The 144,179-nt window shown below is 38.5% G+C and overlaps 1 protein-coding gene across 1 annotated transcript; it reads left to right on the top strand.

The window, feature by feature from the left end:
* The first annotated feature begins 87,731 nt into the window (after positions 1-87,731).
* Positions 87,732-140,754, top strand: TRPA1 (transient receptor potential cation channel subfamily A member 1). The gene is made up of 27 exons (XM_027623985.2): positions 87,732-87,842; positions 94,108-94,267; positions 97,126-97,301; positions 102,293-102,400; positions 105,521-105,629; positions 105,798-105,943; positions 106,361-106,497; positions 109,005-109,053; positions 111,045-111,144; positions 111,776-111,876; positions 112,877-113,046; positions 113,132-113,296; positions 115,138-115,252; positions 116,143-116,309; positions 117,689-117,782; positions 121,587-121,646; positions 122,381-122,479; positions 125,332-125,402; positions 126,147-126,309; positions 127,085-127,174; positions 128,885-129,054; positions 130,508-130,637; positions 131,040-131,222; positions 134,135-134,203; positions 137,952-138,062; positions 139,667-139,764; positions 140,443-140,754. The coding sequence occupies exons 1-27, from the start codon at positions 87,732-87,734 to the stop codon at positions 140,651-140,653; spliced, it is 3,363 nt and encodes a 1,120-aa protein (XP_027479786.1). The 3' UTR covers positions 140,654-140,754.
* Positions 140,755-144,179: the final 3,425 nt, after the last annotated feature.

Genomic DNA, 144,179 nt, shown 5'->3' with positions numbered 1-144,179 from the left:
CAAATCTGGAATGAAGAACAGGGACTACTTTTAGATTAGGTTTTATGAAAAGACTAATCTGGTACCGAAATCAAGGGATTGGTCGAGCCATGAGAGAGAGTCAAAAAAATACAAATGGAGTCAGAACTTGGACATGGGAGTTACTTCTTTGCACCCCAAAGGATGACCTCAAACTACACCAAAATCCTTACCAAGACAGATGTGAAAGCCTCAAGGCCAATACAAAAAAGTTATTGATCCATGAAAGGCCTGGTATGTTCTGCCCTCTTATATGAAGAACAAAGGCCATTGTCAATCTTCTTGATTGTTAAGTAACTTAAAAGATAAGAGAAGTTAATAATCAGAGGGTTTTTTGGGGGGGGTGCGGAGAGTAATCCTCTGGGTTAGAATAAAAATGATACGTCAAGAAGATCCAGCCACACACTGAGAACTATAGGACATTCTGTTAGTTTACCATTAAGCCATTTTACATGGTGGTGGTTTCATTTCAATATATTCAATGAGGGTAAAAATGATACAGTGTACAAGCCAGATTTTATCACTTAAATATCAATTCATCCTCATTGTTGCTATTAAATTGTGAGTCTCGCCTGCCCCAAAACATAACTGCATATATAAGCAAACCACATTTAATTACTGATGTGATGTTGGGTGTACATGATCTTGTACATTACAGAAAATTTTCTCATCATTCCGATCCTTTCCTCCAAAACCAGGGCTAGAGGAAGAGAGTCTACTGCATGTGTCAAGAATAGATTAAATCTCACAAATCTAGAAGTAGCAATTTAAAATCAGACCAACCATGGCTCAACACTCAGGATGGACATTTTTCTAGCTCTGTGATCTTTGATATGTGATTTAATCCCACAAATCTGTTTTCTCCTCAGGGAAATGGAGTTAGTAATATCTTCCTAAGAGGTTTGTTGTGAGGCCTAAAGTCGGGAATGTATGGAAATTGTTTATTAGGCAGCTATAATGTAACAGAGACCAAACAATGTCAATTTTCTTCCCACTTTTCCTAATAAGGACTTACATTGGAGAGGGGAAAATCATTGAAGGAGAGAATTTTTTTGGCCGAAGAAAATATGTTTTTCTCTAGGGGGGTACTCACATTTAAATACAGTACTGATAAATCTATGGATCAATCTCCCTAAGAGATGTTTATCACAACAGGACCACAGTAAGGCAGAATATTTTTGCTTGGATGAGAATTCTAGGTTACAGATATTAAAACGTAGCACTATTTTTAGCTAAGAGTGTACTTAAGTATGTGAAAAATAATTGCCTGGATTGTGTTTTTGAATTCTTAGAACAAAGGAAGAGAGATTTTGTTTAAATGTCAGTATTTGTTTAAATGCCTGCGAGTCCCTCTTATTTTTAGCTCCTAGTAGCTGACAGTCCTAGCTCTGGGGGAATGACTAGAAGAGTGTGTTCCAGTATTTACCAACAGAACTAAATAAACAAAGTAAGCGTCTGATAGAAAACTGTATTCATAGAAGTCAAGCCACTGAAATCTGGTGTGTGAGAGAAGTGAAATGGCTCAGAGAAGATGGAAAGGCCATGTAACTCTCCCTTCAATTGGACTCTATGCAAACGTTGTCAAAGGGAGCTAGGAGGCCCGTCTCCTGGATTATACAAGGACAACAGGACGCTGACCTCCCGAAGGGCTCTTCAGCAGAAGCCTAGATGCAGGAGGGGAGTGGAGGAGGGATCAGAAGCCAAGGGATGATAGAGGAGGAGGAGGAGGAGGAGGGGCAGGTTCCACCAGGGCTCCATGGGGCTCTTCTTAATGACCCTTTTGGGATGAGGGGCAGCCCACTCACACAGCTCTTAAGCAAGATGCTGAGGGGCATGGGGAGGCAGAAAGACATCTGCACCTGGCTCAAATCTGTGCTGTTTTCTAAATGAGTAAATAGATAATGTCTTCCATATACTTAGAATGTTTTCTTTGAATCTCACTTTGGTTAGCCTCAATTTTAACAGGAGCTAGAAGTCTTCAAATTCAATATTTTCTCCGGTGAGTACCAGGTTCTGCTATTTTACCTTGTGGACCAATGAGAGATTCATGTGTTTTGGTGGTTTAGGTAAACAGGTTACAAAACACCTCAATGGTGTCTTTTTGAAAACTTTTGAGACCCGTCCCTTACTAGAGTTTATTGCCCCTTTTTCTCTTCTCCCACTGCAGTTTGTATATGTGTTTAAATATTCCTAAGAGTCTTCTAAAGTTAATTGTTTTCAAGTCTCTACTCCATTCAAGTGTTAATTCTCTGAGATTCCAAACTTGCTAGTCATGTTTAAACTCTCAGCTCCTAACAAGTGACTGATACATGGTAAATCCTAAATACTTTCATTGACTGAGTAAATAAATGCTGACATTCCTTTACAACAATTGCAAAGATGGCAAGTCAGAGAAAACTGCAAGGGAATTTTACCTAATTTACATATACGTATAAAATTGGCTGTATCCTTAGTTTGTTTCTGTTCAATAAATCCTTATTGAATATGTACAGATACCAGCCGAAGTTTTGGGTAGAGGGAGTACTAAAATAATTATGACATTATTCTTACTTGAAAGTAGTTAGAAACAAATTAATTTTATTTTTAAATATTTTATTTATTTATTTGAGAGAGAGAGAGAGAGAGAGAGCCCAAGCAGGGGGAGGGGAAGAGGCAGAGGCAGAGGGAGAAGCAGATTCCCCGCTGAGCAGGGAGCCCAGTGTAGGGCTCAATCTCAGGACCCTGCGATCACCACCTGAGCTGAAGTCAGATCCTTAACTGACTGAGCCACCCAGGCACCCCCAAAACAAATTATTATTTTAAAATCTGTTCTAGAGAAAAGAAATACCTTGATATCTCTGTAGCTTATTTGTATGTTGGATGGCAATTAATCCATTTGTGATACCATTTAAACTGGTTTTCTTATTCTAACAAGAAACTATAATCAATATTGCCAATAAAACATTTAAAAAGCCAATATTTGGTTTTAATTGCTCATTTCTATATACTAGATAGTTCCATGAAACTATGAACTTTGTATTATGGGTTATGTAACTAGCTTATTGTAGTTTAGTAGTTGTCTGTTCATCTGTTTGTCCTATAAGTGAGATTTTCAACGCTAAAGCACGCTTTTTTCAAAACTCCTTTGGTTTTTTTTTGAACCATTGCTGCCCCCAAGTGGAGAATATGGTATTTCATTAAATAAAAGAAAGACTATTCCCCCAAATAACTAATATTGCAATTATAATCAAATGTTTACAATCACAAATCACCAAAATTAAATCTTTTATCATACTGAATTATGATAAAAACTAATTAAAAAACTACGTCCTTTAAAACATTAACTATTCCAACAAATCTTTATTGATACACACAGATATTATAATTGTTTGATGTATCATGCTTACATTGCTGTTCTTATAGTTGTACAGTATATTTCTTTTATATTCTTCCACATGTCTTACAGTTAGATGATTATTCTTATCTGGTAATTCTACATGATTAGTTTTACTCTATTTCCAATTTTTCTTCTGTTTTTCAAGGCTCTCTAGGAAAGAACCACAGAGGTTCACGCAGGTCCTGCTGCTCAGTGGATATCTAATATCACGTTAATCTTTCCTTTATGATTTTCCAGAATTTGAATCCAAGGTTCAACCATTGTTATAGTTCTTAAAACTCTATTTAGATAAATAAATGCTTGGGTGCATATGCAATTTATGTAAATCTTTTTTTTGTGCTGCTTAAGCTTGAACTAGCTGAAGTGCTATAGAAATTTGAGCTTGATTTTAAAAAAATTAGACAAATAAATGTTCCTAAATGCATATGATTTCTATACACAGTCACCTATTACATGGCACCCGACAGGGTCAACATTTACAAATGAGCACAAATAATGTTTATCTAATCATTGCATGCTCTAGAGTGTGCTGACCAGCATAATTAGAAACTCACCTATGGGTTTTACAGTTTTTGCAATAATCCCTTGTCAGAGGGACAATCTCAGTATCCCTTCTATGAATTCTTCAAAACACTTCTCAGTTTAGATGGTTCCTTCCAGCAGATCACATGTAAACTCTACTTCCAAATCCCTGCCTCCTTTGTGGATGATGTGAGAGAAAACCTCTCCCTTGACTGGACCAGAGGAAGTAGCTTACTAAACAGGCTCTTCATCATTCCTTTCAGGGTGAGTTTACTTGTCTTGTTTTGAAAGAATAACTTGAAAAAAAGTGCCTTTTGGGGAACTTTGGGAACTCTGTTTAAATCTGTCTCTTATAAACCACTTTCCTTGTGATTTCAGAATTGTTTTTCATAAGGTGACATCTGATCATTTTCCTATTCATATTAAAATCGTTAGTGATGAAACTTTTAGTGTTGCCCTAAGAGACTTCAGGCTGAAATTTAAAATGTGGAAGTAGACATTTTATCTCAATTATTGAACATTGGACTCCTGTAAATTAACCAGATAAGTTTAAATATTCTGGCATTGTTCTTAGCATGATTTCGCTACAATTGTTAATAATTGTTATTTTCTTTATGCTGGCTCTCTATGTAATTTTTTCTGTGATTTTCATATCTTTCTTTAATCAATAGGTTCCTGCTCACAAATGTTTTTGTTCTTTGATCTCTAATTTGTTATAGTACTAGCAAAAGGCTCTCTTGACATTAATCAGACATTTCATGATGATAAAAGTTACATTTCACATTCAATTCTTCAACCTAATAAATCTTTCAAATTTCTTTCTAATGCGTTTTCTCTCTAAATTGTAAAAACAGAAAACACCCACCTGCTTAAGCTGATGGTTCCACTGAGTCAAATTTAGGGAGGGGCGCAGGCTTCTGTTGGTACCCACACCCACATAATGAAGCTTAGACTGAAGCTAGGACATATGACAGGTTTACCTTGGAGAATTTGGAAATTGCATATCACATAGAATGCTAATTCAATATTAATGGAAGTAGTCAAGGAAATTAAAAAAGAGGAAAGAGATAAGTTTGTCTCATAAACTGTTACAAAACAGAACAATCTGCTTTATATTTTTCTCCAGGAGAGTCATGTGGATGAGTCTACACGCTGGCAAGTAAACTCTATCCCTCCAAATGAGATCAGAACATTAGTGTAAAAATACAAGTATCTGGGTAACTGGGGCAAACCAGGAGAGGGAGGGCAGTATGACTTCTCAGCAAACATACAAACAAACCCCACCAAAACCTCCAGGCACAGAACAAGGAAAACTACTCAAAATAGTATAAATCTTGGCAGGCAAGTCAAATCCATACCAGTGCTTGACTGATTACATTTTCTAAGGCATTGACAAGTCTAATTCTTATCATTACTTAAGTAAAGAGCAATTACTGCCATCAAAAGCATTATTGAGCACTTACTATACTCCAGCAGACGCTAAAGATGTAAAGAGGGCTGAGATTAGTGTCTACTACCTCAAGAAAATAGCTATAAAGATAGTGATGCCAAAGCAGAGTGGCAAAGGCAGAACAAAAATAACTTTTGGTTTGATGCACAACTTTGTGGGGCTTCTTTCTTCCCCTTTTAAATTCTGACTTACAATCAACAAAACTAAATAAAATACAAGGCAATTGGAAGAGATACAGTTATAATTTATTCTCTTATATTTTAATTAGCATAAAGAAGAAAAGACATATTTTTCATTCTTCTTAAGTACAGGAAATAAGAAGAAACACAACACTGATTCTTGTATCTCAGGTGTTAATTTCTCAATATTCTACAACTGGAATGCCTTTAGAGTAAACAGCATCAAAAATGTTTTGGGGGCGCCTGGGTGGCTCAGTTGGTTGGGCGACTGCCTTCGGCTCAGGTCATGATCATGGAGTCCTGGGATCGAGTTCCACGTCGGGCTTCCTGCTCGGTAGGGAGTCTGCTTCTCCCTCTGACCTTCGTCCCTCCCTCTCATGCTCTCTCTCTACCATTCTCTCTCTCTCAATAAATAAATAAAAATCTTTAAAAAAATGTTTTGGAATTCAAAATGTATGTGATGTCTAGAAATCTCCAAGTGGGAAAAAAAAGAACTTGATTTAAATAATTCAAATGTGAGAGAAAATATATTCTCTCTTTTTTTTTTTTTTAGATAGAGCAAGTGAGCAAGTGAGATGGGGGGCTAGGGGCAAAGGGAGAGGGAGAGAGAGAATCCCAAGCAGACTCCGAGCTGAGCATGGAGCCGGACATGGGGCTCGATCTCAAGACCCTGAGATCATGACCAGAGCTGAAACTAAGAGTTGGACGCTCAACCGACTGAGCCACCCAGGTGCCCCCATAAGCAAGAGAGACAAAAATATTCTTAATTAAAACCAACTCATCAAGCAAAATTAACTCATTGTTAGAAAACACAGCTCAGACATGTGGTGACACACACTGTGATCTCAGTGGGAAGGTATAAATGAGGGCGCCCTCGGTGACAGGCTCTGAACTGAGCCATAGTCTCTATTAAATGCATGACAGAAGGTACTTTTTTGCAAATTGCTACTGAAATGCTATTCAGCTTAACTTAGTTGTGTTGACCTATGTTTACACATTTGAATGAAAGTAGTGAGCCAAGATTGATAGGATCCTTGAGGTAAGTGTCTAATAGTAGTGCCACCAGAATCAAACCGTCCATAATCATTGTCCTGAGGAAAAATTTGACCAATGGCACCTATGAGATAGTCTGTTGACATGGATAGTGTTTATCTATGTGCCATTTATAGAAAACGTAGATAATGTCTGTGTAGTAGCCAGGGTTTTCCAGAGAAACAGAAACAATAGGATATGTTTGTTTGTTCGTGTATGTATGTGTTAATAAGAAATTGCTTCACAGCATGATTATGGATCTGTGCTCAACAAGCTGGAGACCCAGGAGAGTCTACAGTGCAGTTCTAGTCTGAAGGCTGGCAAGTTCGAGACCCAGGAAGAGCCAAGGTTAAATTCAAGTCCAAAGGCAGGAATACACTGATGCCCTGGCTTAAAGGCAGTCAGGCAAGAAGAATTCCCTCTTATTTGGGGGAGGGTCAGCCTTTTTGTCCTATTCAGGCCTTCCACTGATTGAATATGCCCACTCACATTAGGGAGGGCAATCTGCTTTACTCAGTCTACCAACTTAAATGTTAATCTCATCCAAAAACAGCCTCACAAAAACAGCCAGAATAATGTTTGACCAATTATCTGGACACCTTGTGGCCCAGTCAAATTGACACAGAAAATTAACCATCATACTCTGTAGTGCTTAAAACATATAATGCTGAAAATGTATGTTAAACCTAAAATTGCAGAAATAAAAATATGAAATACAATAACAAAAATATACAGACCAACGTATTGATTTAATATTTACAGAGACTCAGTATGCGCTGAGTCCTCACTGTTCTTGGCACAGGAAATAAGACAGTGAACAAAGACAAGTTTCCTAGCCCCTTTGGAGTTTACACTCGGTGAAAGAAAGACAGTAAAAAATAGGATTATATATACAGAATATGATTTCAGGGAGAGATAAGGTCCGGGAAGAAAAGTAAAGCAGGCCCAGAGGCTGGAGAGGGACCAGGTAGGTCGGCAACCTGGGAAAGGGTAGATAGGGAGCCTCTGAAAAGTTAACCATCTGAGCAAAGACTGCAATGATGTGAAGGAGTGAGGCAGGTGAAGATATGAGGGAAGAGCATTCAGGCAGAGGGAACAGCACATGGAGAGGTCCTGAGTTGGGAACAGACTTAGCATGCTTGAAGACCAGCAAGAAGGCCAGAGTGGCTGCAGCAAGGACACAGAAAAAGATGAGGAGGTAGGCAGTGGCTAACTCAGGGAGCTATACACTAGCATTTATCAATTAATACACATCTCTGCATCAACACTTTTACCTTCAATTTCCTTGTTCATGTGTTCAGTACATGGGAAGCATATTAAAAACCATAGCACAAAAAAGGAACAAAGGAATGAACACAGATTTGAAAGGGTCCATTAACGTGCTGATATGCAACATGCTTTTATGAGGATACCGGTTTCCAGTTAAATAAGTAATTATCTCGACAATAAATAGTTCTCAGCACAGGCCGATTTTACTTTGTAGCTAAATATTTAAGTACAGAATTTGGTATGTTTCATATTACTATAGTTTCTGGATTATAGATTGTTTTGCACTATTTCTCACTGGAAGAAGTATCTGTCAGCACTGTGATAGTTTCCAGATGTTAATAAATTTTGGTTATGTGCATAGTCTTCAATAGAACACATGCAGGTAAAATACAATATTTTTGTGTATTTCCAAAATATTGAGAGATAAAGAAAGGACTTTCAGAGAAGTGTTTAAGCTTGCTGTTCCCCAAAGTGCATCCACCAAGTATGAATGTATATTAGTCTTGTTCAAGTCAGGAAGACACAAACCATTGAGGTATTTAAAATAGAAGTGATATAATATAGTGAATAACTTACAAAGTACTCAGGGGGCTTGAGGAGCACAAAGGAGAAGGAGGGGATGCTGGGGGGGGGGGTTATAAAAGGGGAGAGGTGATATTAAGAGATCAGAAGGCCGCTAACACTCTGGAGCTAGACCCGTGTGTTGAGCCTGTTGCTGTGCTGTGGGTTACTTGGCAGCTGCCAGTACCAGAAAGCCCGAAAAGCTGTTCTTTCTGCCAGGGTTGGAATCATAATTGTCACGAAGGTAGCAGTTGGAACCCGTCAGGGAGGTGGTGCACTCCCTGGGATGCGGGAGTCACAGCAGCCTGCTTCTTCCTGCCCTATACCCATCACTAGTAACTGTCAGTACTGTCAGAACGAGCACCATGAAGTTTTTATCTTCTGGTCTCTTCCCATGTCTCCCATGGGCAGAACCAAACAGGAAGCCAGCCAGCAAAGGCATCTGGGAAATGCAGTTTTCAGATTCCGTAACCCAGCAGTACAGAGCAAAGAATGGAAACATGGGGGCTGAGACACATCAGAAAAATAACCAGCCCCTTTGGCTATTCAGTATTCAAATACAACCTTCTATATACATTTAAGCTTCCATACAACAGTGACAACCACTTTTTTCCACTTTTTTAAAATTAATTTCAGAGGTAGAATTTAGTGTTTCATCAGTTGCACATAACACCCAGTGCTCATTACATCAAGTACCCTCCTTAATGGCCATCACCCAGTTATCCCTTCCCCCACCCACCTTCCCTCAGCAGCCCTCAGTTTGTTTCCTAGAGTTCAGTGACAACCATTTTATACTTCTACCTAATATAATGCAACTATTCTTTGAAGATGAATACTTTTCCTCAATAGCACCTCAACGGTACAAATAAAGATGATCTTACCCTCTCCTAAAAAAAGTTGAGATACAAAAATCCATCAATCATTTTATCTATCTCTGGATGATGGTAATTTCCTTTTTTAGTTCAGTCACCATTTCACTTGATTATTCTGTAACTGAGAGTCTAAATTATAAACAACTCATAAAATAAAATTATTTCAGAAAAAAGGAGGAGGATTAGCTAATATTTATAAATGTGAAATAACAAGTGTATAATTTACCGATTTCTGCATAACAAATTGCCTCAAAATGTAAGAGCTTAAAACAACAAATATTTATTACCTCAGTTAAATCAGTTTCTGAGAATCAAGAAACCAGAAGTGTCTTACCTGGATGGTTCTGGCTCAGGGGCCTATCATGATCTGTAGTCAAGTTGTTGGCTAAGGCTATAGTCATCTGAAGGCTCGATTATAACTGGAGGGCTTAACACTAAGCTTGCACACATGGTTGTTGGCTGGAGCCCTTAGTTCTTTGCCATGTAGTTTTCTCCATGGGACTGTTCATGATGACATGGTGGCTGGCTTCTGCCAGAGCAAGTGACTGGAAAAAGACAGAGAGACCAAGACTTAAGTTTCAGTGCCTTTTTATCACCTAGTCTTGTAATTGGCATACCAAAATTTCTGCTGTACTCTACTGGACACACAGATCAACCCTGCTTTAATGTGGGAGGGGATTACACAAGGGTGGGGATACCAGGAGGCAGGAATCATTAGGGTCCATCTTGGAAGCTGGCCACCATGAAAAGCATGGAAAAAAATATACATAGCTGCTCCAATCATTTCTGTAACACGTCATAAGGCTTTAGTTCATGTTTATAACTTCTGTTTTCCACTATTTTTTGTGTTCTCTTTGCATCCTGTGAACACTTCAGCTGATTAGGATATTTTATCAAAATACCCCAAACTTTCATTCCTAAAGGATCTAAGTTCTCAGTGATTCTACCTTAATTGAGTTGTTATTGTCTTCTCTTAATTTTCCTAACTGACATGGAAATACCAGGGGGTATCCCATAGAATCCTGTAGGCTATAGGCCTACTCCTCCCTTTCCATGCCTATGTGTAGCAGTAAGTAACCAAATTCCACCTTGCTAGTTGGGATCAATAGCATTAGCCAGTACAGTCATCTCCTTCTTTGTCTATTCATTCTACAGAACAATGAGATTCAAATAACCAAGTGGGAGGCCCAGTTTCCAACTGGAAAACAGTTGTTGTGTCTCGGGAACATATCATAGTTCAAAGATACAAAGATGGAGCGTGCCTGGGTGGCTTAGTTGGGTAAGTGTCCAACTCTTGATTATGGTTCAGGTCATGATCTCAGGGTTCTGAGATCCAGCCCCTCCCTGGGCTCCACACTGTGCATGGAGCCTGCTTAAGAATCTCTCTCTCCCTATCCCTCTGCACCTCCCTACTCTCTCTCTCTCTCTCAAAAAACAAAACAAAACAAAAGATATAAAGATGGGAAATAAAAACCTTGTGAATAGGTATGAGGTATTTTTATACATAGAAAATAGAAACTTTGTAGAGAATTAGCTCCATAGTTCAGTTTTCAATAGGTCAATTCTATCAGGTAAATGATAAGAACAATGAATTATTTGGCTGTGGTATCACTGCTTCTCTTCTCTTTCTATAAAATGAGTTTCTTTGTTTTATGGGAAAATGGGGAGGCAAATACAGTACCATGTATGAAGGTGCTAGGAGAAGTATAGTGGGCAAAAAGGCAAATCTATATCTAGAATATGCATTTATTCCAGTAAGAACATATAATTGTTACCTGTAAGGTAGAAGGGGTACATTGTAATCAGATTCCAGGTGGCAGGTGCCATGCAGGAGCTTGGTGCTGGTCTCTGCTCCTAGCAAGCTGGGAAGTCAACAGTGGTGGCATCCAGATCAGCTTTAGTGAAGGGAATCCATGTTGATGAGCTTCTGCATATACTCCATCTCTGCCCTGTAAGTACTTGTAAATGGTACCACTGAGTACCATTAGGATGACTGAGGAAGAGTTTAGCTGACATCTGAAGAATGAATGAGTTTGCCCACCTGCTTATTGGTAGCCCCCTTTGAAAGCTAGTGCCATTGATGACCATTCACAAGGGACCCAAATATCCTCATACAATGGTGTCAGTTCAAGAGCTTCTTCCACATTGCTTTTCCCACAACCTCCAATCATCAATTCTCTAATCTTATTTTTTGTGATATTTAACTTTTTTTATTACTATGTTCAATTAGTCAACATATAGTACATCATTAGTTTTTGATGTACTGTCCAACGATTCATTAATTGCATATAACATCCAGTGCTCATCACAACACATGCCTTCCTTAATACCCATCACCCGGTTACCTCATTCCCCCCCCTCTTCCCTTCTGTAATCCTCAGTTTGTTTCCCGGAGTCCAGAGGCTCTCATGGTTTGTCTCCCTCTCTGATTTCTTCTGATTCAGTTTTCCCTCCCTTCCCCTGTGGTCCTCCGTACTATTCTTTATGTTCTACATATGAGTGAAACCATATGATAGTTGTCTTTCTCTGCTTGACTTATTTCACTTAGCATAATCTCCTCCAGTTCCATCCATGTCAATGCAAATGGTAGGTATTCATTCTTTGTAATCTTATTTTTTTCTGAATTCTGACCATATGGACACACTTAGTTAGCTCAAGCTGCTATAGCAAATGCCATAGACTGAGTGGCTAAATAATACAAACTTATTTCTCACAGTTCTGGACACTGAGAAGTCACAGATCATGGTACTGGGAGAATCAGTATCTGGTAAGGACCCTCTTTCTGGCTGCAGATAGCTGCTTTCTTGCTGTATCTTCACATGGCAGAGAGAGAAAGAGAACTTTCTCTGGTCTCTTCCTTTTCTTATAAGGGCACTAATTTCACCATGGGGGCTCCATCCTCATGACCTCATCTAACCCGAATTACCTCCCAAATGCCCCACCTCCAAACACTATCATATTGAGAGTTAGGGCTTCAACATATGAGTTTGAAGAAGTACAAACATTCAGTCCATAGCACAGACAACCCATTAGCACCTGGCTGTAAATCAATACACACCTTCCCTCCTGGCCATTTTTTCATCCAGGCAAAGTGGACATTCAGATGAACTGCTAAACACCCTTGGTGGGAGGCTTTCCCTTCCCCCGTCCTCGTCTGAGAGGAATTACGGTGCTGTAACATCTGCTTCCATCTGAGAGTGGTTGCTCTGTATACCCATCTCTCAACTAAGTGCAAGTTGTCTTTTCTTCTTTAATCAATTCTTGGTAGGCAGGGAGGGACTATGATATGGTAAGTGAGGTCCTAGGGCACAAAATTTAAGGAGGCATTCATGCCTAGGATGCAAATTCTAACTTCTGTGAAAGAAACTAAGAAATAATAAAATTTGTGTGTAACTACTCATTTCGGCAAAAAAGAAACACAGGAAGGGTAAAGAATAAATTAGTGAACGTGGATACCTACAGGGACATAGAAATGGAGTGGAAGTGATGTAGACATAGTGATCTTTGGGTAGTTCTGACTTTTGGAACCATACTAATGTTTTTCATACTAAAAAAATAACAAAATAAAATCATCAAGGAGGAAGGAGGGAACTAAAATGTAATATAAACAGGAGAAAATGTATCTAATTGTATTTTGGATGAATACTATAGCTGCACTGAGGGGAGGAAAAAAACAAGTAATTTTGAACAGAATGTTCTGCATATAAATCCACAGATTAAAGACAAAAGGAGCTGTTAACGATTATTAAACAGATATTAGTCTACTAGGTTTGTTTTCCTTGTGGTGTGGGGTTAGCAATTTTGAAACTGCTTTTATGTTTCTTGCAAATGAGCAAATAAGCAAATGCATTGATGAAAGTTGAAAGCAGATTTCTCAGTATTGAAGAAGGGAGTTAAAATATAAAAAGGTCGATGGCTAGAAATGAACCGTCTGGCATTGGATTGGGATTGGTGGTATTAGTATAAACACAAAGTTTTGGATATAGACACAGAAGTATATGTTTATATGCACACATTTATTTCCTAGCTGTTTCTATTGAAAGTGTTTAGAAGCAATGATACTCCAGTAGCAATGTTCACATGTAAAGCCCAGATCTTGGCTTCTTAAAGCCATTCTTCATTTAAAGGACTCTAGGACTAGAGCAGGGAAGGGATAAGATGACCTCTAATTTCTCACTGGACCTGAAATTAAGAATGATCTCAAAAAATGATGAGTACATGTTAAAAACAAAACAAAAACAAAAAACAGAGGAGCCAAGTTTAAAGGGGTCATACTGGCCAAATCTGGGAAGTGAGCTTCAAAATAAATAATGGAGAGGCGAAGCAAGATGGCAGAGGAGTAGGAGACCTGGATTTCGTCTGGTCTCAGGAATTCAGCTGAATGGGGATCAAACCATTCTGAACACCTACGAACTCAACAGGAGATCAAAGAAGAGAATAGCAACAACTCTCTGAACAGAGAACCGACCACTTACTGGAAGGTAGGACGTGCGGAGAAGTGAATCCGAGGCGATATTCGGGAGGATAGATGGCGGGGGAGGGGGCCTCCGTCGGCCGCTTCTGGCAAGTGATAGAGCCCCGGAGCACAAAATCGGAACTTTTAGAAGTTGGCTCCGCTGAGGGACGTCACTCCAGTGGCTCAGCAGGAGGTGGAAACCTCACGGGACAGTGTGGTCTCAGGACCCTCAGGGTCACAGAAAGACCGGGGGTGCCTGAGTGCGGCAGAGCTCCCAGGTATCAGAGCAGGGAAGCCGGCTGCAGACACAGAGCCGAGGCGTGGGCTCTCAGCTCAGGGTGGCCATAAACTGTGATCCGCGGCCCAGTCGGGCCACTGCTCCTCCAGCAGGGACCCAACAAGCGGCAGAGCGGGGGAGACTCCCCTTCCTCCCCCGGGAGGAGCGGCGCAGAAATGCACCATAGGGATCTGCTGGGTTTGGAGACTCCACATGGGGTCGGGTGCCAGAGATAGAAACGCTTGGTCACAGGCTAGGTGAGCACGGAGTGCGGCTGGAGACCGGGGAGACGGGAGTGATTGACTGCTTTTCTCTGGGGGCGCACTGAGGAGCAGGGCCCCGAGTTCTCGGCTCCTCCGGGCGGAGATTGGGAGGCCACCATTTTCACTCTCATCCTCCAAAGCTATACTGAGAGCTTGCAGGGAACAAAAGCTCCCGAGAGCAAACCGGAGCAGATTGCTTAGCCTGGATGGACAAGGGTGGGGCAATTCCGCCTCCGGCAAAGACATTTGGGAACCACAGCAACAGGCCCCTCCCCCAGAAGATCAGCACGAACAGCCAGCCAAGACCAAGTTTACCATCAAAGAGAACGGGAGAACTCCAGCACTAGGGGAATACTGCACATAGAATTCATGGCTTTTTTACCATGATTCATTAGTTTTTCAAAGTTAATTTTTTAACTGTTTTTTTTTTAATTTTTCTTTTTCCCTTTTGCAACCAACATCTTATCAATCCATTTTTTTTTAATTTATTTTTCATTTTTAGAGTCATATTCTATCCCTTCATAGTAGTTACCCTTATTTTTGGCATATATATATAAGTTGTTCTCTCTTTAAAATTTTGAGATACAGTTTCTTCTAACAGATCAAAATATATGCTAAATCTCTAGTGTATGGCTTTGTTCTAGTCTCCTGCCTGATCACATTCTGTACCCCCCCTTTTTTTTAAATCTTCTTCTTTCTTTTTTCAAACAACTTATCAATTCCTTTTATAAAATCTTTTATAATTTTCATCTTTATAGTCATCTTCCATCCCTTCATTGTATCAACCCTTATTTTGTACATATATAAGTCTTTCTTTCTTTTAAATTTTAGGAGGCACTATCTTCTAACAGACCAAAATACACACAAAATCTAGTGTGTGGCACTGATCTATGCACTAGCCTGATCATATTTGATCATATTCTGTTTCTTTTTGTTTTGTTTTGTTCTGGTTTTGTTTGTTTTGATCTTTTTCTTTTTTTTTTTCTCTTTCTTTTTTCTTTCTTTCCCTTTCTTTTCCCCTGGTTTCAGGTCTTTTCTGATGTGTTTAGAGTATATTTGCTGGGGACGTTGTTAACCTGTTAGCATTTTGTTATCTCATTCATCTATTCTCCTCTGGACAAAATGACAAGACGAAAGAAATCACCTCAGCAAAAAGAACAAGAGGTAGTACTGTCGGCCAGGGACCTACTCAATACGGACATTAGTACGATGTCAGACCTAGAGTTCAGAATCATGATTTTAAAGATCCTAGCTGGGCTTGGAAAAAGCATGGAAGTTATTAGAGACACCCTTCCTGGAGAAATAAAAGAACTAAAATCTAACCAAATCGAAATCAAAAAGGCTATTAATGAAGTGCAATAAAAAATGGGGGCACTAACTGCTAGGATAAATGAGGCAGAAGAGAGAATCAGCGATATAGAAGACCAAATGATGGAAAATAAAGAAGCTGAGAAAAAGAGAGATAAACAACTACTGGATAACGGGGGCAGAATTCGAGAGATAAGCAATACGATAAGATGAAACAACATTAGAATAATTGGGATCCCAGAAAAAGAAGAAAGAGAGAGGGGGGCAGAAGGTATATTGGAGCAAATTATAGCAGAGAACTTCCCTAATGTGGGGAAGGAAACAGGCATCAAAATCCAGGAGGCAGAGAGAACCCCTCTCAAAATCAATAAAAATAGGTCAACACCCTGACATCTAATAGTAAAACTTACGTGTCTCACAGACAAAGAGACAATCTTGAAAGCAGCTCGGGAGAAGAGATATGTAACCTACAATGGTAGAAACATTAGATTGGCAACAGACCTATCCACAGAGACCTGGCAGGCCAGAAAGGACTGGCATGATATCTTCAGAGCACTAAACGAGAAAAATATGCAGCCAAGAATACTATATCCAGCTAGGCTCTCATTGAAAATTGAAGGAGAGAGAAAAAGCTCCCAGGACAAACAAAAACTAAAGGAATTTGCAAACACAAAACTAGCCCTCCAAGAAATATTGAAAGGGGTCCTCTAAGCAAAGAGAGAGCCTAAAAGCAGCATAGACCAGAAAGGAATACAGACAATATACAGTAACAGTCACCTTACAGGCAATACAATGGCACTAAATTCATATCTTTCAATAGTTACCCTGAATGTAAATGAGCTAAATGCCCCAATCAAAAACACAGGCTATCAGATTGGATTAAAAAACAAGACCCATCGATATGCTGTCTGCAAGAGACTCATTTTAGACCCAAAGACACCCCCACATTGAAAGTGAAGGGGTGGAAAACCATTTACCATGTTAATGGACACCAAAAGAAAGCTGGGGTGGCAATCCTTATATCAGACAAATTAGATTTTAAAACAAAGACTGTAATAAGAGATGAGGAAGGACACCATATCCTACTTAAAGGGTCTATCCACCAAGAAGATCTAACAATTGTAAATATCTATGCCCCGAACATGGGAGCAGCCAATTATATAAGGCAATTAATAACAAAAGCAAAGAAACACATTGACAACAATACAATAATAGTGGGGGACTTTGACACCCCCCTGACTGAAATGGACACATCATCTAAGCAAAAGATCAACAAGGAAATAAAGACTTTCAATGACACACTGGACCTAATGGACTTCACAGACATATTCAGAACATTCCATCCCAAAGCAATGGAATACACATTCTTCTCTAGTGCCCATGGAACATTCTCCAGAATAGATCACATCCTAGGTCACAAATCAGGTCTCAACTGCTACCAAAAGATTGGGATTATTCCCTGCATATCTTCAGACCACAATGCTTTGAAACTAGAACTCAATCACAAGAGGAAAGTCAGAAAGAACTCAAATCCATGGAGGCTAAAGAGCATCCTACTAAAGAATGAATGGGTCAACCAGGAAATTAAGAATTAAAAAAATTCATGGAGGGCGCCTGGGTGGCTCAGTTGGTTAAAAAAATTCATGGAAACCAATGAAAATGAAAACACAACTGTTCAAAATCTTTGGGATACAGCAAAGGCAGTCCTGAGAGGAAAGTATATAGCAATACAAGCCTTTCTCAAGAAACAAGAAAGGTCTCAAATACACAACCTAACCCTACACCTAAAGGAGCTAGAGAAAAAACAGCAAATAAAGCCTAACCCGGCAGGAGAAGAGAAATCATAAAGATCAGAGCAGAAATCAATGAACTAGAAACCAAAAGAACAGTAGAACAGATCAATGAAACTAGGAGCTGGTTCTTTGAAAGAATTAACAAGATTGATAAACCCCTGGCCAGACTTATCAAAAAGAAAAGAGAAATGACCCAAATCAACAAAATCATGAATGAAGGAGGAGAGATCACAACCAACACCAAAGACATACAAACAATTATAAGAACATATTATGAGCAACTCTATGCCAGCAAATTAGATAACCTGGAAGAAATGGCTGCATTCCTAGAGATGTATCAACTACCAAAATTGAACCAGGAAGAAATAGAAAACCTAAACAGACCTATAACGACTCAGGAAATTGAAGCAGTCATCAAAAATCTCCCAACAAATAAAAGCCCAGGGCCAGATGGCTTCCCAGGGGAATTCTACCAAACTTTTAAAGAATTAATACCTATTCTTCTGAAACTGTTCCAAAAAATAGAAATGGAAGGAAAACTTCCAAACTCATTTTATGAGGCCACCATTACCTTGATCCCAAAACCAGACAAAGACCCCATCAAAAAGGAGAATTACAGACGAATATCCTTGATGAACATGGATGCAAAAATTCTCACCAAAATACTAGCCAATAGGATCCAACAGTCCATTAAAAGGATTATTCACCATGACCAAGTGGGATTTATCCCTGGGCTGCAAGGTTGGTTCAACATCTGCAAATCAATCAACGTGATACAATACAATTAACAAAAGAAAGAACAAGAATCATATAATCCTCTCAACAGATGCAGAAAAAGCATTTGACAAAGTCCGGCATCCTTTCTTGATCAAAACTCTTCAGAGTATAGGGATAGAGGGTACATACCTCAATATCATAAAAGCCATCTATGAAAAACCTACAGTGAATATCATTCTCAATGGGGTAAAGCTGAGAGCTTTCCCCTTAAGGTCAGGAACGCGGCAGGGATGTCCACTATCACCACTGCTATTCAACATAGTATTAGAAGCCCTAGCCACAGCAATCAGACGACAAAAAGAAATCAAAGGCATCCAAATCGGCAAAGAGGAAGTCAAACTCTCACTCTTTGCAGATGATATGATACTTTATGTGGAAAACCCAAAAGGCTGCACCCCAAAACTGCTAGAATTCATACAGGAATTCAGTAAAGTAGCAGGATATAAAATCAATGCACAGAAATCGGTGGCATTCCTATACACCAACAACAAGACAGAAGAGAGACAAATCAAGGAGTCGATCCCATTTACAATTGCACCCAAAACAATAAGATACCTAGGAATAAATCTAACCAAAGAGGCAAAGGATCTGTACTCAGAAAACTATAAAATACTCATGAAAGAAATTAAGGAAGACACAAAGAAATGGAAAAACGTTCCATGCTCATGGATTGGAAGAACAAACATTGTGACGATGTCAGTGCTACCTAGAGCAATCTACACGTTCAATGCAATCCCCATCAAAATACCATCCACTTTTTTTCAAAGAAATGGAACAAATAATCCTAAAATTTGTATGGAACCAGAAGAGACCCCGAATAGCCAGAGGAATCTTGAAAAAGAAAAGCAAAGCTGGCGGCATCACAATTCCGGACTTCCAGCTCTATTACAAAGCTGTCATCATCAAGACAGTATGGTACTGGCACAAAAACAGACACATAGATCAATGAGCCCAGAAATGGACCCTCAACTCTATGGTCAACTCATCTTTGACAAAGCAGGAAAGACTGTCCAATGGCAAAAAGACAGTCTCTTCAACAAATGGTGTTGGGAAAATTGGACAGCCACATGCAGAAGAATGAAACTGGACCATTTCCTTATACCACACACAAAAATAGACTCCAAATGGTTGAAAGACCTAAACGTGAGACAGGAGTCCTTCAAAATCCTAAAGGAGAACACAGGCAGCAACCCCTTCGACCTCAGCCACAGCAATTTCTTCCTAGAAACATCGCCAAAGGCAAGGGAAGCAAGGGCAAAAATGAACTATTGGGATTTCATCAAGATAAAAAGCTTTTGCACAACAAAAGAAACAGTCCACAAAACCAAAAGACAACAGACAGAATGGGAGAAAATATTTGCAAATGACCTATCAGATAAAGGGCTAGTATCCAAAATCTATAAAGAACTTATCAAACTCAACACCCAAAGAACAAATAATCCAATCAAAAAATGGGCAGAAGACATGAACAGACATTTTTCCAAAGAAGACATCCAAATGGCCAACAGACACATGAAAAAGTGTTCCACATCGCTCGGCATCAGGGAAATCTAAATCAAAACCTCAATGAGATACCACCTCACACCAGTCAGAATGGCTAAAATTAACAAGTCAGGAAATGACAGATGTTGGCGGGGATGTGGAGAAAGGGGAACCCTCCTACACTGTTGGTGGGAATGCAAGCTGATGCAACCACTCTGGAAAACAGTATGGAGGTTCCTCAAACAGTTGAAAATAGAGCTAGCATACGATCCAGCAATTGCACTACTGGGTATTTACCACAAAGATACAAATGTAGGGATCCGAAGGGGTACGTGCACCCCAATGTTTATAGCAGCAATGTCCACAAAAGCCAAACTGTGCAAAGAGCCAAGATGTCTGTCGACAGATGAATGGATAAAGAAGATGGGGTATATATACACAATGGAATATTATGCAGCCATCAAAAGGAATGAGATCTTGCCATTTGCAATGACGTGGATGGAACTGGAGGGTGTTATGTTGAGTGAAATAAGTCAATCAGAGAAAGACATGTATCATATGACCTCACTGATATGAGGAATTCTTAATCTCAGGAAACAAACTGAGGGTTGCTGGAGTGGTGGGGGTGTGGGAGGGATGGAGTGGCTGGGTGATAGACATTGGGGAGGGTATGTGCTATGGTGAGCGCTGTGAATTGTGCAAGACTGTTGAATCACAGATCTGTACCTCTGAAACAAATAATGCAATATATTAAAAAAAAAAAGAAGAAGATAGTAGGAGGGGAAGAATGAAGGGGAGTAAATCGGAGGGGGAGACGAACCATGAGAGACGATGGACTCTTTAAAACAAACTGAGGGTTCTAGAGGGGAGGGGGGTGGGGGGATGGGTTAGCCTGGTGATGGGTATTAAAGAGGGCACGTTCTGCGTGGAGCACTGGGTGTTATGCACAAACAATGAATCATGGAACACTACATCAAAAACTAATGATGTAATGTATGGTGATAAACAGAATAAAAAAATGCTAAACAAATAAATAATGGAAAATAAAGGACAAAATCCACTTGTGGTCAGCCTCCAAGATGGTCCACAATGATGTTCACCTCCTAATATCTAAGCCTGCATGCAGTCCTCTCCCGTAGTGAATCAGGGTTGGCCTGGGTCACCCACAGAATGCAGTGGAGGCAGCAGTGTGCAACTTCCAAGGTCAAGCCAAAGGCATTGCAGTTTCCCCCTTGGGCTTTTGGGTCCCTCACTCTGGGGGAACCCAGACTCCAAGCTGAGAAGACACTCAAACAGCCCCGTGGAGAGGTTCCTATCACCAACCAGCACCACCTTGCCAGCTGTGAGTGAGCCACCCTGGAAGCGGCCCCTGCAGTCCCACTTAACCTTGCCAAAGACTACAGGCTAGCAGACACTCACTGCAACCCCTCCATCAGAGACCTCAGCCAGAACTACCCAGCCAATCACCCTGAACCTGTGACTCTCAGAATGCATGAGAGACAATTAATTGTTATTGTTTTAAATCACTAAGTTTTGGCATGATTTGCTATGCAGTGTTGGATAAAAAATCCACCATCAAATAAAATGAGAATTCATGAGTTGCCCTCATGTGACAGAAATAAATAAATAATGAAAGGGCTCCTCTTTGCAATAGATTGCCCAATAATAAATGTAAAAAGATGATGGAATTAGAAAATCACCATTTTGTAGGCACTATAGTAATTTGGTACAAAAAATTGTCAATAGTTGCTAAAATTACTGGATGAAAGTTTAATGAGGAACAAGATATTACATAGTCTAAGTATCTCCCCACAAGGTGTTTATTCATCTGGAAGGTAAAACTAGGAATCTTATAGTAGAAAGACATGGCAGATGCCATCCTCACTGAGAAACCGAAGTTAAGCTCACCTGTAATGGGACAGTCACACATCATGAGCCCCTTGATACAATGCCCTGAACACAACACAACTCTCTTCTTGGCATTCTTGCCAAAAAATCCATAAGTTGAACCAACTGATGATAAACCAACATCAGATAAAGCTCCAATTGAAAAGTATTCTACAAAACTATTAAGTCAAAGAAAGACTAGAACCATTCCAGATTAAAGTAGTACAAGAGACAGGATGACTGCATGCAACACATGGACTTTTGTACTCAGGCGTGGCTTTATTTGCGGGTATAATGGCTTCAAAGAATGTAGTAACTTCTGTGTTGTTTTCAAATGAACAGAAAATATAATACAGGGTTGGTAACTCTGAGAATTGTGTGGGTGCAGGGCTGGTGTGCACAAAGTAGATCTGCCTTATGCACAAAGCTTTACATAAACCAAATTACATTTGTTTTAGTCAGAAAATCTCCAGACTATTTGCCAGTCCTGTTCTTTTTATTCATCTCTAGGTTCTGATACATGAACAGATATAAGTTTGTTCTAATTTTATCTAACCTTTCTCTATACATATATATCCTTCCTACCGTGATGTATAAATGGAACTCAATTTTAGGTGCTGAAAATTTTATCATTGAAAATACATATGTGAAATCTTAGCTTCTACCCAGATAGGGTTAAAAATGTAAACTGACCTTTTTGAAACAGATTTTAACAATGTGTTTAGACTGTTAAAGATTCTTGCTAAACATTATGAAGAAATCCACTGCAAATGTCAATATATTTCAGCGGAACATAAAAAAATATTTGCATACACGAATCTTGGATATTCTAAGCAGAATGCTAAATGTCTTTGTGGGTGATGGCACATAGGTTTGAAGTAGAACTTGGACAGAGGAATTACTTTGCATTACAACTTCCTGAGAATTGAGAAGAGGGAAATAGAGAATGCAAGGTAGGTTGGTGTCCATGGGATGAGAGGTGAGCTGAGATGCAGAGTGCACGCATTAGCCTAGCAAGTGGGGGATTGGAAAGAGAGAGGTCTAAGAGGAGTTTTAGGGCAACATGCTCTGCAGTGTGACTCACAAATCTCATAATGCTTAGTGTGCTTGAAGTTGTTGTAGAAACTGATAGAGATGGAGTTTTGTATGTGGATTGACATGGGGCACTGCAGACAACTGAATTACATAAGCAAACGTGGGCAACTGGTAACCTGTAAAAGACCCACTTGGGAATCGTTTCTTCCTGGGCCTTACTTCCGTGGGTGTATGTTTCTCTATACTATAAAGACTGGTCAACAGAGACTTCCTGTACTTTTTTGCACAAGCCTTTTTACAAGGCAACAATTTATATATTTGGTAAATTTCTTAGGCTAGTTCACAGGCAAACAAACTCACAAGAGGACGGATAACAGTCTGTTCACTGGTTTTCTCTAAATAGATGCAGTGAGTCATCTCTTCCCCTTAGTTTACCATCTGCTATGATTTAGAAATCAGCCCTAATTTAATCAAGAATTTACTTTATTCTGTTTTTTTTTTCCTTCCATGATATTCTTGCTGAAGGACTGTCCTAGGACTCACACATTTATTTTTTGTTGTGCATGACGAGCCATATTTTCTGAAAGCCTCATTCTCTTGTTGTAAGCCAGGTAACCTAGTGAGATGTAATGGCTCTTTCAGATCGAAAGTGTGAAGCCTAGCGCTGACTGTTTCTGTAAGCCTGAAGGTTTTGTTTTGGTTAGGCAAAAGGTATTAAGGGCTTTAGGTTACTAACAGCCATGTTATACCATGTATGTCATCAGATCAAAAGAGTCAGCTGTTTTTCTCAGGCCACGGGCATCTCCAACATAGAGACCTACTGGGTTGATAGCTGAGCTTGAAGGAAAACTAAGCAGCAGAACTATCTCCCTGGCATTCTGTTCTGTTCACTGTCCTCAAGCCATTTAGCAGGCATGTGAACATTGTAAATAAATATGGTCATACTGAGACAAGGAACTTGTTCATTGCCAAATCAAGGTTCTTTCTGATTAGAAATAGGCCAGGTCCACGCTCATCAAATAATTCGCTAATGGTGACCAAGGAAACGTATTTACATCTTTTCATTGTAATCTCTGCTACCTTTCTTCAAAAAAGGCCAGCATCTCTGTGACTTGGACCTAATTTAACTATTTGGAGAGGGTCCAATGATGGTACATACATTCAAGGAGCATCACTCAATGGTTCAAAGAGCTATTCAGTGAAGAGTTCCCAACTCTTACTGGATGTTAACAGGGTTGGTCTGTCATGTTGTCATCTTGGAGGAGAACGTTAGAGTCAAAGAAGATAATTTGTATCTTTAGCCAAACTCAAAGGCTCAGGGCTCAAAGACAGATGGAGAGGTATAAGTCCTGGTTCTTATGCTGATTTGTTTTAAAAAGTATATAACCTAGTAACCCTAACATGTGTATCTACAGTAGGGAGTATGATGAAGATACAGAACTTGAAATGACATGGTCTTTCTTGAGAGTTGCATCAGGAGTTTTATTTATCTTGTGCTCTGGTGTACTTTTGCACAAAATTTGGTTCTTTTGATATTTTAAGAATAGGAATTTCAGCAATTGTCACTGGACAAGGGAATGGGGGTAGAAGGGCCAGCATAGAAACTAAATAAAAGTGTTTAACTTTTCTAAGCATCCTCCTTTATGGACAGTGGTTGAAATAACTAACTCCTGAAAACATGCTCTCATTGAACTGTCACAAGGATCCCAGGAGGGTGGTATTATCAGGCTCGTTTTGATCTTAAGCACCAAAGACAGTGGCAGAGCCAGTCTTGGAAGCCAGGGCTCTGTGATGTCAGATCTCACAGTCTGCACCCGTGTGCTACAGCTGCAAGAAGCAAATGCAAGTCACAGCCTTGACGGAGTCCAACTGTATTGTCACCAGAGACCAGCCTCTTGGGTCTCTTGACTTGTAAGTGAGAGTAGCGTGTGCCGTGCCTGGCACATGAAAGTACTCAATTAATGTTTGTTCCTTTTCTCTTCAGCTCATCTGAAATACTGACTGTTGATTGCTCCTCCTAAAACATTATTTTTATCATGTTATTCCACTGCTGAACATCTGAGAGTTGGAAACAACATCAAAATCATAGGAAATAGAACGGATAAATGAACCATGGGCTATTTATACAATGATATATTAAATAGCAAAGGAAGTCCTTGAACTGTGGCTACGTGCCCCCTCACAGGTGAGTACTGTGGTAATGTTGAGCAAAAGAGACAAGACTTAAAGCATTTTTGAACTATAGAAGTATCACTTTCTAAAAATTGTAAAACAGGAAAAACAAATACTATTTCATAAGAAAGCAAATTGAGGTGTGAAATATAAATGAAGGCATATAAATTGTTACCATAGAAGAGAGGCTAGCTGTTACATGATGGGGGGAGGGAAGAGCTTGTGACCCAGAAGAGATAGACTGGATGTTGCTGAGATTCTGGTGACATTTCTGTGTCTTGACCTGGGTGGTAGTTACCTAGGAACTGGCTTTTAAGCCATTCATTAATTTATTTTTTTTTATTTTTATTTTTATTTTTTTTTAGGATGACAATAGAGCCCAGCCCATGTCTGTTGTCTTAGTGTCACTGTTAACAGAGGTTCAGTTCTTGCTTAATTTTTGCTCTTGGGAGATAAATTTGTATGGGCATGCTAATGAAAATGTACATATAAATTTTAGGCACTTTTCTTGGTGTGTATTATATTTCACAGTAAAACTTTTTGAAGAAAAAAAACAATTGATATGAAGAGTATGACAACTCTTATTTTCTAATGCAGCCTTTGAAACAATGAATATCAATACTAATATAATGATAATTACATAATATTGAAAAATTACTATGTAACTGCATGGTTCAGTGACCATGAAATAGCTTTCTATAAAGCTGCACTTGTCTGTGTTTCATGGAACAGAATGAATGTCATTTGACTTCCTGCTGGCCTCTGGTAGAGTGCAGCATTGATTAAAGAATTAGTTCCCCAAACACATTAATAAGTATGTAAATTCCTCAGATTTTGACTAACAACTTGTAACATATCATAGATCACCACTTAGAGTACTTTGAAAAACACGTGTCCACAGGATCCTTGTTTGCATCTCAGTTTCTTGGCCTCCAAATCTGGCTTTCTGATCTTTTCCTCTCTACTCCCCTGCACAAACCCCCTGATTACATTCTTCACGTTACATAACCACCCCATTTTTCCCTTCCTTACATTCAACTCCTCCTTGTCACACCAGCTAAGCCCCACATCTTATATGAAACCCCTTGAACCAATCCCACAGTGATCCTCCCCCTTCAAAGCTCCTGTGTCCATCATTACTGGGATTAGGGGTAGGTAGGAAACAGGGATTTGCCCTGTGGATTTGGGGCAACTGCTGAGACAAGGAGGGCAGATGGAGGATGGGCATGCAAGGGTGCACACCAAGGCCAAGGTCCAATTAGCTGCCCTGTGTTCAGGGTGAGTCTGTGGATACAACTAGAAGAGTAGCCTGGCCCCTGGATGGACACAGGTGGTATGCCTGAAACTTGTGCCTGGTAGATCAGGAAGACAGTGAAGGTCTCAGAAAGCACATATAGAACATCTGGAGATAGCTAATTGTTCAAACACAGCAGAGGGAACCTTCACAGCCAGGATGGTGCAGCCAAAGCAAGAACCTGGTGCTTCCCAAGAGCTGGGCATTTAGAGCCAAATAACCTGCAAAACTTAGGACTTGGCTGGTGAATGTTAATGGGGGCAACCAGTTAAAGTGGAAATAGGAGTGGAAAGAATGTCTCTTGGCAAATTCCTGGTACCAGTTCTCCATGCTCCTTTGGGATATGTCATGGGCTGCCTTGCATATGATATTTATCTGTGTGAATCTAGTACTCCAGCTCAATTATATGGTCTTAAAGGACAAGAATCATGTGTTTTCCTGAGCTTCTGGAACAATCAAGCCCTGTCTAGATTTCTCCGGTCTCACTCCTGCCACTCTTGTCCTTTCCCTCCAGTTCCTCAAATCTGACAAATTCTTCCTACCTAAGATATTCACAACAGATTCACCTGTCACCTGGACATTCTTCTCCCACCCTGACCCTCCTTCACTTTTTTTTTTTAAAGATTTTATTTATTTATTTGACAGAGAGAAATATAGCAAGAGAGGGAACACAAGCAGGGGGAGTGGGAGAGGGAGAAGCACACTTCCCGCTGAACAGGGAGCCCGATGCGGGGCTTGATCCCAGGATCCTGGGATCATGACCTGAGCCGAAGGCAGACACTTAACGACTGAGCCACCCAGGCGCCCCCCTCCTTCACTTTTGCCATCAAATAATTCTGCTTCCTTGAGGTCACTATTTAAACATCGCAGTCTGGTCTGTGACATTTCTTGACCACGTAATGCACTCCTCTGGTATCTTGTATTTGTATTCCAGAACATTCAGTAATAGGTAATAATACTAACAACTCACTTGCCATGCGGCAAGTACTCTGCTACAGGCCTCATTAGAGTCTTTTTAAATCCTGACAGCAGCCCTGAGGGGGTAGGTATTATTACTAGTATCACCATTCACAAATAGAGGAAAGGGAAGCATGAGAATTTGAATAATTCTTCAGGATAAATGGTCAACATCTGTACCTAGACAATGATTACAGGGCCGAAAACACAGTAAACTCTAGGTAAATAATCTATTGGTTATGATTAGTGGTACTCCATAAAAGTAGCAAGTGAATAAATGTGGACAAAAGGCTGTTCACATCAGGGCAATGTCTAAGATCCCAACCATCTGTTCATTTTACTTTCCATGAAAAGGAAAGAGTGGGGATTAACTGTCTAGTTTAATTGGAAGAGAAATGATGCAGTCTTTCCAGGGATTCAATAATTATCACCCATTTTCTTTTCAGGGTTTCAACTGACTTATAATACTATCACTCAGCCCTAACAAACCCACTGCTAGAAAAGATTTTCCCCTTCAAACCCAGGTTTGGTTCAGCTGGAAAATCACATTTGGCAGATGCTTGAATTGAAGCTGCTGTTGATGCCCTTATGTTATTTTGCCCTGGGGCATTGGTTCTCAAACTCTGGTCCCCAGACCTGCACTAGCAGGTGCCCTGGGGACTTCTCTCCTTTCCAGGTCCCAGCCAGACTTATAGAATCAGAGCTTCTGGGCTGGGGCCCAGCCATCTTTGGAATTCACAAGCCCTCCAGGGGATTCTGATGCACTTTACTGTTGGAGAACCACTGCCTGAGAGGATGAGTGAGGAACATACCTCAGACCTGGGTATCCAATACATTTTGTTCCCTTTGTTTTTGAATTCCATATGTTTGTCATGTGCTTGTCTATCTGCTTGCAGATAGAAATTTCGGCAACAGGTTAGCCCTTTCTGTTGGGATGTCTGGTCCTAGGCATCTAAAGGTAGCATCTGCAGCATGTCACAAGTGCCTCAGCCCTTAGAACTGCCTCAGCACACGCAGCCAAGAAGACAGTAAAACCAGGACAAGACTGTTCTCTCCCCAACATGTAAAAGTCCCCAGTAATGCCAGCTTCTTTTTCTTTTTCTTTTTTTTTTTAAATTAACATATAATGTATTATTTGTTTCAGAGGTACAGGTCTGTGATTCATCAGTCTTACACAATTCACAGCACTCACCATAGCACATACCCTCCCCAATGTCTATCACCCAGCCACCCCATCCCTCCCACCCCCCTCCACTCCAGCAACCCTCAGTTTGTTTCCTGAGATTAAGAGTCTCTTATGGTTTGTCTCCCTCTCTGGTTTCATCTTGTTTCATTTTTCCCTCCTTTCCCCTATGATCCTCCGTCTTGTTTTTCAAATTCCTCATATCAGTGAGACAATATGATAATTGTCTTTCTCTGATTGACTTATTTTGCTTAGCATAATACACTCTAGTTCCATCCATGTCATTGCAAATGGCAAGATTTCATTTTTTGATGGCTGCATAACATTCCATGATATATATATATGCCACATCTTCTTTATCCAAAGCCAGCTTCTTTTTCTGCAGGTGCATCGTCCCTGGGACAGTGGCTGCTCAGGAGGCTCGCCTGCGTGGTGAGCTGCTGCGGCCTGCACCCTGTCCTCCCTGCATCTGCGGAAGCTTGTGCTCATGCTGGGGACCTTCCCAAGTCCTCAGCTCCTCACTGCAGTCCCAGCTTCTGTAAGGCTGGCAAAATCTAAGCACCATTTTCTCAAGTTGCCAAAGCACAGACCTACTTCTACACAGTCACTGCTTGCACCTGTCCTTGTCATAAGCTGAGGCTACCAGTATGACAAAAACTCCACCATCAGCCACCGCACAGTTTTAAAAGCCTGTCTGGCCCGAGGTAAGCCTGCAGAAACTGTGGCGATCAGAACACCTGCTTACACGCCAAGGTCCAAAATCCAAAGCCATAAAATCCTTCCTCCTCTAACAACTTTTCTTTCTCAAATTCCACTCTTTCCTTCATATGCTTCAATGTTTTTGGTTCATGCACCAAGTAGTGGGGTACCTGACAGGACCTAAAATAAAAGCACACTATCTCAGCTTGAGATCTGAATAAGGTGGGAAATAAAACAGGAAGACATAATGCATATTATGACAAATGCAAAGTTAGAGAAGGTAGCTAAGTTTGATGGTCAAAGGTAAAATTAACGAAGCTGGGTTCAAGGGCAATGCTGAACCTCAGAGGTACAGAGAGGAAGGAGAACTTGCGGCACACCCCCATCTCAGGAGGAAGAAGTGCAGAACTAAGCCATGCATATCCCATTTAACCTTCCAGAAATGTATGGTCCTCAAAGTTGATATTTATCAGCCAGATGGGTCTTCTGCCATCCATGGGAGAGACTGAGGGAAGGGGCTAGGAGTTACAGTAACTGATCTCCTTCAAGTGAAAGGGAACAGCAGCATTGGTCTTCCCTTACAGTGAATAAAAAAAAATTTTTCAAAAGCCAGCTTCTGTGACTTATGTAGGCTATTTTTGTAAGGTGTGGAGGGCCTGTGTGTGCAAGCTACCTGAGATCTATCTAATTATGCATTCAAAAGCTGCATACAGAATTTAAAGGCAAAGCACTTTAAGAAATATAGTTTTTGAGTCAAAAATTATAGCACAGTTTGGTTTACAAAACTGCACAGAAGCACCTGGCTGGCTCAGACGGTAGAATGTGCAACTCTTGATCTCAGGCTTGTGAGTTCGAGCCCCACATTGGGTGTAAGGATTACTTAAATAAATAAATATTATAAGAAAACTGTTCAGAAACATTCAGATTAAAAAAAAGTTTTCAAAGGGTCTAATTTCAATGAGTGGGAGAACTAGGTCAAATGGAAAGATTTCTATTTTCCTAATTGGAAAAGGAATAATAATTAAGGGATTGATTCTTCTTTCTGCCTTTCTCTTTCATAGGTTTGTTTTCTAGTTGTAGCAAAGGTGCATGGAAACTAAGCTAGTTTTTCTCTCCTAAAAAAGAGCAACTTCAGTGAATACTTATCCTAAGTAACTAGTTCTTCTTGGTTATCAAGTTTCAAAATGAGAAATTAAGTGTTGCAAATTCACCAACTCTAACCAATTTGCCTTAAATATATACTACATTGAAAAGGAATGATTTCATGAGAGTTCTGCTTTGTGACACTCCAAATTTGTAGAACTATGATCAAAGCTCCTTAGTGTGAGTAATAAGAAAACTAACAGGTTTCAAATGCAATTTTTAAGCAGCCTACTTTTTTTTTAATATCTAAGAAAATACTTTGGAAATGTATTGCATTGTAAAATTTTTGACAAGCTAACTGAATCAAAACAACCTATAACTATTTGTTGCATATATATGTGTGTCTCTTGCTCTGCAATGACATTTCAAAATGTCAGTGATTTCCCCCAAACTTCTCCCAAAATGATGGGTATAAAGATAGCCAAACAGGGACATCATTAAGCAAAGTACTAGCTCATAGTTGTAGTGTGAGTCTAAAATTTGAAACTTTTAAATTTGCTTTAAGGAATTAAAATAAGCATTTGAAATCGAAATACATCTAAGAGCTTGTAAATTTGAAAGCACCATGCCTGAAGAAAAATTGAACTCCATGAAATCAATGGAAAATCACATCTCTCTTTTAATTAGTTTCCCTCCATGAGAAAGGAAGGGATCACCTAAATGTAATGCCTTAGGGTTAACAAAGTTTTAACTGTTTTGACTTCTCATCTAGAAGAGACATTCGCCATTCTTGGCGGTGGGGCTGATCTGTGAATTATGAAAGCAGTTTATGGAGATCTGTGCACAGAGTGTGGGTTTGGGGTGTGCATGTGCTGTTTGGCACTGAGGGCACAGGGTGAAGAGTGGAGGGAGGACTGGAAGCTTCCAGACTCTGAGCTAGCACCATGATTCGTGGGCTGAGTTCAGTCCCGAGTCATGAGGAATCCATCTACTATGAATTACAAACCTGGCAAGATGCAGGTAATGCCAAGGTTAAGTCCTCATAATCAGGCTTTGAACATTTATAAAGGCAAAAGCCTGCAAGTTTATCTCTAGCACTATTTGGTAGAACTGACACTGAATGTTCATTTTCATAGAACGCATTAGAGATGAGCTGGTCACGTGGGATGATTTTGTAAAGAAAGCAATCACATGACTGAGAAGTTAGTGTAGAGAGGTTGAGCAATTTAGATACAGGAAAAGCTTATCTAGAGCAGCTGCATAACTTTCTTTGCTTAAACTCATCATCCATTTCTCTATGCAAGAACGACATTGGGAGACCCAGTTCTTACAATTAGTTCATGAGTTTCATTCAAAATTTTGATAAAAATTTTGAGCATCTACTGAGGGCAATCACTGAATAAGATAAAATCCTTATATTCAAGAAGCTGAGTGAGAAAACCATTACACCTGCAATAATAAAGACATGCAAACAGACTGAGCAGGGTGATTTGGTCTAGCCTGGGAACTGAATGAAGGCTTCCTAGAGAAAACACTACTTAGGTTGTGCCTGAATAAGAAGAAATCAGCCAAGAATTGGGGGTAGTGGTGGGGTTGGTGAGAAGACAATGTTTCCAGTGGAGGGAGCAGAATGAATAAAACCTCAGAGGTATGAAATAAGAGACAGGAACCCCAGAGGTGTGTCTAAAAAGTTGCAAGCAGCTGAGAGCAGGGCAGGGCAGAGCATGAGAACAGAGGGGTGGGAGTCATGCCTTAATAGTTATGTGGTGCAGGCCATGGAGAACACTGCAAGACATACAAAGAGGTTTGGACTTGATCTTTAGGCAATGTGGGAGCCACTGGAGGATGTGGAGAAGATGTCTTTAGAAAGATGTGGCCTGGGGCACCTGGGTGGTTCATTCATTAAGTATCTGCCTTTGGCCCGGGTCATGATCCCAGGGTCCTGGGATCGAGCCCCATGTCGGGCTCCCTGCTCAGCAGGAAGCCTGCTTCTCCCTCTCACACTCCCCCTGCTTGTGTTCCCTCTCTCACTGTCAAATAAATAAATAAAACCTTAAAAAAAAAGTGGCCTTGTGGGGGAAGGATTTGAGACAGACAAAACAAAATAAGGAAACCATTGAGAAGGCTTTTGCAGTAGGAGAGAGATGAGAGATGACAAAAGACTGAATAAGGCAGTAACTGCAGGGATGGAGAGAAGAGAGATAGATTTGAGACCTTTCAGGAGCTAAAATTAATAGAACGTGGTCATTTATTACACAGGAGAGGGTGAAGGAGGAGCAGTTCAGGTGGTGGAGCTTGGTAACTGGTTGTCTACACAAGGAGCAGACTTGGAGGAACCTAAGTTTAGCTTTGGATATTTTATGTTAGAGCTCCCTAGTGGAGATATCCACGAGGCAGCTGGATATGTGCTGAAGGGCACAGCCAAGGTCAGAGTTGCCACTACAGATTAGGAAGTCAGCAGTGGAGAGATAGGAAGTAAAACCATGAAGTCAATGGATGACTCAGGGAGAATGTGCAGAATGCAGAGGTCAATGGTCAGAAGCAGCAAATGAATGAGAGGCTCAGAAAAGACCCCCTCCCCCCGCCAAAAAACAAAAAAGAATCCATCAGTAAAAAGGAGAAGTAGGAAGGCATGGGTTGGGGGGAGTAGCAGTGGGGTGAGCTTGAGAAAGAACCAGAGGGATTAGAGAGAATCTGATAAAGAGTCTGATCAGGAACAAGGGTATAACCTCCCATTAAAAGTTTAATTCTGAGACAGGCTTCTCTGATGAAGTGCACTTAAAATAGTTGAGCAAGCTTTAACCTACAAAGTAACAAAGTAACATTAGTCAGTTTGATATTGGGAGAAACATTTCGATCTATTGGCCAAGTCATCTGTACCATCTAGCACTGTATTCTCTAGTATGGTAACTACTACTACATATAGCTTACATATATTTAATTCAAAATAAATAAAGATAAAATTTAGTTCCTCAGCACCAGTACATCTACAAGTAGTACTATATACTATTAATACTGGCAGCACCAGCATATTTCAAGTGCTCAATAGCCACATGTGGCTAGTAGCTACTGTTTTGGACATCATAGATATAATATTGCCACCATGGCAGACAATTCCACTGGACACTACTGATCTAGAAAATAACTAATTTGTGTTATTGCCTAAGGAAGAAGCCATGTGCTACACAAAATGCAGTTCATCAGTAGGAAGATTATAGATATGGTCACAGTAATTATGAAGTCCTATGTTTGAAATATAATGTGTCATAGTATTAGAATTAGAATACTTTGAAGATTGAAATTGTATGGTGCTAATTACAGCAAAGTAGTATTTAGCAGTAGGGGACAAGCAGAAGTGAATTATTTTCCCCTGTGTTCAGATTCAATAAAATTTGGAGATGCTGCCACCATCTGGATGATTAGGAAAATTGAATTAAATCTAAACATGGGAAGTTTGTATTTATTTTCCCTAAATCTGCCAAGTGACATAAAACAGTAGATGCCTTTTGTGTATCAGGGATATTTTGCTTTTAGAAAACAATCTTTCACCATCTCTAATCCAAACTGATGATCTAAACTGTTTAAATTGTTCAATGTTATAAAGTGAGAGATCAGAGGGCCCCCAAATCCTGTTTCACTGGAGAAAAAAAGTAGGTGAAAAGTAAAAATGTCTCCTCAAATTTGTGTTTCCGTATAAATTATTCTTCATATTAGAGAGTAGTAATGTTAGACTCTACTGGGAAGCAAACATTAGTAATAACAATAAACCATTAAATGAAATTAACATGCATCACAGTACTGATTTAGAGGATGAAGGTAGGAATTCACTAAATGGCCCATTTTCTATAGTATTGATACTACTTTTAATAATCATACCATGGTTACCTAGGAGATGCTGACCAGTTTGGCTGACCCCAGCATGAGGCCACATGGTGTACTTCCCACAGATGGGTGCCTGCTTAACAGGGAAGTATAAGTGGCTGTGTTTTTGTGAGTGTATGTGTGAGACCCCGAATAGCCTTTTTTTTTTTTTTTAAGATTTTATTTATTTGACAGAGAGAGAGACACAGCGAGAGAGGGGACACAAGCAGGGGGAGTGGGAGAGAAGCAGGCTTCCCGCCAAGCAGAGAGCTCAACATGGGATCATGACCTGAGCCAAAGGCAGACGCTTAACGACTGAGTCACCCAGGCACCCCCCAAATAGTCGGTCTTGTTGCTCAAGAAACACAGACCTAAGAGGGAGAGTGCAGAAAAACACTATTCTAAAGGCATCCAGTAGGTGACAGCAGTGCTGCAGTTAATGAGCATGTTCTCGCTGATAAATCCAAGTGAAACAGACTAATTTATGATCAACCTTAACTAACCATATCTCTTTATGACATCTGGCCAGAAGCACAATCTAAATATCTATATACTAAGGAGAAATCTCTTTTAATCTTGAAAATGATCGATTTAAAACATAATTTACAGAAAGCTTAGATATAGCATAACTTCAAAGCCACCCAGGCATGAATATGGTGTGCGGTGGGCATAGAATAAGAACAGTCCAAATATAAGATAAATGGATAGACTTCCACTCTAGGAAAGGCCATCTGGAAAGAATGACTCCCTGTTTTCTGTGGCTTCATAAAACCCGTATAGGCAACCCTAATGCATGGGAAGCAGACATTTGGAAGCAATACCTCAGACAATTGGCATAAAGGGGGTGAGTCCCTTGCTGCTGGGGCAGTCACTAACGTACACACAGGCAGCTTGCCTTAGGGTTACTTCCATGCAAGAATGAACAGCCCTTGACAGTTTTGCTTGAGGATTACAGAGATGAAAAACAGATGAGGAGAAGGGTCTAAAATGGTGGTTTTAGACCTGCCATGGACACACCAAATCTACAGCTATATATGGATCATATACTTCTAAAAAAGATGAAACTTCCAAAAACTAGATGAACTGCTCTCCACAACAAAAGATACAAGGCTCACTTCCAGATGGATAGGAGAGGTAGGCACATGGTCTCACAAAGAAACACAACCCAGCACGGTGACATACAATGGGGAGGGATCTCACCAGACAGACACTTCTCCCAGAGAAGTGAGGGGTTGGTGCCCCACACTGAGCACCCCAGCCCCTGTGATCTGCATTAGAGAGATGAGCCACAACATCTGGCTTGGAAAACCAGTCAGGCTGATGTCCGGAGGTTCCCGAAGTGCTATGGGAAACTGAGACTTCTTTCTTGGGTGGCTCCCATGTGGTTTCACTGGCACCAATCCAGCACAAAAAAGGGCTTGATAAGTACCTAGATTATATGTGAAGGAGATTTCATTTGCTGATTTGTGGGCACCGACTGGAGGGATAGGGGATAAATAAGATGCTCCCCAAAGATAGAGGTGCTGGCGGACACCATCACTGCACTCTCTACATAGCTTGCAGGCGCAGTCTGGCAAGCTCAGACTCAGCCCCCTCTTGTGGCACTTGCTGACACTGGAGAGCAGCACCCCTGCCACCTGACTGGGGTGAAGTACAAGTGGTTGTGGCATTCTTCTGCATCCAGCTTAAAGCCAGGGCATGCACATAGACAACTCATTCTTCTGCTGCATTGCTGAAGCCTGCAGGCATGCGCAGTGAAGACATTTCTCCCCTCTTTTCTGAAGCTGATATGTACCCCATCACCAACACTCTCCAGCTGCCATGCAGGCATGGACAGTCCACTCAGGTGACACCCCTTGATCACCTGGTGGCCCAGAGGGTTGGTATTCCAGAGCTCTACAATACTACAATAACTGGAAAGCCAGTTCTTGGCAGGCCAACACCCCTAGGGCAGTGCACAGACAGTAAATTGAAACACACCCCAGTCTTCCTGGGAAAAAGGCCTATTTACTTTTCCTAGATATTCAGCCTAGGGGAGAGGATTCAGGTTTCCTACACACTGAGAGGCTAAGAGGCAATCGTGGGGAATATGAGAAGATACTATCCTTGTACACACCCTGGGCCTTGCTACAGTTGGATGAGATCTCATAGAAAAGAGATTATACACTCATCTTGAGCCCTGATTTTTGCAATTCTCACCCAGGGGACACCTCCAGATCCCCTAGATGGGAGGTCAACAGGGTCTATGATTGTGGCTTCCCGGGACTGTATATATTTGCACACTGTAAAGACTGTTGCCTGAGGGTCTGGCTTTAGCCTGCAATTAGGTGCTGAATGAGATTCCTTCCCTTGGATCACTAGCAGCTCTTGGAACCCCTTCAACAATGGAGGTATATCAAGAATAAGTCAGGTAGTTTAGACAATCATAAAGGTTTAAGAGACAACCAAATGCAAGGTTGAACATGAAGGATCACCACCTAAACAAGGCCACTCCTTCAAGACTGAGAGAGGTAGCTGTTCTGTCTAATACATAAAAAAACAAACACAGAGAGCCAAGAAAAAGAAACAGAGAAATATGTTCCAAATGAAAGAACAAGAAAAACCCAGCATTGGATTCTCTCTCTCCCTCTCTTTTTCCCCTTCCCCCATCTCCCTCTCTAAAAGAGAGAGAGAGTATGTGTGAGAAAGATAGATAGATAAGTAATTTACCTGATAAAGAATTCAAAGTAATGGTCATAAAGATGTTCACTGAGCTCAGGAGAAGAAAAGATGAATACAGTGAGAACTTCAATAGCATGATAGAAAACATAAGAAAATACTGAACAGAAGTTACAGAGGTTAAGACTACAATAACTGAACTGAAAAACACACTAAAAGTGTTCAACAGGAGACTGATGAAGCAGGATAAAGGATCAGCAAGCTGGAAGATAAAGCAATGGAACCCATCCAGACAGCAGCAAAAAGAAAAAGAAAAGACTTTTAAAAAATGAAGATAACTTAAGAGACCTTTGGGATAACATCAAGGGGAATAAAAATCACACTACAGTGGTCCCAGAAGGAGTGGAAAGGGTCAGGAAACTTATTTGAAGAAATAATGGCTGAAAAATTCCCTAACTTAGGGAAGGAAACAGACACTTAGGTCTAGGAAGCCCAGAGTGTTTCAAATAAGATGAACCCAAAGAGAGCCATAACAAAACACATTATAGTTAAAATGTCAAAAGTTAAAGATGAAGAGAGAATCTTAAAAGCAGCAAGAGAAAAACAAGTTGTTACATACAAGGGAAACCCTATTAGGCTATTAGCAGATTTCTCAGCAGGAACTTTGCAAGCCAGAAGGGAGTGGGATGACACATCAAAATGCTGAAAGGAAAAACCTTCCAACAAAGAAAACTCTACCCAGCAAGATTACCATTCAGAACTGAAGGAGAGATAAAGAGTTTCCAGACAAGCAAAAGCTAAAGGGGGTCATCATTACTAAACTGGCTATATAAGGAATATTAAAGGGACTTTTTTAAGCAGAAAGGAAATGGCACTAATAACAAGAAAACATATGAAAGTAGAAATCTCTCTGGAAAAAGTACATATATTGTAAAGGTAGTGGGTTAATCACTTATAAAGTTACTAAGAAGGTTAAAGGACAAAAGTTGTAAATTAACTAAAACTGTAATAATTAATTAAATTAAATTAAAATAAAAAGATGTAAAAAGTGACATCAAAAACAAAATGTTGGGGGGAGAATAGTAAAAATATAGTTTCGGAATGTGTTCAAATTTTAGTAGACTGACAAATTTAAAATAGACTGATATATACATAGGACGATAAATGTGAACCTTACAGTAACCACAAAGCAAAAACAGAACAAATACACAAAAGAATGAGAAAGAAATCTAAACATAACATTAATGAAAACCATCAAAACACAAGGGCAGAAAAAGAAGAAAGGAACAGAAAAGAACAAAAAGAGCCAGAAAACATTCACAAAATAGTAATAAGGACATGCCTGTCAATAATGAAGCTCAAAGTAACCATAAGGAAGGAAATAATAAAGATCAGAGCAAAAATAAATGAAATAGAGACTAAGAAGAAAACAGAAAAGATCAATGCAAATAAGAGTTGGTTCTTTGAAAAGATAAACAAAATTGACATATCTTTAACTAGACTCACCAAGAAAAAAAGTAGAGAGGGTTCCAATAAAATCAGAAATGAGAGAGAAGTTATAACTGATACTACAGAAATATAAAAAATCATGAGATTACTATCAATAATTATAAGTCAATAAATTTAGGAACCTAGAAGAAATGGGTAAATTCCTAGAAATGTACAGTTTTCTAAGACTGAATCATTTAGAAATAGAAAATCTGAATTAGACCAATTATTAGTAAGGAGATTAAATCAGTAATCAAAAACATCCCAACAAATAAAAATCTAGGACCAAATGGCTTCAGTGGTGAATTTTAGCAAACATTCAAATACGACTTAATACCTATTTTTCTCAAAACTTTCCAAAAAATTGAAGAGGAAGGAGAGCTTTCAAACTCATTTTAGAGGCTAGCATTATCCTGATACCAAAACCAGACAAGGACACCACACACACACCAAAAAATTATAGGTCAATATCCCTGATGAACAGAGATGCAAAAGTCCTCAACAAAATGTTATCAAACCAAATTAAACACTAGATTAAAAGGCTCATATACCATGATCAAGTGGGATTTATTCCAGGGATGTAAGGATGGTTCAACATACACAAATCAATCAACACGATACACAATGACAAAATGAAAGATAAAATCATATGATCATCCTAATAGACATAGAAAATATATTTGACAAAATGCAACATTTATTTATGATAAAAATTCTCAACAAAGTGGGTATAGAGGAAAGGTATCCTCAAAATAATGAAGGCCATATATAATAAACCCATAGCTAATTCACACTCAACAGTGAAAAGCTGAAAGTTTTTCCTCTGCTAACAGGACCAAGACAAGAATGCCCAGTGTCCCCACTTTTATTCAACATAGTATTGGAATTCCTGGCTACAGCAATTAGGCAAGAAAAAGAAATAAAATACATCTAGATTGGAAAGGAAGAAATAAAACTGTCACTATTTACTGATGACATGATACTATGTATAGAAAACCCTAAAAATCCACCAAAAAAACTTGGAACTAATAAATGAATTCAGTAAATTTGCAGGATAGAAAATTAATATACAAAATCTGTTGCATTTCTATACACTAATAACTATCAGAAAGAGAAATCAAAAAAACATTTATAGTCACATCAAAAAGAACAAAATACCTAGGAATATATTTAACAAAGGAAGTGAAAGACCCATCTGCTGAAAACTATAAAACATTGATGAAAGACATTGAAAAAGACACAAATAAATGGAAGGATGTTTTGTGCTCATGGATCAGAAGAATATTGTTAAAATGTCCATATTACCCAAAGCAATCTACAGATCCAATGCAATCCTTATCAAAATTCCAATGACATTTTTCAAAACACTAGAAAAAAATAATTCCAAAATCTGTATGGAATCACAAAAGACCCCAAATACCCAAAACAATCTTGAGAAAGAGAAAGAAGCCAGAGGTATCATGCTCCCTGATTTCAAACTATACTAAAAAGCTATAGTAATAAAACAGTATGGTAGTGGCATAAAAATAGACACACTGGAACAAAATAGAAATAAACCCATACATACATGGCCAATTAATTTACAACAAAGGAGGCAAAAATATACAATTGTAAAAGGACAGTCTCTTCAGTAAATGGTGTTGGGAAAACTGGAAAGCTATATGCAAAAGAATGAAAGTGAACCATTATCTTACAATATATACAAAAATAAATTCAAAACAGATTAAAGAGTTGAATGTAAGACCTGAAACCATAAAACTCCTAGAAGAAAACATACATAGTCAGCTCCTTGGCATTTGTTTCGGCAAAGGGTTTTTGTTTGTTTGTTTGTTTTTTGATCTGACTCCAAAGGCAAGGGAAATAAGAGCAAAAACAAACAAATGGGACTAAATCAAACTAAAAAGCTTCTTCACAGAAAAGGAAACCAATAACAAAACAAAAAGGCAACCTACTGAATGGGAGAGGGTATTTGTAAATGATATATATGATAAGGGGTTAATATCCAAAATACATAAAGAACTCATACAACTCGATGATGAAAAAACAGTCCCATTAAAAAATGGGCCAAGGACCTAAATAGACATTTTTCCAAAGAAAACATACAGATGGCCAACAAGCACATGAAAAGATGCTAAATGTCACTAATCATTAGGGAAATGCAAATGTAAACCACACATGGTAGAATGGCTATTATCAAAAAGAGAAGAAATAACAAGTGTTGGCAAGGATAAGGAGAAAAAGGAATCCTAGTATAGCAAGTGAGGATGTAAATTGGTACAGCACCACAGGAAAGAGTATGGAGGTTCCTCAAAAAAGTAAAAGTAGAGTTACCAGGATCCAGCAATTCCACTACTGAGTATCTATCCAAAGAAAACAATAACACTAATTAAAAAACATACATGCACCCCCATGTTCACGGCAGCATTTACAATAGCCAAGATATAAAAGCAACCTAAATGTCCAACGACTGATGAATGGATAAAGAAGATGAGGTATATATACACCATGGAATACTACTCAGCCATCAAAAGAATGAGATCTTGCCATTTGCAACAACATGGATGAAACTTGTATTATGCTAAGTGAAATAAGACAGAGAATGACAAATATTGCATGAATTTGCTTATATGTGAAATCCAAAAACCAAAACAAACAAAACCTAGACTCATTGATGGTTGCCAGAGGGGAGGAGGGTTGGGTGGTTGGGTGGGTGGGGGGTTGAAAATCTTGCAGGATTTCTTTTCCTTTAGTGCCCGTGGTTCTTGGTCATGCCACTTTGAAGAATGAAGATGTAGACCAGACGAAGAGTGGTGGGCAGCAAGGCAGTTTACTGAGCGATAATAAAGTTTATTGAGTGATGGTACAAAGCTCCCGAAGAGGGAAGGGACCTGAGAGGGTTGCCACAAGAGTTTCTAAGTTTAGGGGTTTTTATGGGCTTGTGTTGGTGGAATGTTCTAATCCGATTAACCCTCCATTCGGCTGCCACTCAACCAGGTTTTTGTCCACGTGTTCATCTACCTATCAGGTAGTTGTTCATGAGGGAAAGGGCAGCAGGCTCCTTTTAGGGTGGTGTAAAATCCTTTTAAGGGTGGTTTTGTCTTAGGATGGGAGCCCTTGTCCCTGCCTGCCTTTCTTCTGACTATCCTTCATTAAAATGGGTGAAGGCATTAAGAAGTACAAACTTCCAGTTATGCAATAAGTAAGTCATGGGGATGTATTGTAATGTACTATGTGCAGAATGTAGTCAATAATATTGTATTAACTCTGTATGATGACAGATGGTAACTAGAGTTATTGTGGTGACCACTTCACAATGTATACAAGTGTTGAATCATTACGTTGTACACATGAAACCAATATAACATTGTATGTCAATTAAACCTCAATAAAAAAAAGGGAAAAGCAGATGGAATGCAAGGATGCAGATGCTGAGGGAGGCTTATTAAACTAGAGCTGACAGTGCTCTGACAATGTGAGAAGAGCATTAGTTCTCAACTATGACCGTACAATAGGATCACTTGGGTTGTTTTAAAAGAGTCACACCCCAGATGAATCAAATAAAAATACCCAGGCGAAGACCAAGGCATCAGTGTTTTTAAATAACCAGGTGATACTAAAGAGTAGAGACTAGGTCAAAAAACTGTTGAAATCCAAGAAAAGGTAGGAGAGAGGGCCCTGGGGCCAGGTTGGAAGAGGAATGCAAATAGGAACATTCAGGCTGGTCTGGTAGTGTTTGGGGGAGGTACAATTTTCTAAAAATAAATTAGACCGTTCAACTACTGGTTGATTCAATTATATTATGTCTAGCATCATATTAAGTATTGTATACATGCAAGTAAATAAAACTTGGGCATGACCTTTGAGGGGTACACAATCCAGGCCTTGTAAATTTGTTAGCACCATGCTGCCTAGAGGCAGGAAACCATTGCTGCATGGTGGGGAGGGTGAATGGTTATTAAGGTAGGTGCTGAGCATTGCAGAAATGCTAATGTTGACTTTATCTTGGAGTTAAAATGATACAGATGCCACTAAAATGGGCGAGGGGTGTTTAGAATTTCATGAGCAGCCCTGCCCAGGGCATTCTCAGCTGGTCATGAGGGACTTATCTTCCAAGGCTACTCTCTGGAGAAGGACAGACTCATTACCAGTGTCCAATAAAAACCTGGTTACCAGGAAAGACTGTGTGAAAGGGTGCAGTGGAAGTGTATCAGACTGGCCACCATGGAATAGAGCCCCAGGGAAAAGAAAGTTTAGGAGGCTTTCACTGAAGAAGTGAGGGAGGTTAAACAAAATTAATGCATACAAATACCCTTGGCTATTTGATATGACCCACACTATTGATTAAGCAAATTAAAGCTGTTTGGGTGACCACCCTCAATTTTCATTCATTCCTACCTGTGATACCTACCTTCATCCCACTCTCTTATTCATTCACCAAAAGGTGTAGTGTTTACCATTTGCTAAGATTCATTGTCAGCCTTCAGAGAGCTTACAATTTATTGAGCGAGATTCTTGCACTTCTCCATGCTCAGCAAAGAAAGGGCCTCTACTCTTGTCCAAGACCAACCCTTCCACCTACGCCCTTTACTCCATACTTTGGCTTCTTTCAGTACCTTGTTCAAATTCATCCCTTTTCTTTTCTTTCTCTTCAAACACCACTTTTCTATTGGTTCCATTTCCTCGGCACGTAAGGAGAGAAATATGTTTCCATCCTAAAACACCCTCCAAGCCTCCCTTGACCTTTGTTCCCAACAGCCACCAACAAATTTTACTCTTCTTCTTCTAATCCAAAAACCTCTTGAAACCATTAGTAATACTTCCTTATCTCTATTTTCTCTTCTCTTATTCACTCTTCAACCCAGACTAATCTGTGTCCCATTCTTTTGTTTCTCATATCCTCCATATACCCAAAAGGGAAATTTGCCCAATTTCAAATCTGAGCATCTCTTTTAGGGTTAAACGTCTGTCACTTAGGGTAGAGTTCCATTCCTGAGCTGGGCATAGGAAACCATGCCTCCTTCCCTGACCTCAGCTCTCACTAGCAAATGTCTCACTTGATACTCCAGCAATCCTGAACTGTAGTGGTTCCCAGTACATACCGTGCCTTTTCTCATTTCCATGTTTTTGCCCCTACTCTTGTCTATACCTGGAATACCCTAACCCTTCTCCTTTGCCAGCTTTGCCTGGCACTCAGGTCAAATATCATCTCCTCCAAGAGGCCTTCCCTGATTCCCCCAGTCCTAGCTGAATATCTGAACTCAGATCTGTGTTTCTACAATAACCTGAGTGTATCTCTAGAATGTACTTATTAGCTAATATCCTAATTATCTGTGTGTCTATGTTATTGTTATTTGCTTGGATGTGTGTCTTCCCTTCCAGACTGAGAATTGCTTTAGAGTAAAGAAGCAGTTTGAGAATTTAGTAATATATTGAAGATTCCAAATATAAACAATTATTACAGTACCATACTCTTTCTTATACACATTATTGAATTTTTTCTTTAAACATCCACTACCTATAAATACAGGCATTTATAGTTATTTCAAAAAAACTACAGGAATAGAAAAATTATGGAATTAATCTATGAGATGATTACTTAGAGAACAGAAAATGGTTCTTTGGGAGAAAGTGTACACAAGTCATTGCAAATCTAAATAAAGGCGAAAAAATTGAAAAAAAAAGACAACATAACAAACACTTAAAGAAGGCCACTATCATTGCAAAATACCATGCCCAATAGTATGTTAATAAATTTGGAAATCACAATAAGATAAATGTTTTCTGGAAAACTACAAAGTTGATTCAGTATGAAATATATAATATGAATAGGCTAATCACCAAAGATCAAATTTAAACCCTACTCGGCAAAGAAGAAGCCAAACTCTCACTCTTTGCAGATGATATGATACTGTATGTGGAAAACACAAAAGACTCCACCCTAAAACTGCTAGAACTCATACAGGAATTCAGTAAAGTGGCAGGATATAAAATCAATGCACAGAAATCAGTGGCATTCCTATACACCACCACCAAGACAGAAAAAAGAGAAATTAAGGAGTCGATCCCATTTACAATTGCACCCAAAATCATAAGATACCTAGGAATAAATCTAACCAAAGAGGCAAAGGATCTCTACTCGAAAACTAGAAAATACTCATGAAAGAAATTGAGGAAGACACAAAGAAATGGAAAAACGTTCCATGCTCATGGATTGGAAGAACAAATATTGTGAAGATGTCAATGATACCTAGAGCAATCTATAGATTTAATGCAATCCCTATCAAAATACCATCCACTTTTTTCAAAGAAATGGAACAAATAATTCTAAAATTTGTATGGAACCAGAAAAGACCCCCGAATAGCCAGAGGAATGTTGAAGGAGTAAAGCAAAGCTGGTGGCATCACAATTCCGGACTTCCAGCTCTATTACAAAGCTGTCATCATCAAGACAGTATGGTCCTGGCACAAAAACAGACACATAGATCAATGGAACAGAATAGAGAGCCCAGAAATGGACCCTCAACTCTATGGTCAACTCATCTTTGACAAAGCAGGAAAGAATGTCCAATGGCAAAAAGTCTCTTCAACAAATGGTGTTGGGAAAATTGGACAGTCATACGCAGAAGAAAGAAACTGGACCATTTCCTTACACCACACACAGAAATAGACTCCAAATGGTTGAAAGACCTAAACGTGAGACAGGAGTCCATCCAAATCCTAAAGGAGAACACAGGCAGCAACCTCTTCGACCTCAGCCACAGCAACTTCTTCCTAGAAACATCGCCAAAGGCGAGGGAAGCAAGAGCAAAAATGAACTATTGGGATTTCATCAAGATAAAAAGCTTTTGCACAGCAAAGGAAACAGTCCACAAAACCAAAAGACAACCGACAGAATGGGAGAAGATATTTGCAAATGACCTATCAGATAAAGGGCTAGTATCCAAAATCTATAAAGAGCTTCTCAAACTCAACACCCAAAGAACAAATAATTCAATCAAGAAAGGGGCAGAAGACATGAACAGACATTTTTCCAAAGAAGACATCCAAATGGCATCCAAAAGTGCTCCACATCGCTCATCATCAGGGAAATCCAAATCAAAACCTCAATGAGATACCACCTCACACCAGTCAGAATGGCTAAAATTAACAAGTCAGGAAATGACAGATGTTGGGGAGGATGCAGAGAAAGGGGAACCCTCCTACACTGTTGGTGGGAATGCAAGCTGATGCAGCCACTCTGGAAAACAGTATGGGGGTTCTTCTAAAAGTTGAAAATAGAGCTACCATACGACCCAGCAATTGCACTACTGGGTATTTACAACAAAGATACAAATGTAGGGATCCAAAGGGGTACATGCACCCCGATGTTTATAGCAGCAATGTCCGCAATAGCCAAACTATGGAAAGAGCCAAGATGTCCATCGACAGACAAATGGATAAAGAAGATGTGGTGTATATATACAATGGAATATTATGCAGCCATCAAAAGGAATGAAAGTTTTCCATTTGCAACGATGTGGATGGAACTGGAGGGTATTATGCTGAGCGAAATAAGTCAATCAGAGAAAGACATGTATCATATGATCTCACTGATATGAGGAATTCTTAATCTCAGGAAACAACCTGAGGGTTGCTGGAGTGGTGGGGGGTGGGAGGCATGGGGTGGCTGGGTGATAGACATTGGGGAGGGTATGTGCTATGGTGAGCGCTGTGAATTGTGTAAGACTGTTGAATCACAGACCTGTACCTCTGAAACAAATAATACATTATATGTTAAAAAAAGAGAAGAAGATAGTAGGAAGGGAAAAATGAAGGGGGGGAAATTGGAGGGGGAGATGAACCATGAGAGACTATGGACTCTGAGAAACAAACTGAGGATTCTAGAGGAGGGGGGGAATGGGTTAGCCTGGTGATAGGTATTAAAAAGGGCACTTATTGAATGGAGCACTGGGTGTTATATTGCAAACAATGAATCATGGAACACTACGTCAAAGACTAATGATGTAATGTATGGTGATTAACATAACATAATAAAAATGCAAAAAAATAGTCTACATAAAGAACTTTGGCTATCTATAAGTATTTCAAAGAAAATTTAATTTCTGTCCTCTTAAATTGTTTCAGAACATAAAGTAATATGACTCATAGTTCAGCCTGAAAAAGTAAAAACCAAAAATGTATCCTTAGCCCCAGAACAAAAACAAAAAACAGGCACATTTCAATTAAGAATATACATGTGCTATGGTAAGTGCTATGAATTGTGTTAAGACTGATGAATCACGGACCTATACCCCTGAAACAAATAATACATTACATGTTAATTAAAAAAAGAATATACATATGGAAATCCAACCAAGAATGTCGGCTAACAAAATACAACTATATATTTTAAATATTGTGCCTTGATCATAAATGATTTATTTTAGAAAAACAGGGAAGATTCCATATCTGAGAAGTCATTAATATGTGGTATCTCAAACTTGGAGGAAAAACTATATAAACTTTTCAATTTTATCACAATGACACTTGATTAAACGACCATTTCTAAAAAAGTTATTTATTTATTATTTTAAAAAATTTTATTTATTTGACAGAGAGAGAGACAGCTAGAGAGGGAACACAAGCAGAGGGAGCGGGAGAGGGAGAAGCAGGTTCCCGGCTGAGCAGGGAGCCTGATGTGGGGCTCGATCCCAGGACCCTGGGATCATGACCTGAGCCGAAGGCAGACGCTTAACAACTGAGCTACCCAGGCGCCCCAAGAAATTCTCTTTTAGTAGAATAGTCCTCAAACATAATAAAGAGCTTCAAGTATGAACTTTAATAAATTTATATTTTCTCCACTTTTAGAGAAAGAGGCAATGGTTTCAATTTTGTGTCCTGGAAAGAGAATGTGGCAAATTGTTTTGAAATCCAAAATGCCTAGTTATGTGGTAAAGACCCCATAACGTGTCTTGCTGGATATTCATGCAAACGTTATTCTGCCAGTTTGCAGCTCTTCAATAGTAGGTCTAGTTGATTTAAAACTTTGTAATGCTTTTCCTACAAGCTATGTCTGTATGTATCTCTAGAATGGTATCCCTTACAAAATCAGGCAACTATTACTTTTCAAAGAGAAAAAAAAATTGTATTAAATAACGATGCAACAGAGTTTACTTAAAAATGATTTAAGGAATTAGAAACATGAATTTTCTCTTTGTCAATTATCTCCCAGGAGTAATCCAAGAGCAGTTATGTCCTTTGCTGTGCAATACCAGTAATAAAAGTTGAACTACTAAAGTACCTTAGAAAAATCTGATGGGCAACCCCTCATCTTCTTAGTGACCATTGTTCTCAGGGTTCGAAAGTGATAAGTAATCACTCTCCTATGTACATAATCCCCTCTGCCCCAAATCAAAGTCAATTAAAAAAAAAAAACAGAACAAAATAGTAGAGATGAAAAACATCAGTTTACATACTGATAAAGCATGGAGGTGTCAGGCCATATTAGGTTGCCAAATAACTTCCTCACCGAGTTTTACTTTCCCTATGACTAAAAGATTCTCCTATCATTGGTAGAGCCAAGCATGGTCAACTTATCACAAAGAGCTGGGAGCAGTTTAACCTGAAAAAGAGACTCACGGTCTTTCAGAGTCCATCGTCTCTCATGGTTCGTCTCCACCTCCGATTTACTCCCCTTCATTCTTCCCCTCCTGTTATCTTCTTCTTTTTTTTTTTTCCTTAACATATATTGCATTATTTGTTTCAGAGGTACAGATCTGTGATTCAACAGTCTTGCACAATTCACAGCGCTCACCATAGCATATACCTTCCCCAATGTCTATCACCCAGCCACCCTAGTCTGGGTGATGGGTACTGAGGAGGGCACATTCTGCGTGGAGCACTCGGTGTTATGCACAAACAATGAATCATGGAACACTACATCAAAAACTAATGATGTAATGTATGGTGATTAACATAACAATAAAAATTTAAAGTATTAAAAAAAAAGAGAGACTCACTGTCCTTTCCCTAACCTCACCATTATGATCAGTTATTTCTCTTCCCATGGGAATGGGTAAGTGAAGTACATCTCCCAGTACTAGAGAAAAGGGATAAATTCCTAATTTGTAGGCGGACAGAGAGTATAGTTGCTACTACCAAGCTTAACATTTTCGGTAAGTTCTTAGATACCTAGAGCAAATCATTATTGTTATTATTATTTTTAAAGATTTTATTTATTTACTTGACAGAGAGAGACAGCGAGAGAAGGAACACAAGCAGGGGGAGTGGGAGAGGGAGAAGCAGCCTTCCCACTGAGCAGGGAGCCCCATGTGGGGCTCGATCCCAGTAGAGCAAATCATTATTGATCATCAAATGACTGCATGGTTTAAGATTATACTTAATTCATATGAATAAAAACCAAAAACAATGGCTTAAGCAAGAAGGAAGCTAATTTCTTTCACGAAAAAGAAATTCAGATGTTCATAATATAGGCTGGCTTAGCAGTTACACGATCATCCAAGATCTAGCCTCCTTTCTGTTATTTGCTCTGCCAATCCTCTTCTTTGTGGCACAAGACAGATGACTCTAGGCATCATGTAAAACCCATACTCAGTGCAGAAGGAAAAATAAAGAAGAAGACTATGCCCTTTATTATTAAAGAAATCTCCTCAAATCACACACAACACTTGTATAGTTAATTACTTTGCCAAAATTTAGTAACATGGCTGTCCCTAGCTACCAGGGAGGCAGGAAATGTGTGTGTGTGTTTTTTAAGATTTTATTTATTTATTTGAAAGAGAGAGAGAGAACATGAGCAGGGGGGCGGGTTAGAGGGAGAGGGAGAAGCAGACTCCCTGAAGCAGACTCCCACTGAGCAGGGAGCCTGATGTGGGACTTGGTCCCAGGAATCTGGGATCATGACCTGAGCCAAAGACAGGCACTTAACCGACTGAGCCACCCAGGTGCCCAGGAAATGTATCTTTTATCTGTGCCCAGTTAATATTGGGGCCTTATTATTATAAAGCAAGAAGGGGAGGATGTATTTGGGAGGCAACTAGCCAAATCTGTCCTGCCAATGAAGCAACCTGTGAAGGAATAATGGCAGGTAGCAACACAGCTAATCTGAACTGAAAAGGTTTTAAACTATCAAATTCTTTTATATTAAATTCTTTACTCTTACCTCTTTTCAATAGCATACAGCTATGTAATGGTTTCAAGTTGTAAGTCAGACTCTTCATAGGACAAAAGGTACACATTTTATTCACATGGTATTTGCATCAATTTCTCCATTCACAGTGGAGAATTCTAATTCCACAGTGAAGAGAAAGTGAAAGAACAGATTATATTTCAGTTATGAAAAAACAACCAGATTTGCATAAGTATGGCAACTTTTTCCTTTATACTTAGAAATAAGTTTCTTTCTTTCCTTTTTTTTTTTGGACCACTATGCACTTCAACTGTATATGTCAGGTTAAGATGGAACCCTTGAACCTGAGCCAGTCCAGGTTTCCATAGGGTTAAATTTAGATTCTATTCAATCCTAGGAAAATCAGTTCTAACTAACCACCCAATGAATTTAAATTGAATTGAAAGAGAAGGATCCTGGAGGTTGATATGAATGAAATCCAAAATTCTTTCCACTCCCAGGAGGCCTTAGAGCTTCATATTCTAGTTTGGATCAGATCAACTCTGAGCTCAGCAAACATCCGGGGACTAAGCTAGAATGCGCTCAAAATCTAGGGAACTCCAGGAACCTCTGAGCCTCTCAAGTGGCAAAAAAGGAACATTTAAAAAAATTTTTTTTCCAGATGCTATTACATTAGCCAAAGTACACATGGCATCCCTCAGCCTGGGTGGTGGAACAGTATTCCTGACAAGAGGGCGCTATTTGTTTCATTCATCTGCAAACACCATATTCATGCTTCCACAGGAATCACATCCGAGCCACCAAATTTCAGTATCCAGTTTCATACTTAATACAGCCACATCTCCTACAGAACACTACGAGCCACCTTTGGTTACTTGACATTTCAGGAGACTAATTAAATATCAGCTTCAGTTTGCAGCAAACAAACTGAGTTCCCAGCAAATGTCAATCCCCATGAAATTCTAAAAATGGACAAAGAACACAGGAGGGTGACATTTCTCTATGTGGTGTCTGGCTCATGTCTAGTTCGGTGGCCTTATGATCACCAAGCACTCTAAATGGTAATCATTCTTGCTTTTTCATGACTCAAGTCTCCCACTCGGTAGTCATGGCAGTACATTTGACTGAGATTGAAGAAATCTGAATTACAATCCCAGTTCTTCTCCCAACTAGAGATACACGATGGGCAAGCTCCGTAATTGTCTTGTCTGTTTTATATTCTAAAAAAAATCGGAAGGTTAGATTAGACAGCTTTTAATCTCATTTTCAGTTCAAAATTCTATGATTTGGAGTACTTTTTGAGAACTCATTCCTTGGATGATACCTAAGAGTAACATATTTCAGCATTTCCACATCTGAAAGAGCCAATCTTGGCTTTAAAGGAAATGGATGTAGCATTGTATGCAGCATGGGTTTTCTTAATCCCATTTATAAATCTCCATTAAGTAATAGATCTTATTTGTTGATTTCTAAAGTAATGAAGAATTTTTCAATACACGCTGAAATGCGTCCTCAAGGAAACCTTCGCAGAGGATGTCTTAAGCACACAACTGAAGAAATGTGGTAGTGTATCCAATGGCTCCCTTAACTTTATAAACCTTAACACACTGCCTGCTACAACACTGCGAAATTGTTGAAGGCAGAAAGAAAAATACCTCCATTGAGCAAGAACAAGCAGGGCTTTTGCAAGGGTAAATAAAATCTGATGAACTTGGCATAAACTTGGAAAAACGCTAGATCGCATACCAGCACCGTCCCATGAACTCTCTTGGATGAGTGGGTCTACAGGGCAAGGAGAGTGGTACATAGTGGTTTCTTTCACAGGGAGTAGGGATAAAAATACTAGATTGAACTTTATGAAAAGTTTTGTAGGTCAAAATTGATTGACCGTTGGCAATGTGATATGCCTGGGCCAAATATTTCTGCTTCTTCCACGTGGGTATTAAGTGCCAATTCTACCAGAATGTGGTACAAGAGCACTCAGGATGCAGAAGTATTGTTATCCTTAGTAATGGCACTGTGAGGACTGTTAGGCTGGACCCCCACAGGAGGTCTGACCACAGTAGAACCTCCAAAGGAACTAGAGGCCATGGAAGTGGGGATGGAAGGTAAGGAGTAGAGATGAAGCCACAGGGAATACACAGGAAAGTTTAGGGTACTGCTTAATTTGCATCTATTGCACTAAAATTAACTGGAACCCCATTCAAACATGCTGAGGAGGAGACAAAAGTATAATCGCAACTGTTACACTTGGGGAATAACACATTTGATACTCCAACCAGGAGAACAGAGTACCCAATGCACAGGTTATTGAGAGGCAGTTAACAGTAGCATCCTTCCCCACCATGTGGCTCCTTCCCTCACACTTCCCAGCCATTACCAAGGTGCTTTTCTTAGAGTATAGTCTCAGGCCCTCTGCTTCCATTCCTCCTCTCCCACTTCCAAGAGCTCTTCCCATTTACATAATGTCATCTGATTCCCTTCCCATTAGAAAGTCCTCTCATCTGGCCTTCTTGTCAGTCTTATAGGTATAGGTGCTCCTTTCCTGGCTGATTTCACCCAGGTACTACTCCATTTAATATCCCATAAATGTTTATTAAGATCTTTAAATGTCTACTCCTTTATAAACGTTGCGTCTTTTTCATTTGGGTGCCTTGTGTAGTTTGAAAGGATTGTGAACTCTGAAAGTGAAGACAACATTCTCAGGAAAGGCTGATATAAAACTGGATCCAGAGGAGAGACTGTATGTGGAAGTGCTCTTATTATTACTGACTCGTACAACAATGCCTCATCTATCCAGGAATCAGGTTTCTGGAAATCTCAAATTTCTGGGGACACAACTAACAGACACAAAATAAGATGAGAAAAAGTACTGAGAGAATTTAAAACCCAAATAAGTGTCATAATATCCAAACACCAAAGCTCATGAACATTTCACACGTGATGCCAAATCTGAACCCATTTCTGCTTACTTTGCTGAGAAATCTAACAAGTTTGAATACCTGGTTTCCATAGTAGATTAGAAATTTTGACCAAAAGGATTAATATAAGTAGGGATGAAATAAGAGGGTTAATATGGCTATTATATAAAGACCACACATCTAAAGAAAGGGCAGAAAAAAATCAGAATGCAGTATGAGATTTTAAAGGAGCAATTTTGGGTTATTTAGTGTAGTGACAAATAGGATTTTTTCAACTGATTCTGTGGCAATGGCTATACTAAAATTCAGAATAATATTTTATTTCATACTGATGAACATATTTTCAACAAAAGTTAAGGGTAAAAAGCTTTTAAGGTAAGCAACAAAACATAGATTTTAGTCTGGAAAAAGCCAATAATATCCAAAGGTTATTTATTTACTGATTTATTAAGGTTTATGGCTGAAAGTTGTAATGTTCAGTCATCCAGAAATTCTCCTCTTTACATCGACTTATCACCCAAGGATTCTAGATAACTGAATTTCTGTTTAATTATTAACCTACTGTGTGAGCTCAATAAATGGCATTTATTATTACCTAAATGACTAATTTAAAACAAACTTCCATTATATTTAGCTAGTCTAACCTTTGGGGAAGAATGTGAAACATGAGAAATTTTATTTTTAATTGTGACAGGGTGACAGGTTGCATAGAGAAAGGGGAACACAGGGACATACTTTCACCCAGTTTTGTAAAATTTCTCAGTTTCTCTTTCTACTTGTAGTCATAATGACAAGCTGCAATATGATACCGATGAAGAATGAATGAGAAATTTCAATCCAGGAGTTTACCAAATAACATCCATTCAGACCATATGGTTGTGGGTGTGAAGTTGTTAAATAATAAAGCCCACAGAGGTAGATCCATGATCACCGGCAGGACGCCTGCAGACTGTGTTTCTGGGCAGTAAAGGAGCCCTTCTAGCTCAATCTGGCAATCTACTCTCCTTGTAGGGCCACTACCCACCATGACATTAGGCAGCAGAGTTGAAGCAGACAGCAAACAGGGCTCTCGCATGGCACAACCACCCAGAGAAGCCATCTCCACCAATACATAACCTCCAACATCAGGGCTGAGGGGCACCCTCCTTTTCTCAAAGGCAGGGAAGATTGCTCTTAAAATCTGGCTTTAGAATTACCATTTGCAACAGCCTCTGATACAAAGCAGCAAAAGCCCCAGGATACTTCCACACAAGAGAAGTATATGACAAACCGAGAAGGGTCAATGGGATCCGGGAAGCATAGCAAAGGTGAATAGATACATTTACGTATCCCTTGGTTATGGGTTGAACTGTGTCCCTACCATCCTCCCCCAAAACTCATATGTTGACATCCTGACCTCCAGTACCTCAGAATGTGGCCCTATTTGGAAATAGGGTCATTGCAGATGTGATTGGTTAAGGTGAGGTCATACTGGGGTAGGGCCCCTAATTCAGTGACTGGTGTCCTTATAAAAAGGGGATATTTGGAGCCAGAGGGAGTACACAGAGAGAATGCCATATGATGAGGAAGGCAGAGATGAGGGTGAGGCATCGATAAGCCAAGGATTGCCAAAGACTGCCAGCAAACCACCAGGACCCAGGAAAGAGCATGGGACAGATTCTCCCTCATAACCTTCAGAGGGAACCAACCCTGCTGACAACTTGATCTTGGACTTCTAGCCTCCACAACCGCGAGGCAATAAATATCTGTCGTTTAAGCCACCCTGTCAGTGGCAGCCCTGGCAAACGAATTACACTCATTTAACCAGTTCCTTAGTAAATGTTAAAAACTAATTACCAGAATACCTCTGTATAGAATTTGTAATAATTGTATTCATATAGCAGATGGACAAATAGAAGAAGGAAAAAGAAATGGGGGAATAGGTTTTAATTAATTCTAGTTGTTCTAGTTCTACATTTATATGTCTATCCATCTACCTAATCTCCCTCCATAATTCAGTTACCTACACATGGAAAACTGTCCACCAATCTTGTCCCACATAGAGGCGTGAGTCATTCTCAGCTTCCTCTCCCTGTTGCTGTATACATTCTAAGCTTGTTAGAGGTAACTGCACTCCAGATTCTGTTGACCAGGGGGCCAGACCAATTAAATGGTGCCTCTCACTGAGTGGTGCTTCAGCCACACTCCTGCTGGGGGTGCCACAGGTCACATTCAGGAAATGAAACAACTATCTTTTGTGCAACTACCATGTACAGGGCTCAGGGTGAGGCACTTGGGGACAAGACATACATTAATAATTAACTACTGAGCTGAACATTAACAAGAATACAGATGTCATTTTTGTAGCTTTTTATTAATAATGCCCTGGACAGAAAAAAGACTGTGGATTATAGAGCTAAATCACAGGACTTCTTTGAATTTGTTAGGTTTTATGCTTCCAAGGTCTAGAAAAGCCTAATTACAGCATTTCCCTCCTTCTTGTAAAGAGGTACATCCTCTAAGGGTCCCTACTTCCTGGACATTCGCCAAGTGAAGCCCTGTCACCTAGAAACATAATGATCAAAAAAGTCATAATTTATTATATGATTATAATAAATCATTTTATATATATGTCTTCCATTTTAAAGGGCAATTTTCTCCTAACCTCTAAAATGTGTACTATTTATCTTCATGTATACTGTGAAAAAATACGTATACTTAGGGATAATTTTATTTTGGAATATTCAATACATTTTTTTTCTACTTATTCGCTTCTTTTTCTCAGTGGCTTTATGGAAGATGTTTTATGAAATGCTTTGAATTCCGTATCCCGTCTCCCATGTTCAAGAAGCACATAGGTAATAAAAGCTTCCCACATAGGCTAATTGGACCTTACTGGATACTTAATCTCTGCTCCAGGATGACCCTCTGAAGATGGGCTTTTTAAACAGCATCATTTAACCACAATCAGAAATAGTTTCCTGAATTATACACCAGTGAAACTACTTCAGGAAATAATTTGCTTTATTGATGGAATGGGAAGAAATGCCACATAGCAATCATAGAATCAGTGAGCAAACATTATTAAGATTCTGATGGAAAGAACATTATTAAATCTGAATCCTTTCATTAGAATCTAGTATTCTGTTATAAATGGGTTACCATAGAATGTTTTCAAATTAACAAGAGCCTCTTATTTGGATGTATCTTCACTTAGCTTTATATAAATTGAAATCAGGACTTGTGGCTCCTGGAGTTACAGTTCTGCATTTCTTCAACAGGATCAATCTAGTTTAGTATACATCTATAAAACATATTTGAAATGGACATGGAGAGGTGCCTGGGTGGCTCAGTTGGTTAAGTGACTGCCTTTGGCTCAGGTCATGATCCTGGAGTCCCAGGATCAAGTGCCACATCGGGCTCCCTGCTCAGCAGGGAGTCTGCTCCTCCCTCTGACCCTCTTCCCTCTCGTGCTCTCTCTCATTCTCTCTCTCTCAAATAAATAAATAAAAATCTTTAAGAAATGGACATGGAGTGCATCGTATGAACACAGTGACCACTTTGGCTTTAGAAAAAGGTAGAGAACCATTTGGAGACATTTAAAACCATGAAAATGAATAACTCCAACTTGGCACATAATAACTAGAATTTTAAAAATTTGCCCCAATCCACTCTCTTCCTATAAAAGGCATATATACAACTGAACACCAAAAGACCCCCAAATAATCCAATTAAAAAATGGGCAGAGGATGTGAATAGACGTTTTTCCAAAGATGACACCCAGATGGCCAACAGACATATGAAAACATGCTCAACATCACCAATCATCGGAGAAATGCAAACCAAAACCACAATGACATATCATCTCACCCCCCAGAATGGCTAACATAAAAAAAGATGAGAAATAACAAATGTTGAAGAGGATGTGGAGAAAAGGGAACCCTCATCCACTGTTGGTGGGAATGTAAATTGGTGCAACCACTGTGGAAAACAGTATGGAAGTTCCTCCAAAAATTAAAAATAGAAATACCATATGGTCCAGTAATTTCACTCCTGGGTATTTACCTAAAGGGGAAAAAAAAACACATTAATTCCAAAAGATATACACACCTCTATGTTTACTGCAGCATTATTTTTAATAGCCTGGATATGGAAGCAAACCTAAGTAAATTACCTAAGTGTCCACTGGTAGATGAATGGATAAAGATGTGGTATATATATACAATGCAGTGTTACTCGGCCATAAAATGAATGAACTCTTACCATTTTGACAACATGGATGGATCTAGATGGTATGATGCTAAGTGAAATAAGTCAGAGAAAGACAAATATCATATGATTTCACTTATATGTGGAATCTAAAACACAAAACAAATGAACAAACAAAAATCCCAAACAGACTCACAAGTACAGAAAGGAAACTGGTGGTTGCCAGATGGGAGTTGAGGGGATGTGTGAAGTGGGTGAAGGGGATTGAGAGGTACAAACTTCCAGTTACAAAATAAATAAGTTACAGAGATGAAAAGTATAGCATAAAGAATATAGTCAATAATACTGTAACAGTGTTCTACAGTGACAGATGGTGACTACATTTACCATGGCGAGCACTGAGTAATGCATAGAATTGTCAAATCAATAAGTTATACACCCCAAACTAATAATTTAAAAGGCATATATTCTCTCCTCTTTTGAAAAGCCTTCTCTTGCTGTTATTTTAATCTATACATGTCTTAATTCTTTCCAGAAACGTTGATTTCTCAATTAGCATGGATTCAAAGTCAAATGCTCATGGTAGCCAGGAAGTCATACACCCAGGGAAAGGTAGTGAGCAAATGAATTCACTACAGTCATCTCTTCTCCCTGTTGCTCCCAACACTTACTGTCATTTGCCACATTGCTTTTAACTTGCTCACTACCTTATTGATTTGACAATTCTATGCATTACTCAAAATCCTCTCTAGATACCTAGATACCCTAGGTAGGGGGCAGAACAGAAGCCAGGCAGGTGTGTGATCCAGAGCAGGGAAGAAGCAGCTGAGGTTCTTTATGCCTTGGGTACAGGTGAGGGGGTGAGAGATGGAAGCTGTGGGTGAAATTTATGGAATTTGAGCTGAGTTGAAAGATTTAACATATTTCCATTCTAAGTTATTTATTTTTTATTCAAGGTCAAAACAGTGATTCTTTAGTTTTGGAATTGCATGGACCAGTAAGTCAGTTGGGACATGTATTTAAAAAAATTGATATGGAAGATAAACTGTCGATTTATCATAATTATGGTGTAACATATCTCTTTATAGTTTTATCAAGTTTTAATTGACATAAACTTCCTATTTGATTAAAATTATAAACATTATTAACATCTGTGTAAAACTGTCACCTCGATAATGAATATAACTCCTTCACAAAGGTGTCCTCATGTTCCTTTGTAATTACTCTTTCCCACTCCTCACTGCCCCACCCTTGTTCATAGGCAACCATTAACCCATCTCCTGTTACTGTAGATTAGTTTGCATTTAATAGTTTTATATAAATGGAACCATATAATACGTACACTTTATTGTCTGGCTCCTCTCACCTAGCATTATTTTGAGATTTGTCCATGATGTTGTAAGCATCAAATAGTTCCCAAATCAAGAATATATGAAAGTTTCAGCCTTTTAAAATTTTATCCATTCTTGTGGATGTAGTGGCATATCATTGTGGATTTACTTAGCATTTGACTAATGACTAATGATGTTGAACAGCTTTTCATGTGCTTATTTGCCATCCATATACCTTCTTCGGTGGGATACATCCATTTGGGGTCATAGGCCATTTCAAGTCAAAACCACTTTGTAAGAAAAGATTCTTTGACCACAGACTGATTCTGAGTCCAGGACTGTAAGCTTAAGATACAGTTAATGGATGAAACTTCACAATGGAGCACTGTGAATTTCTGGCACTGATGTATATTTAAATTATGTGTTGTGATTGATTTCACATCTGCTGTTCTAAAGAATTTGTGTTATTTTTTTAACTTTTTATTGTTATGTTAATCACCATATATTACATCAATAGTTTTTGATGTAGTGTTCCATGAGTCATTGTTTGTGCATAACACCCAGTGCTCCAGGCAGAATGTGCCCTCTTTAATACCCATCACCAGGCTAACACATCCTCCCCTCTAGAACCCTCAGTTTGTTTTTCAGAGTCCATCGTCACTCATGGTTCGTCTCCCCGTCTGACTTACTCCCCTTCATTCTTCCCCTCCTATCTTCTTCTTTTTCTTTTTTCTTAACATATGTTGCATTGTTTCAGAGGTACACATCTGTGATTCGACAGTCTTGCATAATTCACAGGGCTCACCATAGGACATACCCTCCCCAATGTCTATTACCCAGCCACCCCATCCCTCCCACCCCCACCACTCCAGCAACACTCAGTTTGTTTCCTGAGATTAAGAATTCCTCCTATCAGTGAAGTCATATGATACATGTCTTTCTCTGATTGACTCATTTCACTCAGCATAACACCCTCCAGTTCCATCCACATCATTGCAAATGGCAAGATCTCATTCCTTTTGATGGCTGCATAATATTCCATCGAGGATATATACCACATCTTCTTTATCCATTCATCTGTCGATGGACATCTTGGCTCTTTCCACAGTTTGGCTATTGTGGACATTGCTGCTATAAACATTGGGGTGCATGTACCCCTTTGGATCCCTACATTTGTATCTTTGGGGTAAATACCCAGTAGTGCAATTGCTGGGTCATATGGTAGCTCTATTTTCAACTTTTTGAGGAACCTCCATACTGTTTTCCAGAGTGGTTGCATCAGCTTGCATTCCCACCAACAGTGTAGGAGGGTTCCCCTTTCTCCGCATCCCCGCCAACATCTGTCGTTTCCTGACTTGTTAATTTTAGTCATTCTGACTGGTGTGAGGTGGTATCTCACTGAGGTTTTGATTTGGATTTCCCTGATGATGAGCGATGTGGAGCACTTTTTCATGTGTCTGTTGGCCATTTGGATGTCTTCTTTGGAAAAATGTCTGTTCATGTCTTCTGCCCATTTCTTGATTGGATTATTTGTTTTTTGGGTGTTGAGCTTGAAAAGTTCTTTATAGATTTTGGATACTAGCCCTTTATCTGATATGTCATTTGCAAATATTTTCTCCCATTCTGTCTGTTGTCTTTTGGTTTTGTGGACTGTTTCTTTTGTTGTGCAAAAGCTTTTTATCTTGATGAAATCCCAATAGTTCATTTTTGCCCTTGCTTCCCTCGCCTTTGGCGATGTTTCTAGGAAGAAGTTGCTGTGGCTGAGGTCGAAGAGGTTGCTGCCTGTGTTCTCCTTTAGGATTTTGAAGGACTCCTGTCTCACGTTTAGGTCTTTCAACCATTTGGAGTCTATTTTTGTGTGTGGTGTAAGGAAATGGTCCAGTTTCATTCTTCTGCATGTGGCTGTCCAATTTTCCCAACACCATTTGTTGAAGAGACTGTCTTTTTGCCATTGGACAGTCTTTCCTGCTTTGTCAAAGATGAGTTGACCATAGAGTTGAGGGTCCATTTCTGGGCTCTCTATTCTGTTCCATTGATCTATGTGTCTGTTTTTGTGCCAGTACCATACTGTCTTGATGATGACAGCTTTGTAATAGAGCTGGAAGTCCGGAATTGTGATGCCACCAGCTTTGCTTTTTTTTTTTTTTCAATATTCCTCTGGCTATTCGGGGGTCTTTTCTGGTTCCATACAAATTTTAGGATTATTTGTTCCAGTTCTTTGAAAAAAGTGGATGGTATTTTGATGGGGATTGCATTGAACGTGTAGATTGCTCTAGGTAGCACTGACATCGTCACAATGTTTGTTCTTCCAATCCATGAGCATGGAACGTTTTTCCATTTCTTTGTGTCTTCTTCAATTTCTTTCATGAGTAATTTATAGTTTTCTGAGTACAGATCCTTTGCCTCTTTGGTTAGATTTATTCCTAGGTATCTTATGGTTTTGGGTGCAGTTGTAAATGGGATCGACTCCTTGATTTGTCTCTCTTCTGCCTTGTTGTTGGTGTATAGGAATGCCACTGATTTCTGTGCATTGATTTTATATCCTGCTACTTTACTGAATTCCTGTATGAATTCTAGCAGTTTTGGGGTGGTCTTTTGTGTTTTCCACATACAGTAACATATCATCTACAAAGAGTGAGAGTTTGACTTCCTCTTTGCCGATTTGGATGCCTTTGATTTTTGTTGCCTGATTGTTGTGTCTAGGACTTCTAATACTATGTTGAATAGCAGTGGTGATAGTGGACATCCCTGCCGCATTCCTGACGTTAAGGGGAAAGCTCTCAGCTTTACCCCATTGAGAATGATATTCACTGTAGGTTTTTCATAGATGGCTTTTATGATACTGAGGTATGTACCCTCTATCCCTATACTCTGAAGAGTTTTGATCAAGAAAGGATGCCGGACTTTGTCAAATGCTTTTTCTGCATCTATTGAGAGGATCATAAGATTCTTGTTCTTTCTTTTGTTAATGTATTGTATCACGTTGATTGATTTGCAGATGTTGAACCAACCTTGCAGCCCAGGGATAAATCCCACTTGGTCATGGTGAATAATCCTTTTAATGTACTGTTGGATCCTATTGGCTAGTATTTTGGTGAGAATTTTTGCATCCATGTTCATCAAGGATATTGGTCTGTTATTCTCCTTTTTGATGGGGTCTTTGTCTGGTTTTGGGATCAAGGTAATGGTGGCCTCATAAAATGAGTTTGGAAGTTTTCCTTCCATTTCTATTTTTTGGAACAGTTTCAGAAGAGTAGGTATTAATTCTTCTTTAAAAGTTTGGTAGAATTCCCCTGGGAAGCCATCTGGCCCTGGGCTTTTATTTGTTGGGAGATTTTTGATGACTGCTTCAATTTCCTGAGTCGTTATAGGTCTGTTTAGGTTTTCTATTTCTTCCTGGTTCAATTTTGGTAGTTGATACATCTCTAGGAATGTAGCCATTTCTTCCAGGTTATCTAATTTGCTGGCATAGAGTTGCTCATAATATGTTCTTATAATTGTTTGTATGTCTTTGGTGTTGGTTGTGATCTCTCCTCCTTCATTCATGATTTTGTTGATTTGGGTCATTTCTCTTTGCTTTTTGATAAGTCTGGCCAGGGGTTTATCAATCTTGTTAATTCTTTCAGAGAACCAGCTCCTAGTTTCATTGATCTGTTCTACTGTTCTTTTGGTTTCTAGTTCATTGATTTCTGCTCTGATCTTTATGATTTCTCTTCTCCTGCCGGGTTAGGCTTTATTTGCTGTTTTTTCTCTAGCTCCTTTAGGTGTAGGGTTAGGTTGTGTATTTGAGACCTTTCTTGTTTCTTGAGAAAGGCTTGTATTGCTATATACTTTCCTCTCAGGACTGCCTTTGCTGTATCCCAAAGATTTTGAACAGTTGTGTTTTCATTTTCATTGGTTTCCATGAATTTTTTTAACCAACTGAGCCACCCAGGCGCCCTCCATGAATTTTTTTAATTCTTAATTTCCTGGTTGACCCATTCATTCTTTAGTAGGATGCTCTTTAGCCTCCATGGATTTGAGTTCTTTCTGACTTTCCTCTTGTGATTGAGTTCTAGTTTCAAAGCATTGTGGTCTGAAGATATGCAGGGAATTATCCCAATCTTTTGGTAGCGGTTGAGACCTGATTTGTGACCTAGGATGTGATCTATTCTGGAGAATGTTCCATGGGCACTAGAGAAGAATGTGTATTCCATTGCTTTGGGATGGAATGATCTGAATATGTCTGTGAAGTCCATTAGGTCCAGTGTGTCATTGAAAGTCTTTATTTCCTTGTTGATCTTTTGCTTAGATGATGTGTCCATTTCAGTCAGGGGGGTGTTAAAGTCCCCCACTATTATTGTATTGTTGTCAATGTGTTTCTTTGCTTTTGTTATTAATTGCCTTATATAATTGGCTGCTCCCATGTTCGGGGCATAGATATTTACAATTGTTAGATCTTCTTGGTGGATAGACCCTTTAAGTAGGATATAGTGTCCTTCCTCATCTCTTATTACAGTCTTTGTTTTAAAATCTAATTTGTCTGATATAAGGATTGCCACCCCAGCTTTCTTTTCGTGTCCATTAGCATGGTAAATGGTTTTCCACCCCTTCACTTTCAATGTGGGGGTGTCTTTGGGTCTAAAATGAGTCTCTTGCAGACAGCATATCGATGGGTCTTGTTTTTTAATCCAATCTGATAGCCTGTGTTTTTGATTGGGGCATTTAGCTCATTTACATTCAGGGTAACTATTGAAAGATATGAGTTTAGTGCCATTGTATTGCCTGTAAGGTGACTGTTACTGTATATTGTCTGTGTTCCTTTCTGGTCTATGCTGCTTTTAGGCTCTCTCTTTGCTTAGAGGACCCCTTTCAATATTTCTTGTTAGGTCTGGTTTTGTGTTTGCAAATTCCTTTAGTTTTTGTTTGTCCTGGGAGCTTTTTCTCTCTCCTTCAATTTTCAATGAGAGCCTAGCTGGATATAGTATTCTTGACTGCATATTTTTCTCGTTTAGTGCTCTGAAGATATCATGCCAGTCCTTTCTGGCCTGCCAGGTCTCTGTGGATAGGTCTGTTGCCAATCTAATGTTTCTACCATTGTAGGTTACATATCTCTTCTCCCGAGCTGCTTTCAAGATTGTCTCTTTGTCTCTGAGACTCGTATGTTTTACTATTAGATGTCGGGGTGTTGACCTATTTTTATTGATTTTGAGAGGGGTTCTCTCTGCCTCCTGGATTTTGATGCCTGTTTCCTTCCCCACATTAGGGAAGTTCTCTGCTATAATTTGCTCCAATATACCTTCTGCCCCTCTCTCTCTTTCTTCTTCTTCTGGGATCCCAATTATTCTAATGTTGTTTCATCTTATCATATTGCTTATCTCTCGAATTCCTCCCTCGTGATCCAGTAGTTGTTTATCTCTCTTTCTCTCAGCTTCATTTTCCATCATTTGGTCTCTATATCACTGATTCTCTCTTCTGCCTCATTTAACCTAGCAGTTAGTGCCCCCATTTTTTATTGCACTTCATTAATAGCCTTTTTGATTTCGATTTGTTTAGATTTTAGTTTATTTCTCCAGGAAGGGTGTCTCTAATAACTTCCATGCTTTTTCCAAGCCCAGCTAGGATCTTTAAAATCATGATTCTGAACTCTAGGTCCGACATCGTACTAATGTCTGTATTGAGTAGGTCCCTGGCAGACAGTACTACCTCTTGTTCTTTTTGCTGAGGTGATTTTTTTCATCTTGTCATTTTGTCCAGAGACTAGATGAATGAGAGAACAAAATGGTAACAGGTTAATAATGTCCACAGCAAATATACTCTAAACAAATCAGAAAAGACCTGAAACCAGGGGTAAAGAAAGGGAAAGAAAGAAACAAGAAAGAGAAAAAAAAGAAGAAGAAAAAGATAAAAACAAAAACAGGACAAAACAAAAAGAAACAGAATATGATCAAATATGATCAGGCTAGTGCATAGATCAGTGCCACACACTAGATTTTGGGTGTATTTTGGTCTGTTAGTGCCTCTTAAAATTTAAAAGAAAGAAAGACTTATATATGTACAAAATAAGGGTTGATATAATGAAGGGATGGAAGATGACTGTAAAGATGAAAATTATAAAAGATTTTATAGAAGGAATTGATAAGAAGTTGTTTGAAAAAAAAAGATTAAAAAAAAAAAAGGGAGAGAATGTGATCAGGCAGGAGACTAGAACAAAGCCATACACTAGTGATTTAGGGTATATTTTGATCTGTTAGAAGAAAGTGTATCTCAAAATTTTAAAGAGAGAACCTATATATATATATGCCAAAAATATGGGTACTACTCTGAAGGGATAGAATATGACTCTAAATTTGAAAAATAAAAACTTTTTTTTTAAAAAGGGATTGATAAGATGTTGGTTGAAAAGGGAAAAAGAAAAATAAAAAAAAACCAGTTAAATTAAGTTTGAAAAACTAAAGAATCACGGTAAAAAAGCTATGAATTCTATGTGCAATATTCCCCTAACGCTGGAGTTCTCCTGTTCTCCTTGATTGGTAAACTTGGTCTTAGCTTGCTGTTCGTGCTGGTCTTCTGGGGTAAGGGCCTGTTGCCTTGGTTCCCAAATATCTTTGCCGGATGCAGAATTGCGCCCCCCTTGTCGGTCTGGGCTAAGCAATCTGCTCGGGTTTGCTCTTGGGAGCTTTTGTTCCCTGCAAGCTTTCCGTACAGCGTTGGAGGACGAGAGTGAAAATGGTGGCCTCCCAATCTCCGCCAGGAGGAGCCGAGAACTCGGGGCCCTGCTCCTCAGTGTGCCCCCAGAGAAAAGCCGTCAGTCACTCCCATGTCCCTGGTCTCCGGCCACACTCCATGCTCACCCGGCCTGTGACCAAGCGTTTCTATCTCTGGTACCTGACTCGGTGTGGAGTCTCCAAACCCAGCAGTTCCCTGCGGTGCGCTTCCACGCTGCTCCTCCCAGGGGAGGAAGGGGAGTCTCCCTGGATCTGCCGTTTGTTGGGTTCCTGCTGGAGAAGCAGTGGCCCGACTGTGTTGCCGATCACAGTTTATGGCCACCCCGAGCTGAGAGCCCGCGCCTCGGCTCCGTCTCTGCAGCCGGCTTCCCCGCTCCGATACCTGGGAGCTCTGCCGCACTCAGGCACCCCCAGTCTTTCTGTGACTCTGAGGGGCCTGAGACCACACTGTCCCACGAGGGTTCCACCCCCCGCTTAGGCACTGGAGCGACGTCCCTCAGCGGATCCGACTTCTAAAAGTTCCGATTTTGTGCTCCGCGGCTCTATCACTTGCCAGAAGCGGCCGACGGAGGCCCCCTCCCCCGCCGTCTATCCTCCCGAATATCACCTCGGATTCACTTCTCCGCCCGTCCTACCTTCCAGTAAGTGGTCGCCTTTCTGTTCAGAGAGTTGTTGGTATTCTTCTCTTTGATCTCCTGTTGAGTTCATAGATATTCAGAATGGTTTGATCCGTATCCAGCTGAATTCCTGAGACCAGACGAAATCCAGGTCTCCTACTCCTCCGCCATCTTGCTCCGCCCCCTCAGAAGTTTGAATCAAGACTGAATTTAACACAGTAAATGAAAATTAAATGAAGATTAGCAAAGAACACTAGAGTTTTTTTTAGTCTTTTGGTTTGCCAAGACGTTACAATTTGCCATAAATTGTAAAGACCAATAGGATAGCATTGCATTTATTTTTCATATATATATTTTAATAATTTTATATATATATTATATTCTTTTTTAAGTTTTTATTTAAATTCCAGTTAACATAGTGCAATAATTAGTTTCAGGTATAAAATTTAGTGATTCATCACTTCCATACAACAGTTGGTGCTCATCACAAGTGCTCTCCTTAATGCCCATCACCTATTTAACCTTTCCACCCCCCCAATCCACCTCCCCTCCAGTAACCATCAGTTTGCTCTCTATAGTTAAGAGTCTGTTTCTTACAGTCTTTCTTACCTAAAACGCTGATCACCAGAATTCTCTGTGGGAAAGAACTCATGATAATATATCCCTATTATTAAGACTTAAAAGCTTTATTAACAGTTATGAAATAATAAATTGTAAGTAAAATTCCAAAACCAAAAAAGTACTAGCCCAGCTGAAATTCATTATGATATAGGCTTTGGTATGAAATAGTTACTTCTAAGTTTAAGTGGATGTGTGGCATAATAAGAAATATATATTTTGGTTTTTGTCACTGGTCCCTAATATAGAGCTCCTAAAATTCTTATAATTTCCTGAGGGATACGGATGATAAGAACATCTTTTATTCTATGGGAGAAGATATTTGCAAATGACATATCAGATATGGGATCAGATAAAGGGCTAGTATCCAAAATCTATAAAGAACTTATTAAACTCAACACCCAAAGAACAAATAATCCAATCAAGAAATGGGCAGAAGACATGAACAGGTATTTCTGCAAAGAAGACATCCAAATGGCCAACAGACACATTAAAAAGTGTTCAATATCACTCGGCATCAGGGAAATAGAAATCAAAACCTCAATGAGATACCACCTCACACCAGTTAGAATGGCTAAAATTAACAAGTTAGGAAACGACAGATGTTGGCGACGATGCAGAGAAAGGAGAACCCTTCTATGCTGTTGGTGGGAATGCAAGCTGGTGCAGCCACTCTGGAAAATAGTACGGAAGTTCCTCAAAAAGTTGAAAATAGAGCTACCCTATGACCCAGCAGTTGCACTACTGGGTATTTACCCCAAAGATACAAATGTAGGGATCTGAAGGGGTAGGTGCATCCCAATGTTTATAGCAGCAATGTCCACAATAGCCAAACTATGGAAAAAGCCTAGCTGTCCATCAACAGATGAATGGATAAAGAAGATGTGGTATATATATATATATATATATACACACACACACACACACACATATATACATATACACAATAGAATATTATGCAGCCATGAAAAGGAATGAAATCTTGCCATTTGCAACAACGTGGATAGAACTAGAGGGTATTATGCTAAGCGAAATAAGTCAATCAGAGAAAGAAAGTACCATATGGTCTCACTAATATGAAGAATTTGAAAAATAAGCAGAGGATCATAGGGGAAGGGAGGGAAAAATAAAACAAGATGAAACCGGAGAGGGAGACAAACCAGAAGGGACTCTTAATCTCAAGAAACAAACTGAGGGTTGCTGGAGCAGAGGGGGGTGGGAGGGATGGGGTGGCAGGGTGATGGACATTGGGGAGGGTATGTGCTACAGTGAGCTCTGTGAATTGTGTGAGACTGATGAATCACAGACCTGTACCCCTGAAACAAATAATACATTATATGTTAATAAAAAAAGAACATCTTTTATTCTAGTATTTGGTCTTTGTCCTGATTCCTGACCTAGAGCTCCTAAATCCTCTGGAATTTCCTGGGTGATCAAAGTATCTTTTGTTTTAATGGGGTGACTTTTGTAGGCTCCTACATAGCTAGTCACCAGACAGACCAAGACTTTTTCACTAGGGCAAAAGTACACAAACTGAACAGAAGGACTAAATAGACACGCCAGAAACAAACCTACATTTATCTAGATACCTACATTATGACAAAATGACCTAGGAGTACAATAGGCAAAACAGCTTTTTAATAATGGTGCTGGATCAATGAGATGTTCATATGAGAGACAAGTGTACTTTGACTCACACCACACCACATATAAAAATCTCACACCACATATATTAATTCTATATAAATTGTAGATCTTTATGTGACAGATACAATATCAAAGCTTTTGGAAAGAAATTTAAGATGCCATTATATGACTTGGAGTATGCAGATTGTTTAAAATAATATACAAAAAACACTAAAGATAAAAGGAAAAGTTGGCAAAGTTGACTATGTTAAAATTAAGACTTCTGTATATCAAAAGACACTACTGAAATAGTCTAAGGACAATTCACAGAGTGGGAGAAGATACTCTCTTATATACACCTTAAAAAAAGGACTTTTATCTAGGACATATTAAGAACTCTTACCAATCAGTAAGAAAAACATATATGTCCCAAAGCTATTGAAAAAACACTTCAACATATACATTACAAAAGTGGATAGTCAAATAGCTAGTAAACTTATAATAAAATGTTCAATTTCATTGTTATTAAGGAATTGCACATTTAAACCACATGATACCACAATACTCCTGCCAGAGATGAGAAATGAAAAAGATGGAAAATATTGGGTGTTGGCAAAGATGTGGATAAATTGGAACACTTACACAACACAGGTGTGAATATAAATTGGTATAACTGCTTTGCAAAACAGGGGCATCTACTACAACTGAACAGACACATACCCTACGACCCAATAATTCTACATATACACTCAACAAAAAAACCAGGAACATATATTTGCCAAAGGACATGAAAGAGAATTTTCACAGTGATACTATTTTTAATAGCAAAATCCTGAAAATTTCAAATGTGAAATTGAATGGATTAGTGAATAGTAGTATATTCACACATTGGAATATATGCAGCAATGAGAATGAATGATTTACAGCTGCATGAAACAATTCCAAAATATCTCAGCCTAATATTGAATGAAAAACCAAGCCATGGGGCGCCTGGGTGGCTCAGTCGTTAAGCGTCTGCCTTCGGCTCAGGTCATGATCCCAGGGTCCTGGGATCGAGCCCCGCATCGGGCTCCCTGCTCTGCGGGAAGCCTGCTTCTCCCTCTCCCACTCCCCCTGCTTGTGTTCCCTCTCTCACTGTGTCTCTCACTGTCGGATAAATAAAATCTTTAAAAAAAAAAAAAAGAAAAAAAAAGAAAAAAAAAAGAAAAACCAAGCCATGAAGGAGTGTTTAATTTACATAAATTACATAATTAGGCAAAGATAATGATGTGATAAGCCAGTATGGTGGTTAAAGTAGATTACTAAAAGGGGCACAAGTGGGGTCTTCTGAGGTTCTGGTAATATTTTGTTTCTTCACCTGGGTGCCAGTGACACAGGTTCAATTTGTGAAATATTCCCTAAACATTATGTATGTGTATACACACACACACACACACACACATTTAAACTCTATGTTTAAAATGCCTCTCTTTCCTATGGATCTCTATGCTAGAGTTTTCTAGTTTTCTTAAGTGGTTTTTTTATACATTCTATTTTTGGAATGATGCATATGAGCAAATATATTTGACACAATTGCTTTTTAAAAATCAACATTTGAATGTAAAATTGTAAGAAGGTTCATAAGAATTCAAGTGGCAGAAAATGGAAATTTAGTTTTCTGTAGCAAATTATAACTTTGTGGATTCAAGTGATACAGTAATACTCTGGCCATGTTTATCACTGTGGTTTGGATATTTATACAAAGGAATTATAATGTTTCTTGAGCACAGGATGTTTAAACCAATGATACTCTTTCATGATGGTAAAAGGAATTTATATTATCATGACCTAATTTTACTCAACATATCTTGATGTTAGGAGCCTGAGTCATCATTGAAAAAGCTGGCCTAAGCCCTTGAAATATAATGGTGCTTTCCTAGGTAATCTTTCGATTAAGAAATTTTATGGTGACAAAGCAGAGGAGTACATTGGCAAAGCTATCAATATTGATTTTTCCCTCACTGTAACTGGCTTCAGCAATAGAACATAGAGAAAACTCCTGCTAGTTTTTGTTCTTTTTTTTTTTTTAAAGACTTTATTTATTTGAGAGAAAGAGAGAGAGCACAATTGGGAAGGGGGCACAGAGGGAGAGAGAAGCAGACTCCCCACTGAGCAGGGGGCTCGATGTGGGGCTTCATCCTAGGACCCCGGGATCATGACCCCAGCCAAAGGCAGACACTTAACCGACTGAGCCACCCAGGTGCCCCTAGTTTATTTTGTTCTTGAAAATATGGGTAATGGGATGCCTGGGTGGCTCAGTTGGTTAAGCATCTGCCTTTGGCTCAGGTCATGATCCCATGGTGCTGGGATTGAGCCCTACGTCGAACTCCCTGCTCAGCGGGGAGCCTGCTTCTCCCTCTATCGGCCTCTCTGCTTACTTGTGCTCTCTGTCAAATAAATAAATAAAATCTTTAAAAAAAAATATGAGTAATAAGTCCTCCTTCCCACAATAAAAAATAAAGCCAAAATTTTGGAGGCTAATCTCTGCTTGATTTTGATTGGTTTCTTTTTCGAGCACCCAAGAGACATCTCCCAAATTTGTGCCATATTTAATAAAGGGAAAAGAGTAATGATAAGGACTTTTTGTTGTTGCTGTTTTGTTCTTAGAATGAGTTACTAGTAATTTTTCTATGTCACCATTAGCATTTCAATGAGAAATTGGGAGAGGCCTTGTATAATTATATGCATTTGAAGGACTGTTTTTAAATGCAAGTAAAAGAAAGCCTTTATTGTTTTATTAACCAAAAGCACAGGGAAAAGGGGTTCCAGGAATGGTTCCATAGCTCCATGACTGTGTCACAGATGTAGAATCTGTTCATTCTTCTGTCATCCTTACATGCCATCTTCCATTCAAGCAGTTTGCCTCATGCTACAAAATGGTTGCTGCAGACCATGGCATTAAATCCTTACATGACAATGTCCAAAGCTGAAGGAAGGAGGTAAGTAGGAAGAAAAGGGCTTTTCATCATATGATTCTCTCCTATAATCAAGGAGAAAAATTATTCTCAAAAGCCCACTGCTCCCCAGCCAACCTCCTCATGTCTCAAGTTCTAGGTGTTCATACCTAGACTACCATGATCAGTTTAGACATATTATGGCTTAGTCCTTGAGATTCATTGAGCAAAACTCAGTATTTTCAAAGAAAAAAAATTAGAATGGACATCAGGTAGGCAAGGAACAACATCTATCCTGGGCTGTTTGCCATGCACCATTGTGAACAAAAGTCTTCACCGAATTCACTTATGAGATGCCAAATGTAGGTCTTATATGCCAAATATAGGTCATTTGAAATCAATATGAAAAGATATAAAACTTATTTAATATTTTTACTGCACAAACATAATACCTATATGTATTTTAACGGTGGGCTCATAAGTAAGATCACATTGGAATGCAAACTTGCTCTAGCTAAATGAGTAAATTGGAATGATAATATTTGAACAGATATTTTCAGTCCTACAATAACACCACCAAGAACCAGTAGAAAGAAATGCTAGTAGATGAATGCAAGTTTGTCACCACTATGCAAAAATAATTACAAGCATAGGAACCTCTGATATTTCACGTTTGTACCCCAGAACAAGTTATTTCCATGAAATCAAAATAAAAGAACACTGGGAAATGTATCCAAGAACCTTAAAAGATAGCCCAAAGTCCACTGAAGGAAAAATCAACAAATGAAGATGGAGTGTATATAGCAGTTACTATTCTGGAACAAATACATCTGAGTTTATCTTCTCCCCAAATATTTATTTCACTTGCTAAGATAGTTTTCCTAATGTTTTAAATTTTTCATATGCCTTAAACCCTTGTGAATAGGCAACAGTACTGTAAGACAGTGATATGGCAACTTTACAGAAAATCAGACATTTGGCAATATAAACACATGACCATAACAGATTAACATCTGTGCAGAAGGAAAATTAGCTGTTCAAACAGGGCATCAAAGCCTGTGGTGTGCAGTGCACCCTTTGTACCTCTGGTTGGCCATGTTGGCCAGCATCTTGTGGGAACATGTTCCACAAGAGGAGATTTTCACTCTTTGAACAGATGGATGGAATTGGATTAGATTATTTCCCTGAAATGGACTGGGATCCTTATTAAAGGATGCTCACCCAAGAGAAAAAAATATTACTCTGGAAGTGCAGGGTGCAGGAGAAAAAGTGGAAGGAAGACAGCACTGGGAAGCAACAGGAGAATAAGACAAGAGAGAGGATGATCCCCTTCTTGTGGAGATTCTTGGATGGTTTTAGGGGCTCCTTTTTAGCCCAAGCTATTACTTTGTACCACATTCTTTCCTCTAACTCAGTGGCACTACTTAAAGGGGCAATGCATCACACTTACATGGTGGGGTGCAGGTGGCATTCCCCAGGACATCAGTCTTGGCTCTCCACTCTCTTTATTCTAGATATGGCCCCAAAAGTTTTTGGTTTTGCTTGCATAGTCTTTCTTCTTTCCCCACCTGTTCTTGTTCTTCTCAGTTGCCCTGGGAGGTGACTCCTGTGGGCTCCTTTAAGGCTTGCTCATGGATGTGGACAAAAGACACCAGCAGAACATTGAAGGACCTCGGGAGAGAGAAGTCAAGTAGTTCTTTCCTGCTTCCTTCCTCTTTCAATGCTGTCTCTCTGGTGGTGGCCTTGTTCCTGCCAGCAGGTCCTCCTCTAGTACTCTGGGTCCCAGTGGGCTCTGGAAGCTCTAGTTCTTTTCCTTCTGCCTCAGCAGGCTATCATGCTTCCCAGGGCATTCTTGCTAACTAGTGGAAGCCTCACCAGCCATTGTTGGTTTCTTCATCCCAACCCACCTCTATAAGAAGGCCTTTTATTTCTCTACATTTGAATCATCTGGCATAATTCTGCTTCCTTCTGGGCCTTGACCACACAGCTACCATCTCTTAAAATTGGGAAATTGTCTCTTGAAAAATCAGACTTGATAATACCAGGCTCATATTCTTACATCAAAACAATTAGAGCAGAAAAAACAATTGGACCTTTTAAATCAGGGCTTCCCAGACTTCAGTATGCCTGAGTATCCATTGGGAATCTAGTTAAAATGAATATCAGGGTATAGTAGCTCTGGGGTTGGGTCTGGGATTCTGCATTTCTAACACGCTTTCAGGTAATGTTAATATTGACAGTCTATGAACCACATTTTTGAGTAGCAAAACTTTAGACAGGATGTAGTTACCCACATTTGCCACTCTCATTTATGTTATTTTCACAGTACTTTTATTTTCTCCACCAATCCTCGCTCATTTATGATACTAGTCTGGCTTGTAATCTTTGTTCTCTATCTATTCATTTTGTTTGATTTCCTTTACTCTGATGATCTAAACTGTCCCTTGAGTTCAGACCTCTCTCTTGATCTTTAGATGAATGATACCACTCATCACCCAGAAATGGATTAATAAGAAAAAAAAAATCCCCTTTCCTCTACCCACATTCAACTGCTTAGAATTTTTGCTGTTTCTGTCTCCTATAAATCTTGTCTATCCACTCGGCTCTCTATTTGAATTTCTACTGCCCCCCAACCAGACTCTTATCATCACCTGCCTGTTAGGGCTTCCTAACTGGTCCCCCTGTCTTTAAGTTTTGTGCCTTCAAATTATTCTTCAGACAAGCACCAGACTGATAATTTCTAAGTAGCAAACTGAATGTTGTCCCACTTTTTTTTTTGGTGTTTCTTACAATCTACAGGATAAGAAAGCCCTTAGCAATCTCGTTTCTACCTTCTGATGCAGCAGCCCCTCACCTATCAATTTTATGTTCTGAGAACACTGAAAAACTTACATCAGACTTCCAGTCCATCAAGCCTTTGTCCATGCTGTCTCTTCTCCCTGAAATGCCTTTGCCACCATCTCTTGACTCCTGCAAACACACGTATGTGCTTTTCCTCCCAGGAGAAGGCCTTTAGGCCAGAAACCATGTCTTGTGTTTTTTCTTTTTTCTTTTCCTTTCTTTCTTATCTCCAGCATCTAGTCCAGAGGGTCTTCAGTAAATGTTAATAAAATAAATGTCTCATTTAAAATGGGAGATTAATGTTTGACCATAATATTCTATTTCAATTTATGCACTAAGATTTATTTTAAATGTTGTTAGCTATAAAACAAAACTGTGATATTTCTCTTGATGTTTTCAATAGTAGGGAAGCAACTTTTAAAGAACGAGGCTAATAATTTTCACCCTGGCTCTCCATTTGGCCTTTATTAGATATTAAGTAGTTATCTTCCTTTGATCTGTGCTTGGAATCTCTCAATGAGGGTGACAAATGATTTGTCCAATGCAGACCCCTAATTTGGATTAATTTTGTATCTTACTGAGCAAGTAAGCAATTGTATTTTGTTTTTCTTTAACCACAACACAGGAAATTTATATCTGGAAGGATTTCCTCTTGGTCAGGTAATCTGCCTGGAAGCATTTATTGAGCACAGTTAGGATGAATCAGACTATCAGGTCTCATTGTTTACAGATAAAAATAACTTCCATGAGTAGAGCAATAGAGAGAGTATTTGAGACTTGGTGATGCATAGAGATCATTAAATGTTAGAACTGACAACCAAAGATGCTACAGAATCTCTATCTGTGGCAGTCCTTAAAAGCCATATACATCGACTTGGGAAAGTCACTCCACCATTCCATGACTTTATTGCCTGATTTGTAAAATGGACAAAATAAAGGACCTACTTCGTAAGTTGTCATGAGAATTCACTGAGGTAATAAATGTGACGCACTTAAATAAGTACAAAACCTGGCTCACTGTATTCATTAATAAATGTTACTATCAATTTAGTAAACAGTGTCCAGTAATTACTGTAAGTATCTTGCTGACTCTGGAATAAAGAAGCATAAAGCATTATTTCCCTTTTATTACAATGACTCAATTAAAGAATCACTCTATAGCCATTTCCCCAAAGGCTCATCTTATTCCCAAGAACCACAAAGAAGGACCTTTGACTTTAGAAAAAGTCCAAGATTTAATGTTTCTCCACCTGAATGGCTCATAAATGTTTTGTCTTGCATTGTGCTCCTAATGCGTTCTCCTATTACTGATCATCAGCATAATAAATAAGTATTTTGTAATGGTGCTCATAAACCCCAGATGATTATGCTGCACTTAAAAGTTTAATCAACATTTTCTCATACACTGTCTAATTTGCTTGTAACAACCCTAGGGAGGCTGGTTTTACTGTTTCCATTTTGTGCATAAGAGATGAGAAATTCAGAGAAATTACACGACCAACCTAAGGTCACAAAATTGCCAGATGGCCAGCCGGGACTCAGACCTTGGTTTTCTTACTTCAAATTCCATGTCATTGCACGAACTTTTGGTCTCTTGGCCTGGAAAAGATTGGTTTAGCAGAGCATTTGTGGAATCTTGTGTGAGTAGATGGTACTTTGGGCATGGGTTTGCTGATTTCCTACTGAGATGACAACCAACATTTGTAGTGTCCTCTGTATTAGTCCATAGCTGTTTTACTTTCCACTATGGAATTACTGCATTTCCTTCATCCCTGGTGAGTCCACAGAGAAACAAAACCAAAAATAACCAAATGTAAAAGGCAGGTTACTTATTTTTTTTTTGTAAGAACTCATTAAGTTTAAAATAAATGCAGGTCATTCACCACTTAAGTTTTTGAGCTTCGCATGGAATATACAGAGAAAAGGGTGCTCCATTTCAGTTTTTAAGAGTATGTGATTGTATAATCAAATACATTTTATAGGTCAATTCCACACTTTTATTTCTTTGAGACTTTGTCATTTCAGATAATGCAGTATTGCATTTTCAGTTTTGAGAGATTTTCCATTCTACCAATTCCAGTTTTGCTAATTTCTATAAGCTGTTTTTTTTTTATCCTTCAGAGATTTGGTATTGCATTGAAATGTCTGTTGTTAAAATGTTTATCTTTGATAATAAATAACTAAAGCATATTATTGGCTATAAGGATTTGAAAAAAATTTTTGATTCTGCATACCTTGAAATTTTGTTGTCATAAGTTCCAGAAGTCATCATTCTTGCTAACAGCATGATCTTCTATCATTTTTATATTGAACTTAAAAAAATTATTGTAAGTTACAACACTTAGCATGACATTTTAGTAATAATATTCACATGCATTATCATCATATTTCCCAACAAATTTAAGCAGAGATGAAAGTCTGCCATACGGAGACATGCCAGGGTTGGAACTCCAGTAATTCTGTATAGAAATCATCTTTTTTATGTTCAAAGCATAATCATTCATTTTAAAATTTGTCCAATATCATTGTGACAAACATCAAAACCCCTTCCTATCTATAACTGAATCACTTAAACACTAAACTAAGCTGTGCTATTATTTATAACAAATGTGATGTTATTTCCAAAGTTATTAAAATGCTTTGTATTAACCAATAAATTTAAATGTTCATATTGCTGTTAGCAAGGTCACTAGTGAGATTCTAGTTTCCACATTGAAAAATTACCCTTTGATTCTCATTTTACCATTTCCAGATTTTGCAAAATTAAACTTTTCTAACATTTTTTAAAAGGCTTTATTTATTTGACAGAGAGAGAGAGAGACAGCGAGAGAGCGAACATAAGCAGGGGGAGTGGGAGAGGGAGAAGCAGGCTTCCTGCGGAGTAGGGAGGCCGATGCAGGGCTCGATCCCAGGACCCTGGGATCATAACCTGAGCCGAAGGCAGACGCTTAACAACTGAGCCACCCAGGTGCCCCCTTTTCGAACATTTTAAAATCTCTGATCTCATGGCCTTCTGGATGGCAGGATTTTTTTTCTCTCTCCTCTCTGAACACTTCTCACTTTTTCCTTCCTCTGTCTCCATTTCAAGGAAACCAGAAACCCTGAAGCCATTTTACACTCTACTTTCACTCATCTCACCCTTAAATTGTCCTCCAATGTCTGTAGTGTCTATGTCCCAGATGTCTAATAAATCCTGCCCCCTCGTTATTTCCATTGCCATGACTCAGGACTTCTTCCTTCTCAACTTTATGGCCACTATGCCATCTTTACTGATTTTACTTTTTCTACTCTTATCCTGCTTGCTTTATCCCTACAATATTGTTAGAGAGACACACAAAAAGATGTGTGGAGTTTTACACCCTACAAAGAGGACAACCATACTACAAAAACCATCCATGGCCCCTCATGCTGTTTTCCTTCTATTCCTTCACAGGAACCCATGTTCTTGAAATGCCTTAATTTTACCATCTTCTCTCATGCCTATGATTTGCACATGGCTCTTCCTTTTATCTACAATGATCTTGCTCACATGCCTCTTCCTTCACCACTCCAATTTTCTCCTGGTTAGCTGCTACTCATCAAATCAGATGGGTTTTGCTTCCTTCAGAGAGCCATCTTTGACCAACCTTCCACCAAGCTGCAGTCCCAGAGCACCTGCAGGAGGGACTATCAAGAAATAAACTCCCTCTTCCTCCTCAGCACCACCTTTCCCAGCCTCCTTTGCAGTTATTACAGTCATGTAACCACAAAGGACCTAGCCCAAAACAATACCCCTGGAGCTGCTCCATGCTTTTTTTGTCTTCCATGGCTGGATACAAATAAACAAGGCAACATGGGAAGCCCTGAGATGAAGGTGGCAGAGTCCCTATATGAGATATATGAGTCACTATCCTTGGTTTCTGAACTATCACTTGGAGAAAAGTTTCTGGCTGATTAGGAATACCTATCTTGGACTTTGTATGATTAAAGTACCAACTTTTATTACCACAGGTAGTTTATGCTAATACACTTTGTATACTTTAGCGAAAACATCTACTTGTCTAAGTGGGCAGCACTCAGGGAAAGCCTAATACACTACCTATTATACTTACTACTCAATCAGTGTTTCTAAATAATAATTACATGAGTGAATAAAAATGCTTTCGGGACAGAAAACAGAATACATCAGACGGGACTTTTTTTTTTTTTTAAGACTTTATTTATTTATTTGACAGAGAGAGCGCATGAGCACAAGCAGGGGGAGCTGCAGGCAGAGGAAGAAGCAGGCTCCCCACTGAGCAGGGAGCCCAATGTAGGGCTCGATCCCAGGACCCTGAGATCATGACCTGAGCCGAACGTAGATGCTTAACTGACTGAGCCACCCAGGCGCCCCAGATGGGACATCTTTAATCAAGCTGTCATAGTTGATGTGCAAAGTTAACTTAATTTTTAAATATTACAGCTTTCATAAGGTAACTTCATAGTTACCCTCTTTAGAAATGCATTTTTCTTCAAATCGTATCTATGATAGACACAGATGTATGCTTATGGTATGAGGCATCTATCATATTTTATTTTAGATAATTCTCCTTGGATAGGCCAGTTTTATCCCCAATTTACTGGTATGTAGCAGATTTTAACAGGTGATAATGCTACGATCCTTTTACTTTTCTTAAAATCTTTTATTCAGTAGGAAGATGGTAATTAGTTTTCTAAAAAAGCTGGATAATTCTCCTAAGCCTACCATTGTTAACTATTTTGATTTGTGGTACTGCATTATGAAGGGGTCATGGCAGGTGAGATAAACCTACAAGCAATAATTAGGTGATTTTTTTTTCAGTAGCTAATAATCAAATTTTAAAGCTGAAATTCTTCAATCTTAGTGTTTACCCATCATTTATATAAGATAGTCTAATAAAAAGGCATAATATTGACTCTTAGAATGAACCACCCTTTGTATAATTATATGGAACTATAAAAGTGGGTGCAACCTATTGACTCTGTCAGGAAAAGAACAGTTCTTTACTTGGACATTTATACTTGTGTAACATCAGAAACAGGATGTCAATTTCTATGAATGAAGGTAAGCATAATTTCTACTATCTTGTAACTTTCATATTTTTAAAGGATAATGCATAGATTCAGATGTTAGATGAGTCAAGTTTTCCCATGTAAGAAATTAGTAAAGTTTTAATACTAATTATATATCTGAAATACCAGTTTGGGTTTCAACTGAAAGGAACGTAGGCTCTCAGTTTACATTTGATGTTATTTAGTTTTAATCTGATCTACTTCCCATCGTGCACTGGATAAAATAAAAACTTTATTTTACAGCTAATTCAATTCAAATTGTTTAAGCTATTGTTGTCCAGAATTCGCTAAGAAGCTTAAGACGTGGGATCCTAAAAACTTTCTCTTCACAGGCTAAGTTAATGCATCCTTGAAACAGTAAACAGTATCTCTAAATACTAAGGACAGACTTTGAACTACAGACATTATTAGTGTTAGCTACTTAGGAGAAATTTGATAAAATGTTTTCATATTTTAAATACTTTAAAATGTTTTAAAATTTAAATAATTTAAAATACCCTTGGACTAAAAACATTCCATATATAATAAAGTTAAGATAAATAGCAGAGGTGCTAAAGAAAAAAGAGCTTTCTTTTGTATTCTTACTGCCCTAGTCTCAAATGATCTACATATAAATTGGTTAAGTGCATATCAAGTAAAGTTGTAACCTACAGGCCTTTTATAATCAGTAGGAAGCTTCAATTGTACTTTCAAATCCTATAAAGGAATACTACTACTATGAGAAATCTGCCATTATCTCTCATTCATTGGCAGATATCATGGCAACATTTTAAATTTTGTTTGTTGCCTCAGGTTAAATATTTAGAAATAAAAATAACAATGTAAAGATTAATCCCATCATAAAATTTTGGCTATCACTTCAGGTTAAATAGAAATAAAAATTCACAACATAAAGATTAATTCCATCATCTGATTAAGTTATGGAATAAAAGTTTATAAGAATACAAATAAATTTTGGGGCACCTGGGTGGCTCAGTCGATTAAGCGTCTGCCTTCGGTTCAGGTCATGATCCCAGGGTCCTGGGATAGAGCCCCGCACCCAGGCTTCGGAAGCCTGCTTTTCCCTCTCCCACTCCTCCTGCTTGTGTTCCCTCTCTCGCTATGGCTCTCTCTGTCAAATAAATTTTTTTTTAAAAAGAATACAAATAAATTTATATACCTAATTTTATTCCAAAATTTGAAATATTATTTGGCGTGAGCCAATTAACTTTTAGCAAGGTGTTCCTTGTCTAGAAGGCCAACTTAATCAGCTTTTTAAATATCTCACACTTTAAATAATCTTACCAGATTTGCATTTTTATTAACTGCTTCAGTAATTTCTTTAGACTCTGGTTGCTAAGGGCGCTGGGAATGGTGCTGGTTTGGATCATCTATGTATAGCAATTAGTCTTCTGGGAAGTAGAGAATTTGCTTCAGGTTTCTCTGTAACAAAGCACACAGAGTTTCTCTGATTCCCTGGTAGAAAAGAGCATTCCATAGGTGTCCATAGTAGTGTGTGTGTGTTTGTGTGTGTGTGTGTGTGTGATTTATGTCACTATTTATCAATATTGAGCAGAGTATCCCATGTGAGACTGGCTGTCATGCGACTAACGACACAGCCTGGTGAGTAGGAGCTCATGAATATTAGTTCCCTCCCTTACCCCCTGCCCCGATCCTTTTCTAATGTAACTTAAACATTTCAACACATGCTCTATGAAACATTTCTCCTTTCCACACAATTTGGCAGAAACAGGGTAGAATTTTTTAAAATTATGTAAAAAATAAGAGAAAGCAATTGAAGTAAGATAGTTGTCTGAGGACACATTTATTTTCCTTTCCATCTGAAAACCTATGAAATGCCAAAAAAATTTTTTAATAAGGAGTAAAATACAAACAAAGGTATGAAAACAAAAAAGCAATGCCCGGTGATGGGTATTAAGGAGGGCACATATTGCACAGAGCACTGGGTGTTATACACAAACAATGAATCATAGAGCACTACATCCAAAACTAATGATGTACTGTATGGTGACTAACATAACATAATTAAAAAAAAAAAAGCAATGCCACCTACAGTCTAGAAATGTTAAAGAATTCTGGAAAGATAGAAGGTGGGCAGGATCACATCTCTAGAGATACAAATAAAGGAAAACGCAAGCATAAGCAAAAGTATACTGTGATGGGAAAATGACAGGGGAGCCAGGCCACAGGATAAAAGAGGTGGTTTTTAAGCATTCCTCAGAGCAGTTGCTAATGGGGGAGAAATGGTCAGAGTAAGCCTAGTCAATACATCTCCCCTCTCTAATTTGTAGTAAGCAGTGGACAGCAATTGTGTTTGCCCATAACCAAAAGTGGAGCGTGGGCAATGTGGCCCCGGGAGGCAGGGCAATGTTCCAGAGAGGACAGGAACTGCTGAACTCAGAGGGAAGCTGAGGCACACTGCAAAGCTTCCCAACAGCACATCTGGCCTCTCCCACACAATCACCAAAGACTGACCTTGAACAGAAAAGGCAAATGCAGAGATACCAAACACAAAAACGAACAAACAGGGATTACTCAACATTTGAAGGAAATGACCACTACTATAAAGAGAAAAGGAGATCAGGACTTTAAAATAACAATGTGAGAATATATTACATTTAAAGAGATTCAAGCAGAGATTTTGAAATAAAAATTTCTTCGTTGGGGTGCCTGGGTGTCTCAGTCGGTTGGCTCAGGGTCCTGGGATGAGTCCTGCATAGGGCTTCCTGCTCAGCAGGGAGTATGCATCTCCCTCTGTCCCCCTACCCTCACCCCTGCTTGTGTGCAATTGCTCTCTCTCTACTCTCTCTCTCAAATAAATAAAATCTTTTAATAAAAATTTCTTCATGAAATTAAAAAAAATATTTGAATAATAGATATTACTGGAGAGCAAAATAGTGAACTGGAAGATGAAGTCAAAGAATTTTCCCATGATACAGTGTGAAAGGAAAAATTATATATATGTGTATATATATGCATACCTATATACGTATGAGTATGAATTCATACATATAAATGAGTGACAGAAAGCTTAAGATGCAGGGAAAGACGGATCAGGAACTGTTAATATGTAACCAGAAAAATTAGACAGAAGATATATAAACATCTACATATCCAGCTGGAAATAGACACTTAGCATCAATTCCTTCTTCTTTTGCCAAATGTACTCCAATTGATCTCAGGGTGATGGAAATGATCCTTCCCCCATTCTCAGTCCATGCAATTCAGTTGACTCCAAGTATGACTTTGACAAAAGGCATGTAACTCAGATCTGAATAATCAGATCATTGTTTTTCTGGCTATGGTGACTAAGATATTGAATTTATACTTAATTAGAGCCAGTGGTACATCATGAAATTTTGTAGAGCTGGTAGAAAATTCAGTGATTATACCCATAGATATAAATTTGAAGGATTTCAGCCAGGTGCTGCTGTAGGTGAGCCTTCAAAGAAGTGGAGAAATTTCTTGCTCTTGATGTAAAAAAGAGAGAGAAACAGCTTAAAAAAAAGATTTTGATTTATCTGAGAGAGAGAGAGTGAGCACAAGACAGGGACAGAGGGAAAAGGAGAAGCAGACTCCCCACTGAACAGGGAGCCTGACTCAGGGCTTGATCTCAGGACCCCAGGATCATGACCTGAGCCAAAGGCAGATGCTTAACTGACTGAGCCACCCAGGTGCCCCAAGAAACAGCTTTGATGACATTAAGACCCGGATCCATCTGGGTCTTAAACTAGTTCTACAACAGACCTTTTTAGTTTTGGAGCCACTTAATTCTAGTTTGGGTTAAGCCAGTTCTGGTTGTGTTTTTCTATTACTTGCCATGAAAAGATGCTTAACCTATGAAGAAATAAATAATGATACTAAACAAAATAGAAGAAAATTTCCCAGAGCCCAAGAAAGATAATCACTAGATTAGAAGTGACCAGAGTACAGAACAAGATAAACAGAAAATCCCCACTGAGTTACATGATGGTGAAATTTCAGAACACCAAGAATATAGTAAAAATCCTAAAGATTTCAGAGAAAAAAGTGAAGTACCAAGAAATGAATGAGAAATAGCTTGACATAAGACACTTTATCTGCAAATATTTGATGGCAAAAGGGAATAATAAAGTTAAAATTTCTGAGGGAAAATGACTTTGAAAGAGTTTTGTATCTATTAAACTGCTATCTAATAGGAAGCCAAAATAAGATTTTTGGACATGCAAGGACCTAGGCATGTTACCACCAAATAATACTTTTCTGGCAGAATTACTTACATACAGAATCTAGAAAAATTAATATGAATCCAAGAAAAAGAATTATAAAGATTGTGAGAAACAATACAATTTATAATTGTCTAAGTATTTTATAAAGTTTAATTTCTTAAAAATCAGAAACTAAAATACTGGATGTATTAATATGGATAGAAGAGACACTCAGGGAGGAGAGAAATGAAAGCATGCTAAGCTTATTATAGTGTAAATGGGGAAGATACAATCAACTTTTGAGGTTAACAAAAATCTTAAGTCATTTAAACAAGTAACAACAATATGATATTTTGATGACTTCTCATCAGAAACAATGGAGGACAGAATAACATTTGAAGTCCTTAAAAAAAAAAAAAAAAACTGTTAAACAGATGTTCTCCATCCAGCAAAAGTATACCTTAACATATTTTTCAAGCAGAACTGCCTTACAAAAAATTCCAAAAAAGTCCTCCAGATTGAAAAGAGAGGACACTATACAGTAACTCAAATCTACAGGAAGAAATGAGTAGGGGATGTGGTAAATACAACACTGTATTTTGGAGTGCAGAACATAAGAAAATAACATTTTAAAAACCTACCAATAAATGAGAATGGTTTTCTAAAAGAATTGCTAGACACAAAAGAAGGCAGTAAAGAAAGAACAGATGGTAGAAAAAGGAGACATAGAAAACAAATATCAAAATATAAGTATCATAGCAACAATTACACTAAATGTCAATGACTAAACATTAATTAAAAGGCAGAGACTATCAAGCTGGATAAAAGAGCACTATCTAACTCTACTATATACAGGAAACACACTTTAAAGACACAAATAGGTTGATGGAAAAAGATTTACTATGGAAACAAATATATGATATCTGCAATAGCTATCTCAGACAAAACCAACTTTAACAGGAAATATTACTAAAAACAAAAAAAAAATCTTGTAATGATAAAGGAAAAATACAACCAGAAACCAATAATTACAAATATGCATACATCTAAGAACAGAAAATCCCCAAAATGAAGTAAATACTGAACAGAATGAAGAGACTAGACAACTTAATTATAATTGAAATGTTAATACTCCTCTCTCAGTATCTGATAGAATAGACAGAAAATCACTAAGAATATAGAAGCCTTGAACAGCACTATTAACTGGACCTAATAACCTATTGAGAAACTTAACCAAACCACAGAAGAATACACTTTCTTTTCAAGTAATAATCTCCTGGACAGACCACATGCCAGCCATAAAACATGTTTCAACAAGTCTACATTTGAATTTAGACAGACTAAAATCATACAAAGTATGTTTCCTGACCACAACCAGATTGGATTAGAATTCAACAACTGAAAGAAATTTGGGGAAACCCCACATATTTGGAAATTAAACATTATGCTTCCAAAAAATAACTTGTGAGTAAAAGAAACAGCTACAAATGAAAACAACAACAAATTAGAGTTTATGGGATGCCACTAACACAATGTTTAGAAAGTATCTTGTAGCTTTAAATGCTTACAGTAGAAGGATGAAAGATCTAAAAATCAATAACCTAAGGTTACATACCAAGGAAGTAGAGAAAGAGCATATCAACCCCAAAGTAATGAGAAAGAAAAATCAGAGAGAAAAAAAATGAAAACAATGAAACCTAAACTAGAAAGACAATAGAGAAAAACCAATAAAATTAAAAACTGGTTCTTTATAAATATCAAGAAATTTGATAAACCATTAGCCAGAAAAGAGAGATGACACGAATTATCAAAATCAGGAATGAAAGAGGGGACATTACTGCAGGTCCTACAAGAATTAAAAGGATTATAAGGGAATTTTATGAATAAACTTATGCCAAAAATAGACAAATTAGATGAATAGATAAATTTCTTGAAAGGCACAAATAACCCAAATTTACTCAAGAAAAGTATAAATTCAGAAAAGACCTATAAAAAGATAAGAAAAGTGAATTGGTAATTAAATATATTCCCCGAAAGAAAACAAAAAGCCCAGACAACCCAATTCATCAGGCTGCGCTGGTGACTTGTAACAGAAATCTTAGAAAGAAATAGTAACAATATTATGTGTACTACTTCAGGAAATAGAAGGGAACATTTCTCAACTCCATCAGTGAGGCCACTATTACACTGATACCAAAGCCATACAGAGACATTACACAAAAGAAAAGCTACAGACCAATATTTTTCATGAATGTAAACACCAAAATCCTTAACAAAATATTAGCAAACTGAATTCAGCAACATATAAAATGTTGACTTAATATTAGAAAATCAATTAATGTAAAATAGAATGAGAAAAAGCACACAATCACCTCAATAGCTGTAGAGAAAGCATCAGATAAAATTTAACACCCCCTCATGATTAAAAACTCTTAAAGTCATCATGGAAGATATGTTCTTCAACCTAATAATAGGTAATTATGAAAATTCTAATATTAACATCATACTCAATGGTGAAAAACAATGCATTTCCCCTAAGACCGGGAAAGAGGCAAGATGTCCACTCTCTGGACATCTATTCAACAATGTCCTGGAGCTTCTAACCAGTGCACTGTGGTGGAAAAAAAGAAGTTAAAGGCATATAGTTGGGAAAGAAAGAAGCAAACTGTCCTATTATAGCAAAAGACATGTTCTTATAAGTTTCTAAGAAATCCAGAAAAAAAGTATTAAAGTTAATGAGCAAGATTAACAAGGTTGTAGGTTATAAGAGCAATATAAAAATTCAAATTTTATTTTTATAATTTATTTTTTAAAGATTTATTTATTTGACAGAGAGAAAGACACAGTGAGAGAGGGAACACAAGCAGGGGCAGTGGGAGAGGGAGAAGCAGGCTTCCCGCTGAGCAGAGAGCCCGATTCGGGGCTCGATCCCAGGATCATGACCTGTGCCAAAGGCAGACGCTTAACTGACTGAGCCACCCAGGCACCCCTATTTTTATACTTTAACAACAGATAATCTGAAAGTGAAATTAAGAAAACAATTCTGTTCAAAATACCTCAAAACTAATAAAATTCTTAGGAATACATTTAACAATAACAACAAAGTATATGACCTCTCCATGGAAAACTGTAAAACCCTGCTGAGAGAAATCAAGAAATATCTACATAATAGAGAAAAATGCCATGTTTCTGGATTAGGAGACTTGGTATTGTTAAGATGGCACTTCTGCCAAACTGATATATAGGCTAAATGCAATTCCTCTCAAAATCCTTGCAAGCTTTTCCATGGAAATTGACAAGCTGATCCTAAAATTTATAGTGCAAAGAACTTAGAATAGCCAAACCAATGTGGAAAAAGAACAAATTTGGAGGATTTACACTATCTGATTTCAAAATTTACCATGAAGCTACAAAATCAAGACTGTGTGGTATTGACTTACTTATGCACAGACTTATCAATCAGTGGAATCGAATATAAAGTCTAGAAACAAACCCATATATTTATGGTCATTTGATTTTTGACCATGGTCCCAAGGCAAGTCTATGAAGAAAACATAGTTTTATTTAACAAATGGTAAATGAATATCCATATGCAATAAATATGAACTTACACCTCTACCTCACACCCTATACAAAAGTTAAAATGAATGTAAGAGAATAAAATCATAAGCCTTTTTATTGTGAACATAAGCAAAAATTGCTGTATATGACACCCAAAGCACAATCCATAAAAACTAATTAGACGCTTATCAAAATTTTCACTTCTCAAAAGACACCATTAAGAAAATAAAGAGAAGCCACAGACTCTGCAAAAATTTGTGAATCATTCATCTGACACAAGACTTGCATCCAGAATAAAGAACTCTTACAACCTAATATTAAGAAGACAACTCAATTTAAATAAGCAAAATAATTTAGTAAGCATTTTGTGAAGATGTATGAATGGCTAATAAGAAACAAGAAACAAAAAACAGTATCATTAGCCATTAGGGAAATGCCAATTAAAACCATAATGATATACCACTATATACACACTAGAATGATTATAATCAAAAAGATTGCTGACACCAAGTTTTTGTGAGGATACAGAGAAACCGGAATCCTCATACAGTGCTGGTGGGCATGTAAAATGGCCCTGCCACTTTCGAAAATGGTTTGGCAGTTTCATACAAAGCCAGACGCATACTTATCATATGACCCAGCAATTCACTACTAGGTATTTAACCAAGAGAAATGAAAATACGTGTCCACAGAAAGATTTGTATGAAAAACTTCATAGCAGCATTACTTATGATAAACTAAAATTAGAAATAATCCGAACACCCATCAACTGGTAAATGGTGATAACCTTCAATATTATCCTTCTAAGGAATTCCATTCCATGGGTGGAATTGATGGCAATCTGCAAAATCTATTGATAGATTGGGGGGGGGAGGGGAGCTTCCATCCTCCCAAAATATAATCATGCCACATTACCTGCCCTTATGTTCAGCCCAGTAGCCCCTAGGTCAAGTGGTCCACAAACCTTTATTCAGCACAGATCTATGCCAGGTCCTGGAGCCATGAGGGTCTTAAAACAGGTGCTGCAGATTGCCAGGTGATTATGACCATCCACCGCCTTAAAGCAGCACACAAATTGTCCCAACAACAGACGGCCGAAGCTAAGTTTTGGCCTGGGCAAAGTGTAATCAGTTTTTGAAAGAAGTTTTTTTTCTTTCTAACCTTGTAGCCTAAACATAGTTGCTACAGTTTCAAAGCCTCCACTGAATGAAAAGAGAGAAGCAGCCTCTTCAGCTGAGAGGAGACACCTTCCACTCCACAATTTACACCCAAGCTGTTGATTAATAGATGCAGGGCTGGCCCATGAATATAAGCCTTTCTCAAACAAAGCCGAGGGTAAACAAGCCGGCCGCAGTCAATATGATTTAACCTTTAACCGAACAGTCATTTTTTTTTAGCCATTCGGAAACACCAAATCGTGAGATTAGCATTGCCATCCACAGGAAATGGGACCTGATCTAGTTGCTCAAATCAGTGCTAGGATTTAATCTCTCCCTATTCTTCTGGAAAGAGAAGTTTTCATAAAAATCTTATTTCCAACTCAAAGAGTCTAAAATGAAAAGGGAAATCCAACCTCAGAAGCTTTTGGGAGGAAAAAAAATCCTAAAAAAGAAAAATCTTCCCAACGCACTCAGTTATTGCCTCATTCTCAATCCCCCCCCTCCCTTCTCTCCCCTCCACCGCCCGCCGGGGTCCTGCGGGTGGGCGGTTCTTACTGTTTTTATTATAAAAGATTCCAGATTCCTTGGATCCACCCAGACCTGACACCTTGACTCAGGAGGTGCGCAGGCCGGCCAGGCAAGTCGCGCGTGCTCTGGGCCCGAAGCGGCGAACGGGGGACAGTCTCGGCGCGGCCAAGAGGTCTGCGTCCCTGCCTCCTCCCCGCTCGCCTCTTGCTTCCTACGCTGCCAGCAGCCCGGGACGCGGAACCCCTTCCAGAAGTTCGCTCGGCCTGGGGGAGAGCGAGTTGCCGGCAGCCCTCCGCGCTCCCTCGCCTCAGGTGCCCGCGCACGTGGGGAGCAGCTGGTGCAGGTGGCGCCCGGGTGCGGTCGATGAGGCGCAGCCTGAGGAAGATGCTGAGCCCTGGGAAGCAGGAGGAGCCCCAGGGCGCAGTCTACCAGGGCGTGGAGAACGACATGGACGACTCCAAGGACTCGCTTAAGGTACCCCGGGGCGATGGGCGGTCGGGACGGGTCCGGAGCCCGGGCTGGGGCGGCAGTGCTTAACTCTGCCCTGCGGCGTTCGGGCTTTGCCCTCCCGCAGTCCCGGGACGCGAGGGCGCCGGGCACTGGGGACCTTCTCAGAATTAGGGGTGGGCGCGAGGGGCCGCGTTAGGGAGGCGCCCCAGCAGCGCCTGCTGTGTCCTTTCTGTTTGCCTGCGGGTTTGCTCAACCTGCCCTTACCCCTGCGCGGGCACCTGCAGTCTGGGGAGACTTACCCCGAAGTAAGGGAATGGCGGGACTTGGCGAGTTCCTCCCGGGAGTGGGGGCGTCAGGAAGGACCGTGGAAGAGGAGGCCCTCCGACGTTGGCTAGGTGGTCTTCGCGAGGGGCCGAGGGCTGGATGGGCTTGCGTCGTTTGCGCGGTTCCCGGGACACCTTGGCGTCCGGAGGGGCACACTAGCTCCAGGGGGCACGGTCAGGGGACAGAGGCTGTTGAGGGCCCAGCAAACCCGCCCCTGGCTTTCCTCACATTGTCAGCAGGAGGAAGGGTCTCTTTTTAAACGTTAAAATATCATGTCTTTCCAACCTACCCCCCTCCCCCACCTCAAATCCATTTCCTGAAGTGGAGTCGAGTTAACAGTGCCTCATGTATTTTCCAGAGCGCGGGGGAGGGGGAGTTTGCACAAATACACACACGTGACTTACAAAATTGAATTTTAGAATACTTTAAAATTCACCTGGAGATGTACCTCACTCTTTTTTGCAGCTTTATAGTATTCCCTTGTGTGAACGTATCATGATTTACTTAACTAGTTCAGCATGAGTGGACACTTAGGTTGTGTTTTTGTTTTATTTTGCTATCACACATGTGATTATGTTTGTGAGTGTGAGTACAGCTGATTGTTAGTATATTAGTGAAATGTATGCATGTCAAAGTCTTAGCAGGACCAAGAGGTATGTACAGCTTTTATTTTGATAGAAATCACCAAATTGACACTGTTGCCAATAGTGTGAGTCAGGCATGTGTAGTAAATCACACAAACTGACAAACCAGACTTCTCCTGTTTGCATCCAGATTAAACACTGACTTTTTTCCCCTCCCCCTTAATATTAGCATATTAACTAGGGTCTTTTGGCTTAATCCAAAGAACTGAGATCATGAGTTGACTTCAAGCGCCAGGATAGTGTCTTTGGTATTAGTATTATGGACTGTAAGAAAATTTTACATTTCAAAAATCTCATCAGAAATACTTCACTTACCAATGTGGTTTTGTTTTCAAGAGATATTTGCTGAAGGATTTCTGTAACACAGAGTCTCAAACTTCGTGTTTTTAATTGTCTTCATTTAGTTTTATGGCCTAAGCCAAGTAGAGCTATTTATGTTATTTAAGGCTTTTAGAAGCTACAATAGAGCTTGTAGTTTGAAGGGTTTATGTATTTTATTACCTACAGTAATTCCAGATCATTCTGTAGGAACGTCAGTGGTGAGACTAATTACGAATCAGTACCATAATGCTGTGGAGAGTTCTGACTCTAAGGATTTCCTGATTAAAAACATATGGTGTATAGTATTTTCTCCAGCATAGACGTTCCATGTCAGGAATACTAACAAAATCAAAGAATGGAAGAAACCTTAGAAGATGAGAAATGTGGAAAAAGAACCATCTGACTGAGGCCTTTACCTTTTTCCATGACTTTCTTTCAAGAGAGTTAATACCTTAGCATTTGACTCTTCATTTGTTACAGTCTTTCACCTAGCTTCCCTCTATTTTTACCCCATTACTGCTTATATGTATTTCATTAAAGCAACCTAGAACAAATGTATTTGATATCTGTTTTAAAGTGCTTAGAATTAGCTTCTTTAAAAATGATCTAGTCTGTTATGTTCTGTATCTAGTCATATAGTTTGGAATCCAAACGAATCTGAAGTAACCCTGTGACAATAAAAAAACTATATTGAATGAATATATAATAATTTTGTCTAAATGACATCCTTGGATTACTTTCAGAACTTTAAGAAGTCTCTTCAAGGGGCGCCTGGGTGGCTCAGTTGTTAAGCGTCTGCCTTCGGCTCAGATCATGATCTCAGGGTCCTGGGACCAAGCCCCGCATTGGGTTCCCTGTTTGGCAGGAAGCCTGCTTCTCCCTCTCCTGTTCCCCCTGCCTGTGTTCCTGCTTTTGCTGTCTCTCTCTCAAATAAGTAAAAATCTTAAAAAAAAAAAAAGTCTCTTCAAAACCTGACTTAACGTGTCATGTACTGAATTCAGACTGTTTAGCACATCTGATGAGCTTATATAAAGTACTTAAAGGCTCTTTCGTCATTGTGAATTCAGCAGTAACTTATGAGCATCTGAACCTAGAACTTGTTCTCAAGAGTGTGTAGTGGGGTTTGTCTTGACAGCAGATCACTGAACAGACCTGTAAGTTCTTTCTGGCACTGTGTGCCCTTTCTTATCACTGGGAGAACATCAAATTCAAGTGCTAAAATAATTCCAAATGTAATTAGACATCTTTGATAGAGTGAGACATTGAGAAACAGCTTATTTCTGTAAGAACCTCATTTTTAATTTATTACTGAATCTGTTTGGAAATGGTTGCATGCTCATTGTTCTATCCTTCATTCACTAAAATTAAGTGTATTTACATAGAATTTTGTAGTTGAAAAGTGATACATGTATTTAAAGGACTGTCATAGAAAAATGATTTCTTCGGCACTATTCTGTGATAACAGAGCAAAAACCAAAGTTCAGACTTTTAAGGGATTTTGTTTTATTTATTTCAACCTGGCATTTATTGAATGCTTTTTGTTGTTGAGTAAATCCTAATATGCTCCATGTTTATTAACTATATTAAAATACACTAAGTACTTTAAAACTTAATTTTATTTCATATGTGTCAAACATGACCAGTCACAGCCAAAGGTAGAATTAAAGCAAGTACCTGCATCATCTTTTGGAGGAGGTTTCTGTATTTTCAGGAAGTAGTTATTTTATGGTGGTTTCTATGAAAAGCTACTGTCTTATAAAATGTCTTATTTTTGTTTCATGTGATGAAATATTTGATAAGAAATACCTTCAGAAAAAAATCAGATGTATTACTTGGTCACATACTTGCAAACTGGGGGCGGCATTGAGAAATAATTTTAGTCTATATATTAGCATCGCACTGGAATGATGTTCCATTATTTTTTCCACTGATTTTTAAAAAGGTAGTCCGGGGAAATTCTAGGGTGTATATGGGTCCATATGGCCCCAACTGTTGCTCTGTAAGAACTCTGGATTTTCCTTATTTCTCTCTTTCACTCTCTCTTTCTGGAAAACCTATTTACATATATAAAGTATCATGCAAAACAAGTATCCAAATATGTAGCACACATTCAGCACAGACAGTGTGAGGGATGAACTAGAGAGTGTTTCTCAAACTTCTTGTGTCTTAGAATCCCTTTACACTTAAAATTGGTGATTCCAAAGAATTCTTGTTTATGGGGTTAAAGTTCCCAGTATTTACCATATTAGAAATTAAAGTGGATAAAACATTTAAAACATGGGAATCCATGGCACACATCCCAGTAACTGTCAGGGCTGTAATGTCACCATACATTCTATGGCCTGTCTCTCATGTGCAGTCATGAGAGACAGAAAGCCTAGGCTAGGCTAGAGAATGGCATCTTGTAGCTCTCGTGAAAGCCTCAAGGAGGAGGGTGAATTTAGGAGGGCATCAGGAAGGTTGGATTGGAAAGGAAAGAGAACGGGCCACACTTCATTCAGGTAGACAGCCTGGTATAGCTCAAGCTAAGCACTACATGAACACGGCACAGCATGGTGCTAGAAGAGGCTGGCTTCTGGAATACAACACTTGTGTGCAATTCAGGGACATGTCAGAGTTTGGCTACAGCCTCAGTTTTGGCCCAAATTCTGCAGTTTGGCTTTGGCTTTGCCTTTGGCAATCAAATATCAAAATACCTAATTCAATGCCATTTCTGGTGTCTTTGGACTGGTGTGTTATCAGTGATACCATCATATCTAAACAATATAAAAATGTTAGCAATAGGATAAGGTGTGTTGTTCATATGTATTGATAATACCTAAATACTTCCAATTATAAGGAATTCTAGAAGCAACTTTGAATAACACTCTTGTCAGTCAGTTGAAGTGTAATTAATAAATATTATAATTATTTTGAAGATTTTTTTTTCTTTTTAAAGATTTTATTTATTTGAGAGAGTGAGAGAGAGCACGAGAGTGGGGTGAGGGGCAGAGGGAGAAGCAGACTCCCCCCTGAGCAGGGAGTCCAGTGAGGGGCTCGATCCCTGGACTCTGGGATCATGACCTGAGCCGAAGGCAGACGCTTAACCGACTGAGCCACCCAGGTGCCCCCAATTTTGAAAATTCTTAATTTTTTGTATAAAACAGATACTAAGAATTTTCAAGTAGGGAACTAGAATAGATTGTCACTTAATATAGATATTAAAAGAGAATACTTAATTTTTGGAAAAACAGAATACACTTTTGATCTAAAATGTTTATGAAAATTTAAATAATGCAAGGCAGGATAATAGAAGCAAGTTCATCACATGAAGATTTTTATAAAATTTTGTTAGCTATAGTGACATTAATAACATCAAATAAAATTATTTTTAAAGATTTATTCAATTTTTAGTAAGTTTATTCTGTTTAGGCCATGAGATTTTCTAGAAGAAGTTCTGTTTGGGAATTTTTCATATCTTGTGAGAATGAATCAAAAGCAGAATGTCAACATTGTCACCACAAAATTTTACAAGGAAGAGACACAATGTCATTTATGATAAATCATCCTCAGTCCAGTCATAACAAAGAATATAAAAAGCATGAGGAAGAAAAGAGAGTATTAGAGAAAAGTAAGGTACTCAAAAAAAGCTCTCATTGCTTCCCTGACGGCAGTGGAAATGAGCATGTGTTTGGAGTTACACTTTCACAGGCCAGTGACAACAGCCAACTGTGCCAAAAACTTACTGAACTTGCTTTCCAAAGGCTATTCTTATGGTTTAAAATATTTTAGCCTGTCACACAGCTCATTCTATGATGATGGTTTTTACCTCAGCTTCAGTTTCTCTCGTATGTTGGTTTTTCCATCATTGACCAGTCAGCCAAAATGCATATTCCATGCATCTCCTGTTCAAGTTCTGACTTTGCCATTTACTGGGTGCCTTTGGGCAAACTGTGTAACCTCTCCATGTCCTTGTGTCTAGTCCTAAGTAACTGCACAATAATGCTAGCATTTCCAGGGTGCAGAGAACAATGAGGAGGTTGAGCTGACTTGGTCTGGTGCAGGATCCCACTGGTCAAAAGAGGAGGAATAACTTAATCCTGGGAGGTGAGTAGACAGCCGTCTAGACTACTGGCCAAGTAAGTTACATGGCACTGCTTCAGTATGATTCTAGCTCTGCTATGTAAGGAAACATTGGATGGGAATTGACTGTCAGCAGGAAGGTCAAAGAGAGGGCAGTAATTTAGATTCCTGGACTTAATCCTTGCATTCATGAAAATCTTTTTATCTAACCAAAATCCCTCATGCTGTGATTTAAGTACATTTTCACCTGATAAAGAAAATTCCTCTATATTTTTGGGCGCCTGGTGGCTCAGTTGGTTAAACGTCTGCCTTTGGCTCAGGTCATGATCTCAGGGTCCTGCGATAGAGTCCCGCATGGGCTCAGCGGAGAGTCTGCTTCTCTCTCTCTCTCCCTCCCTCTGCCCCTCCCCCTCCCTGCTCGTTCTCTCTCTCTCTCTCAAAATCTTAAAAAATTTTCTCTATATTTTCACTATACTTACTATTTCTTAGATCACATCCCTTATAATTCAACAAAACTTTTCTCAAGGCCTTTTTTCTACAGCATATACAAGTTTATGATCAGAAAAGCAGATAATTTATTTAATGCACTTATTAATGTTCAGGCATGTAATTGTACCTTCTATATGTCTGTACTCATTTTGTGTTCTTCAAAAAATATTTACCTTATCATAAGCATGATAAATAGTTTTGAATGATAGTAACCTTTTAACAATTAACTTGTATTGAGGTGCCTGGGCAACTGAGTTGGTTAAGCGTGTGACGCTTGATTTTGGTTCAAGTCATGATCTCACGGTTGTGATATTGAGTCCCACATTGGGCTCCACCCTCACCAGATTCTCTCTCTCTCCTCCCTCTGCCCCTCCCAACTTAAAGATTAACTTGTATTATTAAGTTTTACATATGCTTGTTGGACGTAACAATTTTTTATATACTTCCAGGTGGTTTTTGAAGGAAGTACATGTAGATTTAAAAACCTTATGAAGAAACAAAAGAAATTAAGCAAATATGATGATATGAATGCATCCCCTTTGCACCATGCTGCAGAAGAAGGTCAAGCGGAGCTGATGGAGATGATCATCAATGACTCCTCTTTCGAAGGTCACAGGATGTTACAATGAGTGCTGTATAAGTCCATCATCCCATTAGATTCATTGGGAAGAGTGGTATGAAGTAATTTTGAAGGGCAGATTAGTTCCAGATTATAAAGGGCCTGAATATCTCACTCAGGAGTGTGACTTTTCCCTTCAGGCCAGTTTCCACTGAAATACTGCAAAGGATGGTTCAGGGATCTGGGACATTGCACAACATGCAGAGATTTTGTTTATATACATTTTATGTATCCTTTACTATTTCCACTGAGGTCATTCTGACCTTAAATTGCATCACTGAACAAATTCAAGGCTCTAAGAAGATGGAACATCCTCTCCTACCCAGCTTCGTGCACACACAGCCTTGTTTGAGAAACTCAGCTGTAGTCACATAAGGAAGGGCGATGCCACAGATTTAAGCAATGAGATATTGTGATAAGACCTTTATTATTTAAGATGATTCCATCAATATTGTGGGAGATGGATTGGAAGTGGAAGCCCAATTGAAAAGCTACGTTAGTAGCAAAGATCCATGAGGGTTTTGAGATTGCAATAGGGAGAAAGGGAGAGAATCAAGAGCTATTTTGCATGTAGAATGGACAGTGCTTGATAAGAGATTGAGTGTGAGGAGTAAGCAGCAAACAGTTGAACTGACTTTGAGATTTCTAATTTAGGAGATTAGGCTAATAGTATAGCTATCCAGAAAAGAAGGCATATAAGAAGAACAGGAGAAAAGTGAGAGTGAGGTGTGAAGAATAATGGATTTGATTTGGTCATACTAAATCTGAAAGATCCAGAGGACATCTACTTGGAAATACCCAGTAGACTAGTAGACTAGTAGCTAGTGTTCTAGTGGACTAGAACTCTAGAAGGAAGAGATCTGCCCCCACAGGGCCATTGTTCCTAGAAAGTATCTGAGGCTATGGAAGTACATGGAAATCCTTTAGGGGACCGTGAAATTGACAGCAAAGTTAGCTTAAGGGTAGGACACTGACATTAAGGATCAGATGGCAGAGGAAAAGCTGGCAAGAGAGTGGTGAAGAAGGCGGTGGATAAGAGATTAATGGTATAGAAGCCCGGGGAAGAGTTATCAGATAGATGCATAATAAGGGTAACTGCACCCAAGAGCTCAAATAGGAAGATCACAATAACCCTTGTGTTAAAGGGCCTCACTGACCTTTGTAAAAATGATTTCTGAAAACTGATAGAGATAAAAGTCAAATTCAAGTTATTGGTGAATAGGAATTTATTATTGTAGGCCCCTGCTTAAGTTTGGTGCTGAATGAAATGCTTGAATGGAGTGACTTGATCAGACAGAATGGTCAAAGAATGTGTATGAGTATGAGAGAGTGGGAGTGTGTGCATGTGTGTGGGTGTGTTGCTGAGGATGAGGTACTTGGATGAATGAAAGGAGAATGGAAAGATAAATTTTAAAAGGAGGAAAATGGGCAGGTGGCACCTGGTGGCTCAGTCGTTAAGCGTCTGCCTTCGGTTCAGGTCATGATCCCAGGGTCCTGGGATCAAGCCCCACATCGGGCTCCCTGCTCCACGGGAAGCCTGCTTCTCCCTCTCCCACTCCTCCTGCTTGTGTTCCCTCTCTCACTGTGTCTCTCTCTGTCAAATAAACAAAATCTTAAAAAAGAAAAAAGGAAAATGGGCAGTATGGCTGCAGCATGGTTGCACATGGTCCCCAAATCATATTCATGACTAAATACTTCCCCCTCCTCAGACATAATAATATCCTGCCACTAATTAAACAGGCTGATAAAGCAGTCATGTCTATTTTATTTTTTTTTTTAAAGATTTTATTTATTTATTTGAGAGAGAGAATGAGGGAGAGAGAGAGTACATGAGAGGGGGTAAGGTCAGAGGGAGAAGCAGACTCCCTGCTGAGCAGGGAGCCCAATGCGGGACTCGATCCCGGGACTCCAGGATCATGACCTGAGCTGAAGGCAGTCGCTTAACCAACTGAGCCACCCAGGCGCCCATGCAGTCATGTCTATTTTAGAATAGATATAAGACACTGCTGTATAAAAGGTTATATTCTTACGCTGAACTCACAGGGTAAATAGTACAATATGTTACTTTGTAGAAATAAGTGGAAATCGTGTGTGGAATTAGGGGCACAAACTCTAATTCCAGTCGTAATGGTTTATTAGTGGTGTGTCTTTTTTCTCATTAACATTTTTTTGAACCATTGGCTATGGGCCACTATACTAAGATATTTGAAGACATGATTTGATATCCCCCCCACCCCAAAGTGTTGTGAAGTATATAGGTATTTTAAAACTTCCCCTCCCTCCCTTCCTCTCTCCCCCACCCCTTCCTACCAAATTTGAATATAATAACACTGAGGTTCAAAGAGTAAGGCAGTTTACAGAACTCCATACTGGTTGTGTAACACTGGCAAATTTTTGAACCTCTAGGCCTCATTTTTCTTTATTTTTCTGAAAAAAAATGGTCATGGTTCCTTGTGGGCTGTTGAAGGGTTGAGTGCAATAATGGTTGAATGGAACTTAGTGTTTCTGGCATATAGTTACTGCTTTTATATAAGCTCAATATTTTATAACTATCCTCAAAGTCATAGTGCAGATAAAAACATATAGCAACAGGAGAATCTGTTTCTTATGGATGCTATAGACAGACATCTAACTCATTTGACAAAGTCCATGCCGTACTTCAGCATATCCCCTGTAGGTGTCCATTAGATGTTTCCTGAGAACTGAAGCTATATTTTAATGTTTTTATAAAGAAGGTGAAGCCTATGTCAGCGGCACTTGGCACTGAGCTTTGAAGTGAACAGGCATGCAGTAGGTGTTGAATATAGTCCAAGCAAAATCTAACTCTTATTTCGGTGTATTTTTCTAGTGCTGAATGTGATGGATGATTATGGAAATACCCCTCTGCACTGGGCTGCAGAAAAAAACCAGGTTGAAAGTGTTAAGTTTCTTCTTAGTAAAGGAGCTAATCCAAACCTCCGAAACAGCAACATGATGGCACCCCTTCACATAGCTGTGCAGAGCTTGCACAATGAGGTGATGAAGGTAAGGCTGCTCCCTACTCCCCATCATAGCATGGGCCAGGACTCAGGTCCACTAGTCTCTGCCTGAGCCACTGAGCCAGAGTGGCCAACCTAGGCTACCAGGATGAACGAAATACAGTGATTATAACATTGGTTTTGCTTTTGATCAACCAATGATGATTGATGATGATAGTCTTATCTTTAAGACTAGAGATAAGAAGATTTCTTATATATCAGCATTTTAAAAAAGTTTTATGTTTCAATTTTTTAATCCTCATTAAAAGAAACAACTATGTACTAAGACTATTATCACTATTTCACAGCTGACGGAACTGAGGCACAGAGAGAGTGAAATAATTTGCCTAATGTCATATAACTGGTTGAAAGCAAAAATTTTGTTCTCATCTTTATGTTTGTGAGTTAATGCTTTACTTTTTTTTACCTGACATAACGTGATAAAAAGGAAGATAGTGATGAATGAATGCCTCAGTGAATACAGAAAACATAATTGTGACTTACTATTTTTGTTAGATAACATGCCTTAGTGGATGGCATGTCTTGGCAGAAGACATAATGATACTTTTGGGGGAATTTCTTATTTTTTCCAAGGCTTCAGAGTGTTGTCAAATAAAGGAAATGCTGGTGAATGCCAAAAGGGTAAGGCTTAGTCCAACGCTTTTAAACTGCGTTGCAGAGTCTCTCAGACACACAGGAAGACACACATGGTTACTTACTTAAAGAGCACTGAGATTTACAAATGGATCACGTTCCACATACTTATTTCTGAGAGGGGCAATTTGGAACTTATAAGTTTTCCTGAGGTAATTATATTGCAAATAATGATTTGGATATTATGCTAAGCCACATATCTTAATTAGTTCAAGTTGCTATAACAAAATACCATAGATTGTGGGCCTTAAGCAAAAACATTTATTTTTCACAGTTCTGGGGGCTGGGAAGTTCAAAATCAAGGCACTAGCCGATTTGGTGTCTGGTGGGAGCCTGCTTCCTGTTTCACAGATCGCTGTCATTTCACTGTGTCCTTATAAAGCAGAAGGGTGAGAGAGATTTGGGGGTTTCTTTTATATTCTTTGTCACCTTCTGAAGGCCCCACCCCCCAATACCATCACATTGGGGATTAAGATTTCAACATGAATTTTGGAGGGACAAAATTAGCTGGGCCATCACACCATACCCACACCTACTTTGTCTGTAAATGACCCAAAAAAATCCCAGGGGTGTTCTTGAGCTCCATGCTCCTTTAGCCCAGACACCTTCCTCTCAACCCCCTGGGTCCTTAGTTCCTTGAAGCCAGGCATAGAGGGTGTGAGAGGGGCCTGCTTTCTGCCCTCCCACTGTAACTTGTATAGATAGAGTATAGCTCTGTCATTAATACCCACCCAGCACATGGTATTGTAACCAAAATTCATGTGCTCCGGGAAACAAACTGAGGGTTAGAGAAGGGAGGGGGTTGGGGGATGGGGTAGCTGGGTGATGGGCATTAAGGAGGGCACGTGTTGTGATGAGCACTGGGTGTTATACGCAACTAATGAATCATTGAACACTACATTGAAAACTGATGATGTACGGTATAGTGGCTAACTGAACATAATTGAAAAAATATTAAAAAAGATTTATTAAAAAAAAGTTCATGTGGTTTTCTCTAGCTCTGGCTGGTTATCTTTGAAGGAGGGACTGTGTGCAACTAATCTAAATATCTCCATTCCTCACCACTATGGCTTCTGAATAAATGAATGAGTAAATGGGCATTTTGCCTGAAAGAGAAGGGATGAGCTTAAGTGTCCGCCCCTAAGAAGATGGTTCAGGACAGCCCTTTGAGGAGATTATTGAAAAGGCCTTTGGCAGCAGGCTAGTTGTTTTTTAAATGTCTGCACTGTTTGTGACCCAGATGCTTATTCTATACCAATTGCATTGGACCACTAGTGACCCTGGGGACCCCTCTCCAACCAAAGAGGCCTCTTATTTCCTTAAGGAATTCCTGTGCTTCCTCTGAAGGCTCTTTTCAGAAGCAAACGCCCATTGACTTAATTAACCTTGACTCTGAAAGTGTGATTTGGGAATTCAAAGGCAGGTAATGGTTGAAAGGCTATCTTTAATTAGGAATCAGAAATTTTAAGACTAACAAGTACAGAAAGATACCACATAGAAATAGAAAAGAAAGTTTAGAAATAAGCTCATAACTGATTTATAAAGTAGATGGGGGGGTATAACAAAGAATTTCCTGGTGACACCAGAACAAGAAAAAAAAAAAAAAAACAGGGTTATAAGAGAATTGAAATTAGTTGCCTCTCCTTTGGTTGATCTTAACCAGCCATAACTTCATCTAAAAATATTTCTAAACCCCTCTACTTCACCGGAGATGAAGTGAATGGAAGGAGGAGGAATTTTGGGGTGTTTCTCTGTGTACTTGCAAGCCCCTCTAGGGCTGCCTCTCCCAGTTACGCCCATGGGCCCGGCCTGTGCCCCACCAGACTTTGCTGAATGTAGAATGCTTCTCCATTGTCTGCTTGGCCAGCCTTTCCCCAGACCTTCTACCACTGCCTGTATGCTTGTAAAGTAAAAAACTGTTGCATGTTCCCTCAAGTTCTTGTACAGATACCACCAGTGTTTCCTGGGACACGTTGGCCTAGGGGTTAGTGGGTGGCCTTGTTTCTCTATAGCCTGTAAGCCTTAGTCCTTAGGGCTTACCCCATAGGTATCCAGTGGTTTGACCCTCCTGTGAGGCTTCCTGGATTTTTACCAAAGGGACTTCTGGAGGCAACACCTGCAAACTTCCAGACTTGCCTGGTCATGAGTGAATCTGAAGTAGGCACAGTTAAGTTGCTTTCTCTGGGATCTCTGCGACATAAAAACTTTACACAGCTTTATGAAAAATTGTGCTTATGGTAGCAAGCAGTAACACCCTAATAAGTACAGTAAATCTATGATCTCTGATTCTAACAGGGCAAAGAGAAAAATCTCTTACAGACTCGGTAAGTTACTTTACATGGGAATCTAGAGTTTGTTGAGAACAGAATGTGAAAATGCCTGACGTTCAGAATGAACTTGTGTTCTCGTTTTCTTTCATCCATCAATAATCTACGTGTTCTTACATACTAAAATCTCAAATTAAGTTTGTTTTATGAGCAGAGCTAATTAATAAGCCTAATTCATTTGCTGACCTATCAGGGCATATTCTGTTAAAAAGGAGCTCTGTGCATTTTTTTTTTTTAAGTCAAGGTTTTTAGGAAGCAACTTGTTTAATAAATTCTTCTTAAGAAATTTAATTGTAAGTACATATTATAGTTTTATCATAGTCTTGTTACAAGAGAAAAGGCCTCTAGTAGGCCAATTCAAAGATTCTGTCTTGGGGGAGACATTTATATGAGATAATTACTGTTAGATTTAACATAAAATAAAGACTGGTTAAAGATCTATAGATTCTTGGCCTATAATCAGCTGGAAGCCACCAGGTGAGGGGGTGTCCTGGGCATGCTATGAAGGCTCACACGCACGAGTTGTATCTTTCCACAATGTCAGCTTTATTCAATCATAAAGCAAAGTTAATCACAATTCCAAAGCAGGTTCAGGATTCCAAACTCAGTGACGTTTCACCATGTGATTAAACTTGGCTTCTTACACAGCCCCCCGGAGCAGGACAGAAGACAAATCACACCACAGACAAGATAACAGAAGGGCGCAGGAAGTTGACAAATCAAACTCGAAGTCAGTCTGGTGGGCGCACAGTTGAGATAAGCAGTGAGTGCCGAAAGCTGACCCGGACCAGACTTCAGATCAATCGGGCAGAGCCTTCTGAGCAGTCTGAAGAGTCTGCCAGTTTGCTGCCCAAATCCTCCCCTTTCTAAAGGGATTGAATCCATCTTGGATCTCTGCAGACCTCCTCTGGTTCTGCTCCTTATTAGTTCTGGGGTGTCAGGTGCTGATCCCAGCGATATCTCCTAACTGCAGTACCTTAGCTGCTTGCATCATTGCTTGACATGAGAGACTCGATTGAGATCTCTACAGAGGTAACAGGTCTTCAGTTAAATTCCATCAGAAAAACTGCTTAACCATTTTATCAGGAATGCTAAGTTATTACATCATAGAAAAAGTTTCTATTCTGGACTAAGTTTGAATTAATTGAGTTAAGCCATACCAGTATTACATGAACTCTCTTTTCTCTGCTGAAGAAAATAAAGTTTTTAATTGACATTTCCCAGAATACTTAGAATAGAGGTACAAGAAAAATGGCTGGAGGGGAGAAAGCAGTCCTTCCTTTCCCACTCCCCCCTCCCTCCCTCCCTCCCTACCTCCTTTCTCTCTCTGTCTCGCCCTTCTCCTCCTTTCTTCCTCTACACTCACATTCTGAACAGCTCCACAGAAGCTGCTAGTTAACATAGTTCATTTAATACAAGTGAGAAGTATTAAGTGAACTGTTTATTAGTATCCACATTTCTTCTAGTTTCACAACTCCATATTGCCTTATTTGATGTGATATGGAAATCTATCTTTCTTTCTTTCTTTCTTTCTTTCTTTTTCTTTTTCTTTCTTTTTCTTTCTTTCTTTCTTTCTTTCTTTCTTTTTTTTTTCTTTTCTTTTCTTTTCTTTTCTTTTTTTTCTTTCAAGAGCACATGCATGGGCACATGGAGGGTAGGGAGGGGTAGAGGGAAAGGGGGAGAGAGAATCTTCAGTAGGCTCCATGCCCACCACGGAGCCTGACACAGGGCTTGATCTCGTGACCCTGAGATCGTGACCTGAGCAAAATCAAGAGTCCATCGCTTCACCAACTGAGCCACCCAGGTGTCCCCAAATCACCATTATTTCATCTTTTTTGAGAAATGTATGTAGTACCTACTAAGTACGATGTTTGTGCCAGAATCTGTGGGAGAGGGATGAAAAAAGATGAATAAGGACATGGCCCCTAGCATCCAGGAGCTTATAATCTAATGGAAGACAAATATTCTTTTTGGAAACTTGAAAGCTAACTGACCGTTATTCCCCTCTTTTGTGTAGGTCTTGACTGAACACAGCAGCACAGATATTAATTTGGAAGGAGAAAATGGAAACACAGCTGTGATAATCGCATGTTCCAAAGACAACAGTGAAGCACTGCAAATCTTGGTTTGTATTTTCACCATTTATCCCCATTTTCTTTCCTTTCATTAGGGTAACATGAATCATTGTTATTTATAGCAGCTCTTGATTTCTCAGCAAAATATAAAATGTAGAAAATGTCAGAAAAAAATGGTTTTGTGTGTTTCTGTATTTGTACACACTCCTTAAATCTTAAATCGATCTGAGATTGCTTACAGAAGACTCACAGGAAAACATTAAAGAATATGTGAAGAGAACCAAGTGAAAAGGAAGTACAGACAGCAAAAATGAAGATGTAGCTGCTGGTTAGGCTGGACTACAAAATGTAAAGTAGAGTAGCTTGGATGTTAGTAAAAGTGGACCATAGTTTTTACTCTGAGCTTCTGAATAGTCTGAGGAGAGATAAACATAGTCAACTACAAACTTACCGTTGGGCTCATGAAATAAAAGCCAAGAGACACAGCTATTCATGTTCCCAGGACTAGAAGCTGCCGCCATGGATTCTCAGAAAGGGAGACCTATGTGACATAATGACCAAGGTCTTTGGCCACAGCCCTAAAAGTAGGGCCAGCCCTCTCTCTGGTGGTATTTCCTGGGGTGGTCCACTGACTCTGGAGATGCTCATCTAAAATGACTTGACTCCTACCCTACATAGTGTCCCTTCTGAGTGTGGTGTTAGAATTCCAGAAAATAGCTTTCTTTCAACTATTCCTTAATCACTTGTATGTTATTCAGGCCAGGGTATATATTTTTGCCACTTGATTTTTTTTTTTCCTCCACTATCCCAGAGAGTAGGAAAATAAAAATAATTTTAGAAATCTTCCTGAATATTTAAGTTTACAAATAGGTTCTAACATGTTAATTAGATGTTTTGGAGAAAAAAATACATATTCCTATAAACTGTCATGATTGGACAAAAAAGAGGATAAAAATAAATGAATTAGCACTCAAGCTAAGAATCTAGAAAAAGAGCCTCAAATAAAACAAAAGAAAATTGTAATAAAGGAATAGTAAAGTTGTAAACAAAAATTAATGATTTTTGGATTATTTGATAAGTTGAGTTGTTTCTTTGAAAAAGAAGATAAAATAGAGCTGGTATGGGGTAAGTCTAAAAGAGAAAAATATAAAGTGCAAACCACAGAGGACTTTATCTGGATATGATAGGAAATTTTAAGATGACAAAAGATCAGTATGAATAATCCTATTCTTAAAAAATTGGAAAATCCTTTTTAAATGGATAGTTAAAAGTAATTGAAATTTAGAAATTAACCAAAAGTTAATTCTAATTTATGTAGAGAACCATAAAAAATATTAAAAATGCATTATTATGCTCTGGAATCAGCTAATTTTACAAGCTTTTATAGATTTTACAAGTTCTTTCAAACTTTCATGGAAAAAGTTTTCATTTCAGGTAACTGTTTTGTAGCATAAGAAAAGAGTGAAAATATCCAGATTAATTTTAAGAAGCAAATGTAATAATTCCAAAATTTGACAGTTTTCCTCAAAAAAATTTGGACCAATTTTACATATGAATAAACATATAGATGCAAAATCTTAAAAATACTAGCAAAATTGATTGAAATCATTAAGAGTAACACACGGTACCACATTGGCCTTATCCAGGGAATGTAGAGATAGTTTAGTATCAGATTATAGCACATCAGTTGACCTGAGCAAACCAAGCATATGATTATATCCATTTCTTTATATTTAAATGGATAAAAATTTATCTTTAAGGTATTCTTACAAATCTGTGAGGAAAAGACTACAGAAAATTGGCAAGGGACACATGAAGTTTAATTAATTTCTTTAATCAAAGAGAAACCTTGAAATAATGAGATTCAATTTTTTTTTTTTTTGTCTCTTAAATTGAAAGGATGAGGGGCACCTGGGTGGCTCAGTCATTACGCATCTGCCTTCAGCTCAGGTCATGATCCCAGGGTCCTGGGATCAAGCCCTGCATCAGGCTCCCTGCCCAGCGGGAAGCCTGCTTCTCCCTCTGACCCTCCCCCTGCTTGGGTTTCCTCTCTCGCTGTGTCTCTCTCTGTCAAATAAATAAAATCTTAAAAAAATTAAATTGGAAGGGTGAAACAAACTTGTTGATTTGAATCAGGGTTAGAGAAATTTTGATGAATCAAAGAATTTCATTCACTGTGGGTGTGAATACTTTTTGATTCACCAATTCCAATTCTTGGAATACATTCCAAGGAGATAATTAAAGCTATTACTAATATTAATGCTAGTGGTACATATATCAGAGAAAACTGGGGAAAAAAAGTATAAGTTCAGTAATAAGGATTTATTGAATAAAGTTTTGTGTATCCAAAAATGGAATATGTACTTAATAAAATCATATTTTTAAAGAATGTAAAAGCTTTTTGAATAAAATGATCACGGTATGCACATAATTACTTTTGAAAAGAAATAAGACAAAAAAGATTGTCTCTTAAAATGTAAACCAACACTGTCCCTCAAAAGTGAGATTATAGGTAATATTTGCTTCTTCACAGCTTCCTGCTTTTTCAGATTCTTTCCTTTTGTGAAAATAAAAGGCACTTAAAACTGAAGTTCAATGATGTATAAAAAAATGATAGTTGAAAATGATGGACTCAGAGATCAAGGTAACATTCTTTTAGTAGAGAATTTCTACTATGAAAATACCTGATTTTCATTCTTTTAGTAGAGAATTTCCATTAATGAAAATACCTGATTTTCATACTTTAACAAGAGTGCTGGTCTTACCATTTATTAATTTTACATAAATGAGAGGATAGGAATCTGGGAAATATCACTTTATATAAGGTATTGAGCATGGAAATAGGAGAAGTCATGATAATGTTTCAAAACACTTCATTAATTCCATTGAAAAATGTGTTGGCTTTAGTTGGAGTATTAAGATTGATATTTTTATGTCTATTTGTCACTTCATCTTTGGAAAATATAAAGTGTCTCTAGTTCATAATCCTAGCCTCCTTCCAAAATTACCTTCTTGCTTAGATTTCATGTCCTACGAAGCTCTTCTATACAGTGTTCCCTAGGCACAGAATAATGAAATGGTCTAGGAAAGACATTTAATTCTTGTTTATCCTTGTGATTTGGGGTTTAACTTGTGTCAGTTGACTTTGTTTGTTTGTTCTTTTCCTCCAGTTAAATAAGGGAGCTAAGCCATGTAAATCAAATAAATGGGGATGTTTCCCTATTCACCAGGCTGCGTTCTCAGGTGCCAAAAAATGCATGGAAATAATATTAAAGTTTGGTGAGTAGAGGTTTTCATACATTATATACTATAAAGAAGCCTATTCTGCTGGATGCTATTAATTTGAAAAATATTTAATAGAGTTTATACACAGGCTTTTATGTAAGTCTAAATATCCTTTTTAAAAAAAATTTATAATGTTCTCTTGAATTCTGTTTTCCTTTGAAGGTGAAGAACATGGATATAGCAGACAGTCTCACATTAACTTTGTGAATAATGGAAAATCTAGTCCCCTGCACATGGCTGTTCAAAGTGGTGACTTGGAGATGATTAAAATGTGCTTGGACAACGGTGCCCATTTGGAACTGATGGAAGTAATTGTTCATGTTCTACATGCTGCTTTTATTTAGGGTTGTCATAAATTAGTTTCCAAAATGCTTTATAACTCTTTTACAGTTAATTCAGATTGCAGCAGGCATTATTTTTTGCTGCTCACGTAGAAGCAGAACAAGAGAATATCCCAGATTTCAACCTAGCCAAAGAATTTTGAGAGCTACCCAAAACACTTGCAAACACAAATACAGGACAGGTGATGATATGGATAATGATAGTAGAGGTACTGTCAGAGCTGTCAAAAGCTCTCAGACTGCAAGTAAGCAAAATTGCTAGCTGTGATTCTTATATTAATGCTTGATTTTGTTGACCTGGGAAGAAAAACCTCACAGCTGAATTTAAGTTATATCCTTAAATTTGGACTTAAATATTGATTCTGATATTAAAACTCTTTACAGAATGGGAAGTGCACACCCCTCCATTTTGCTGCCACCCAGGGAGCCACTGAGATTGTTAAATTGATGATATCCTCCTATTCTGGTAGCAGTGATATTGTCAACGCAGTGGATGGAAATCATGAGACACTCCTTCACAGGCAGGTTTCCTACCTATCATTGTGTGTACACATTTATAGTCTGCATGTGTTAAATTATACCCTGCAAAAAAAAAGTTAACACTTAGAGTAGCAGAGATTCTATAGTTCAAAAGAAAAGAACAGAGATAAAGATCCTGTGTTTCAACTGGAATCTCTATGATCCTCTGGAATTAGAGTGTTAAATAGAATTTCTTAGAAGAAAATCTCCAGTGGCATGTTCTGGATCATTTCTTAGGCCAGTGGTATAGGCTCAAGATTAATTCTGTATGCTCAGGAGATTGACATACATGCTTTTCTAAGCCTTTTCTTATTTGTTTCAATTCCTTATGTGTGTCTTCTCATTTTTAGTAGGGATCATGGAGCAGTTACATCTGGATCTTCCACTTTTCCCACCCCTTTCCGCTTACCCTCATAATTTTAAGTATTTTCAAACAGTTTTTAGGAAATGGTGGCCAAGCTCCAAACAAGATAAAAGTTTAACAGGAATACACATCAGAGAAAAAAAGCTTCTGAAACTGTAGGCTTACTAGATGCTAGGGCAGGAAACAGGCAGTATAGACTGAGAAGGGAAAATAAGGAGTAAATGCTTCCTGTGTGAGTGAAAGAAGGAGCTGAGATGAGCCTTCCCTCTCTCTGTCCTTGCCTTTCTGTCCCTCTCACAAGTTGGTATTTGTGAGTAAAAGATTGGTGATATGAAAGTGGCTATTAAATCAGAACAAAAACAATAGAATAACCTCCAGACTGGAGATTCTCAAATACCTGCATATTAGAATCATGGGGGTAGTTTATAAAATCCCAATGCCAGTTCATAACCCAGATTACATCAGATTCTTTGGGATGGTCTCGGGAACTTTTTAAAACTCTATAAACTATTTCCATGTTTTAGCCAATTTAGAAACCCAATGATCTGTATATAGTTAAAATGTGTCCATTTGGATCACAGCTTTAATGTACAAGTATGCATAAGAAGGAATTATTTTAGAAAAATAGATCATTCACCTGACCCATACGTGTCCTCAGCCTGGTGACTACTCTAGTTGGACATACTCAACTTGGACTGGCTGTAGATTTCTTGGACCAGTTCAGTCCAATTCTAATCAATCTAATACTGATCTACAATCCTGGAATGTCCTTCTAATAGCCAATGACATTTGGAGTTTATCTTGAGCTTCAAAGGGAAGTTTGCTCTTTGGGCTAGAATTCTTTTTGTTACCATAGTGCAAAGACCCCAGTACATTGTTCTGACTGAAACGGTAAGCTTTGGAGTAAGGGGAATAGGGTGCCAGCCCTACCTGGCTATGTAACATTTGGCAAGTCATTAACATGTCCCAGCCTCAATGTTAAGATCTGAGAATTTGCATTTTTAATGAACTCCCAGCTTGTGCCAGTGCTGGTCTACGGCCCACACTTCGAGTAGCAAAGCTCTAAACTGGGGCGATAGAAGAACAAATGGGGCCTTAATGTTTTATTCATTTCCTACAATTGCTAAACCTATTTCATGTAATTTAAATGTAATACAACCTCTTGTGAATTTGGGGTGAAAACTGATAAGCTGATTCTGAAATTTATATACAAAAGGCGAAGAATAGCTGAGATAATCTTAAATAGGAACAAAGAAAAAAGATCTGCAATAGGAAAAAAGGTTTTTTTAAGCATTTGTTTACCTTTTTTTTTTAAGATTTTATTTATTTATTTGACAGACACAGTGAGAGAGGGAACACAAGCAGGGGGAGTGGGAGAGGGAGAAGCAGGCTTCCTGCGGAGCAGGGAGCCCGATGCAGGGCTCGATCCCAGGACCCTGGGACCATGACCTGAGCCAGAGGCAGACACCTAACAACTGAGCCACCCAGGCACCTGAAACAAAGTTTTCAATCATTAGTATTAACATTTGTTACAGAGGTGCTTTAATATAGATTGAAAGATTTTACTTGTTTTATTAATATTATCCTTATGACCGGCTGTGAAATAACACAAAAGTGAATTCAGTTCTCCCCAAAATTTGTCTTTGGCTTCATGAAACCTTAGGAAAGCTAATGCTGCCTTGTTAACTTTTGGCAAAGAAAGGGCATTTTGAACACTGCAGATGAATTTTAGGTGCATCTTGCATGCAACTGTTTTTATTCCCCATGATCGTAGTGGTGACAAACCTGTTCTTTTGTCTTTTGTTTTAAGCTCTTAGGACAAATGTTACTACTGACTTCACATCTTCATGATGATTTTACAAGGAGAAAATCATTTAACTAAAAGATGAGGAGGAAAACCTTGTGATGTATTTGAACTATTACTATTACTCTGAAAATATGGTCCTCATCACAACCAATTACAATTTTTTTATAAAATTTTATATTTCAAATTATACAAAATTACAAATTCTGAAAGGTTATTGATTGCTTAGCATTTTATTATGTTATTAAATGGTCATTTAAATTGACTTTGAGTGCAATATAGTAGCTTTATATATTTATATCAGCAGTACCTTAACATGGCATGTCACTCTCTTTTTGCAGAGCCTCACTATTTGATCACCATGAGCTAGCAGACTACTTAATTTCAGTGGTAACTATTCCATGGACAGTTTTTTATTTTATTACTATTTCTAGTTGAAAAATCATAGAATTACATAATATAAATTTTCAAAATAAGCCAAGTTTTTATTTTTTTAAGATTTTATTCATTTGAGACACAGAGACACAGAGATAGAGAGAGCATGAGCAGGGGGAGAGGCAGAGGGAGAGGGAGAAACAGACTCCCTGCTGAGCCAGGAGCCTGATGTGGGGCTCGATCCCAAGACCCTGGGATCATGATCCGAGCTGAAGGCAGATGCTTAACCATCTGAGCCACTCAGGCGCCCCAAAATAAGCCAAGTTTTAATTTGTTGCTTCTCAACAAAAAAGTTTACAAAAAGATGATTGAAACATTTACAAATAGGATATAATGTGAACGAATACATCCAGGCCAGACGTCATCGCCATGAAGTTGGTCAGAAGTACCGAAGTGTGCTTTTGATACCTGGATCCATGTTTTTAGTGTTGGGAGTTGGTGGGTACATGGCAGCGACAGTTTTGTGAACCAGTCCTAGAAGAGGGTTAGGCTTTGCAACTTTGCTGACTCTTCCATGCATGAGAAGCTTCGAGGTGGAAGCAGGACAAGTAGCACATGTTGCCTCCACCATTCACTGTAAGCTTCTACCCCAGCTGCCTCAGTGCCATCCTTTAAACAGTGAAAAACTGAGAAATTAAAAATATTGTCCCAAGCTTGTTACAAGTGAAAGCACACAGTCTTTTTCATTCGAAGAAGTGTATTCAGTTGGCTTTTGAGTTAAATTTTAACAAGTCATTTATACAGATGAATATATGATGTATTTATTTAAGCCCCACCATATCAACAATGAATGTAATTCCATTTGTAGTGTTTATTGTGGGTTTGTTGTCAATAGCAGCTATTGAAATTGTGATGTTTACGTAGAGGAATCCTGGAAAGAGTCATTATATGCCGTAGTTTTGTCATGCGTGGTTTCTTGCAAATGCAGCCATGTCTTCACCTGGCAGGAGAACTGTGGCAGAATCTCACTAACCAACATGAGATTTTCAAAGGGGATGCTGGTGCTTCGTCCTCTGTATTTGCTTCGTCCGCCCCAAAACAGGGAAATATCCACAGTCGGAGTTTAAGCTATTTTTATTACCTGTCCAAAAGATAGAATTCAAGGGGCACCTGAGTGGCCCAGTCATAAAGCGTCTGCCTTCGGCTCAGGTCATGGTCGCAGGGTCCTGGGATCGAGCCCCGCCTTGGCCTCCTTCCTTACTCAGCAGGAAGTCTGCTTCTCCCTCTCCCACTCCCCCTGCTTGTGTTCCCTCTCTTGCTGTGTCTCTGTCAAATAAATAAATAAAATCTTTAAAAAAAATAACAAAATACAAAAAAAAAAAAAGAATTCTTTCCATGAACTTTTTTAAGCCTTTGTTTCTGGTCATGTAAAATATAACCATAACACGTCATGATAAATACTGACTTTATCATTTAAAATATATATGATTTTTAAATATAAATTTTCTCAAATATTTGGCTAAAATTTTACTTTAGGATCTGAATTAGTTCAGTTATTTAAGTTCATCTATTTCAGATGAGGTGGATTTTTTAAAAAAGTAAACAACTTCTTGTGAAAGTTTTAAAAATCACATATGCAATAAATTTGGAAGGTTTTTGTATCATGGATATTTAAAAATCTTTTTTACATTGAGAACTAAACTATTGCTATAGGCCAGAGGATTTTATTTTTATGATTTAGGTAGTAACACTGATCTATTGCCAGATGTCAAACAAAAAGTTAGCATGTGAGGATAATTTTTGTTGTTGAAATTATAAAAGAATGTCTTGATTTCTGATATTACAACATACAAATTATAGGGAAATTCCAAGTAGTTCTGTAGTTATGTGCTTGAATGCTAGCCATATTATGGATGCTCTATTTTAATGAATTAACACTATTTACAGATTGTAATGTAAGGTAACTTGTTCATAAGCTCTTTGTTGAATAACTTGTTTTATTTTAGGGAGCAGATATTAATAGCACTGATTCGGAAGGACGTTCTCCACTTATATTAGCAACTGCTTCTGCATCTTGGAATATTGTAAATTTACTACTCTCTAAAGGTACTACGAAGGGCCTCACCAAGCTTTTAGAACTACTACTCAATTAGCTATTAAACATTTACTGGCCATTTATTGTGTGCCAGGCATCAGGCCAGGTGCTGTGAATACAAAGATAAATAGAATACTTTCCCTGTCTAGAAAAATTTTCAGTCCAGTAAGGGTGTGATATTTAAAAAGATAATTTCAGAACAATAATAAACAACACTTATAAAGCAAGTATTTTATTGCAGGTACACTGCTGAACATTTTATCTACATTCTCTCAATGATTAATACTGTAACCGTCCCTATTGTAGGTACTAACCTGATGTGAAGATTACAGAGAAGAGAGCTACTGTCCCTTCCTTTTTCTTGATATCTAATCTCTCCATCTTTATATTTTATGCTTTAAAAGCTAAGATCTCATATATTAATTAACGTAACAAATCATATATTCTCTACTCCCCCTACACACACACACACACACACACACTAAGGTAAACCCATTTTAAATACACTTTTCTTGTCTAAAGTTTCTTGTAAGTTAATGGTTGACAAAGTTTTAAGTAAAAAATTTTTCTTAAATTGAAAATCTACCATAGGTAATGCTTTAAATAAATAAGTAGAAGTTATATTTATGTTGTGTTTTATAGGTGCCCGTGTAGACATAAAAGATCATCTTGGACGTAATTTTTTGCATTTAACTGTACAGCAACCTCATGGATTAAAAAATCTGCAACCTGAGTTTATGCAGGTAATATATGTATACGTACATGGATTTCCATAAACTGAGTTGGGTTCAACAGAGAGTACAGTGATTTTGCTTATTATGATTTTTATTATTATGAAGGCTGATTCTGGAATTTAAAAATTATGTTAAAATAAAGATGCCACATTTGAATATTTATTTACAAGACAGTGGTGATGATTATGATAATGAAAATATTTTATTGGGATTGAATTTTCCAAGTTACTGAGGGTTTCTATATATCCCCATCTATAATGAGTCAGCTTACCATCACTCTTTGAACCATTATGAATTGCATATCAGTGGAAAAGCCAGGTGCATGAGTAAATTAGCAATATTTCATTATCAATTAAGAAAAATCATTCAACATATTTGACCTGACAGGTTGAAATGTGATCTCCATATTTATATTCACCAGCTCATACTTACTTGAGTGACTATTAGGTGTATCTGAAGTTCATCATATTTTTGTAGTAAATAGATTTTAATATTGTCAAAGTCTTTAATAAAGAATAAAAATACTTTTATTTAAATATTTTAAGAATAGAAATTTATTGCTTGATTAAGTTCTTATTTGCTATTTGCTTTTTATTTAATATTCATATAAAAATAAAGTAAATCTAATTTCATCTCATCCCTTTTGCCTAAGAGAACACGTTAGCATTAAGCTCTTAAATCTTATTTGGGGGAAAAATGTAAAAGGTGGGCTGAAGTGGGTGGCCTGTAGCAAAATACATTTAGAAAACGCTCGGTTGAACATGTTAAGTATATTTCTTATTCTTAGGATTTCTCAGAGCCCTTAATACAGTACTATACATTTTAGGAAGACAGCATACACCATCATCCATATTTATTTTACTCCAGTACCTTTAAGTTATTTATATTTTTGCCCTCAAGGTATACATATTTATCCTTATTGGGAAATACTGTCCTACAGAATAGTTTGAAAAATACTATATTAGCATGAGAACAGAACCATATTTAGAATATTCATTTTTTTCCATAGATGCAACATATTAAAAAGCTGGTAATGGATGAAGATGATGATGGGTGTACCCCTCTACATTATGCATGTAGACATGGGATTCCTGTCTCTGTAAATAACCTACTTGACTTTAATGTATCCATTCATTCTAAAAGCAAAGATAAGAAATCACCCTTACATTTTGCAGCCAGGTAAGGGTCAGTTTATGCGACATGTGAGCATGTCTTCTCTCTGTTTAATATTTGCTTTGAAAACATGAAACCTAATTTTTTCAAGTTACGGGCGAATCAACACCTGTCAGAGGCTTCTGCAAGACATGAGTGACACGAGGCTTTTGAATGAAGGTGATCTTCATGGAATGACACCTCTCCACCTGGCAGCAAAAAATGGGCATGATAAAGTAGTCCGACTTCTTCTGAAAAAAGGTGCATTATTTCTCAGGTGAGGATATGTGATCAGAATATTTATATATTCTTTTTAATTGGCCATTTTCTGGCTTTTTTTCTATCTTATTTTTAACTTTCTCACTAAGTACTTTAATCCATCTTATTTAATCCTCACAACATATATGACTTCTCAAATATTGAAAGGGACATCAATGTTATTTCTAATTGACAGATAAAGATGTCACAATTTATAAAGTTGAAGACTTCATTTGAGGTCACAGAATAAGTGGCTTTGTGCGAAGTAGTTCTCAGAACCTTTGCAATACAGTCCTTCATATTTTGCTTCATCATGCTATCATCCTTTTATGCAGAAACATGTGCACACACACACATCCCAAATTCAGACTTTTTAATTCAGTCTGATGAATGATGGACATGAAAAGCTCCCTTTACACTGCAACACCAGACATGAAGAATTCCTGAATTTCATTATACTTAAATAAGGAAGTCTAACACAAGGAGCAAAGACAAAATAATTAAGCATTTAAAAATGTAGTATTATTAAATGACATCTTTGTAAAAAAAAAAAAAAGTTTTATAGAGGTTTGGTGAGCTATTTTCTAATTTTACCAGCATGGAAGCAAAGAGCTCATTAGGTTAATGTTCAAAAGGCTGATGTTCATTTTTTTTATCAAAGCACCAATCATGCAAAGTAGGGTTGCAGCTGCAAAAGGAATGCTTTGCTCAGTTCCTTCCTCTAAAGGGACACCAGGCAGTGGACATGCAAAGGGGATCCCAAATGGATCCAGGCCAGAGACTTGTTGCTTTAATTACATCATAATAACTGAAATGGTGAGGTTGCCTTTGCATCCTAAAATAGTTGTCCACTAGCACTGAAATTAAATTGTGTCAGGATCTCATGCTTTTTTTTTCTCTCTGATTTGGAAAAATGACAAGCCTTGATAGTATTTACATCTTGAATTTCTGTGAGAAAGGACAAACATTTTCTAAAGAGATTAAGAAAGCATCTTTCAGGGGAACCTGGGTAGCTCAGTCATTAAGCGTCTGCCTTCAGCTCAGGTCATGATCCCAGAGTCCCAGGATTGAGTCCCCACATCGGGCTCCCTGCTCCGCGGGAAGCCTGCTTCTCCCTCTCCCATTCCCCATGCTTGTGTTCCTGCTCTTGCTATCTCTCTCTCTGTCAGATAAATAAATAAAATCTTAAAAAAACCAAACATCTTTCAGAGCACAAGAGGAATGCTCTCTTCAGACCCAAATGCTTAGAAGAATAAGTAGCATTAAGCTAAACATCTTAAGACCAACTGTTGTAAGATGATATTATCATTAACAATACCTAGTGGCCATGAAGACTAATACTATCATCATGGAATTTTTTTTTTAAGATTTTATTTTTAAGCAATCTCTACACCCTCTATGGGGCTCGAACTCACAACCCTGAAATCAGGAGACGGGTGCTCTACTGACTGAGCCAGCCAGGCACCCCGGCCCCATCAAGGAAAATTTTTGATATAATATTCAATTAAAGAAAATAAGATTTAAAATAGTGTGTATAAGTACATTACAGCCTTGAAAAAATATGTACGACAGACAGGCTAACTCTAGTTTTACCCACCCCCAGATGGTTGATAATGTGTTTATATACTTTTATATGTTAATCTACTAAATTAAAAAATATGTGTAAATCACATTCTAGGAAGGTTATTTAAGACCATTAGGCTTGAAATTAGCTCATTTGTTAGAAATATGTAATATTTAGTTGCTAGAACTCAGGCATTTTGTTGTTGTCATCCGACTCACCTTTCCAATGGGCAGCATCTGTTCCCACAATTCATCTGTGAAGTGAATGCACAGCTTTTTTCTTAACTCTTTTAACAGTGACCACAATGGCTGGACTGCTTTGCATCATGCTTCCTTAGGCGGGTACACTCAGACCATGAAGGTCATTCTTGACACTAACTTGAAGTGCACAGATCAGCTAGATGAAGAAGGGGTATGTACTGTATTCCTCATACCTACCCAGTGTCTTGGCATAGGAGAAACTTCCAAAATTGCAAGAAAGACTTCTTAGCCACTCTCTTTCCTTCCTTGCTGCATTTATACTGTTTTTTGGGTTCTTACTCTGCAGGAAAAGAATAAGGAGAATGCCAATGGGGTGGATGTGTGTTGAGAACACCTCTTAAGTCTCATAGAAACTCCACAGGCCCATGTAGATAGATGAAACAATTTTCACTACTCCCTGGTGAACCGAGGAAAATGAAGAGGTTAGGGATAAGTTTTCATAAAACTAAGTGTACTGGATTTGAGGACTATCCTTTATTCTGCTATGATGTTCTCCCTCTTTTTATGGAGTGTATTAAAATAAATGCACATTCTTTCATGAAGTGATAGAGGTTGTCACTGCTTTTTGAAATGTCTCTATGTGGCAGAATTAAAGACTGGCAACCCTCTAGCAATTTCTGATTTTTTTTTTTTTAATTTCACAAGCCTGTGAAAACCCCAAATCTGGAAATCATTGTTCTAAGACAATAAATCTCTTAGAAGTATTCTGTGTTCAATCCAATATCCTTACCCTGAAAGTCTGTCATTTATCCTTGTGGAATCATCCCACAGCAAAAACAAAATAAAACAAACCATTTTGAATTCCGTATATACACACACAACACCCCTCTCCCTCTCCCCGCCCCCACACGATGTTCGAACTATAAATTCATTATGCAAAGCCTGATTCTTAACACTGGCTTTAAATTTTATGATTTTGGTATTAAATTGTTAAGTTTGTTAATAATTTATTTTAAGCAGTCCAACAATGAAAGCAGAAAAATAGCCGAAGGATGAACAGCCATTGTTACTGGATTTTCTGTGTTGTATTTTTTCTAAAAGAACACTGCACTTCACTTTGCTGCGAGGGAAGGCCATGCCAAAGCTGTTGCACTTCTTCTGAGCTACGATGCTGACATTGTTCTGAACAAGGAGCAGGCCTCCTTTTTGCATGTTGCGATTCACAATAAGAGGAAGGAGGTGGTTCTTACCACCATCAAGAACAAAAGGTATGCTGTCTCCCTATCCCACTGTCATTTAGTGTCCTCTGACATGTGGGATGATAGACAACCTGAGAGGAAACAGGAAAAGAGTAAGTTTCAGCTGTTAATCAACATTCCTTAAACATCACTTGTTTACATAAAATATTTAATTAACTCTTTGGGTAGCAACAGACATGTTATTTAACCTCTCTGGTTTTTGGTTGCCATCTGTAAATTATGGGAGCATAGATCACCTTCATAACACCCATGTAAGACGCATGGGCTTCAGACATGTGTCGTCTAGTCATTGTCTATCACACTCTGCCCTGGATCTGCCTGAATCTGCCCAACATTCTCTTGTTAACAGAAATGTCAAACCTGGATGTTGGTGAAAATAATCCCCAGGGTATATCCATGCGTTATTAGGGCCATCTATTGGAATTTCTCTTAACACATGATCTTTTGTAATTGTGGATTTTTAAACCATACTCTAAGGAGTTTTAATGATGAAGTTGGTGCATAGTTTGTCCTACTTTTCGTACATAAACTTTTTGTATAATCACAGAAATGCTCAAGGGTCCAGTGTCACCCAGTCATGGACACAGAGATGAGCCATGTCCTATTCAAGACAGATCAAGCCAGTGTTTTGATCTCAAGATCCCTCTGCTGATCATTTCTTTGAAACACTAGCCAGTGCAAGTGTGCAACTGGAAGTTTTCTACTTATTATGCAGATATTCTAGATGAATCTTACTGATAGGGTTAACAGAAAATTTGGGTACTTTCTAGAAGTAGTCTCTTATGACATAGATCAGATCTTGGAGGTAAATGTCTCTTCTTTACTTCCTGTTGGGGATTTATTTCCCCCTTGGTATCATAAGTATCTTCTTGTTCTGTCCAACTGGATGGTGATGAAGAAAGGAGCAGACTATGCAGTCTTCTGGCAGAATCCATGCTTATTAATGTATTTGACACATGTTGTTTTGTAGTTTAATGCAACACATGGTATATACATGGATTAAATGTTAAATGTCATGTGTCCAGTACTATGTTGTTATTGTATATACATGAATGTGAATATCTCTACTCAACATGACCAGCTCATACTATTTCATGATTTCAGGATGAGAAGAAGGTAAAAGCTTACCTTCTTTAGAAGGCATTTATAGAAAGAGAATAGTGATTATAACAGCCATCCTGGAATTTGCCCACATTTCTAGTTTCCATTAATGGACAAAGATCCTATTAATGGATTGATCTTGATTCACATATTGGTTCCACTGGAACAAATTCAGGTTTCTTCTAAAGATATAATCTTGAATCTCAACTGGTAGCTTTGTTGTATAGAACAGAAAGATTAAGACCTTGTGTTTGTTTTATTATTATCACTATTGTTATTTTTTACAGATGGGAAGAATGCCTTAAGGTTTTTAGTCATTATTCTCCAAGCAATAAATGTCCAGTCATGGAAATGGTAGAATACCTCCCTGAATGCATGAAAGTAAGCTCTCCAGACAGAACTGCTTCTGGGTATATGCTTGGCATGTAATATAATATGAGGATTTATTATTGTAATCACAATGTAAAGAATAGAAATTTTCATTTTTAAAGTAAAGTTTCTAGTTTCCCATAGGCTGTCAGGGAAGTTAGCCAACAAGTATTTAATAAGGACCTACTTGGATTAAAGAATACTGTTAGTTGTTAGGAAAAGAGAGTCAACAGATTTTTTTATTCACATAATTCAAGTCTAGAACAGAGACTACTAATGGTGGTTACTGGCTGAATAAAGCTCTAGGTGGCTTTTTGGGGCCATCCATGTTATTATTTCAAATCTACAGTAGTTGTTAACATTTAACACCAGGATGCCTCCCTTAAAGATCCAGATATCTGGCTTTCTGTAAAAATCAGAAGATCTGGTTACCGGGCCTCCTTCTCACGAGGAAGGAACTGCTGGGCTAGTAGCAGCTGCTTCCTTTAGATGGGACAAACACTACTCCCATTTGGTACACCTCTTCCTTTTGTATACTCCGTCTAATGCCTACTGTCGGTTGCCATGTATTGTTATTCTGGTGCAACTGCTCTCCTTGTAGTAGAGAGATATTTCTCTATATCTGCCTCTACCCACAGTGTGAAGACAGAAGCCAGCCCAGGGAGAGCCCACATTTCAGAAACAATGGGAAAGAGCTCTTAAGGCTGGCACAGTTGATTCATTTACACTACCTGCTTGGCCTCTAAGGACCTCCAAATGTGTAATTCTCTGCTGGATTAAACATATACCCAGCATGTGACTGGACTCCTACAACAAGAGTAACAGCCACGAATTGTTGAGGATGTGAGTGTATAAGGATGCAGATAAGAGACCTCCTTGGGAAGGCTGAGGTTTGAAGATTGGGATAGATATAGAATAAATCAAAAAGAGAGGAAGGACGTCGAGTGTCATTCATAAGGAAAAATATATTCAAATACTGGAGGAGGCAGTGAGACATAGTGACACAGGGGACATAGGGCCAGGTTCAGAGCCTGATGGTCCTGGGATTTAGTCCTGGTTCTGCCTCATGCTGTGCTGCTTTAGGCAAGTCATTTCACCTCTCTGAGCTTCATTTTCTGCTTTTTTTTTATTTTTTATTTTTAAAAAAGATTTTATTTGAGAGACAGAGCATGGGCACAGGGGAGAGGCAAAGGGAGAGGGAGAAGCAGATTCTGCATTGAGCAGGGAGCCCAATGATGTGATGATACAGGGCTGGATCCCAGGACCCTGGAATCATGACCTGAGCCAAAGACAGTTGCTTAACCCACTAAGCCACCCAGGTGCCCCCATTTTCTGCTTCCTTCACCTCTAAAGAAGTGTTGCTGATCCTGATCTTGAAAAGTGATTACAAAAATTAGATGTAAAATATATGAAGTATTCAGGATGGTGCTTGGCTTATATTATACATCCTACTATTTTTATACTTCTGTGGTTATTCGTACTATAGCTACTCACACGTACTATTTTATTCAGTAAGCACTTAATTTGTGCTAAGTGCTGTACATGCATTTTTTTATTTACAGTAGAAATTGGAGCCAGTCCAGTCCATAAATTAGCATTTCAGGTGCTTAAATTTCATCAAAGGGCACATAAATATTCAGGATTGAAAATGATCTCAGAATTTCTTACTTAATAAATCCATGGACTCTGTCCTAATGAATAATCAGAGGTACAGATTTATATACAGTAATATGTCTGCAGCATTAATAATAGTAAATATGTTAGAAATATTCACATATGGAAAACATGGGATAGAACTGAAGAAATTATACCAAAATGTTGATAAGAATTATCACAATTGAGAGACTATGGACTCTGAGAAACAAACTGAGGGTTCTAGAGGGGAGGGGGGTGGGGGGATGGGTTAGCCTGGTGATGGGTATTAAAGAGGGCATGTACTGAATGGAGCATTGAGTGTTATATGCGAACAATGAATCATGGAACACTACATCAAAAACTAATGTAATGTATGGTGATTAACATAACATAAAAAATGGGAAAAAAAGAATTACCACAATTGTAGGATTATGATTAGGTTTTTTTTTTTAAGATTTTATTTATTTATTTGACAGAGAATTAGCGAGAGCAGGAACACAAGCAGGGGGAGTGGGAGAGGGAGAAGCAGGCTTCCTGCTGAGCAGGGAGCCCGATGCGGGGCTCGATCCCAGGACCCTGGGATCATGACCTAAGCCGAAGACAGACGCCTAACGGCTGAGCCACCCAGGCTCCCCTCTTTTCTTTTTTATACTACTATATATTTTCTAGTTAGTTTTCTATAATTTCCTTGTATTTTAATATTGTGAATTTTTCCTTAAATAGGGAAACTTGAAGGTCTTTCTGTTTAGCCTCACGTGACACATTTGAATAATTTACATAATCCCTCCCCCTGGGTACACCCCACCCCCACCCCCGGCCCGCCTAGCTTTATTTTGCCTGTGCTGATGATTATAAAATTCTCAGTCTGAGACCGGCTTCTCCGGTTCTGCTTTGCCCAGCACTGCTGACTAGCTTTGTCTTTATTTTTTTTTAAAAGATTTATTTATTTATTTATTTATTTATTTATTTATTTTTATTTGTGAGACAGAATGAGATAGAGAGATAGAGAGCATGAGACAGGGGAGGGTGAGAGGGAGAAGCAGACTTGCCCCTGAGCAGGGAGCCCGATGCGGGACTCGATCCCGGGACTCCAGGATCATGACCTGAGCCAAAGGCCATTGCTCAACAAACTGAGCCACCCAGGTGCCCCTGTCTTTATTTTTTTTTTGATGTTGCCTTTTATGACCCTTAGTATTACTGCCTGGTCACCAATAGAGATTGAACTTTTTTAAGTCCCTTGGTGCTTGAGGACAGCAGTGCCCTCCCAGTGGGGCCTGGGTCCCTGTTTCTCCCCTGCAGAGTGCTGTCCAGTCCTCCACCCTTGTGTCTTGCAGGTCGGGTTGACCAGATGTCCCAGGAGTTTTGGGGTACACACTGGTGGGTTCATCTGAGACTTTGTGTCCAGACTCTGTTCCAGGAGGGCAATCTAACTGAAGTATTTTTTTCTCAGGATGATGAATTTGGGCCACCAGAAAGGTGTCAACACACAGATTGGGGGTAACTGAAATTGTTTATGTTAATAGGTACCCCATAAAAATATTTGTCTCTACACACCCTAGAGGTGTGTCTCTAATGATCCCTTAAGCATTCTCTCCTTGTCTTAAGCATCTAGACGGCCTTCAGTATTGCTGTATATAACACCTATTCCCCATTATGCTGTCCATGCTGCTTTGGATGAATACTTTGTCAGTGTTGCTCAGCAAGTGAGGTACAGAAACCAACACAGTACTCCATGCTTGAGCAATATTATGGAAGATGACACCTAGACCAAAGAAAGACCCCAGTGCTCAGCCATGAGATCACAATTAGAGACAATAAATTATCACTGTAAGATGCTGAGCAAAGGCATCCTTTATATATTCTCTAGAAGCCCAGGACATCAAATCTTAGGCAAAACTAATGAAATATTTCTTACTCAAATTTTAGTAAATGTAATTTCATTCTTAAGCATGTGGTACATTTTCTGAATCACTTGGTATTTCTGAGGCATGCAGTGATAGTTGAAACACTTTATATTTTAAACTTTATTCCTTAATGACATGGATTATAGTTTATCTTTGGGGTACTAGAAATAAAGGGAGAGGAGGGGAATATCTTGGGTATAGTTTTAGAAAGGGAATTAAATCCTGTCTCTTATGTAGTCTTCTGACTAATATCTTAGCCACTTTTTCTTTCTTAAAGGTCCTTTTAGATTGCTGCATAATACCCTCCACAGGAGACAAGTCTTGCCCAGACTACCATGTAAGTTTATTTTATCATGATAATTTGAAGTTTATTCTAATTTTTTAATGAATATTAAAAACAATGTTACTAGAGTTCCACGATCTCAGAAGATGTCAATTATTGTCTTCATTTGTCATATTATTATATCATCTACATGTGAGAGAATTTTTATTCCATTTTCTTCCAATATTTTGTTTCTAATAGCATTATTTAGGGTTGTTTCTAGTCTTCATATTTTCTTCAGCAGTACTGCCTGCACAATGAAGTTCCAAAGATCTAAGTGATCTTTTGAGAATTCATCTTCTTCCATGACTATGGGTTACAGAAGGTTAAGTAACAGCCTCCTAAGATATTTTTTTAATTTTTTTAAAAAATATTTTATTTATTTGAGAGATATTGAACACGAGAGCATGAATGGGGTGGGGAAGGGCAGAGGGAGCGGAAGCGGCAGACTCCCCGCTGAGCAGGGAGCCCACCTCGGGGTTCAATCCCAGGACCCTGAGATCATGAACTGAGCTGAAGGCAGAGGCTTAACCAACTGAGCCACCCAGGTGCTCCTAATATAAAAATATTTATTTTTTGAAATTAAGGTGAAATAACTTAATCTACATATCTTCAGACAAAAATGACTCAATTTTATTTGAACTTCTTAATTTTCAGCAGAATGATAGCCTTGCATATTTGATTTGTCAAGACCTATTTTGGGGGTATATACTAGACTGTTAATTTTTTCAAAATTTTATCTCCTACAGATTGAGTATAATTTCACATATCTTCAGTGTCCATTAGAATTTACCAAGAAAGTAACACCTGCACAGGATGTTACATATGAGCCTCTTACAACCCTCAACGTAAGTCTGGCATTTTCATTATCCAGGTAGTTTCTACATGGGTTCTATAATGTTTTGGTGCAGTAGTTCCAGGAAGGGGCCTGGAAAGAATTCCACATTAATAGTTTTAGGTCTCTGTCCTCCATGTGTCCTAACCCTTTATTTTTTAGGAAAGAAAATAGTCATTTTCTATAGTTGCTATAATTTGATCTGCCTTAAAGTTCCACACTCTTGACCACTTTTGTCTTAATGGTCACTTAAACCTGCCCCAACCCAGAATCCAATAAACCATGGACAACATGGGCTGACAATCAGCACTTGCTCCCCACCTCCATCCACCTAAATATAAACATACATAGTTAAGAGTTTCCTTCATGCAAAACCACGGGAAAATTCAAGGCTGATATTTTATAATCATAGCTTCTAAGACAGCTAGCCTCTGGGCTCCACAGTAAACTCTGAGCTTTCAGAACCTTAGATGCTTCTGGAGGAGTGATCCCAATCTGAAAGCAGGCCCAGCATGCACAGTGTGGACCCAAATTGCCCAAGAGACTTAAGACCAAACCAGCTCTTATTCCAAAGAGTACTTTTACATTTCCAGCAGATGGGACAATAAAAACCATGCCAAGATGACCCACTGCAGTCTAAATCAGGGGTCTCAAACTCAAATAGCTACAGAGGAAACAGGTAACAGAGGGTCTAAAAGGAGATCAGCTACTAGCATCAACAAGTTGGTGCCATCTGGGAAGGGCAGCCCAGCCTTATAAACACTGGCAACAAATTGACACTGTGTGCAAGCAAAAGAAAACCTATTTGAGGGTTGGATTTCCAAATGTGGCCCAGGGTCTAGATCTGTGTTAATATGGTAACCACTAGCCACATGTGACTACTTAAAACTAATTAAAATTAAATAAAGTTAAAAGTTCATTTCTTCATTTGCAGTAGCCACTCAGTAGACAATGTGCCTTGTGGCTTTCCTATTGAACACAAATACAGGACATTTCCATCACTGCAGAAAGTTCTATTGGATAGCACTGGTCTAGACAAATTGGGAATTTTCATTCACTTTAAATGAATTCATTTCTCTGAATGGAAGCCTTTGGTACAGACCATGGTATCAACCATCACCTAAGTGATATCTAGAAGGCTTGCTAAGTACTTGGAGTAGGAAGGATGCAGAGCCCCATGGACTTTATGCCCACAAGGCTGGCAGTGGAAACTGACTCTCATATTGGCTTTATGCAAAGCATTTTAGCTCTGCTGGAGTATGTTATGTTTTGCAGTTGTTATTATGGTTCAGACTCAGTAGCCAAATGACCTAAAAGTAACTAAGAATTTTTGTGTACGTATGTGGAAGTTTTTAAATTGTAATTTACAGAATAGGCAATACTTCTATCAGGGTATGTCAGGAATGAGAATAGGAGGAAACAAAATCTTTGTAGATTCTAAAACGTAATAGATTTAATAAAATATAGACTTAATAATTTATATGAAACAGGCTTGCTTGAATAAATACCCTGCACTTAGTGGACAACTTTTGGCATGATTGAATAGTGCCTTAATAACATGACAAACCTCTCCTTATTGTAACTGAGCTGAGGGGGTTCTTCTGGAAGGATAGCTGGTCTGTCATAGGAAATTACTGTGCACAGAAGTCTGAGAGTCTAGATGGACCTGTCAGTGCTTAGATTCAGGCAAGACAGAAACCAGTCCCTTGGGCATCTCCCTACAAAGTTAGAATATTCCACACCTCTCTTTCCTCCTCAGGGAGAAGCTAGGAGTTGGGAATTTTCTCTTGATCTCACTGCTCTGTGCTGGGAGAGGGACTATGGCAAGTAAATGCCATGGATTTTCCTGCTGTCTTTGATGTGGTTCTTCCTGGCTACAGGCTCGCTTGGGGTGCAGGAACCTTTTAACTTGTTTCTGTATTTCTCACAAAGGCAGTTTCCAGGTATTGCTATTAAGTTGATGTCTCTTCTCTCCATGGGTATAGGAGGGTCTGGGACTTTCTGTTCCATCTTGCTGACATCACTTCCTATATTTTTTAAAAATATTTTATTTATTTGTTTGACAGAGAGAGAGCAAGAGAGGGGATACAAGCAGGGGGAGTGGGAGAGGGAGAAGCTGGCTTCTGGCTGAGCAGGGAGCCCAATGCAGGGCTTGATCCCAGGACCCTGGGATCATGACCTGAGCTGAAGGCAGACGCTTAACGACTGAGCCACCCAGGCGCCCCCCTATATGTATTTCTTGAATAATAAAAAATTAATTTGGGGACACCTGGGTGGCTCAGCCGGTTAAGCATCTTGATTTTGGCTCAGGTCATGATCTCAGGGTTGTGAGATGGAGCCCCAAGTCAGGCTCCATACTGTGTGTGGAGCCCATTTAAGATTCTTTCTCTCCCTCTCCCTCCTTCCCCCCACTAAGAAAAGAATTTTGAAATAGATAGAGTTCCTAATAATTCACGAAAACCTAATAATCTACAAGCTAATTTAATGACTATGTGTACTATTCAAAATTCCTCTAGAGAGATAAGCCTGAGTTTCTTCAAGGAAAGAACAAGGGTGTAGAGCTTCCTTATTTATCTTTAATATCCTTTCCAGTTGTAATTTTGTATAAGATTAAAATGCTTATTCTATGTCAACTAGTGAGAAATTGAAAGAGACAAACTGAATCAAATAACTGCATCTGTATAAAATTCTCTCTAGCTTGTTTTTGAAAATATACATTCTTGCTATAATTTTTTATTTTTCAAACTTTCATAAGGAAGTGTTACTTTTACAATATTAAAATAAATTTATAAAACCAGCAAGCAAAAAGCTTAGTTTATACTTACTAGTTTAATTGATTTTTATTGATCTTTCCTTATTTCTCAGGTAATGGTACAACATAACCGCATAGAACTTCTCAACCATCCTGTTTGTAAAGAATACTTACTTATGAAATGGTGGGTATTAAGTAGTATTTCTTTTTATTTTTATTTATTTTTATTTTTTTTTAAAGATTTTATTTATTTATTCATGAGAGACAGAGGAGGAGAGAGAGAGGGAGAGAGAGAGAGAGAGAAGCAGAGGGAGAAGCAGGCTCCCAAGGAGCAGGGAGCCCGATGCGGGACTCGATCCCAGGACCCTGGGATCATGACCTGAGCCGAAGGCAGACGCTTAACCATCTGAGCCACCCAGGCGCCCAGTAGTATTTCTTTTTAATGCCCCCATTAAGTTTGTTTAAAGCCTTCTAATTATGTTTGGATTTTATTATTTTAATGTTTTACACTTCAAAAAAGAAATGTGTTGAAGGCAAATTTTGGTATTAAAATGCTGTTATCTTTGACATTAAATGAAATATTTGGGGGGTGGAAATCTTTATATAAGACATGAAGAAGCACTCCTGGGCCTTGCATTTTAGTGGACAGTGAAGTGAGAGGGGTACCTGAGAAGACCAATCAATGTGGAAGTCAGAAAATAGGAGCTAAAGTCTCTGTTCTTCCATTACTTGGTGAGAGATTTTAAGTAAGTCATGATTTTCTGGGAAGTTGAGATTCCTTTCCCGAAAATGAAAAAAGGTGAATTTGAAGATCTTGGTTCTAAAGTTCAATGAATTTACCAAATAGACTTCTGAGAGAGATTATAACTACTTTTTCCATTTTTTATCTTATGCATTTTTTTGTTGAAATTGTGATTTATTTTTGTAGGTTGGCTTATGGGTTTAGAGCCCATGTTATGAATTTAGGATCTTACTGTATTGGTCTCCTGCCTATGACCTTTCTTGTTATCAGTATAAAGCCAGGTATGGCTTTCAACTCAACTGGAATCATCAATGAAACTAGTGATCATTCAGAAATCTTAGACACCAAGGTATTTTGGATTGGTCTTTATATTTCAACTTTTTAAAATAAAATTATCCAAAGTGTGGTTTTTTCCTTAGAAATGCTAACCCCATAATCTGAAATATCAGGACTTTATTATAAATAGACTGTAGAATTCACATATGAACAATTTCTCCTAAAATCCTTTGTGGAATGAGAGGTACTATAAGTAAATAGGTCAGTAAATGAGTTTGTAAATTAAAGAGAATTGACATGTATGAGATACTAGTTTAATGCTGGAGTTTAAAACTTTAGGTCTACAAGAAAGCAGATTTGAGGCTGTCAGGGATTTTGGGGAGAGGAAGTGTTTCTTAGTGGATACAGGGTTTGTGTTTGGGGATGATGAAAAGTTACTGAGCTAGATGATGATGGATGGAGGTGGTGGTTTCCTTCATGTCACAGAATTACACATTTTGAAATGTAAATATACATGTAAAATGTAAAACTTTGAAAATGGTAAATTTTATGTTTATGTGTATTTTACCATAGTAAAAATTTTTTTTACATAGGTCTACAGATTTCATATCCTTTTAGAATCCGTTTGGTAATTTTTGAACCTCCCTTAAAAAGGACATTATGAAATGGGTATGAGTTGTCTTTATATTGATATCACAGTAATTTTCTGTTTAAAGCAAATATGAACAGTATGTAGGAATGAAACAGAAGAAAAATGAAATATTTAATAGTGGAAATTATGAAGACGCTTAAGTGTTGTTTTATTTGATATCCTTCATAATGGTTTGTTTTGTATTTTTCTGTTTCAGAATTCATATTTTATAAAAGTTTGCATGATTTTAGTTTTTTTATCAAGTATATTTGGATATTGCAAAGAAGTGGTCCAAATTTTCCAACAGGTACACAATACATTTTGTATCTCTAAAGTTGCAAATATTTTAATATGCAGAACATAAATTGCTGAACTATTATTGAAGCAATATATATCAGAATAAAATCACATAACTTGACAAATGTATAGATTGGAAATACCAAGCATAAACTTTTCAAACTGTAGAAATCACGTGATTTTAGATAAGACTCCTGCATTGAATGGTGCCTATTTGATAAATCTGAAGTAAGTATGTTCCCATTGTCCTAGTCCATATGGGTCTGCTTGGCTACAAATGAACTTATGAATGACTTTTCTGTATTTTTTCTGATATCACTTAGATATTTTGCTAACATAATAGATTTTGAATTTGATACTTTTAGTAACAGTTTATAAAGAACTTACTTGGTCGATGACTCCATTTCAAATGGGTTTTTCTTTGAAATGCTTTCTTAATTAGAATGCTTTTCTTTATTGGATAAAATTTCAAGTTATAAAAAAATTTGAGAACTCTTTATAGCATAATTTTTACTTCATACCTTATTTTTTTAATGGGTGAACCAAGTTCAGATCAGACTCAAGAATTATGTGAATTATCTACAGGTCCTTATTCTGGCTAATAATTGGTATCAGTCTTTTATTTCTCAGTGTGGAGGTTAAAAGTCTTTTATTGATTTTTTGGGTTTTTTTGTGCATCTTTCTATAAGATATATCTTTTATACAATACCTCATTTTGTGTGAAAATTTACTTTGTTATATAAGCACATTGATATGTGCATTAAAGAATGTTAATGATAATTACAATGCTTCATATTTGCTTGATATACATTTCAAGTACTTATGTGTGTGTGTGTGTATGTAGTTGCAGTAAATTGTCACAATTCTGAGAATTAGACTATATTGTTCCATTGTAGCCCAAATGATTTAGGGCATATTAATCTTGTCATAATGTTTATTTTTCACAGATTATAACCTAAACTATAAAGTTATATGATTTCTCTAACAGAGTTGTCTCCACATTTTTTTTTATTGATACTAAAATCATCACCTCTATAGGAAATTTGATGTCCAAAACATGAAATCTTTAAGAGTAGGAAATGACATCAGATTTTTGCGGTCATTAAGTCTTAGCACAGGTCTCAAACCTCCTTAGAAGCAGCTTTAGTTTATTTGTATCCTGAGAAATTCACATGTATGTCCTTACACAGACATAAAGGAATTAATTAAACCAACTGGCAGCTCCCCAGGAATTTCCTTAAGAAGGGATGGACTCTACAGAAAAAGCCCAGGAAGTTATAGAATTTCCTTAGGTATCAGATTCCCAAAGTGTGCCAGGTCAACAGAAAAGGCTGGGCCACCTCCAATACTGGTCCATATCCAGGGCTCTGAGTTCAGTCGAGGATGGCAGAAGCTGGCTTCTTGGTCCTAAACCTCTCCCAACTGCAGTGCCACAAAAATGTTGCTGCTGGTCAACGTGTGTGTGTGTGTGTGTGTGTGTGTGTGTGTGTGTGTGTGTGTGTGTGTGTGTGTGTGTGTGTGTGTGTGTGTGTGTGTGTGTGTGTGTGTGTGTGTGTGTGTGTGTGTGTGTGTGTGTGTGTGTGTGTGTGTGTGTGTGTGTGTGTGTGTGTGTGTGTGTGTGTGTGTGTGTGTGTGTGTGTGTGTGTGTGTGTGTGTGTGTGTGTAAGATGCCAGGTCTTGGTCTCTACATGTGGTAATTCTGAATTCTTTTCAACCCCAGAAAAGGAACTATATTTTGGATCATGCCAATGCAGTTGAATGGATTATCTATACAACAAGCATCATTTTTGTGTCACCCTTATTCATTGGTATACCAGCTTCTGTGCAGTGGCAATGTGGAGCGATTGCTATATACTTCTACTGGATGAACTTCTTATTATATCTTCAGAGGTAAAGCCAGCTTGAATGATTTCTATATCCCTTAGGTGTTTTTAACATCAAAAGAAGAACTATTTTAAGTACCATAAATTTATAATTGGCTTATTCCTTTTCCAATTGTTTTAGACTGCGAAGATACATTTTATATACTATTAAGGAAAAGGTGAGAGAGGTCTGGAGCTCAGAGTGTAGACCAAGAATTCTTAACCTTGGCATTACTGAAATTTGTGGCTAGGTATTTTTTTGATGTGGAGGGCTGCCCTGTGCATTGAAGAACGTGTAGCAGCATCCCTGGCCTCTACCCACTAGATAACCAGTAGCAACACCCCCACCATGTGACAACAAAAAATGTATCCAGATATTGTCAGATATCGTCTGAGTGGCAAAATCATCTGCAGTCAAGAATCACTGGTCTAGACAAATCTAGGTTAAATGTGGGGTTTAAATGGGAATAAAAGTATTGGCTATTCTTGGCTTTACTTGGTATTATTTGCTAAGCATTTACTTTAGATTAAAACAAAATGAAGAGATAGGTATGGGAAATAATAGTGATATAAGAGAAAAAATAAGTTCAAAAAACCCAATTCTAGAGGGTGAAAAAGGACTAAGCTCCCTTACCTCCCTGAAGGGCTGAGTTAAGTAACTTTCCCAGGATCTCAGCTAGCAAGCGGACATTTTACCCACATCTTTCTAACTCCAGAGACCATGCTTTTCCTACCATATCATGTGCATCACTGTTTACAAGCACAATGTTGTGGGTTGAGCCCAGCCCCTTGGAAAGGACATGGTATGGTGGGAAGAACTGTGGTCTGGAAGTCAAGAGGCTTCAAGGCAAGTCCAGGTACTGCCACTCTGTTGGCTTTGCCATTATCAGTGACCTTAGCAAGTTCCTGGACATCTTTTGGGAACCTAGTTTCTGAGACCTCTGAAGTCTCTTTCAGCTTTAAAGTCTCATGATTCCCCCTTTAACAAGTTGTCTTTGCCAAAGGAAATGTCCAAATTGGTGGCTAGATGACCCATTATCTACCTAACCATTTCACAATTTTGGTTTCTGGGAGAGAAAAAGGAAACCTCAGGAGGCCATGTAAATCATATGGGTGTGCCCTTCAGGTATAGCAGCTCATTTAGAGTCTCCCCAGGATGTATCACATAACTCATCTCTAGGATCCCTTTATCAAGCTTTGGTAGCAGTTTCTATGATCCTGGGAAGATTTTTCTCTCCTACTTTGTTTGAAGTGATACCTAGTGGTCAAGTAGTAAAACAAAGATAAACACTAACAAGAAGGAAAAAGAAAACCGTTTGACAAACAGTTTGAAAATAAGACAACTATTCATGATTTCCCATGTCTCCTTTTTGAAAGTAACTGGCCTCACTCATCTATGAAACATAGTACCTAATGCATGATGAATATTAACACTTTGACCAGAAAAGTAAATACATATTTTAATTGTTAAATTTTCCTAGATTTGAAAATTGTGGAATTTTCATCGTTATGTTAGAGGTAATTATGAAAACCTTGTTGAGGTCTACAGTCGTGTTTGTCTTCCTTCTTCTGGCTTTTGGCCTCAGCTTTTATGTCCTCCTGAGTTTGCAGGTGAGGCAGCTACATGAGTAGTTGATTTTGTTGATGTGAATATTAGGAATACATATTTATGCTTAAATCTGAATGGCCTAGAAAATTAATAGTAACAGCTTTTTATCTGATAAAATTGCCTTCAAATTATTTTTATTGAAGGAAAAAATATCTTCTAACTCAATGGCTTTCTTTCATTGTCAAAATGTTTATATAATGCATGATGATTTGTTATAGATGCAGAAAAGATCTTTTTGATGACTTTATTGCCAGTTTATTAGTAGTTCCTATCACTTTCAGTAGCTATAGTCCTGTGACTTAAAAAAGTATTCTAAATATGATTTTTATCATTTTACTCTTCAGGAAATATTTTTTCATTATATGTATTTTGCATTTCACTTTTACCTTACCATCTTTTCTCAGGATGCGTTCAGCTCTCCATTGCTTTCTATAATCCAGACCTTCAGCATGATGCTAGGAGATATTAATTATCGCGATGCCTTCCTAGAACCGTTCCTGAGAAACGAATTGGCATATCCAGTTCTGTCCTTTGTACAGATTATTGCTTTTACCATGTTTGTCCCAATTGTACTCATGAATTTACTTGTAAGTAATTTATCCTTATTTTCTGTTTGTTGATCATTTGGAGCATTTAGCAATGATAATTATTCTTAGCTTCCTTCATCTCCCTTCATGAAAGTCAAAAGGGACTATTATAAAATCCATTCATTCAACATTCATTTAGTGCTTGGGGTGTGCCAGGCACAGCATGAGGCCTAGGGGATGCCAGGATGCATTCACTTGGTAGATACTTACGAAGAATCTAGACACTGATCCAGGTGCTGGGAAACAGTGGTGAATAGACCAATACCCAGTCCTTACATTATAAGCTAGTCATGAAGTTAAGTAGTAAATAAAGACATATGTAATATAACGTCATGGGGATGATAAATGCTATGAGGAACTACAAAGCTAAAGAATAAGGAAATAAAGATGAATGGTGTTTGCTGCTCTGGAGTTGGGATAGGGGGTCAGAGGTTGGGCAGAGATCTTGGTGGAATGAAGGATTAGAACCTCATCTCTGCCTTTAAATTTCTCATTGACCAGAGATTCAAGTGGGGAAGAGCCTCTCAGGCACGAGGACATCTGTGGCATTCAGGTGCCATCTCTAAACCAGTTACAGGCTAACATCCCCAGCGGACATGAACATGCCCTTCACAGAGAACCCGCTCCAGCCACGAGCATCTTAGCCACTGCAGGCAGAAGTATGTCCCAGGTCCATGGAATGCCCGAGCTGACATTACAATGAATTTTTCCCCCTTATTCGTTGATATAAACATGCACATATTCAGTACACTTCTACTGAGTCTGACTGTGCACCAGGAATTGTGCTATACGGTGTTTCTGAAAAGAAAAGAAAAGAAAAGATTGACTACTTAATGTTTTGATTCACTTACCTGATAAGTTCATTCAGTTACTTGATGCAACTCCCGAGTTTTATTTTGATGACCTAGAAAAATAAAGGATAACACTAAGAATAATAAAGAATGACATAAAGCCCACATTCTTCCCTTAGAATCCCTTATGTTTTGGAAGATAATTATCTAGAAGAGGATTTGGCCTAGCAGTAGTATACATTGGTGCCATCTCTACCTGCACGTCCCAGAAGAAAATCAAACCCAACAGAGCCAAGACTGTCAATGTTTTCTTCCCTTCAAACTCTGCCTCTCAGTAGCACCTTCCTGGTCATCTAACTCAGATCATTGGAAGATACTCTAGATTCAGCTCTGCCCTTTCCTCACTTCTTCCAATAAATATTTGCCTCTTATGCCTACTTCCAGTTGGCTTATACTCTCTTGGTTCTTCATCCATATTGCTGCAGTAGCCCAAAGAGGCTATCTTTTCTCATTTCTCTAATCCTTCCTGCAAATTGTCACCACAGTGATGTTGTAGGGGAAAGCTGAACATGTCAGTGGCTTTTGCATCCCTTTCCCGCCCCCCCCCGCCAGGACTCTTCAATTCAGTCTAAATCCATCAGCATGGCATGCAAGGTCTTCATGATCTGGATCTTACCCAGATCTCACCCAGCTCCCCACTGTTGGCAGGATTTACTCAGACATGCACCAGGAATGTTCATTGAGCGTGCCAGATTTTTCTTTGTGCCTCCTGGGCTCCACACAAGCTGTTCCTTTTCCTGGAAGACCCTCCCACTTTGGGCTAACTCTTTCTAAGCTTTCAACACTCAGCTCAAGCATCATCTCTCTTGGGTAGACTTTAACCAACACCTCCCTGCCATCACCCGAGTCTGAATCAGATGTCCCTTCCTTGTGTTTTCATAATTTTGAGGACACAAATCAGAAAAAGAAAATAAAGCCTACTTTCTAGGTTGTGAGGATGAAATGAGCTAATACAAAGCACTTGAAACAGTGCTTGGTACATGATAAGCATTAAATAAATGTTATGATTAAATATTAGTAATTTACTCTGTGACTCAAGATCAGATATCTTCAGATCCTAGGCAAATATCTTAAATGTGCAAGACAGCCAGTATGAGACAGCTGCTTTTGATGGAGGCTGATATAAAAACTGAGAGAATGCCCACTGAAAGGCTTCCAAATTTAAAATAAAAAACATTATCCTGTCAAGTAAAGCCTACTTGTTGACTATACATGGTTCTCAGTGCTAGTCTGTACACCCTGGAATATACTCTTTCAGTGCTCATTCACTCAGTAGCTATTTTGTGTGTACCTACTATATGCCCTGTATGGTTCTAAGCACTGGGCATACAGTGGTGACTTGGACAGACTGAGCCCTTGTCTCATGCAGTTTACTTGACTTTGAGTTTTTGAGAGCACCAGCATCCACAAGGCTGGTTCAGCATAGGCAGGTACTGATTCTCTAACAAAATAGGCATCAGCTAATGTAAGTGAAATTAATTTGGATTAAGTAGAACTGAGCTCACGGGTTCCCCTCACCTAATTCTATGAAGCCATGGAGTTCTAGATGGAGTTACTGTTTGTTTTGTTTGTTACCAAAGCCGCACCCACCCTTGCAGTGTACCTCTTCCTGCCAAACCTATGTAAGGTAGACATTTCTGCATCGCTTCAGTTTGCTATTTAACTTTTCCATGTTGTCAAGTCACTCTCGTTTACCTTAGATGCCAAACTCCTGGAGTTTGCAACCATGTTGCATGGCTACCCCAGTGGCATTTGATATTCTGTCACCTCTGTCATATGCAAAAATAACTAATTTTTATTTTAATTAAAATGAATTTGATTAATTGGTGTGTGCTAATTTTTTAGGATAGCACTTAAAATTAATGAATCCACCAGTGTGGCTACCATTGTGACAAAGTTATATAGACTTTGCAGTTTGCTGCACGATGTGTTAGCCACGTGTGTTGAGGCCACTGCTAGGCAATTTACATGCTCACTCCCTTACTGCAGCCAAAGAGATCTTAGTGCATTTTGAGGTGAGCCATTAAACTGGTAATAACTTGGTGCTGTGTTGTACTTCAGATTGGTTTGGCAGTTGGTGACATTGCAGAGGTCCAGAAGCATGCATTGTTGAAGAGGATTGCTATGCAGGTAAGTACTGTATTTATTTAAAACTTCTTGAAATTAGCACCATCTTAAGTATTCATGTATGAGAATAGCTGATTTCTTTGAACAGTTATTTAAAACAGATATTTTGTTAGGGCTGAGAAGCACCACGTCTTATGTGCTTCTCAGCACATAAGCAGGTACTATATTGCCTGTCGTGTAAGTAATTTATCCTTATTTTCTGTTGGTTGATCATTTGGAGCATTTAGCAATGATAATTATTCTTAGCTTCCTTCATCTGTCATGCATGTTCTCTGGTATACCTGCTGTAGTCAAAGAATCAGAAATGAGGAAAAAATTTTCAGAACAATATCGGCAGAGAAACGGAGAAATTATCTGGGCCTCTTTTAATGTCAGCATGTGGCCAACCAGGTAGCTAGCTGCTAAATAAGAATATGACAGGTGTGAGGTATTCTGTCTTGTGACAGCCCCGCTGTTCCAAGGAGCTCCTGATATTCTGGCCATAGCCTTGCAGGCTTCCCATATCATGTGTTATATTGAAGTGTTCACTGCATCCATGAGATTTTGTCCCTTTGTTACATCCCTTACATTTTTCTAGATAATTCGATGTAAAGTTTGCTCAACTCAGAGGCTTCTGTATAGGTCCTTGGCTGTTGAATCTTGTGAGGTGGTCTCCTATTATACAATGCAAAACTATTTCTATGCTCTTATCTGCATTGTCTTTAAATTTCATATTTGAATGGGAATACTTGATGCTTCAAAAATATCTGATGACCAGTTGAACATACACATTCAGAAACTTAGGCCAGTTCAAGAGAAAGACAAATTCATGGTAAGATTTAGCTTTATCCTCTTCACTTTTCTTTATCACGCTGATTTCTTCTCTTTTACTCATTCAGCTATCCATTAGCATATGTTTATTTCTGAAAAATACTCCAGTACATGATATTGTGTGGAGCACAATACACCTTAGCATGAGAGAACGCAGAACCCCAGCATAAACTCACCCAGTTACTTACTGACTTTAATAAATAAAATTAATCTAATTAGCACATCAACTAAACATTCAGAGTATAAAATATCAAAATCAACCTAGAACTATCCTTAAACTCTTTTCTGTGACTACTAAGCTGTACATTATACAGAGGGCTTGGCACGTTGAAAGAACAAATATATGTAAATTAAATGGTTAAAATGTTAGGTACAGAAAATGAATGCAAACACAGTTAAGGAAATGCTACATGAAGAGTTGGCATGTGAGCCAGACACTGAAAGATAGGATTTAGAGGAGCAGCGAAGCCAGTCCGGAAGGGCAGGACCCAGCAGGAGCAAAGGGCTGGAGGCAGAATGAGAAGTGGCTAAGGAGGGGTGAAGGGCCACCTGGCCTGGAAGGATGGATCCTTAGGGGGTATCAGGATGATTGAGGGCTTTATTAAAAAATAGCACAAGAAAACCTTAGCTTTTTTTTTTTTTTTTTAAAGATTTTAGTTTTGAGTAATCTCTGCAGCCAACCCGGGGTTCAAACTCACAACCCTGAGATCTAGAGTCTCAATCTCCTGACTGAGCCAGCCGGGCACCCCCGAAAACCTTACCTTTGAAAGAAAGGGCAGTAAATGGTGGAAGTGCTTCAAGTTATTTTGTTAGTGAGTGGGACGTTACTATCAGCTCTTCCAAAGAATGAAAACAAAATGAATGTGGTGTATAAGATGATCTGTTGTTATCTCGACTTAGTGGAGAAAGATTAGAGGAAGGAAGAGCTAACTGACCAGTTACTACTGTAACAGAGATGGAGTGCGGGACTCGAGGGAGGTGGGTGAGGAGAGGAAAAGCAATGTATAAACCTCTTCGCAGGCATGTCATCAGTGCTTCATAACAACCCTTGAAAAGATCAAGGAAAGTAAAGAACGATATAAGCAACAGCCCTACATAAGACGTCTGGGGGAAGCCCACTAAACTACAGTGTTGGTACAGTTGACATGAAAAGCACGATCCTATGTTAGATTTGCTCTCTTCCCTGAAACACGACAGCACAAGGGTCTGTAAAGGAAACAGGCAAAGCAAGTGCTCCTGTGTTATCTGTGCCTTGTTTTGGATCACGAAGAGCACGGACTAGAACACCAGGAAGCCATTCTCTTATTTCCCCTAAGTTGTTTTTTAAGCAAATCTCTACATCCATGTACAACTCTGTCAGACCTACAACCTGAGTCTGAGGCCACATCAGAACCAGAGCATAAGGGGACGGCAGCAGCCCTTTCACAGAGGGACATTTAGTCTTCTTTCAGACCCAAGTGGGGACAGAGAGGTCCCTGGGGCAGGGTTTCTGGGAGCTGTAACAGTTACTCAAAGACAGGAGTCGTGAGTATTTTGAGGAGCTTGGAACTCTTTAGTTTTCAACATGAGTATCCCCACTTCCGGTTCAGGCTGGCAGCTGTAGACAACGAACATGGACAGACATCCACGCATCATAAAAAGAGAGCCACGGAGCTCTCTTACCTTCAACATGGGAAACCCAGCAGGTGGAGGTGCAGATGAGCCCTTAGCCCAGAGCAGCCATGCCCAGTGGGTCCCACCAGACTCACCAAGGTTGGACTTGAAGCTCTGCTTGCCTTCACTCCCCAGGACCATACTGGAGCAAGGAAATCTGGCAGGTCCTATGTAGAAAATGGGCAGGGTTAAGACACACCATATGCTTTGTCTGTTGGCAGGCACTAGACTTGAATCTTTTTCAATCAAGTAAGTGAATGATAACACGTGACCTCTGAAAAAAATGTGTATTTCAAGAGGAAAGGAATATTGCTCTTAAGACCCAAGGGAAAAAGGAACCTTGGAAATTATTATAGAAACCCAAAGAAAATATCTAATTGGTGTTGTAAATAAAATACAAGAAAACATAGCTGTTCTTGAAACTCAACTAGTACATAGCACGTTAAGTGGTGGTAAGTGTTATAAAAATAGGGAAGCAAGATACAGAGCGTGTTGTGTGGGAGAAGGGCCGATGTTTTAAACAGGTGGTCAGGGAGGTTCTTATTATCTCACCATTTGTGGGTGTGAACCACTGAAATGCCCATGTATGAAAATGCCTGTGGTCTTTGCAAACTCACCTACATGGTGATTACAATAAACCTATCTAAACAACAGACACAAAGGACTATAAAAAAAAGTGTGAAAGAGAAAATTTGGCAAACAGAAAGAGCTAAATATCAACTCAAGGTAAATCCGTTAAATGAGACAAAAGATTGTATCTCTGAAAATAGAAATTAGATTCAAGATATGTCATGGATAAACCATTTTGCACCCGACAGCACAGCGTGAAAAGTCGATGAAGTACTACTCTTTGATGTGCCAGTTGTCCTTTCACTGGTTCCTGTCGCAGTCCTCCATCTAAGCATGGCTTCCTCCCCTGTCACAGGTGTGCATCATGCCCGCTGCACAGTCCGGCTGTGTGCATCTTGTCGTACAATGCCCCAGAGTATGGGCTGAGTTGTTGTCGTCTGATATGCCCACTGTCAGCCATGGTCCCTGAACAGTGAACATCTGCTCACTTACACTGAATTCCTTCTTTAAACAGTTTGCCCCAGCTGCAGACTGCTGCCCCTGTCTTGTCAGTGGATGAGCTGAGAGACAGCAAACCTGGCCAGCCCAGCCGCTTCTGCATAAAGCAGGACACAGGAGTCAGTTTTCAGTTTGCTATACTAATGGTTGCTTTTGTGTGATGTAAACATTTCAGATGCTTATTAATGCGTCCTCTCAATAAATCCAAACTGTACTTTAGGTGGAACTTCATACCAGCTTAGAGAAGAAGCTGCCCCTCTGGTTCCTACGCAAAGTAGATCAGAAATCCATCATTGTGTATCCCAACAGACCCAGATGTACAGGGTTATTAGTAAGTACATGTGAAAAATACCGGCATAAAACACGTGATACCATTTGACATTCATTCATTGTGTTATCCTTAAGGGTACCCTTTTACAGACTTTGAGTCACTGTACCTGTGGAAAAGAAGTAATTGTGATTTAAAAAAATAAGTGCACGGTTAACCCACAGTGAGAACGTGATGGGCAGTGTGAGGGAGGCATTTGTCCTACTGGCTCATTCACAACATTTGTGTTAAATGTGTACCACATCCCTATGAGAGCGGGGTGGGTGGTTGGGTGGATCAGCCGTACCCTGTATCTTTTCTTACAGTGTACCTTTTTTTTTTCCTAGTCACATGCCCTTACATATATGTGAAAAAAGTGTGTCTACATGCAAATATAGAGCACATATATACATACGTTCAGGTACATATACGCACGCACGCACGTACATGGGGAATGTACATTATAGAAAATATACTAAGTGTCGAAGACTAAGCAAGCCCCTGCATTATAATGGAAAAGGGACCATATTAAGAGAAGTACTGGATGCTAATCCTGATCATGCCTGGGCTTCCTCATCTCTCTATGAATATTCTGAGTTCTTTGCACATTAATTTTTCATTGTGTGGTCATGAAATGATAAAGTCAATCTGAGTATCAGCCTAGGCTTTATTCTAACTACACTGCTTCCCTGTTTAATTTCATTCATATCCATGGTTGCGACTACTCCTAAAATACAGAAGGCTCAGCAATTAATTCTCTAGTCTAAAGCTCTCTTTGAGTTCCAGGCTCCTATGTCCAGCTCTCTACCTGACATCTTTACTGGTATGTCTCAAGGTACCTCAAATTCGGCATATTCAAAACAAACTCGTGCAAAAGAAACTCACAATTTTCACTCCTCCCATGTTTCACTCCCCCTGCAGGGAAAGAATGAAAAAAACCTCTTCTCTCTCCAAAGTTTCTTATTTCAGTTAATGTCAACACCATTTGCTTGTGCAAGATGTCATCCTTGATGTTTCCTTTTCCCCACTCCTGACCTCTCACAACCAGTAACTCCCATGTTTGGTTGATTAGGCTTCCTGAATGGCCTGTGTGTGCTGCCATCTTCTCTTGCCTGGACTCCTAGAATTGCCTCATTCCCGGTCATTTCATATCTGCCCTTGACCCATTCCAGTCTACCAATGGTTTAAAAGACACTAAATTTTAAAAATATATATTAAAATAGCATTTCAGAAATGTCCTCATGGGAAACTCAGTTGTGTTGCATAATGGTGCAGTTTTAGAGAACAACTAATCCTGTATGGAATTCCACCACTTACGTTATGATGAGCATTTTTCATGAGAAAATATAATTCAGTTAGGCCTTTTCATAAACAATCTTCCACTCCAATTTTCTCCTTCTATATTATCCATACATCTTGTACTTCATTATAATATGCATGATTCATTTTATAGCTCTTTATATGTCTGTTTCTGTCAACAAACTGTGAGCTCCTTGAGGGCCATAGCTAGGTCTTAGCTATTTGTGGTGCTAGCATACCTGGTTCAGTAGCCGAATCATGGCACACATTCAAGAAATAGTTCCTGAATTGAGTTCAATCTGAGTAACTATCCATCTTTTATCCCACAGTGTATATTTCATTTTATTTTTTACATCAAAGAAACAAGACAGGAAATTCCAAATGTTGACACATCTCTAGAAATAGAAATATTGAAGCAGAAATATCGGTATGTGTTTTTCTTTATATCTGTATTGGAGAAACTTAAACTTTTAAATAATGATATATAGTGTAAGGTTATTATATCTGTATTTGAGAAACTTAAAACTTTTAAATAATGATGTATGGTGTAAGGTTATATTGTATATTTGTGTTCATCTCATATTAAGTCATGCTTTAGTTGACTGATGTCATAGTATATTGAGAATGAGAAATTTTTTAGAACCAACAACTTATTTGTTGCAATTCACCAATCAGTTCTGCCAGTCAGTGTCTTAAACTGCATTTCCATGAGCCATCTGAATTCATACATCAAAGCTTTGAAAGATTCTGAGGATTCCTAGAGAAGCTATACTGTGTCCAGTGGTTAAGCATGAGGGCTTTGGAGTTAATTTACCTGAGTTTAAAGCCCTATTCAACTGCTTACTAACTCTATGACCTTGGGCAAGCCACTTAATCTTTCTGTGCAACAACATTTTAATCTTTAAAATAGGAACAAAAATAAACTGGCCAAGAACAGTACAACCTTAAGAAGAACACTTAAACTTAAAAAATGTGTATTGCTTAGAAGGGTTACGACTACCATGAAGCTATGACCTGACACCCTTCTCATAATCTAGGCCTCTCTGCACTCAAGGACTGAAAAGATCATTGACAATAAATTCATGAGACATGTATATCCTTTTAGGCTGAAGGATCTCACTTCTCTTCTGGAAAAACAGCATGAGCTTATTAAACTCATCATTCAGAAGATGGAAATCATCTCTGAGACAGAGGATGAAGATAATCATAGTTTTTTTCAAGACAGGTTTAAAAAAGAATGGTTAGAACAAAGGAATAGCAAGTGGAAATCTGTGTTGAAAGCAGTAAAGACAAACACACACAGCCCTTCACATTAGCCTGCAGTGGGTCTTCCTGTGGGGTGGGGAGGGGCAGTTTGCATGACCCTGCCGGGTCCAATTTCCAGTTTGACAAAAGTGAGGAAAAAGCAGAAATATTCTGATTTCACTATACGTGAAAGGATGGTTCCTGTATTCTTCGTAAAAGTAAAGTATGCCTTTCTCTCTATTCATATTTTATGCCAGTTAGTATGTATAGAGAATATACTTGATAATAAATTCAAGTTGCCCTTCTCATTATTTGAATGAGTAGAAAACTAATTTGTTAAACACACATTTTAATGACAAGGACTAGTAAATGTAACTATTAAGCTAGAATACAAATGTCAATACTGGATTCCTGCTTGATAATTATATAATATGTAATGTATTAGACAGACAATAAAGTATTATATTAGGTTATACCATTTGGTATGTTTTTGTGTGTGTTGGAAGAACCTGTGGGTGGAACACTGTGTACTCTGTTCCAACTATAATCGCCACACCCTTCTTGCTGCTAACACACGTGACGTCACTTTGAGTTGAGACCCAAATTAATAGGCATTATATGCATGAATTTTACTATATACATAGTATATGTTTCTATTTTTGGTTTGCTAATAACCACAATAAATGTAAAACCTATATAGTCACCCCACTGATTATTGTGTGAGCTTTTTACTACGTTTAGTTTTTTGAGATTTGTAAAAATGCTTCCATCATATATGGAACCAGAGAAAGACACTACAAAAAAAGAGAACTACAGGCCAATATTTCTAATGAACATAGATCCTCAACAAAATATTAGCAAACTGAATCCAACAATACATTTTAAAAAATCATATACCACAATCAAATGGGATTTATTGCCAGGATGCAAAGGTGGTTCAATATTTGTCAAACAATATGTCACTTCAGTAAGAGAAAGGATAAAAAAAAAAAGGCACCTTCAATAGGTGCCAAGAAAGTATTTCACAAAGTATAACATCAATTTATAATAAAAACTCTCTGCAAAGTAGGTCTAGGGGGAACATATCTCAACATAATAAAGACCTTATATGAAAAATCCACAGCCAACATTCTAGTCCATGGTGAAAAACAGAGCTTTCCCCCTAAGGTCAGGAAGAAGACAAAGATATCCACTCTTACCACTTTTATTCAGCATAGTACTGGAAGTCCTAGCCACAACAATTAGACTACATACAGAAATAAAAGGCATCCAAATGGGTAAGGAAGAAATACAATTATATTTGCAGATTATATGATACTATATATAGAAAACCCTAAAGACTCCATCAAAAAATTACTAGAATGGATGAATTCAGTGAAGTCGCATGGTACAAAATCAATGTACAGAAATCTGTTGCATTCCTATACATTAATAATAAAGCAACAGAAAATGAAATTAAGAAAACCTCACTTACAATTGCACCTAAAACAATACATTTTCTAGGAATAAATTTAACCAAAGAGGTGAAAGACCTGTACTCTGAGGACTATAAAATATTGATGAAAGAAATTCAAGATGGTGCAAAAAAAAATAGACATTTCCATGCTCGTGTGTTGGAAGAACAAATATTGTTAAGATGTCCATACTACCCAAAGCAATCTACAGATTTAATGCAATCCCTATCAAAATACCAACAGCATTTTTCACAGAACTAGAACATACAATTCTAAAATTTGTATGTAACCACAAAAGACCTCAGATAGCCAAAGCAATCTTGAAAAAGAAAAACTGGAAGTATCACAATTCCAGATTTCAGGTTGTATTACAAAGCAGTAGTAATTAAAAAACTATGGTACGGGCACAAAAATAAACACATAGATCAATGGGCTGGAACAGAAAACCCAGAAATAGACCCACAATTATATAGTCAACTATTATCTTCAACAAAGGAGAAATGAATGTACAATGGGAAAAAGTCTCTTCAAAAAATGGTGTTGGGAAAACTGGCCAAGAACATGCAAAAGAATGAAACTGGCCCACTTTCTTTCACCATACACAAAAATAAACTCAAAATGGATTAAAGATTTAAATGTGAGACCTGAAACAATAAAAATCCTAGAAGAGAGCACAGGCAGTAATTTCTCTGACACTGGCCATAGCAACATTTTTGAGATACATCTCCTGAGGCAAGCAAAATAAAGCAAAACAAACTATTTGGACTTCACCAAAAAGTTTCTGCACAGTGAAGGAAACAATCAAGAAAACTAAAAGGCAACCTACAGAATGGGAGAACATATTTGCAAATGACATATCCAATAAAGGGTTAGTATCCAAAATATATAAAGAACTGATACAACTCAACACCCCAAGAGCAAATAATCCAGTTTAAAAATGGGCAGAAGATATGAACAGACATTTCTCTAAAGAAGACATACAAATGGCCAACACACACATGCAAAGATGCTCAACGTCACAAATCATCAGGGAAATGCAAATCAAAACTGCAATGAGATATTACCTTACACCTGTCAGAATGACTGAAATCAAAAACACAAGAAACAAGTGTTGGCAAGGATGTGGAAAAAACAGAACCCTTACGCACTACTGGTGGGAATTTAAATGGATGCAACCACTGTGGAAGACAGTATGTATGTTCCTCCAAAAATTAAAAATAGAAATACCATATGATCCAGTAATTTCACGATTGGGTATTTATCCAAAGAATACAAAAACATTAAATTCAAAAAGATATATGCACCTTATGTTTATTGCAGCATTATTTATAATAGCCAAACTATGGAAGCAGCCCAGGTATCCATCAATAGATGAATGGATAAAGAAAATGTGGTGTGTATATATATACACACACACATATATATAACGGACTACTGTTCAGCCACAAAAAATAAATCTTGCCATTTGCAACAACATGGATAGAGCTAGAGAGTATAATGCTAAGCAAAATAAGCCAGAGAAAGACAAATATATGATCTCACTCATATATGGAATTTAAGAAACAAATGAGAAAAGGAAAAAGACAAACCAAGAAGCAGACTCTTAACTATAGAGAACAAACTAATGGGGAGGTGGGTGGGAGGTTGGGTGAAATAGGGGGTGGGAAATAAAGAATACACTTATCATGATGAAAAAAAATTGTTCTATCACATATGCCCTTTTTTCTTTTGATGTTCCCCACAAAGTATGAATCAGTCACATACATCATTGTTGATCTTTTCAAGGTCCTTGTTTTTATTTTCCCCTTCACCCTAATTCTCATGTTTATTCCCTCACTTGCCCCAGGAGATACCCACTCTAATGAATGTCTTTGGCTATGTGTGTATCCTTGCATTATACTGGCCAGTGTTGGTTCATGTGTGTTTTTGTTTACATAGGTGTTACTATGCCAGGGTTCTTGTTCTCCTTACTTCTTTCCACTTAATGTGTGTATAAGATAAACTGTGGTACCCTCTGTCCACCTAGTGCAAGGATTCTGACAGATGTTACTATAATTTTGTGGACCCCATTGCATGGACTCTTCTCTTCTCCACAGATGGGCGTCTTGGTGGCCTTCACCTCCTGCTATCATACACATTCTCA

The sequence above is a fragment of the Zalophus californianus genome, chromosome 4 (assembly GCF_009762305.2).
Source record: "Zalophus californianus isolate mZalCal1 chromosome 4, mZalCal1.pri.v2, whole genome shotgun sequence".
NCBI lineage: Eukaryota > Metazoa > Chordata > Mammalia > Carnivora > Otariidae > Zalophus > Zalophus californianus.
This window is presented reverse-complemented; position numbering and strand designations above follow the sequence as displayed.

What these genes read in the sequence shown, in the direction of transcription:
- TRPA1 (XM_027623985.2), top strand. Translation starts at nt 87,732, where the DNA reads ATGAGGCGCAGCCTGAGGAAGATGCTGAGCCCTGGGAAGCAGGAGGAG. An exon ending in AGTCTTGCCCAGACTACCAT is followed by an intron (nt 121,647 to 122,380) that starts GTAAGTTTATTT and finishes TATCTCCTACAG; the next exon opens with ATTGAGTATAATTTCACATA. An exon ending in TGAAGAGGATTGCTATGCAG is followed by an intron (nt 134,204 to 137,951) that starts GTAAGTACTGTA and finishes ACTGTACTTTAG; the next exon opens with GTGGAACTTCATACCAGCTT.